Source organism: Schistosoma mansoni, chromosome 1 (assembly GCF_000237925.1).
Source record: "Schistosoma mansoni strain Puerto Rico chromosome 1, complete genome".
Lineage (NCBI taxonomy): Eukaryota > Metazoa > Platyhelminthes > Trematoda > Strigeidida > Schistosomatidae > Schistosoma > Schistosoma mansoni.
In genome coordinates, this window is record NC_031495.1 from 12,422,951 (window position 1) to 12,567,129 (window position 144,179).

A 144,179-nucleotide genomic window follows, 5' to 3' on the forward strand; every position below is an offset into this window, starting at 1 on the left:
AGCTCTGATTAACTCCATCCGCTCAGATTAAGGAGAAAGGATGGGGTAATTGCTGCGTTTCATTTTACTAAAGTTAACCACATCAGTTAGTTTTCCTAACTCAATATTTTCATAAGTAAGTTCCAGACAGTCAGTCATCATTTTAGGAAAATCACCATCCAGTTAGGTAGGACATTCAAACTAAGACTCAAAATCTACCATTTTGGTATACCTCTCAAGGTCTAATCATTTGAGTTCTGTGATGACCTTATATAAGGCCAGTGTTCAACCTTCGTGCATTGATGCACAACAACGAGGCTATTGGCTATATAGGTACTGTACCGACTTTCAGTATTTCTAATGAAATACAACACTATCACTGAGCCTGTATGAAAGTTCACTTCAGAGAAATAATTGGAAAGACTACTCTTTAAGACTTCACTAATCCCCATACTTAACACCAATGTCACCATCTCAAGTCCTGGTATAGTGACTTGTGTGATAGGTTCTACCCTAGACTTGCCATACAACCAAACACAGTATGGTGGTTTCTACAAATAACTAACCTATGCGTAAAGAAAATGCTGCATAACCAGTAAATGTTATTCCACCTTTGAGTCGGGTTCGTCAGTTCTCTTCTTGATCCATCAAGACACCTTAACATGATCTATCTGATGCATAAAGTTTGCCTAATTCAGTCAAATGGACAAATATAGCTCGCTGAGTGGCTAATCCCAACCTATTTGGGATTCACATAGTTTTTGTAAGGGAAGTTTAGCAGTATGGCAGATTGAAGAAATTGGACCTAGGGGGTCGAACAGAGAAGAAACGAAGGATAAAATACCCTTCTAGTCAAATGCTTCTCCAGCGCATCAAAGTGAAACTTAAATACATCTTGTTTAAATTCCCTTTCTCAACCTAGAGCATGATGAATGGTGCCGTAACTCATCGACTCTTCTGTAGACCATCAATGTTGATGATCTATGTCGAATGATCGGAGGCCGACTGGAGTTAGACGGGTACGGTGTAACGAACAAGCTAACTTCGAAGTCACACCTCGCGGTCAGAATCTAACGCGGATTACCCCATTCGACGTATTAAAGTACTATATCTGCTTTGAAGACTGTATAACACAAAGAGTGTGATTACGTAAATATATTAGTAAGAATGAGTACAGAGACCACCACCGCATGAGCCAGTCCATGGCGTATGATTAACTGATGCGCGTTTTGTTGTCCTTGACTTTTACAGGGATCGATGATCTGTTCGATATTCAATGACCCAACTCCCGGATGATTTGGCTAGGGCTTAGTGACATTTCACTGCCCTTACACTTCCTCATCCAAGTTATGAGATCCTATCAGTTGTCTTATGTAACACAACAGTTATTGTAACCAGGATATTATACTTCTTTAGTGTATAGCATTGATATGATTCAGTAGTGAAGCGTATTACTAAGTAGAACAGGTTAACAAGAGTTAATGTATTTGAGGTATGACCACACTACCGAACATGCTGGAAAAACAACACAGATTTATCAACCCCGTTAGTCGTGCTTGACGTACATAATCCTCAGTAAATCGTTCACCATCGGGTTTTCTGTCTTCTAAGGTACAGGTGCGTTCAGCTTGAAGTATAATTCGGTTAGTATTCAGTAACGTTTCATTGACCATACGGCACTCATTTATATCAATTCAATATGATATTTACCCAATATAACATTAGATTGCATGACTATAGTGCGAAATTTATCCGTATTCCCATTGCTTCAGTTATACCGGATAATCATTGCATTATCATTCAGTCCCAGTAGGACCTGTTAAAGTGTGTTTCTTTGCTTAATAAGTTGTTGAAGTATTTTTGAAGGATAAATGAAATATTTGTCCCCCATTAGTCTTGTCTTATTCACAATTTGAAAGATTCTGATTTTCAGCTTTTTTCGATTTCAGTTTTCACAGTTATAACAGTATTATTTCAAATATGTACCAATGGGATTAGGAAGACCCTATTTGAGGACCAAGCTAAACAATGTGATTGAACGTATCTCATTTTTACAAAAAAATGCTCAGAACAATTTTTGGTCCGAACATCGTTTTGAAAATAAGCGTTGGTCACTAGTATAATACAGTGAGAAGATGCTGTATATAGATAACATCCCTATACATAATAAATCGATGTTAATTTAAGTATATGTAGTTTTTGAATACGTGATTTAATTTTGCAGTACAGTCAATGTGAAAGTGTAAGCAACAATCAAGAGAAAGCTGGAAAAAACTTGCAATGGTAACAGTAATGTTAAATTATTCTTACTCAACGCAGATAGATATTTAATTAATTTTTTCTGCTGACTAATGGTTCAAAACAAGCAGATGACTACCACTCGTCTCTTATACCCATATATATGGCTTAAACAGGTCATTAGATTGATATTAACACTATCATTATGCAGTCCTGTATATACGTCATCTGATGCGAGTGCTAAGGTTTGCTGAAGAGTGAATAATACTATGGTAATGTTGATGTAATATCCAAGGTGTTGTGATTCATATTTTTCTCATTATGTTTACATTTTCAATTTGCCATATGTCTTGAAAAATATCTTATTTAAATTAAACTACTGTTAACAATCTCAGTAGTGTCAAAAGAGTGGCTAAAAATAGTGTTGAGAGTTATCATCTTTAAAAACTGGCAAAACATAGAACCATAGAAACATGAGACAGCTGAATCGGTTTTTAACGTGGGTTAACTTTGCGAAGCAACAACAAAGATTCAGCTGCCTATTTTTAACGTGAAACTATTTAGTACCAAGCTATGGACTAGGAATTTTATCTTGAATTGTATAATTTTAGACTGTTGTTTTGTAGGAGTTAGATATATGAATTTTGAACTGCAATTTGGTGTCATGGAATATTCTACTTCCCACCAGTTAACCGGTAAAATAAATGTATAAGAACGATTTTAGGCTATCAAATACGTTTTTAAGTCACAATTCCATTGATTATGAAAATAAATTATAGACCTTAAGGTCTTCCGATTTAAAATTACTTAACTATTAACTCGATGTTTTTCAAAAGACTCCAATAACTTGCAGACGTCTTATCTTAACGTTAATAAAGTAATAAGTGATTAGTTTTAGCTACTATTATCTATTCCGTTCGATTAATACTTTTGGAAATGGTTTAAGCTAAATGTTAGTAGCATCTAACTTTTAAAAACCTTTACTTAATATCAAAATAATTACCGAAAGTTTAAAGTCGGAAACCTTTTATCTTTAACTATTCATTTTCAAAAATACGATTGACTTTTCGACAAACAAAAGTATCATAGTACTGAGAGGGTCAGTGAGAACAAGGGAATTCCTCAGCCTACTAGCATATTATTCAATAGCCTTCTGCACTAATGTAGAAGGTGAGGTGAACCAATTAAAACAAGCAGACTGTGACCTTTATACTTTATCTGTTTCCAAAGTTAATATAATTATTAAAGGAATAGGAACTAAATTTATTCAGTCGGAAACAATAAAGAATAAGAAGTACATATATACAAACAGTAATGACTGGTATAACGAAGTGAATAATCACAAGCAACAGTCATATTATGGTGTGTGCTACTGACGTCGACAGATATAAGTAGTATGCATCACCAATCGAAAGTGGAATGCCTAGAGGCAGAAGGTTGGGAAAATCGAAGAGAAGAGAACGAGAGAGATCCTAAAAGGAACTATTCAATGTATCGATCATTTTTACTATTTTACGTTTAATAATCATCATACATAACTCATTTGATTATACTAGAATCAATTAACTTTTAAATCATATTTTTTTAACCGTTGGATGATAAATTGCTATATACTGTTTTCTAGATTACATTAAAAAAAAGTTTATTCATATGTACTAACAGTATGTAGTTCCAGTTGAATAAGCTGCTTTATCTCTATATTGGTCTAGCCTCTGTATGTAGCTCTTTCTGTCTAACAGTATTTGACAGCCTTATGATGGTTCATGAGCAGATAAATATGAAATGCACTAATAGTGAGACAAAATTCCACAGTGTATTTAATGTCTATAATAATCTTAAAGATGTCATATATCTGATATATATTTCAACATAGTGGGTCACAATATAGATTTTATAATAAAACATGCGGATGATAAAACGTTGTGAGTGTGATTATAAAAATACAATACAAACAAAACATTATAAATAACTTCCCACTGTCAATAAATTGAATAAAAAACGACTCAATTTCTTCTCTATCAGTTTCCATGTTAACAAAGTCATTGGAACAGAAAACTTTGCAAAACTGTTCAATTGGTAATACTTCATCATAAGACTAGGTTTTTACCATGTATCAAATAAACTATTCATTAAAGTAATGATGATTTCATAAGTTTATTTTTCCTATCAACACCAGCTGATTTCATCAGTTAATATGTATCTATTGATCTATTTACATCGGTATTTCAGTCTCAAGATTAATATGAAAAAACTACTTTATTGAATATATCATATAAATTTTCCTAACCCTAGAAACAAACTATTTGATGAGAAATAATGGTCTAGCTTCAATTGACTCATGATCTCAACCATTGAAATAAAGGAAAAGTTATATAATTTTTAATATGAAAGTGAAAATTTAAGATCTGTGATCAGAATAAATATGGGTCAGATAGGGTGAGAAACATTGTTATAACTTGTACCGGCAATTGTTTTTATCTTGTATCCGCTTATTAGAGAGCAAAGATCTATCGATCGGACCAATGATACACGGAACCCGTATGAGCAGTCTAGAGTACTTGTCGGTCCTGCTTTCTGCAATATGAATCATTTGTTTCAAACATATTGGGTTTTTAAACCAATCAAACAGACCATATCGTACCATAAAATAGAAAATAACATTTGTACAAGATTCAGCTAAATAGGCTGTGAATGTGGGAGGCAGTAATTAATAGACTGGGGATAATTCAAGAAGCGTAAATAGCATAGTAATAGTTCATAGGTCATAACAAAGCTTATAATAAAAGGGATATGGATATGAATAGTTTAGTTAGTCAATAATTATACAGTAGAAATATACACATAGTATTGGTCCATAAATAGTCCTCAAAAGTTACCATTTAAAATTCTCTTCTGGATATAACACCTCCCCTTTCTTAAAGATCTTGAGCTGATACCCGTATTTTAAATTCTCCGAATTTATCCTCCCCCACGAAGTAGAGTTGGATCCTCATATACCCAAGTTACCATTAATGTGACATTATTTAAAACATATTTTGTCGCATTTAACAGAGAATCCAGTAGAACTGACTAGATCGTGAGGATCAAAGACATTTGATTTAATGTCACCAGTATCTGATTCTTCTGAAACAGTTTTTTTGGATTTATTAAGAACCTCATTGATAGATGATGAATCATTGGGATACTCAGTATCTTCCATCAAACATTTGATCGAATTTTAATTGCTCTGTTATATCTCTCTCACCCTATCTGACCCATATTTATTCTGATAACAGATCTTAAATTTTCACTTGACATATAACCTGATTCAAGTTAACATTTCATATGAGTCATATCAACATTAATAATTTTATTCTTTTTTGTTTGACAATCCTAAATTTACATACTTTAAACGATGTACTTTGCCTTTGATCTGGCCAATATTAGGATTATCCATTTGGATATATAATTTTATATAGTTGAGTTGATGAGTCAATTGAAGTTAGACCACCATGGAAAACCTCAAAGCACCGGACGGCCGTTTCGTCCTACTGTTTGACTCCCCAGAAGTGGGCATCCACGATCCCGCCTCGCGAGATTCGAACCAAGGACCTATCAGTCTCACGCCAGAGAAATTAACCGATAGACCACTGAGCCGGCATCCAATTGTGTTAATGTCTGGCTTCAACCTATCCACGAAGTTGAGCAACCATTCACCAATTGTCTTCAGTGAGTTAATATCTCACGACAGACCCGGTTGAACTCTACTAGTCACTGCTTCTCACTAGAACTCTAGGAAATACTTCATGGAGCCACTCACTAGTGAGCATATGATCAACTGAAGAGAATTGATCGAAAAGAATATTCTTCGTTCAAATATTTGCCTTTTAAATCAATTTTATCTCATTAGGTTTTCATTAACTGATTATAATCTTTATAATCAAAATATAAATAAATAAAGAAATTGAACATAAGTAGACAAATTCGATTAAGAATAAATAATGTTGCATAATAATGAATGATAGGTTCTGGGTTCGAATCTCGAGAGGTGGGGTCGTGGATGTGCACTGCTGAGGAGTCCCACAATAGGACGAAACAGCCATCCAGTGCTTCCAACTTTTCGATGGTGGTCTAGCTTTAATTGACTAATGATTTCAACTATATAAAATTACTAAAAATCTCCACAAAACCCCCTTCTGATAATAATAAATAATTGAACAAAAAATATGACATAATAAAGTAATCATATTTAGATTAGAATACAAAACTTCTTTTTGTAATTTTCTATTGAAGTAGAATTTATGTCAATAAGCTAGGGAGATCGAAAAACTGTTTTTTTCTTTCTTAATGAAAACAAATCAAGCTTCTTTTTTTCGATAGCTATTGGCTATTGTGACTGATAAAGACAGCTAATGAAATTTATTGACATAATCTATGTTGAAGATATCATACTGAACTAATCAAATAATATTGAGTGAGAGCATTATTATTATTATGAAGACTTCATATGAATCAAGTTTGGCTGTTGTTATGAATTGAAAAAATAAAGAATGCCGTATGCCAATTTGTTGTGATCATATGTCCGGCTTCTTATCACGTGAATTATCCACCGATTGGAATACGACCTTCCCAATCTTAACACTGTGCCAAATCAATGACGTTCGACTGGTATGAACAGTCTAGCGTCTTTATTGGTCCCTTGTCCGCCTAGCCCTTTCAATTGAGTCCAAAAACACCAATTGCAGCTTCTGCTATGCGAATCATTTATTTCAAGCATACTCGGTTCATATACCAGACAGACAGACCGCATTACACTATAAAATAGAAAATAATATTTGTACAAGTTCAAGCCAAATGTGGCTGTGAACGTGGGATACAATAATCAATAAAGTGAATATAATTTAAGGATAGTAAATCGTATAATAATAATTGATAGGTCAAAATGAAGCTTATAATAAAATAAATGAATATTGATTAAATCTAGTCACTGAATAGTTATACAATAACAATATATACAGAATAAGTGTCTATTAGTAGGTCCCGGAAGTTACCCGTACTTATGTCTCCAATAGGATATAACATCTGTGTGATAATTATCCTGAAAGTTCTCAAGGTGTTAACCTGATTTCTTACTTCCATAAAACACTCATAGATTATACAAACTTATAGTCTTTATTTCTCACAATCGGATAGTTTTTAAACATGTTCAGAAATACTATGATGAGTTCCTTCTTCTATTCGGCTGAAATAATTATTTTGAGTGTAACGTGTTAATTAACAGACAAAACTGGTGGAAAATGTGAAAGATATTTGTTGACACATTATCTAAGATTTTAATTAACCAACGTATTGCATAAGATATGTATTTCACAATGTTTTAGGACGGGCAACACCAAATCATCCCTCCCAAAGGAACATATTTATTGGAGCAAGTGGTAAGATATGAGGAAGATTACCCTCTGTTCACGTCAGCTGCATCTTTTCGAATTAAACATGATTTTTAAATATAAAAGAATAAAATAAATATGTTCTTGATTCCCTTGGTAATTGTATGTAATGAAACTGGAAACAAGTAAAGAAGAACAGTTTGAAATAAGTAGATTCTTTTTCTTTAATCGAAACAATACTGTATTTTATAGGAGAAACTCTTAACAAATATTTAGCTTAAGGAAAGAAAAACATATGGATCAAGTCACATGTTTGTCAATACTATTCTGCCAAAACATTTAAATCACCTACAAACTAAGCCAGAAATGAAACAGAATAAGATTTGATCAGTTTATTTGTCCGACATACCTGAAGAAAAAAAGACTCATCATAGAGAGAAGGGATTGTAGGATGGTATATATATATATATATCTTAGAATAAAATTTTTGGGATATTTATGATGTTTCCTATTCATCAATGTGCATCTAGAATGTTGTGGGAGAAGTTTTCAGTTTATATTACAGAATATGAATATATATTAAACATGATAAAATGTTAAGGATGACTACAAGAAATTACCTACTTCATCATTGATTCTCAAATCGAATAAGACCTGACTGTTAGACTGAATTTCCAGGAATCCTATCACAAATATATCTCTTATAATAGTTATCTTTTTATAGACCCCTATCAATGAAAGCATAACTTTCCTAATTATAGTCGTTTTAGTATTGTATTCTGATATTTACTCATTTATATTTTGAATAAAGCAAAAATAGTTAGGAAATAATTGTATGCATCATTTAAATGTTGACTGGGATTATGAATATCTTTGTATATTTACATGTACAACAAATTAAGACAATGCTTTATAGTATTATGTTGAAGTTTTTAAGTATATTGCCAATATCTTTTTTCGTCCTTTTTTTTAAGTCAGTTTCCAGGTCAAAAAATAAAAGGATGGTGTCAATTTTTCGGTTACTATGTGGTGTTATATTTCAAGGATGAGATCGTACAAACATATGATTGATTTTTCTTTACAGTCAGTTCTAAACAGTTTATAATCTTACTAAAAGTAAATAATATTACCTAACTAGTTTGTTGGTATCATTACCAAGGCTTGACATGATAATTTCAAAGAAAATTGAGTTTTGGTTAAATTGTTATTAATCAGATTAACAGTAAATTTGTAGTATCCTACTGATTTGAAAACTAAATGCCTTACAATTTTCAATTTATTGCATTTTATCTACCCTGAAGAATTACTTTGCACTAAGTTAAGCGACGTCAGAAATATAATTTTCTGCTCATTAGAATATTAGTAGTAGATCACTAATTTTTTAACCAATTAATTGGGTTAATCTTCATAAAATCTGACATCATCCTTATGGATGGTTCATCGATGATGTTGGTTAGCAAAGATTACTTTGAAATTATCTTGATTCATAAGAGTTTATTCACGCCATTTTCTGTACAACAAAATTCACATTAACTTGTGTTGTGGTGCGTACGACTTAAATAGACATAAGTAGTATATAACGCCAGTCAGGTACTGAATGTCTGGCAGCAATAGGTCGAGAAGATCGAGATGGAAACAGAAAGCAATTAGTGTGGAAATGCAGGAACAAAGAAGTCTGGGACGAATGACTGACATTTGGAAAAACAATAATCAAATTTGAGATAATTGATAGACATTTTCTAGATTATATATTTACTGTATGGTTCTCAGATTTCAGTATGATGTTCTGTAATTTTGTGTTCAAATATATTCGATTATCCCCACTTGTGTTCTCGTTCATTACAATGTAATAAAGTTTTAACGAACTGTTAAACTACAGAATAGATGTAAGTTTACAAATTTGCTGTGATAAACAAGTTGCTTGCTTACTTACTTACTTACGCCTATTACTCCCAATGGAGCGTAGGCTGCCGACCAGCATTCTCCAACACACTCTATTCTGGGCCTTCCTTTCTAGTTCAATCCAATTTTTGTGCATTTTGCTCATATTTTTACCCATTCCTCAGCGTAATGTGTTTTTTGATCTTCCTCTCTTCCTTTGGCCTTCAGGATTCCATGTGAGGGCTTGTCTTGTGACGTAGTTGACTGCTTACCTCAATGTGTGTCCTATCCACTTCTAGCACTTCTTCCTGACAAACAAGTACCCATATGTATTTAGTTAATTATTAGGTAATTAAGTGAATTATTTCATATACAACAATTATAATAGAGTTTTATGCTTACATTCAGTTATTGCGCATCAGTTAGTTATGTAAATAAAAGGAAATATGACAGAAAATTATTTTATAACATTGATGAAAATAAATAAGAAAGAATTTTCAATTTGATAGTAAACTATCCATTTTCACTTGAAATAAATCATGTTAGAATCATCCGTTTGATTTTGTCAACATTAATGAAACTAGGAATTGGTTGAAGTTAGAAATTAACATAGTTGGATGCCAGGTCAGTGGTTTAGAGGTAAAGCGCTCGCGTGCGAGAATGATAGGTCCTAGGTTCGAATCCCGCGAGTTGGGGTCGTGGATGCGCACTTCTGAAGAGTCCCACAATAGAACGAAACGGCCATCCAGTGCTTCCAGGTTTTCTATGGTGATCTAGCTTTAATTGACTCATGAATTCAACTATGAAACTAGGAATAATTAAGCATATTGAAAGAATTATCCCTAAAGTCTATACTGATGCTCATCATATCCATACATTTTATCATTTATAAATGATAAAATACTTTCAAAGTATTGATTCATTTTCCTTATTTTGTTGCTATATAAAATAATCAAAAAAACCCAAATAATTAATCGTTTCATTGATTAGTTAGTTTGTAACCTAGTCAGACTTTTAGTTTACAGCCCTAATATTTCCCTCAATTTATCCCTAAATTTAACCATTAATATGTTATGAGATAACCAATCATATGATAAGAAAATAATTTGAGTAGGTGGTAAACAAACTCCTATACAAACAATCAGTTAAAAGCACATTGATTTTCTACTGTTTTCCTTTTTTCCTCTTTTTTTTGTTTGTTTGTTTGTATTAGTTTCTAATGAGGCAAAACTAATATTATTCAATGATAGATCACTTTTAGTTACGTCATACTTTATCATAATAAAGTGGATAATCATATTGATAATTATTGGATTTCATTAGCTTCATTAAGAATGTCTAAGTGAATATATCACTTACAAGAAGAAGAAGAAGAAGAAAAAAACATAACTTTGACCATTTCAACCAAAGATAGAACATTGTTACCGCTTTATAAAAGAATAAGTGAGTTTGTCTTTTTGTTGTTGTTAATAAGATTATAACATTTTTTAACACTTTGATACCACTTCAGTTTAGTCTGGTATTTATGTTTTTACGTTTTTTATTCACCTAATATAAACTGCTTTTAAGTGGTAAAGTAATTTATAATTGTTTTACTCTATTTTGTTTTCTACTAGTGTTTTGTCTGTATCAACTAGTTTAATTACTTCTCCTTGTGGTGGATTATTTATTAAGTGTTATCGATCTTCATTACATAGATTAGACTATTAGACTGTTCTTTTCGGTTGTTTCGAGTTGCTAATAATCCTTTTGATATCTGTTTCGAATTCCCGACGCAATATGTTCTTCGGTTCACCTCTTTTCCTTTTCTTTTCAAAACTCCATGTTAGAGCTTGGTTCGTAATGAAGTTTGATGATTTCCTCAAAGTATGTCCTATCTAATCCCAGCGTCTTTTCCTAATTTCCTCTTCTGATAGAAGCTGGTTTATTCATTGCCACAGTAGGTTGTTGCCGATGATATCCAACTAACGTACATTCAGTACCTTGCGTAGATAACTGTTTATGAATACTTATGCCTTTTTGATGATGGTTTTGTAGTGACCAAGAACACGAGTGGGGACAATCGAATGTATGTAGGCACAAAATTACAGAATATCTCACTGAAATCTGATAACCATACAGTAAACAGTTAATTTTCAAACTTTCAATCAATTGTTTCAATTTAACTGTTCCTTCTGCAAATATCAGTCCATTTTCTCTGATTTCATTGTTCATGCATTTTCAAACCAATTGCGTTCCGTTCCGGTTCTTTCTTTATCAATCTTCTAGTGAAATACATTCTATGCCTGACCATCACCATATACTGCATATGTGGATACAAGTAACCCACACCACAGTTGTAGAAGTTCACCACGCTTCAGCTCCTTCCAATAGAGCTATCTTGACGTTCGTATTGAAAATTCACACTTTGATGTCAGTTGACAGTTGTTTTGAGTTTCATATGTTCCTCGACTGTAGGAATGTGGCTTTGCTTCTGCATCAGATCCTCCTTATTCATCGATGTTGTCTAGGTATGTGAAAGATTTCACCTCTTTCACAGATTCTCCATCAAGTGCGATTAGATTGGTATTCTCTGTGTTGTATTTGAGGATCTTCATTTTTCCCTTGTGTATGTTAAGGCCTACTGATTCAGAGACTGCAGCTACACTGTTTGTCTTGACCTGCATTTGTTTGCGTGCATGGGATATAAGAGTTAGGTCATCTGTGAAGTCTGAATCGTCTAACTTCATTTGGGTTGTACATTTTATTCTGTGCATCTCTTCAGATATGGTCTTCATAATCCAGCCAACCAACAGAAGAAAGAGAAAGGAGGAGAGTAAACAGCCTTATCTGACGGCGGCCCTCACTTTGAGTGCATCTTCCAGATGTCTTCCATGTATGACTTTTCACTGTAGTCCGTCGTATGAATTCCGTATGATGTTGACCATTTTCTTAGGTACACCATAGAGTCAAAGATGCTTCCATAAGATTCCCCTATCCACACTGTCAAATGCTTTCTCATATTCAAGGAATTCGACGAAGAATGAAAATCTAATTAATGTTATATAGTACTTAATAGTCCCTAATGTACAGTGAAATGAACATTAGTAAAAGTTTTCATTTTTCACAAATAAACTTATTAAATCCTTCCAGTAAATAATAGAAAGAATGTTTATACTGTATATCATGACAATTTCATTGTATCTAATTGAATAGGATCAAATGAATTATACTAATTTTTGACTATGACTTGATAAATAACATAAAAATGTATCATTGTATAGTTTCATTAAAGTAACCTTTAATTTAGTGAATAAATATACAGTAGTTTATTCTTTGTAACAAAATTAAGAATAATCATATTTTATATAGTTGAAATCATGAGTCAATTGAAGCTAGACCACCATGGAAAACCTGGAAGCACTGGATGGCTGTTTCGTCCTATTGTGGAACTCCTCAACAGTGCGCATCCATGATCCCGCCTCGCGCTCGCGCGCGAGACTGATAGGTCCTGGGTTTGAATCTCGAGAGGGATTTTTAGCATTTATTCTATATAATGGTAATCATCATGAAAGATGCGAGCGTTTACTATGATATATGAGTACATTCTCTAATTTGTACACAATTACATAGTCAAAACGAGTCTAAAAAAGTAAGGGGAATTTATTATAGTTGCTACACGATTTGAAAATAAGTGTCGTAAAAGTTTAACCAAGTCTCCAGTACGAAATTCAACAAAAATCCACACTAAGTACTCCACATGGGGTCAAGAATAGGCTCTTTATGTCTCTCCACCAACATGATAATATAAAGTCACTAAGTCGAAATCTAATTGCTGACATTTTTTTTTACTGAACCTGGTGTTTAATATGACCAGATCCTGATTCATCGCTGAATTACCGTTTCATTCTTTACACGAATGTCTTTACAAGGTTCAGTAGCCCTTGATTTTCAATAGTTCTTCAACTAATATCATTTTGTAGTGAAAATCATTTATGAACTATCATATGCATACGTTGGTGATCTGAATCGGTTTGTGAAACCAAAAATCAAAGAAATTCGGGATCCAAAAATATCTCATAAAGTTTTGTTTTCTACAACTCAGTCTTTTGTTCTTTACTTTTGGTAAGTCGGAATAAAAAGGGAAGTTTACGTTTTCACTGACTCAATTTGTAGGAATTGTAATGGTTCCAGTTTCCAGATTTAAGCAATGGGAAAGTGAATATAAGTTTTTTTGGACTGATATTTTTATTAATGTTGTCTGATGTATAGTCTATGAGTTATGTGAGAAAACCTATCAATGTACATTTATTTAAGGTAGAAAACGTGTACGATGTCTTTAATTCTGGGTTTCCGTGTTGCGTATTCAATTAATATTAAGTAACACAGACATATGCATCAAGTTCTCAGATATATATATACATATATATACTGCTTGAAAATAAACTAATGATTTTAATACATACATCAGTCATCAAAAAAGTAGAGCTCAGGGCTATGTTGTACATAAATAGAAATGATTGTTGTGTTGCTGGTTAACTGAGAGTTTCTTAATCAACATCACGTGAAATGCGCTAATCAAAGTCATGACTTATACTTTTCTAGTGTTACTATACTATGTCGTCATTTGACAAATGATATACCCTGGCTGACACGATTAACCCTGAGCACTGCTGAGATAATCTCAGGTCCTATTGGTCCGGGACGTATACTCTTCTTCTAACTAATCCTTAGTCCTATAAGCGAGGAAGCGGAAGGGAAGCTTCTGTACACGTTTTTATTAAAAACACTTATGGTTTTATAAGCTTAAATTGTCAGATCATAACACAGGCCAAATTAGAGTCGTGCTTACACACATCCAAACCATAAGTAACAGAGAATGGAAAACATAATGAGCAATTAAATGGCAATAACTAAAAAATAATAAAACATAACAATGGTGGATAAGTTCAGTGGAAGCTCACAATAGAGAAAATATAGAAATACAATAATCAGATGGTTTACGAATACGGTATAAGTTTACTGGGCTTCCGAAAAACCATTTAGCTTTGATTTATTAAGCATTATTAACATGAACTGAAAGTCTATTTCAGATGATTTGCTGTTTAATAATGATACATAGCATTTGATTTTACTAATGATTCAACGGTTCAATTTGAGAATGACATTTATCTGGAAATATTGTACGCTACATAAAAAAAATGAACATTCTGAGGTGAAGCTCAGCTCATATTTAGGCATCATGAGGAAATCCCTAACTCCAGGAAACGCTCACGCAGTGTTTTTGTGTTGTGAATGATTTCCCATATGATACTGGTTCGCAATGGAAAACTGAATTTATAGTGAACAACTCACCTAAATTAAATAAATTTCTTTTAAGGTTATCAATAATGGAACAACTGGCAAAATTTAGGAATGAAGAAAAACCTAAAATTCCTATGGGAAAAACAACCAAAAATAAAAAATCTAAATTATGATTCAGGATAAAGGATTATTTCTGGCTAACAATTGTTACTTTTAAAACACTTGGGACATACTCTTAAACAATCCGAATTACCGACAAATACATATATGAGTTGATTAAAGCTAGACCACCATGGAAAACCTAGAAGCAGTGGATGGCCGTTTCGTCCCACTATGGGACTCCTCAGCAACGCGTATTGCTTCCACGTTTTCTATGGTTGTCTAGTTTTAACTGACTCATGAATTCAATTATTAAATTATTACAATCTCCATAAAAACCCCAATCGGTAGGACTATAATTTATGGATGAGTATTGAGCAACGCTAAAATGACCTTGAAATGTCCACCTACTTTCTAAGGTTCTATATTAGTGTGAGGAACTAGGATTAATATTTCAGTTGAACGTTAAGGTTAGAAATTACATCATCACGAAATAACATCAGCTATAATGCCAAAATAGTTTTTAGCCAAATGAGTGAATGAATTTCGCGCCAAAATCCAAAATGTGCTATCTTAACTGTGATTGGTTTGTTTATAAGTTATAGTTCTACCATTATCTCTATGTAATTCGAAGTGATTGTCCAATATATGAAGTTATTAATTAGCTGAGACTAATTTTTTTTTTTAAATGTACAAAATTGGCAACGAAACTTTAGAATATTGAATTAATTACCTTTGCAAAGCCATATTATATACATACATATTTTATTCAAAGTGTTTTTTGTTCGAATCTTACATACAGGGAAATTTGTTTAACAATAATACCTAAAATAAATAGTGCACTTGATTATCTTCTGAACAATAATACTGAAGTGAGCCTGTTTTTGATTTTACTAAAGGAAGTCACTTCATTGTAATTTACTTTCAAATAACCACGAGAAATACTTTTCTACCCAATGAGTAACTAATAAATTACATTATCAATTATTGACATATTTCTAAGTAATATGACAGGAATCAGTGAAGGCAAGGGAACTCTAAACAAATATTTTGTTTTAAGTTTGAAATTCAATAGATTATTACCCTTTGCCCCATAGCAAGTCAAGATCAAATTGTGTAAGTGTTATACTTGAGACTAAATCGATTCCACAGTAACGAACGAAAGCCAATGATACAATGACACGATAAGCTATTCTAATCTGTTGTCTCAGGCCCCGCTAACTAGATGAAGAAGTCCAAGGCAAGTAGGGGAATATATGTATTCCGTAAGCAGCCGAGTACAAGCAATCAAATAAAGGAAAAAGTCAAACGTATTTATACAGCAACAAATTGTCCTTGAGCATCATTAATAAATAGCACACACAAAGAAACAATGGACCAATAGTGTTTAAGATAGTTTACAAGTGGGAAATATGACGTGAAGGTAAAAAGAGCGCGTTTGGCGCGAAAACAGCTAAATTCAAGTTTCCAAAATAAAATTACAAAACTAAGCCATTTACCAAGTAAGTTCTGGGGATTTGACATCCCCAACACCTCATCTTTTTAGTAACGGACATTCTTTGGGTCCACCTGCATTCTGACTGTCTGTCGCCGTTGGCGCAAAGACCATCTTCGGGACCGTAGATCGACCTTTAGTGTTTCTTCTTGTGTAGGGGTGACCGGCAGATTGAACGTATCCAACAATATGTCCAGCGGGATCTTCCCTTCGGTTGTTGGGCGCGCATGGGCTGAACGCTTGCGTAGTTGGTTGCGATGCCTCGTCCACCTATCTGCTCCTACCTCGACCTCGTACATGACTCTACCTACCCTTCTAACCACACGTGCTTCGATCCAAGGATCACGATTTGCTCTGTAGTCTCGAGCGAATACTGGGCATCCAACGTTGTACGTGGGTAGCTTCCGGGACGTGGTTTGCGCTACTGGTGGTGTGGTTTTCGGTAGCATTAAGTTGTGGATAGTCCTCAACCTTCTCCCCATGAAGATCTCTGCGGGGGAATTCTTCTCCGGCAGCGTTTCGTTAGGCGTCGTTCTGTAGGCGAATAAAAAACTCTGCAGTGTTTCTGCTGGCGTCCCTTCCCCTTTTGACTTAATCAGAGCCCTCTTGAACGTATCCACGAACCTTTCCGCTTGCCCATTCGATTGTGGGTGATAAGGTGGGGCGCGACGATGCCTGATGGATAGGTGTTTGCAGAACTCTTAGAACTGCGCTGAGGTGAACTGCGACCCATTGTCGGATACAATCACTTCCGGTAATCCGTTCCGTGCGAACAACTCAGTCGAATGTTTCAGCGTCTGGGTGGTCGTTGGTGGCGTGACGGGTACAATCTCCGGCCATTTTGAGAAGGCGTCGACCACGACAAGATAAGTGGTTCCGTTGACTGGACCGGCAAAGTCAACATGTATCCTAGACCAGGGATACTCAGGCTGTGGCCATGGAACCGGCGGCACCTTCGCATTGGACTTTGCTGCTTGCTGACACTGAACGCATTTGTTTACTAGATCCGTGATGTGCTGGTCCATGAGGGGCCAGTAAGCATAGCTTCTGGCGATAGATTTCATACGCTTTATCCCGGGATGACCAATGTGAAATTGTTTCATCACTTTTGCGCGAAGAGACTCTGATACAACCACTCTTTCACCAAACATCACGCAGTCGTTCACAATGCATAGTGAATCTCGCCGCTGATACAGCTGTTTCATGTCTCCATCGAACTTGACAGACGGCCACCCATTAGTGATATAGCTCATAGCCCTCTTGATGACGGGGTCATTCCTTGAAGCGTTTTGTATGTTTGACGCGGACACCGGCAATGCCCGTATAGCGGTTGTCAGATAACATTCTGCATGATCTTCCACTGACAGAGATGCGATTACCATATTTTCCTCAGTCGCCGAATGATCATCAATGAGACGTGATAGAGAATCTGCTTGACCAAATTGCTGGGTGCGTCGGTATTGGATTTCGAAAGTAACCCAAGAGTACCAAGGCCCATCGCTGAAGACGATTTGCCGAGTGGGCTGGTATGCCAGACTTCGACCCGAAAATTGCGAGAAGGGGCTTGTGATCCGTAAGGAGTGTGAACCTCCGACCGTACAAAAATTTGTGGAACCGCCGCATAGCAAACACCAGGGCGACAGCCTCCTTCTCTATCTGACTATGCATTTTTTCTGCCGGGGTCAGCGTTCGGGATGCGTGCATGACAGCCTTCTCTGATGCGTCTGGAAACTGATGAGAAATGACGGCTCCTAAGCCATACGCTGAGGCATCTGCAGCTACAATTATCGGCATGCATGGATCGTAGTGCGTTAATAACAATTTCGAGCTGATGATGGACTTCAGTTTACAAAATGCTGTATCACACTCTTTAGTCTAGTTCCACGTGCTGTTCTTGCTCAGTAGACCATTCAGTGGGGCACGAATGTCATGCATTGAAGGGACGAACGCGGCATAGTAAGAGACCAGTCCCATGAAGGAACGCAGTGCGGAGATATTCGTGGGCGTGGGCATTTGTCTTATCACTCGGACGTTTTCAGGATCCGGTCTGCGGCCGTCAGCATCAAAAATAAACCCCAAATACTTTACGGACCGTAATAAAAACTGGCATTTCTCAGGTCGTAACCGGAACCCGTTTTCACTGATGCGTTTCAGTACCAATGTCGTTCGTTCCTGTAGCTGTTCTAACGTTGCCGCAACAATTAGAATGTCGTCAAGGTAAGCCGCGACTCCCGGGATGCCAGATAAGATAGTATCCATTAATTGTTGGAAAATAGATGGTGCAGTCTGGACCACGAATGGTGAACGGTTGTACTGAAATAACCCACGGTGAGTGTTGATAGTAAGCAGCTCCCTCGATGCTTCGTCTACTTCAACTTGCAAATAAGCATCAGCGAGATCCAGTTTTGCGAATAATTTTCCTCCATTCAGCATCGTAAACAAATCTGCAGGAACTGGTAAGGGATAGCGATGTTGTTCAAGGGCTGCATTTAGACCTGTAGAAAAATCAGCACATATTCTTATGGTGCCGTTTGCCTTTTTGATGACCACTATCGGTGCTGCCCAGGCGGAGTAAGAAACGGGAGTAATTACTCCTTGTTGTTGGAGGCGGTTTAATTCTCCATCTACTGCTGGTAACGTCGCATAAGGCACGGGTCTTTTGGGACGAAAGACAGGCTTAGCTCCAGGTTTCAAACGAAGCGTTGCTTTTATGGCAGAACACTGTCCCAAACCAGGTTGGAAAATCGATGAAAACTGCGCCATTAGCTTCCTGGTATACGATTCAGTGTCATGAGGTTGTGATACCATGTGGCATATGGTATTTAGTGGGACATCAGCCAATTTCAGTTGATCGAACCAGTCTAAACCAAGTAAATTTAGATCAGCTGGAGTTATATGACATACCCCGGTAAACGACGAATCCCGGAAGGTCACTCTACATTCCAATTGTCCTGATAAGTGTAGGAAATTACCACATGCGGTACGAGGCTTTTGAGTTGTTCGCTGCAGGCTTGGGCTACCCATTTTGATCCAATTTTTGTGTGAGAGGATGGTGACGTCTGATGCTGTATCTATTTGCAATCTAAAAAAATGTCCATTAATATTAATGTTAATGAATTTCCTCTCACCTGGTGATGAGCTCTGACAAGAAGATACTAAGCTCAAAGAAGAGGTACAGGGCTTCGGAACAGTCTTTTTGGTATTACTGGATCGATTTGGTGTGCTCTTAAGGCAAAACCCGTCCTTGTGACCAACGACCTTGCACTTCCTGCATCGATGTTGCCTAAATGGGCAATTTCGTACGTAGTGCCATGCACCACAGTGCCAGCAAGGAGTGGAGGGATTTGTTCTGGTCTGTCGTATTGGGCTGAAATGAGTTGGACTGAATGTAGCGGGAAAGCACTTATTCTGTTTAGTTGTCTTTTGGACTACTCGTACTTCCGATCGACTAGACCCACCACTCTTAACCATCGTCGTGTCTCGTTGCAGATTTACTAGGCGTTGGTATGCATTAGCCATGTCATTTAGTGTGACTTTTGGATCTTGATCCAATCGACATAGTAGTCGCGTTCTTATGTCACTGAACTTCTGGGAGTGGAGGCTGCAAATGAGGATGAGGGCTTTGAACTGGTCTTCAGATAAAGACTTCAACCGGAACCGTTCGCATTCACGGTTAACGATGCCCATATGCGTAAGAAAGTCATCGTCTTCGTTCATAACTAGCTTCAAACATCGATAAAGGGTGTTAAACAATGATGAATTGTCCCCAAAATGTTGACTCAGTGTCTGGACTGTGTCTGTGAAAGAGCGATCACGTGGATTCAAAGGCAGGATCAAGTTGCAGTACCTGTCCAGCTCACTTGCACCCAACTTTCAGCTGCTGTTCAAGTAATGATTCGAGTTTAGAAGGATCCATGTTTCCAAACCACCGTCGCCAATTGTTATACTTGAGACTAAATCGATTCCACAGTAACGAACGAAAGCCAATGATACAATGACACGATAAGCTATTCTAATCTGTTGTCTCAGGCCCCGCTAACTAGATGAAGAAGTCCAAGGCAAGTAGGGGAATATATGTATTCCGTAAGCAGCCGAGTACAAGCAATCAAATAAAGGAAAAAGTCAAACGTATTTATACAGCAACAAATTGTCCTTGAGCATCATTAATAAATAGCACACACAAAGAAACAATGGACCAATAGTGTTTAAGATAGTTTACAAGTGGGAAATATGACGTGAAGGTAAAAAGAGCGCGTTTGGCGCGAAAACAGCTAAATTCAAATTTCCAAAATAAAATTACAAAACTAAGCCATTTACCAAGTAAGTTCTGGGGATTTGACATCCCCAACAGTAAGTCTCAAAATGACTATAACACAACCAATGGAATCATTCAGTATTCACCGCATAGCGTTTTTGAGTGAAGTTAGTTTGTGATATATTTCAACACGTGACCATCTAAATGATTGGCTCTCTAGTTGAGTAAATTTAAAACCACAGCCTTGTTCGCAACTGCTCTTTTGAGTGTAATCTAAGGCAGTAAATATACGATTAACTTGTATTAAATATTATTAGCTTTTTTAGTATGGTTGTTTTCCACGGGATGGGGATGCTGACCCCACGCCCAACCCTCTTCCTTTAGCCGGGCTTGGGACCAGCAGTAGCATTAGAAGAGCCACAGGCGGAGTTGCATTAAATATTACCTAATACATTTTTTCTTCGTAGACAAGGTAGGGATTCACTAAAAGTAATCAAGCCAATAGACATTAATATTTTAATGATGGTATCTTGAATTGCTGGTCATTTTAGAGTTTTTGAACATTGAATAATATCTGGAAACTTCCAAATTATTATCATCATCTTTTGAATTACATTTTACACTGAGAGTTATTTTCGTTTTCCAGTCAGTTTATAGTTTTAAAAAATTGAACATATATATACTCTACTGTTTCATATTCAACATGAGATTTAGAGTTTCATCCTTAAACTAAGCAGCATTATAGTGCTAAGTAAGATACATTTGATTCTATTGATGGACGATTAGATCTAAAGAATCTTCTACCTGACGACGTGGTCGTCGTTTTACGTAGATTTTACTCCACTAGTTATCAAGACTACAATACGGTTACATATACTACCTGTTAAATTCCGCCTCAATAGTGCTGGAGCTATTGAGAGGTTGGAGGTTTATGGATTTGATCCTGAATATGGTAGTATGTCAAACTGGAATGTTTCAAATTAGAATGAGTTGCTTTTATTTTTTACTGGTTTAACTTGTTGACCGACATTATTTTCAAGCACGAAACGGTAAAACATTAAATGAATACCTGATCCCTATGCAGATATTTTGCAACATGAACAAACGCCGTGGAATATTCCTAGATTTATCCTTTATATCTTACACTATTATTTTTTTATTGTTTTTGAATCACAGAACTTTTACTGTTTTCTTTCATGACAGAGAATCTCCATAACCAAGAAATACAATGTCTTCCGTTAAAGTAGCTGTCCGTGTAAGACCATTTAATAGAAGAGAGGTTCTAATGAACAGTGAATGTGTCATATCAATGTCGGGCCAATCCACAAGTAAGTTTGATCATTATATAACAGAAATATTATTTTCAGAATTTAAAGAGATTTATCAGTTTAATTATTAAAAAAATTTTATATCAGGAGTGTTATCACAGTTTTCTTTATGTTTAGTATACATCAGCTATTTGCATAGGTGATATTAAGAACAATTACTCTTTAATCAGAAACGTGAACTCATATTATCTGCTTGAACGATCAAGTAGTTCAACATCAAACAAATTAGATTACAGTTTTCAATACTTAATAGTCGATCAATAGGATCCAGACTGTGGCAGTTGGTATTAAATTTCGTTACATTCTAGTTTTCTATCACTTTGCAGTGATCTGTGAACTTCTAACTTCCTGTTTAATATACTGTAGTCTGTATACTAAATTTAATTTACTTATATAATTCTTGATGAATTATTCATACTAACAGATCATATCTTATTGCTTTCCATCACTTGGAAAATATGATTTTTATATTTTGTTTAAACATATAAATATTGGTACAAAGGAGAACCAGATATATATGCGCCGCACAAATCTCATTCGATTTGTGTGAGGGCTGTGATACTACCCAGGTGCCCATTCTGAAGCAGGTGGTTTTCTTAGGGGGGCACACCCGGAGCCTTTGACCTAGAGGCCTAATCCAAAAAGCAGTGGAGCATCGTAAGGAGATGCAGTCCCATGTTGGCTGGTAACCAACGATTGATCCTTACGCCATTTGTTCCCTCAGAATACTGGAGCCCATGTGCACCATTGGTTTGGAATCAGGGTTTTCTAACTCCCCTAGGTGAACTTTCCGTGTCCACCAACCCGGTTAAAGCGCCGGACATTCGCTTTTCGTCCTCTCAATTTCGTAAACAACACCCCCACCACGAGAAGGCAGTGAGTAGGACTTCCCTGCCATAGACTATATACGCATGGCCATGTGAGAGCATTTGGAGAGGGAGAGCGGACTCTCCCCACTCTCAGAAGTACCAGGGCATTTGGACGACTTATTCATAAATGAAACATCTAATGAGCTACAAATAGATGATTAATAAACAAAAGGAATAAAGGTTCAGCTTATATTTAATCTAGAAATTTTTTGCCTCAGTAGTGAACGATTCATACTTTTCCATCGGTTCAAATTCAAATTATTCAATTATCAAAGAGAAATGAAAAATCCTAATACTAAGCTAATAATAAATTGATATTGTATTCGTTTTTAACGCCATTTCTTGAAATCACTTTGATATTAAATATTTAAATAGGTTATAAATGATACCTGTATCTTATCAGAATGATCTTCAATGAATAGTTGATATTATTATCCTTAATTTCAAAGGTTATGATATTCCTTAGTTTTATTGATTTGAATCTTCGTTCAATTAGTTATAAAACTACTGAAAAAGAATATATAAACTTTTTAAGAAAAAGGATCTAAACCTGAAGATAGATTTTTATCATTAATGATGCGGGTTTGAGTTGTCCCATTGTTGTTTTTTTGGGACAAAAATTTTCATCAATCTTTGTTACAATATGTGTATTTTCATACGGATTGCCTCTTTGTAGCCATCGTATTTTAAGTTATCTATTCTAAAGATGGATTACATTATGGACTGATTTTAGCTGAACATGCATATCGAGAATGAACCAATCATTACTGATTGAAATGGGTAACGCCTATTAAATATCCCTAACTGATTGGGGTTGAGATATAGATTACTATACTCCAACTCAGTGGTCTAAACGTAACCTTCTAGCCACTTGACCTGAAAGTCCTAGAGGAAATCTCATAGTTGGTACTGGGTATGTATTACTTATTCAAGTACATGAAAGTAATAGTTGTGACTTGCTTCCAAGTTTAACGGTTGTGAAGTTAGCTCGCGATCAAAAATATCTTGAATGTCAGTACTCTCCCTAAACCTCCCCTCTAATTAATTTTTAGATTAACAATTCATGGTACTGAAATGAAAGTATCAACTCAGCGAAACTATAGACTAATATGCAAAAATGTTTTAGGTAGATAGATAAACAAAGCTGAACATAAAAATAAACATCTGACCAGATACCTAATTGGTATTTTTAATGCTTAGTAATACCTATTCTTAAAATCTTTTCGTATCTGAAGGAGCAAGAACTGTCAGTTTATACGGAAATAGTTTGTCATTATACCAAACTTACTTTATCAATATATCTTTCCTTACTATGATCTAAATTTATGCTTTAGTTTTCTTACTTGACTTCTTTATATATATATATATACAAACCAATTAAAAGTAGATTTGTACGTTTCAAGTATTTCAAATGAATTGAAAGGAAATATATCCATAAAGTAGTCAAATAAATTCTGCTTTGGAATGATCGTGTTAAAATGCAACAAAAAATATTTATCAGAAGGGGTTTTTGTAGATATTATAGTAATTTTAATAGTTGAGAGCATGAACCAGTTGAAGTTAGACCACCATAGAAAACCCCACAGCATTGGACGGCCGTTTCGTCTTATTGTGGGACTCACCACCAGTGCGCATCCACGATCCCATCTCACGAGGCTCGAACCCAGGACCTATCGGTTTCGAGCACGAACGCTTACCTCCAAACCACTGAGCCGGCACCCAATGGTGTTGATGTCTAAAATCAACTAATCCATGAAATTAAGCGACACATCCACCATTTTCTTCAGTTAGTTATTATCTCACAACAGACTTGGTTGAACTCCACTGGTCGCTGCTTCCAGGTTTCCCAAGTGGTCTAGCTTCAATTTAGTCATGGTCTCAACTATTAAAAAATATTAAATAATGACTCCTAGAAATTGTTATGACTTTACAAAAGAATGCCGTATGCCAATTTGTTGTGATCACATGTCCGGCTTTTTATCACGTGAATTATCCACCGATTGGAATACGACCTTCCCAATCTTAACACTGTGCCAAATCAATGACGTTCGACCAGTATAAGTAGTCTAGCGTACTTATCGGTCCCTTGTCCGCCTAGCCCTTCCAATTGAGTTCAAAAATACCAATGACAGCTTCTACTATGCGAATCATTTATTTCAAGCATACTCGGTTCATATACCAGACAGACAGACCGCATTACACTATAAAATAGAAAATAATATTTGTACAAGTTCAAGCCAAATGTGGCTGTGAACGTGGGATACAATAATCAATAAACTAAATAGAAATTTAAAGACAATAATTCGTATAATCACAATCGATAGGTCAAAATGAAGCCTATAATAAGATAAATATACATATACACAACCTAGTTACTCAATAGTTAAACAATAAGAATATATATGGAATAATCCTCCCTCAATAGGTCCCGGAAGTTACCCGTACTTATGCCTTCACTAGGATATAACAAAAACGTTATACGTTTTGATTATATACTGAGTTGAAAAATGAAGACAAAATTATTAACCCAAAAAACTGAGAGTATTTATAATATCATTATTAATTGTTTTATTGATCCTATTTTTGATTTTCTCGATTGGATTGTGTTTTTATAGTTGAATTGTCTCAACACAGTAATTTTGTAACTAATCTGATGTCAAATATTTGGCTACGTCGAGGTGATGCCCAAGGGATGCATATTTGGAAACAAAGACAAGTCAAAATTTAGCCAGGAATAATAGCATCAAGATAATGCACGAATTTCTAATAATGATATAAATATTATGCTTGTCACATAAGTAGCTAGCTATCTGGACCCAGTAGTTCAGTATGTAACGAATAGGGCAATGAAGAAGAAAGGACTGGCTTAGAGTTCCTGTTTGAACATTAAAACTGGAACTTATGAGGATTTCTAAATAAGAGAAAACGTGTATCTTAGATACTTTGTTAGTAACAATTAATCTATTCTATAAGATAAACTGAAGGTAAGTCAGTAAGCAACAACGTAAAACTTCGTACATATGTACATCAGTTCAAGCTGCCATACCACATTAGCACAGAGATACAATTGTCGATTCAAATACCATAGTATTAGAGGTAGTAAAAGTATAAGCAGTAATCAGAAAGATTAAGGTTTGAAGATGTTATTCAAGGAGTATAATCCAATGAAATCCAATGAAAGTATCTTTATAATAATGACAATGAAACGCTCTTTATAAATAACCACTGTTTAAAAAAACAACTTAGTTCATCATCTGACAGATATTGTATTAATTAGGTAATCCAAGTTATCAGTGAATCAAAAATAAAGGGAATTCAGTGAAAAAGTACTTTTCCCGATGAAATCATATAATCAAGCTGTGACCTAACATTTCTTTTCGTTTGATAAATATGTCAGAAGGGGTTTTTGTGGAGATTTAGTAATTTCATAGTTGAAAGCGTGAATCAATTGAAGCTGGACCACCAAGGAAAACCAGTGGAGTTCAAACCAGGTCTGTTTTGAGATAGGAACTCACTGAAGACAATTGGTGAACGGTCGCTCAACTTCGTGGATTGGTTGGAGTTAGACATAAACACCGCTGGATACCTGCTCAGTGGTCTATCGGTTAAGTGCTATGGCGCGAGACTGGTAGGTCCTGGGTTCGAATCTCGCGACGCGGGATCGTGGATGCGCACTGCTGAGGAGTCCCACAATAGGATGAAACAGCCGTCCAATGCTTCCAGGTTTTCCATGGTGGTCTAGTTTCAATTGACTCATGATTTCAACTATGATAAATATGTGTCTGTAAATGTATAGCTTAAGTAAATGATTTTGTCGCAACAAAAATTTTCTTCACCGAATTCTCTTTATCATAATTTTCCTAAAAAATTTTATAGTTGATTGAATTCTGTCAAACTTGTTTATCAACGCTAAACAAAGATAAAGTAATTTATTAGAAGTTTAATACTAGAAGCTATCATCCTTGTGCCTTTTATACAATATGACTCGATGGTCATAAACATGGTCTTCTGTTAAAGCCTGAAAATACTTACTAGTTAGGAGCAGGCTTTTAGTAACTTTGAACTAGGGACCATTCATATTAAACTATATTCTTATTTCTCCTTTTCATATATGTTTTTTCCACAATATTAAATTAATATATCTTGTATAATGGTTTCCATTATCAAACTATATTTCATGGCTATTTGTTTTTCGGTATTCATTAATCAATTCAATGTCTGGAGTTAATTCACCTTTACTTTCTTGTTTCAGGTATTAGAAAACCAAACTCTAAAGAACCTTCTAAAGTATTTGAATTTGACTACAGTTATTGGTCACATACAGATGTGAGTGTACTATGAATAATTAAACCCTTAATTAAGACTTATGATTTCTCCGTATAGAGTATAGTACCTTATTGATATTCAGAACAAAAAAAACTTAGTATGGTAGATATAGTTGTTGTACAATCCTGTTTTCAAAAAATATCTGCTCTATTGTAGTTAGTTTAGTGTTTAATTCATGTGTAATGAAATATTTTTAAAGTTTCCTACAGCCATATTTTCCTTATTATCCCCACCTCAAACTAGACTAGTACACATAAAATAATGTAAGCTCTTGCATTATATGTCTATAATATATCTGATATATAATTATTGAAAAAAAATTAATGGGAAATGAAGACTTTCGCAAGTATATAAATATCGATTTAATCTAAAATAAACGTCATGAGCGCGTCTGTAATGTTATGGAAGAGTCTCATTCTTTTTCATAAGTTCAAGGGAAATAGTTGGATGTTATAGTTTATACCAGGGGATTAAAAACAAATTAAAAACCGAGAATCACCAGATAACTTCTCCGTCCTAGTATGGGACTTTTCAGTAGTATACACCAACCGTCACACTATACATCAGTTGCAGGACCTTTTGGTCTCGCGACAATTCGGATTTATGAGTGTTTGGTTTCCGAAATCGTGCAAACCAAGGACTTGCATTGTAAAACTAGACAATACGCAGGAGTAATCTGTATTTATTGTGAATTATTAAGTATCTACATAATACATATACATAGCCTTCAATCTTCTATTTGTATCTTTCGCTGTGATCTGCAGTCTGAACCATTTTCTCATCTGGTCTCCACGTGTTATTTCAACTCCATGCTTTCGATTTACTGAAACTCTTCACTCCTACTGACGATTGTTACTACTTCGACATCACGTTCCGCTCACACAACGTACAAACAATCTTGTGACTAGCGCCTATTGCAGCATTACTTTTTACAGCTAGCTTCTATTTAGGGTCTTATATATTCCCTAAACTGAAAAAATATGGAATTTTTTTAAAATTACATGCTCACATGTACACTTAATAGACTTAACAAAACAATGATACACTGTACAGTAATATTCCTTGAAAAAAATATTCTATAATATTATAAAAAGTAATAAGAATTTCTACATCACACGTGGAGATTAAAGGGTATTGTTACGAACAATTTGAAAAAACCAATATCCCTAGACATATACTGTAGTAAAATTACTTCAGTTGGTGTACATATAAGATATTCTTATTTTTTTGATTTGTTCACATTGTAAATACTTTCTCTATTTAATGAAACCTACTGAAGGATGCATTTGAGGAATTAGGATACGTACATTCACCATTATTGTAACAAAAAGCAGTAGTTAGTAGATGTTTGTTGTGGAACTTCATAATAAACCTCTGATTACATGACTATCATTTTAATGTGAACCTTAGATAGTGAATAAATCATAATGTGTGTTAATCATCATATAGAACTTCCAGAAGAATTATTGTTCAGATAAATCAAATAATTGTATTTCCCACATATCAAATACGTCTTCCTGTATTGGAAAAGGTTTTATAGGCAAATAACAAAAGTTAGACAGAACTAGCTATTAAAACAAAACATAAAATAGTTGACATTGTTTCTATTCAGTGATTTACTTTCTTGTCACAGATTCACACAAAATTTAACGTTAATATCATGTAAAATACTGTTAATGAACTTTGTTAGAAATTTAATCACAAGGGTCATTTTCAAGTAACATGACGAAACCAGAAAGGCAATGAACCAGATCAGAGAAATTATGAAAACGGTTAATCTTGTTCAAAATATACTTTTTAACCGCATATTTATGTAAAGCATCTCATAAAACCTTATTAAATGGCCTAATCAGTACTGATCACTATCTCACCAGTCTGAATATCACAAAGGTAATTCAATATTTTTAGTCCTATAATACATTCTGACTGACACTGATGGTAGGCTTTTAGAGTTTGACTTACTTAGAGATACAGGGTGAAAAAATTACAATCAAGCAAAACGTTTGGTAACTCGATTGTGATGAAATTCAATCTTTCGCCAAATAAATGTATCTAGTATTTCATTTAATTAGTTGTTTGGGAAGCTGTCCCTTGACATTTTGCAGGTAAATAATAGAAAAAATATTCTTTTTTAGAAATCGGATCCCTTATACGCAGATCAAAAACAAGTTTACAATGATATCGGTAATGATGCTCTTAACCATGCCCTTGAAGGATATAATGTATGCATATTCGCTTATGGTCAAACAGGATCAGGAAAATCTTATACAATGATGGGCAAACCAGGTGTTGAAGGTCAAGAAGGTATTATACCACAACTATGCCGTGATCTTTTCAAAAGATTGAACAGAACAACTTCTGGTCAAATTATACAACATATGGTTGAAGTAAACATTTGGTATATTTTTCATAATCCCTATTACATAAACCAATAACTTTTTTTCTAAAATCCTTTCAGATTTATGCATTTACCTTTACGAATAAAAATATTTCTTAACTGCTAGCATAAGTGGATATATTGGGTATTGGTTTGGCAAAATTCGGTTGATCACAAAAATTGAAAACTAGAGTAGTGTTAGGCGTTTAGATTAATCGATCTGTAATACCGTACTCTAACATCCTATAAACCTTAAAATTGATAGCTCATGAACATAATCATAATTATGATAATTTAAGCCAAATATGTTACAAATAGCTAGTGGAAAAGATTTATAATCTGTGATTGTTCTTTCTTTTTTAATGATGTTGAATTTAACTTCCGGTTTAATTCCACTATTAGTCAAATGGTAATAGCTGAAAATGATTTTTGTCATCCTTTGTACTAAACATCTTTAATCATCATATCGATAATACTGTGGTGTGTGCTACTGATGTCGATAGATATAAGTAGTATGTATCATCAGTCGAAAGTGAAATGCCTGGCATCAGAAGGCTAGGAAGATCAAAGAAGGGAGAACGAGAACAGAGATCGATTGGTATGGAAAGGAAAGAACAATCAAGTCCGAGACAGTTGATTAACAATTTGAAAATTATGTATTTAATGTATGGTTCTCAGATTTCACTAAGATGTTCTGTAATTTTGTGTTCAAATCCATTCGATTATCCACACTCGTGTTCTCGTTCACTACAATACTTCATTAAACACATCCTTATGAATATAAAACTTATTCATCATATATTTGAAATAGAATACCTTTATTTGTATGAAACTTACTGTTTCTAAAATTATTCACATCCAAAATAGTAAAGTCTCATTATATCGTAGATACAAAGAAGAACACTTTATTAAGTGAGTTAGTTATGACTTTTTATTTATTCTATATAGTTGACTTGAGATTAACTGTAGTAAGTAATAATAAGAGATCAATGCTTTAGTGAAGAAACCATAAGTGAATCTTAAACTAGTATCCTCCAGCTAATAAGCACAACATTCTATTAAATGAACATTTATACTAAGGCTAGTAAAGTTGTGATTCATTAAGTTTGTAGTGTGGGCTACTATGTTAAGCCCACTTAATTTATTCTAGCCTCTGGATAGGCCAATTTATTCATTCTCCTTAAGTCGCATTTTGACCTTGTCAATTATTCGCATGTTAATCTTGACTGTTTTTATGTGAGCGTATGTGTGTTCACATATTTTTGTGTGACTATAAATATCGATTAACGCTCGATTAAATCGATTTGGCTCATACGCCATTCTCACTGCACGTCATTCCACTTTGCGCTCTTCTCTCCGTACTTCTAATTGTCTGTTCTCAAATCGATGAATGTGCAAAATATACTCATTCAAAAATCCATTCTCGTATTTGACTTATTTCATTCCGTTATTCACTAACGCGGACTAAGTCGATAATTATATACGAGGATTGGAGATCTATGTATTTCAATAACAATCAACATACAATTCAATTGGAGTTAGATTTCGGGCCGCAAAAGTGGTGAGCCTATTAACGACATCGTCCGATTTAATTGACGTCAAAATGAAGGGCCCCACTAAAAGTTATATGACTGAATATAAAGTAAACACTTAGAACCAAAATAGAGTATCGTGAACATTGATCGATCGATACCAATTCATTGTTCATTTTCCTTTCCGTAGATTGTATAAATGATAAAAGTAGTCCTTGATTTAGAATTTGTACCAGATAGAACTGATAAGTCGATGAATACAGTCGACTAATTGAAATTTTAATTTCGGAAAAAAAACTCAGCCTCATTCGATGACTTTGCAATCGAAACCGCGAAAAAGTAACTTTGCCGAATTTTGTTGATTGTTGAAATATAAAGTCTTCTCAATAAAGAGCATATTCGTTGGAATTAAAATTTATCAAGAACATATGTGTATATGACTAAACAAAGTTCTCACTTCATCATGACTGATCAGTTAAAGTTGTTTAATGACTTAAGTTGATTATTATAGGGTATTATCACTATTTTTTATTACACTTAAAATTTCAGGTATCATATATGGAAATTTACTGTGAACGTGTAAGAGATTTACTGGATCCGAAAAGTAAAGGAAATTTACGTGTAAGAGAGCATCCTATTCTTGGGCCATATGTTGAAGATTTATCAAAATGTGCTGTTATCTCATTTGATGAAATTAATGAACTGATCGATGTGGGTAATAAAGCAAGGTTTGTAACTAAATATTATGCTTTACAGTAGTATATTATAGAAGTTTTCTTACATTAATGAACAAAGACGAATATCAGATGCTTCTTATCTATGACCTAAATTAGAATACAGTAAGAATAATAAGTCACAAAAGTCATGATCTGCTCTAGAGTAAAGAGTGTGTACGTATGGCTACATAACTGTGCAATTAAGCAGAATATCACATTAAACAATTAATTTATTACGGACCTCTCGTTTTCCACCTCATCTGGCAATCATTATAATACTAGCTGTTTAACTAGTCGACAACTAACAGTGTCGACAAGATCTATAGTTTTGTTAATTAAGAACAAACAAACATCGTGAAGATGAAGTGAATACACGATTGTTGAAATATGCCATCTTTGAAGTCATAATACAGGGTGAAAAATACAATATGTAAAAAAGCTAACAAGTAGATAACTTTTGGTTGACATACGAATAAACTTTGTTTGGTTATAATAATAGTGTATCAAGAAAACTATTTAAAAAGTTGTTTTGTGACATCATTCAGTGAAGTACTGGAAACACGACTTTCAGAATTTTAATACCTTTATGCATTTGTTCAACACGAAGAGTTGATATTTAAAGAACCATTGGTAATAAGGAGAATAATTTCAGCTTAAATCGTTCAGTAATTTTGATAGCCATTAATAATAATGACAAAAGATCTTAACAAAATGCAGTCGTCATCTTGAAGCCTTACTCTCTCTCTCTCTCCCCCTATTTTCTATTATAAAAACATTTTCATACAGTTCAGTCGTGAAGTACCACAGTGGATTTAAAATATTCTTCTCAATTAATCGATTTCATTCCTAACCAATGATATTGTCTTTTAAGTGAATGAAAAAGTTATGTTCTACAGTACCATTACCTACATGTTAGGTTTAGTCTGAAATCATTGGTATAAATGTTAGAAGTGAAGAATCGATATGTGCTATTAAGTCAGAAGTCAGATACTAACAGTTAACTGCCTCAAATAATTAAAGGAAGTATTTACAATTTTCCCTTACCTCAATTCCTTGGAAATAAAAGTAAACATGATTGTAAAGGTAAATATATCACTAGGTTTAAGAACAATGTTAAAAAAACTAAGTAACCATAACAATATACATACTTTCTATATAATGTATATAAATAATTGTCTCTATAGTCTCCATGAGAATTTATACTATTGGAAACACCATTCAAAATTGTATGTTTTAAAGTTCATTATCAACAAAAGTCATTGGAAACATGAATTGTGAAAGAGAATAAACAGATACATTCCAGTATATGTTAGTTTTCTTAACAGTTTAATCTAAGCAACCATTTGGAATTAAGATGAGAGTGTGAGAATTCGATCTATTTTGAATTGTATCCTCAAAGATTTCTATATGCATTGAGAAGCAGTGAAAACCAGAGGGCGATTTACAGATGTTCTATCTTAGTTTCGGATGTGGTAAGATATTAAATCCTGGACATCTAGGTATAACTCTGGACCCAACATCTAGACCACTATCGTACCTTCCGATTAAGATTCTGTATGGGTCTACGGTAAGCAGTACTTACTGGAACGTTGAACATATCCTAATGTTAATGGGTCCTATTACGGGTTTGGTAGAATGGTAAGTGCTTGCTATGTTTGAAGCGATTACTAGTTCACCTAGCCTGTGAACGGAACAAAGACTTGTGACCAAAGACCAATAAGCTAGCTATTCTGATGCGTCGCAGACCCGCTAACTTGAGAGAGAAGTCAAAGTTCGAACGGGGAATAAATATATTCCGCAAGCAGCCAGAAGCACAAGCGATCCAACAGGCACAGATTAAACGTATATATATGACACAAAACTGTCCTTGGGAAACGTTACGAAATAGCATACTAAAAGACACAACGGACCAAGAGCGTTTAAGATTTTCCCAAGTGGGAAATATGAGATGAAAGTGAAAAGAGCGCTTTTGAAACGATAACAAAGTAATTCAAAATTTCAAAATAAAACTACAAAAATAAAGTATTTAACAAATGAGTTCTGGGAATCTAACATTCACAACAGTGCCACACAACACTTCGGTAACAATCAGCTAATAAAAAGGAACACAGAAAGAAGACAAGAGTGCAGAGAAACTTTATAACCACCAAATCAGTGTCAACGACTAAAATGCGGACTAATATTTCTTTGAAATAATGAGCTGATCTAAATTAGACCACCACTGAAAACTTGGAAGCATTAAACGGCCGTTATTTTCTTAATATGAATTCATGAAATCGCAAGCGGTTAAATGTAATCTGGTTCTGATTAAATCTGGTTTAAATTAAAATCTCATTTTACTATTGACCATCTGGTAATCAGTGACTATTTTTCATATGAACTTTCGAGGTTTTACTGTTCAGTATTAAGGTAATTATTACAAGTAGCTTTAAGTGACCAGGTTATATCGCTATGTAAATCAAGTAAGAATTAGGGATAATTATATTCAAATTCAGTGGTTAAGAGAGTAACCAAGTAATAAGATGTTGTAGGTTAATAGAAGTTTATTAATACTTCTCTAATATATTTTTGGGGAGATCCAGAGTATTTTTCGAAAAAAATCCTAAATAGGCCCTGAAAACATTGAGAAACATTTTATATAATCAGCATTGGGTATAAGTTTCTCAGAAACATCTAGGAAGTGGGAGTTACTTATCGGATTTCTGACTGAATGATTACCCATCCTGCTACTATGTTTTTATACCGTTCTAGAACATACCAGAAATCTAAGACCATCTAAAATGCTATAAATACCCTCGATTTTCTGCACATAATCTAACCTTTGAGTAAAGCGTTCTCCACCACATTTCTCGCATTTTCTCTCGTGTGTATGTTGTCATGTAGATTTAGCTTTAAGTTACTAGAAGAGATTGGAAAATCGATTTAAGCGTTCAATACGAATATTTATTAATATTTTCTACGATTCTTTAGATTACCTCTCTTCTTGTAAATGGTTAGCTACTGTTATCGCCATAGATTCAAGAAAATTATGCCAGATATAAATAAATCCAAACCTTTATGTGTTATGATGGGGAATAAGAACAAATTTACTGTTTATTTAAACTACTTTAATTTCTATTTTTCCGTACAGGACTGTTGCTGCTACTAACATGAATGAAACAAGTAGTAGATCACATGCTGTTTTCACAATAGTTGTAACGCAGAAAATTGAAGATTTATCATATGGTACAATAAGCGAGAAAGTAAGTTTGAATATTTATATACTTTTGAGTTAAAATGAGTTCAGATTTTAATAAGCATATAACCTTGAAAAGAGATAGGAAATGACATGTAACTAATGACGATATTGATTTCACCAATCAATTTCTATGATAATAACTTTCATTTTGATTTATTTTCTATAGTCTGTATCCTGGTTAAGTTAACGATATAATGTGATCTATCTACAAACTGATGAAAATTGTAAAAGATAACTTACTTAAATATTTTATAGTTGAAATTATGAGTCGACTGAAGCTAAACCACCATGGAAAACCTGGAAGAGCTGGACGGCCGTTTCGTCCTATCGTGGGACTCCTCACCAGTGAGCATCCACGATTCCGCCTCGCGAGATTAGAAATGAAAATTTAACAGTCTCGCGCTCAAACGCTAAACTACTAGACCACTGAGCCGGCATCCAACGGTGTTAATGTCTAACTTCAACCGATCCACGAAATTGAGCGATACATCCACAATTGTCTTCAGAGAGTTACTATCTCACAACAGACCCGGTTGAACTCCTCTCGCCACTGCTTCTCATTAGAACTCCAAGAAACACCTCTTGAAACCAGTCACTATTGGGCATATGATTATTATCGGAATCGAATCTCGTGAGGAGGGGTTGGTGGATGCGCACTGGTGAGGAATCCCACAATATGACGAAACGGCCGTCCAGTGTTTCCAGATTTTCCATGGTAGTCTAGCTTTAATTGACTCATGATTTCAACTATAAAATTACTAAAATCTCCACAAAACCCCCTTCTGATACTTAAATATTGTTAACATCGTTAAGTCATGAAACTATTTATACTCAGTTAATAACGTATTACTAGTTTTTATAATTACCTTCTAACAATAAGAAATCAAAAAAGAAAAATTTCAATAGGTTCTGTTCAAATCTTTCATTACAAATAAAACATTATGTAATCTTTAGGATTTTATCTATCTATGATATTTTCATTATCTGCCTGATTTAAAGTACATGAATTCAATAACTATTCCCACTTTATCAAATTTTAGGCAAAAGTAAATAAGAAATTCACTTCGTATTGTTTGTTTGAATCTTCCCATTGATGTTTAGGACTGCAGCTGGTCAGTCTCTTATTGGCATATGTGCGCACTGTGCGTATTGTCTCGATATAGCCTTAATTCACAAGCATTATGAGCAAAGATGGATAGTGGCTAGCAGTGGAATCCAGGATGCGCGTTTCGTCCTATTTGGGACTCGTCTGCTGGATGTAGCTGCATCTCAGATTTGATGTTCACTGTGGGACTTGATCTAGGTACCTTCCGCTTCAAACGCATCGCTTTATCCATTTAGCTACTGAGTCCTGTTAGCCACTTGCTTGTACAATGGGGTGAAGTTTAAATTCACTTAGTATTGTTTGTTTGTATGTATATTATTTGAATTTAGATAATAAGTATACATTAGATTATACATAATTTGGAAAATTCTAGTCTTGTGGTTTAAATACATCTCTCTGAAACAATGTCATGTTTATCAAAAGAAATGATGTATAGTTTTCAAATGTTTGTTCAATTTGTCATCGAAATCACAAATAGTGTTTAGCGTTGATAGAGCTAAAATTTATAACATCAGTATTCATGATTCTCTTATTAACTAAGGGTAAATGAAAACAGCGAACTGCTTGTTTACAAGATATCTGTTATTATTTGTGAACGATTCTGTTGGATTTTTTTATGTAAAACAATAACATGTCCGTTCTTTACTTAATGATAGTTATTTTGTTTTAATTTTTTTGAAAAGAAAACTATTTTTCGTATACTTTTATTATATCAAGGTCAGTAAAATAAGTCTAGTTGATTTGGCTGGAAGTGAAAGATCAGATGCTACAGGAGCAACTGATATACGTTTAAAGGAAGGAGCAAATATAAATAAGTCACTTACAACACTGGGAAAAGTAATTGCTGGATTAGCTGATATGGTTAGTTTTTAGATTGTGTTCTCTTTCTGTAATGTAAGATGTTCAGATTGAATGTATTATTTAGTGTATTGATCAGATAAAGAACTTTTATATAACCGCAGTTCACTTGAACTTCCATTTTTTTTATCTATTGTTCTGATCATCAACTGTAAACACACAGGTAAATTATATTTCAGTCGATGAATCAAATACAAGCTAGTACCTCTATCCAGAAACGTTCACTAATTGTTTAAATCAATCTGCATCTTGATTAATTGAAACGACGGATTCCAAGACAAATTAATTTACTATATAAAGACCAATACCCTAACAAGTTTGATTTATGGAGTAGTGATAAGTGATAAAATGTACAGATTTATCAATAATAAAGACTGCAGTCTATAATTCTGTTATCAAGTCAATTCAGGATGAAAATGTTGCAGATGTTTATACATCTAAGTTTCATGTCTCAGTAACATGACGAGCTAATAATAGCTCCATGATCAAGCAGTTTGTTCTACTATTATGTAGTTTGTCAATTTAACAGTAAACAAGATAAGTCATTACATTTCATCAATGATTTTTTGAACAGATATGAGTAGCATGTTACAACGTTAAAGTACCTTTGTAACAAAGTCTGAAGTTGTAAACGAAATAAACTTAAACCATCTGAAGTTTTATTAACGCATTGAATGAGAGTTTAACGTGATGTTTAGTATTTTGAAATTTCAATGATTTAGCCTTTTGTTATGGGATACGGAGATCAGTCCTTATTTATAGATGTTATATTTCACTAATATGGTAAGTTTTGACTTATTACAGGGTACCGTTCGAGTGTATGCTCATTAGTAAATGGCTTGAAGATGTGTTTTCTGGAGCTCTAGTGAGTAGACATGATCAGTGGAGTCAAACCGTGTCCGTTTTTAAGCAGTTACTCACTGAAGACAATGGTGGATGGTGGCGCAATACCGTGAATTGGTTGAAGTTAGACATCAACACCACTGGATGCCGGCTCAGTGGTCTAGAAGTTAAGCATTCATAGAGAGACCGAAGGTCCTAGATTCGGGTCCCCTGTAAGGGATCGTGGATGAGCACTGCTCACTTGTTCCATACAAGCACAAAACGGCCATCCAGTGTTTCCAGGTTTTCCATAATGGTCTAACTCGAATCGACTCATGAATACAACCATTAAATTAAATCCTTATTATTTAATTAATTGTTTGACTGAATTGGTTATTACAAAATCTTGCCTACTATTCTTTTACCAGATAACTTATTGTAGGGGTATTTTTTTAGAAAAAAAAAACAAATTCGCGTGTTCAATAATTAAATTCTTTTGCGTATTTGAAACAGAAATCCAATATAAGGATTTTACTATTTACTTCTTAGACAGATATTTATTTCCTAACAAATTTGTATAGTTGTAATTAGATTTTGAATTAACTAGTAAAATAGGTAGTAAGATGTAAGATGGGAAAGATAAAAACTTTACTGAGAAACCGATCAATAAGAGTTCTGTAATATATAGTCACTTCTAATTGGTATTTGTTAAGCAGATGTATCTTCTTGATGAAAAGTTTTCATGGTCCAGTTGTTTCAATGAAGATATACATAACTTTATTCTCTAGTCTGATAAAGTGTATGAGGCAAAAATTAAGGCATGATTGTTTTTTATTTCTGGTTTAGAGCTCAAAACGAAGAAAGAAGAATGATTTCATACCATATCGTGATTCTGTACTTACTTGGTTGTTAAAAGAAAACCTTGGTAAGTATAAAATAATGGGATATCGCCTACAAAATTTTATTTACTTACTTTTTATTTAGTTATTTATAAAGGTTGAATGTATGAAACAACCTGAACTAGACAACCATGGAAAACCTGGAAGCACTGGACGGCCGTTTCGTCCAGGCATTAGACGCCTCAGCAGTGCACATCCACGATCACTCACGTGAGATTCGAACTCGTGCGAAAATGCCTAACCTCTAGATCACTGAGATGGCATCCAGCGGTGTCAGCGTCTAACTACAATCGATTCATCACCTTGCGCAACCATTCATCCTTTGTCTGAAGTAGATAACTGCTTCTTCCCGACACGGATTGGGCTCCGCTGGTCACGGCTTCTCATTAGGACTTCAGGAAATCTATTTAGAAGCGGACTTCTTAAATTCGACTATCAAAATTACTACAATCTTCATAAAATCTCATTCTGATAATTTATAAAAGCCATTGTTTACATAGATGATATTTCTCTGGGTTGATATGATTACATGCATTGTTCTTGATTGCAAACATGTGATATTGACAAAATTATAAAATTACAGTCATGTATTGTGTATGTATTTATTTCACCAAAATGTTTTCTAGAGAGACCTGTTAATATTTTCACCGCAAAAGCACTTATATTACCCTGAGCCAAGTTACAAAATCCTTGCTTATGAATAAAAAAATACGATTGTTTAAATTAATGGTATATATTATGCTCTGTTCTACATTATCTCAAAATTGCTTACATATTCAGATCAATCGAAGCGACCAATAATTAATATCATGAATCTGATTTGACCTGACAATTTAAATGCAAAATTAAATACAAAGTAATTTTAGAGGTTGAAATTAAAGTAGTTCCTGAAAACGCTCCGACCAGTTTGCCGCGTAAACATATTTGTTCATAATTTAACTAATGTTCATGTCTGTTTATTAGAATAGAATTGAAGACGTTTCAGAAAAAATGTTGTCCTCCGCACTATCATTCTCTGAAACTGTACAACCGTATTTATAGGCAAGATTTTTTTTACACGAAATGGTCTATAATCAGATGGATGAGTTGGAGGAAATTATGGAATATAATCAGAATTATTCAAGTGAAGGTCTATAAAAATGAGACTCGAACTCTGTATACAGAAGAGTCACATTCAAACCGTTCTTCTCCGGTAGTCTTAGTACTCATTCCAATTTTACAAGCTACAAGTGCTAATTATTACCTTCTCCTTTATTAATTAAACACTCATTATCTTCCGTTCTATAGATTATTGCCTTTTAATTGTTTGCAAAACTATTTATATTACATGAGCTCTTGATGATTTTTGATCACTTTGCAAAATGATGCAATGTTTTTTATTCATTACTTCTAAATTTTAATAACATAGAAACAATAATCTTTCATTTATAAATTATTATAGCCAACAATTGAAGTTATTGATAATCTTGATTGTATTATGTAACATCATTTCATTTTCACTGAATTCCACTCGAATAATCATGACTATCTTTGATATTTTTGTCAAGCTCCTCTATTTGATTATAGACCACATCATGTGGAAACATGCCTATAAATACGACTGTACAGCTTCACAGAATGGTATTTTGAAGAAGAAAATTTTTTTCTCTGAAACGTTTTCATATTCCATATCGGAAAGGGTTTTGTGGATATTATAGTAATTTTAATAGTTGAGAGCCTGAGTAAATTGAAGCTAGACCACCATGAAAAACCTCAAAGCACTGAACTATCGTTTTGTCCTATCGTGGGACTCAGCCGTGCTCATCCACGATCCGGCCTCGCGAGATTCGAATCCAGAACCTATCAGTATCGCGCACGATCACTTAACCACTAGACCACTGAGCCGGCATCCAACAGTATTAATGTCTAACTTCAACCGATCCACGAAATTGAGCGATACATTCACCATTGTCTGCAGTGAGTTATTATCTCACAGCAGACCTGGTTGAACTCCACTGCTTCTCACTAGAACTCCAGGAAATACCTTTTGAAGTCAGTCATTAGTGAGCACATGTTGATTAATATCAGAAGGGGTTTCTCTAGCGATATTATGGTGATTTTAATAGTTGAGATCATCAGTCCTGGGTTTGAATCTCGCGAGGTGGGATCGTGGATGAGCACTGCTGAGGAGTCCTACAACAAGACGAAACGGCCGTTCAATGCTCTCAGGTTTTCCATGGTGGTCTAGCTTCAATTGACTCATGATCTCAACTACTGAAGTTTTCAGATTCATTATAATGAATTGATGAACGTTTTTCGTTGTTTTCGAAATTCGTTTGGTTTTGAAATAGTCCAAGAAATATAAGTGAATTACATTTTTCTTACTTGTAATATCTTGTTTCTACCTATTCATGAAATGTACTTAATTGAGACTGAAATGAAAGTAGTAGATGTTGTGATTAGATACATAAATAAATTACAAATGAATATAGTCCGTTTTATTTAACCACTTAAAATGTTTAATACGAAAAAAGTTAATTCATTACAGTGACGAACGGATGAAAATTTTCTTACCTAATATGGAATTTTTCTAGAAAAGAGTAATAAAGTGATGACATCCTCATTTTATGATTATCAATAATAGAAACCTAGAAAAACTGCTTATCAAATGAAAGAGGATTTTTATTCACTTAATAAAATGATTATTATTATTACTGTGTGCTTTTCACTTTACATTTAACAACAGGTGGAAATTCGCATACAACAATGATTGCAGCCTTATCACCAGCTGATGTAAATTTCGATGAAACTTTATCGACTCTACGTTATGCAGATCGTGCTAAAAGTATTGTATGCAAGGCAGTTATCAATGAAGATCCAACAGCAGTTTTAATTAGAGAATTAAAAGCTGAAGTAGCACGTCTAAAGCAAATTTTGAGGATGGAAGATCAAATGAAAACCTGTAAGATCTTCCTAACACTACTGAATGTTCTAGTATTAGTAAATAATTTAAATGAAAACTAAGTTTTATTCAGTGAGATCAACAATATACTAATAAGCTATTGTTTACTCACAAACGTTTTTCATAATTTTGTGACCTTGAAACCGTACTACAGATTAAAACAAAGTTTAAGGCTTTAGTATATAACTCCAGCATCAGTGAAACACTAGAAGATATGCTCACCGTCCTGTTAGGGACTCATTAACATTATATTGTCTAATTTTTGGTTCTGTGAAAAGGTAAACCATATAGGTTATTTGATCTATAAATGAAATAATTGGATTTGAAATGTTTTGTTTTACGCCTTCGTACCGGTAGTAACGCACCAGCATGATAATACATATAACTATCAACGTGATTACTTCTCCATGATTTTAAAGCTGGTTACTCGACTTCGAATTCATAAATACTAGTCTTAAACCTAAACTCTAAGCTAATTAGACACATTAGTGTAAAAGGTGTATGTTTACAAAAGCCCGAATTTTGTAAATACGGTTTTCGAAGACTTATTCTTTTTATTCATCTATCCATATGCCTTCAAACGTCTAAAATCATACATACATTCCAAGATATCTTGGAATAACTTGTACACTCATATTTATACAATTTATCATATCTATGAAGAAATCACTTCATCAATGAAAGTTATTACACTGTAGTGAGATTACCTTATATCTCCTGTGATTTGACGACTATCCAGTTACGTCCAAATTACTTGGATATCGTTATTTGACTACTATTTTTAAACCAAATTTTACAAGTCACTCAAGTTTTATGTAGATCATTTAAAAACAGAAACGATGCTTTAATTATTCAAATAATTATTTCAATGTATTCACTACTTTTCAGCTATTACTATTGGAACCTCACCTATATCAAATCAACATTCTACAGAAACATTTATATATGAAGATGAAACAACTTTAGAAGCGCTAAAGACTTCTGAAAAGTTGATTGCTGAATTAAATGAAACAATGGAGACGAAACTGAGAAAAGCTGAAAAACTCAGAGAACAGAGGTATGGTCATAAGTAAATTTTAATAAATATACTTGAGTAGTAAGCACAAACAAATTGAAAAACGTCGGTTTTTCCATAATATTTTGTTTCTGGGATTTCAAAAATGTAATAACCACAAACGATGTAAACGTTCGTAAGAAAATACTTCATCAGCAAACTTACAGGGTGAATAACAATTAAAAATTTCCTAGATTTAGTGACAAATCTAATCGACATAATAATTAGGATGGACACACTATTAAGACCTATCATACATCCATGGTAACTGAACAATAATCTCCATAAAGGTGAATAGTTCCTGACGAGTCCTAAATAGAACGAAATGTACGTCCTTGATTTCATTGCTGGTTAACATCCATCTCTCCTTATAATCCTTGTGACTTAAGGTAATATCGAAGCAATTCACACAGGATACATATATGTCAATAAGTGACTGACCGATAGCAATCCTCAACATCAAAATGAGGATATAAACAACCAATTCTACGGTGAATTGAATAATTGCGGATTTTGTATCTTCGTTCAATGCTCGTAGGAAAATAATCATTAAACTATATTTTGATGAGAATAAAGAGGAGTTTAACAAATTTATGGTAGATTTGTTTTAAAAGCTCTATCAATGGTATATTTATCAGAAGTGGGTTTGTGGAGATTTTAGTAATTTTTTTATATAGTTGAAATCATGAGTCAATTGAATCTAGACCACCATGCAAAACCTGGAAGCACTGGACGGCCGAGATCGTAGATGCGTACTGCTGGGGAGCCCCACAATAGGACGAAACGGCCGTCCAATGCTTTCAGGTTTTCCATAGTGGTCTAGCTTCAACTAACTGATGATTTCAACCAAATAAAAAAATGGTATATTTTATGAAAAGTGGGGAAATTTCCAATAATCAATAAAAGTTTTATTCTTCGGTTTGTCACCAGTGTTTTGCTTAATATTGGTTGTAGAAAAAATTATTTAACATGATAATCAATTTTGAGCTTATACGAATATTCGTCAAGGTTAGAACGAATAGTTTGACAATAATTGGGCGCCGAGTATAGAGAATTCATTATATGTGAAAAAATTATATTTGAAATAGTCTCAGCGATTGAAATACAAATAATTCCAACGTTTCGTCCAGCTAACTTGTCTGGACTTCTTCAGGGAAATAATCAAAATCATCAAAGAAATATATAGTGTTTTTTAACAATCATATCAAAATCTCTACTATTTTTTAATCCAATCGTATTTGGAGGTCGAAGTTTTTTTGTAAACAGGATAATATGAGTCAGTTGAATGAGAATCAAGTGAAAAGTTCAACGATGTGAATTAAAGGAGACTGGATAAATTGTGTGTATGTATGTATGTATATGTAAGATGAGTTATTAATGAATGATATTCAGTGTTGGTATGTTTCTATGTGAAGTAAAAATAAGAATAAAAGTGCAAAATGAAGGTTGAAAAGTTTTTCCGAAACATCGAAATTGCAAATAAAATGAGAATCATCAAGTACATAATTGTAATGCTAAACATAACTCATATTGATTTCAGTCATAATAACGATTCATGTGAAGTAGACAGGTTGAATAAAAGAAAAGGTCAAATTACTTGTTGATGAATATTTGCCAAGTGGTAGCTAGCTGAATACCATCCTTTCTGTTTAGGCTGTTCTTATTCGCCCATATATACAGCGCTTCTGCTGTCAATCTTTCTCTATGAGTGTTGAATCCTTTCTGAAGTATTTTGGCCCCTTCAAAATTAATCATGTGTCCCGTTTCCAACGCATGTAACGCTGTTGCAGACTTGTTCTCAAGTTTCCTTAAGTCAACCAAAGTTTTGGGAAAATTTTTTAAACATTGTTTGTGTTCCTTCAACCTTACCTTCAATTGTCTGGATGTTTCTCCAATATAAGCCACATTACAATCATGACAATTGATCTCATAGACAATATTTTGTTGTTCTTCCTTTGGTAACCTATCCTTAACCTTCACCAATGACGATCTTATAGTGTCACATGTTCTAAAATACACTCTTATATCATGCTTGTTTAAGATCCGTTTGATTTCTTCCGATGTTTCACTACGGTATGGTATGACTACAGTGGACTTCCAATCTTTCTGTACACATTGTAGTTTAGCTTTTCTTTCCTTTCTAACAATCTTCTTTAAAAACTCTTTTGGGTAATTGTTATCCCTAAGTGTAGATAAAATCCTATTCAATTCATATTGTAACAAGCTTAAGACTTCTGTTAATTAAATTTTGAGCTTAGTTTCATGCATATAATCGTTTATGAAGAGATATACAACTAAAAAAATTGAAACACCATGTATATAGGATTATGCCTATTTTAGGACATTTCAATCTATGTTATATTTTTTCGTGAACAAAAATTAGATTTCGTTAATTTTAGAAGGACTATATTTTTGGATTAGGAATAGCAGGTAATTTAGGAAGCACTTTCCTACAGGTACAACTTGAAGGTATTCTCTAGACTGTCGAGCACAGAGTCTTCGTTTGACCAAAGTCAGATAAAGTTTATTAAGCCAAATAGCTTACTTGTTTTAACTTTGGTCAAACCAAGACTTTGTGCTCGACAGTCTACTGAATAACTTAGAGTTGTACCTGTAGGAAATTGCCTCATACAGGTAATCCATAAGGAGGATTTTATAAGAAACTCCAATTGAATGTACTTCTATTGAGATCCCAACATCCATACCGAGACTCAAACTCAATAACTATAGATATGAACAATTATACACCGATCATTAATCTATTGAATCCAGACGACCATTAGATTGTCTAATGGATACTACATTATTTAAAAAGGTTTTTATTATCTCGTAGTTCATATTCAGTGTTTTATCTAATCGGTTCCTATCAAAAAGGGAGGCTTGGCATATTTTAAAATCGCAAATTTAGTTATATATTTTGGATTGTAATTATTAATGTAATCATTATCAGAAGGGGGTTTTGTGGAGATTTTAGATATTTTATATAGTTGAGATCATGAGTCAATTGACTGGCTCCATGAGGTATTTCCTGGAGTTCTAGTGAGAAGCAGTAACTAGTGAAGTTCAACCAGGTCTGTTGTGAGATAGTACCTTACTGAAGGCAATGGTGGATGTGTCACTTAACTTCATGGATTGGTTGAAGTTAGACATTAACATCGTTGGATACCAGCTCGGTGGTTCTAGTGGTTAGGCGCTCGCGCGCTAGACCGATAGGTCGTGGTTTCGAATCTCGTGAGGTGGAATCGTGGATGCGCACTGCTGAGGAGTCCCACAATAGGACGAAACGGCTGTCCAGTGCTTTCAGGTTTCGCATTGTGGTCTAGCTTCAATTGACTCATGATCGCAACTATATAACATTATTGTAATCGATGACTCATATTTCTCGTTATTTTTTACTCGTCAATTAGATATTTATTCTACAATATTAGAGGCATTCGTCCAGGGTGTATCTGTATGAAAACACTCTGACCAAATACAGTCCTGAATATTGAATGCAAAAAAAACATAAACTTTCATAAATTTTATTCATAACTTGAAACGGTTTATAGAGGAAACTTCCTCATTTCAAAAGTCTGATATTTTAAATCAATTTTTCATTATTGATTATTTTTGACAACCTCAATTATACAGTTGACTGAAAATTATAGTCTTTAAAAAATTAGATTATTAGATAGTTCCTTTGACTAACCACAACTGTAGTTCGTGTTTATCTTTAGAATTTACAAACAGATAGGCCGTATTACTAATGTTAAGATTATTCTCAAAGGTGTATATCGTTTAAAGTTTTAAACGAAAGGAATTAGAATACGTTACATCATACAACTTAGGTGATACGACTAATAAGTAGAAGCGGAGAAACAGAAGAGAACAAATTAATATTAACCATGTAAACAAAAAGATCAGTGGTTGAATCACAATCGGTCAGATATAAATACAAGTAATTTAAACAATCAATGTTTATTTAAATAAATGGAATAACTCTGGAGGCGGATTAACGTAAAAAGCAATTACAAACTCATTTAACGGAATGCTTTTATGAAGGTTAATTTAATGGATATATATTCAAATTATTAAAGATTAAAAGATACTATCCATCTATCAAATAGGTTAATTTAAAGGTTTAAATGATTTGAATGTTTACAAGTCTATAGGTGGGTAAGTTTACACATTTAACTATAAATATTGACTGATAAAAGAACAGTTTAGGTAATTCATAATGATAAAAAAGGGATTTCAGCATTGTCAACAGATTATTGTAAATGTGATGAATCGGGGATACGTTTATCGGAGTTTAGAATAGCATAAATTACGTGTTTATATTAATCTAACATTCATTATGATATAGAGATGTATGTAATCTGTTCATGATTAGGTACCATGGTTCGGTTTAAATGAAAAATTTGTCACATTTAAACCATACTTACCCTAATTCTAGTCAATGACCATTTAATTTTTATGTTCTAGCGATTCGGCATATATTTCATGTTAGTTTTCCCCTTTCTTGTTGTTTGTTTTTTAGAGAAAATGAATTGATGGAAATGGGAATAGCTATTCATGATGGTGGTGTCAGAGGTGTATTTTCTCCAAAAAATGTACGGATATTTAAACTGTTCTGGCAAATTTAGGATTTATTCCGACGATATTTATAAGTATTCATTTTATCATGAATTTGTGTGATTTTTTTTCGACTTAATTTGTAAGTATAAACTGCGGGATCCTAATTCAATAATTTATAGGTATAGTGTTTTCTTTAGGGACCTAAACCCTTGGTCGAAGCTCTGTCAGGGTTATGTCTGTGTATCAGTAAAGTGTCTCAAAGTAGGACGAAACAGATGTATCATGCTCTTTAACCTTTATGTTTTCTCAGTTGAGGTCAATCTCAATCGAAAACGTCTAGGAAATCGTCATTTAATCATCTTAATACTATTTAATACATTTTTTAAGCACTAAAAATGCCAATATGTATTGATTTCCAGACTTCGGTAACCAGAACTAAACAACTTTATAACTGAGAAGTATTTTAAATAATATACCATCGTCCAACATTATGAAATTAACCATATCAAGTGTAGTACAATAAATACATTCATTGATGAAAATCTGTTATCCCGCAACCTTCTGCCAAACTTGTCTTGGAGTTAGAACAACAATTATTTCTTTTTTATTAGCTTACTTAATCTATGGAATGGAATGCTTCCAGTTTCATTCATGTGGCAGTTGTGTTATTAACTGTCTTATTTGATATAAGTGAATAATAATAGCAATTTAAAAAAAAAGAAATATGTAGCTGAAATTTGCATTTTTGAACCCAGAAACATGTCATTTATGATGATATGTTTTTGTAGTTCCGTAGAAAATAAGCTAATTACCTAGAAACTCAGTTCTCTGACTAGAAGAAATATCTAATTGTTAGTATAATAAAATAGTCTTTGGGACTTTGACCTGTTCTACAATTTTATGCACTAAATGTAAATGATCAATCTATCGAAGAATTGAAATTAGCTTGTATAATTCTTTGTTAGCAAAATGAAACTGGTTGGCATATTTTTCAAGTAGTCAAGTAGTCATTATAATTTAGCAAACAAACTAACATCAATTTCTCATTTTATTTGTTTATATATTTTATGAAGACTCCACATTTAGTGAATCTTAATGAAGATCCAGCAATGTCGGAATGTCTTATTTATTATCTTAAAGAAGGAAAAACTATGTAAGTTCATCAGTGAAAACTTTCGATAATTGGTCAATAAATGATCATTTGAAACAATATTTAATTATTGTAAGCAAAGATGAATAGTGGCTAGCAGTGGAATTCAGGACGCGCGTTTCGTCCTATTCGGGATTCTTCAGCTGGATGTAACTGCATCTCAGAGTTGATGTTCACTCTGGGACTCGAACCCAGTATCTCTCACTTTAAACGCCATCGCGTTATTCATTCGGTCACTGAGTCCTGATAGACACTTGCTTGTGCAGGTGCATCCAGCTGACGAGTCCCAAATAGGACGAAACGCGCGTCCTGGATTCCACTGCTAGCCACTATCCATCTTTGCTTACAATACTTGTGAATCAAGACTATATCGAGGCAATACGCACAGTATGCACTTTACCAATTAGAGACCAACCAATTGCAGACCTAAACATCAATGGGAAGATTCAAACGAACAATACTAAGTGAATTTAGTATATTTAACAACGTTATCGTTATTAATTCTATTTTACTAAATATTCATAAGGGCCATTTATCTTTTACAGAAAATACAACAAATACAGAATAAAATGTTATACTTAAAGGTTATACAAATAGCATCTATTGCTCTGATCACTTCAATAAGTTTTATGACTGGAGATAAATAATTTGTTCAGTGTAGTAAACTATAGAACCAAATTGAAAGTAGGTGTGTTGTGAATGATGCATCTATTTTTTTGATGAGATCTTCAAAAAATTCTTTCCTACTGTATCCAGTTGATCTATTTTGTTTAATATCATTAAACTATGACACCATTTTTAAAAATAAAACTAATTTTAGAACATTCTGTAGGTTCATTCAAGAGAATAAAGATGTTTCAAAGAAGAAAATCTTTTCGATGATATTATCTTCTGGAAATGTACAATCTAATTTATGGGTAATTTTAACTATAGGATGCTACATATAAAAAATTACCTTGATATACGGTTGAACACATTCAGAAAATGATACCGTTGTAAAGGAAACTTTCTTCTCTGAAATGTTTTCGTTTTTTTTCTTTTTTAATGAATCAATCAACTTCTCTTGTTTATTCTTTCAATTCTACAACGTATGATAATAGTCTTATATTACGAGTTTTGTACCCTAATTATTGATTTTCTATAAATAACATTTAGTTTTAGTATATTCTAAGAGTTATTTATCTTTTTCCTTTATTATTCATATTTCAGTTGAACTTCAGATTTTCTAAAATTTGTTGGACAATAATGAACTCTCTAACTTAGTAAACTTTGACATTTTTTTAAGAAAAATTTGTTCATATGCATCTATATCACCATAGCTTATCCTTTATTTTGCAGAGTTGGCAGATTGGAATCAGAATCAGGAGTTGATATTGGATTAAGTGGTCCACTTATTCATAATGAACATTGTATTTTCTACACTGAAGGTAGTAAGTAGATTGTTAATGAATTCAACTGAGTAGAATATAAAAGATATACAAATAAAAAGTTTGTGAAAGATTGAAATTGTCTCAGTTAAATAAATATTTTGTGCTTAAGTACTTAAAACCTGAGAGTTTTTCAGCTGATATAATCCAGAGATAAAACTGAACTTCAAATGTAACCACATTTTAGAAATTATCTGAATAAACAATGCTCATGAACTTGCTTGTAACTTCTATGCAGATAGGTTCTTGAGTTTATGATTAGAAGAGTTCAGCTGTATCATTAGTAAGACACTCACCATTGATGATGTCGGATGATTGTTGTGCCATTTCCCCAGTAAACTGAAGTTAAAAATTAATGCGGTGACATCGTATTTGTCAAAAAAAATGAAAGAGTACTGAATTTGATTCATTATGGAGTTCTGAGTGTACAATACTAAGGAGTTTTAAATCGAAATGAAACAGTTATTCACTGCTAACTATCTGCCGGTGGTTTTTTTATGGTCGACTGAGAGTTTCAACCACTTTCTTTTCTAACAAGCATATCGGATGGGTTCATACTTGATAATATTGACGGTAAAATATCTATTTTAATGGAAAAAAATTTTAGATGATGTACATATTAAGGTTATAGTCAATATGAATCATTCATATGAATAATTTGTTCACCAGCTTTCATATAATGCGCAAATTTATAGTAAAACGTTTTAAACAAGCCACTTGTTAAATTTTCAATGGTAGAAAATGTGTCATTAAAAGCTAAATTGAGCTAAGTGGATAACGGGATGGCATTTGAAGCGAGCGGTAATAGGTTCGAGCCGCAAAGTGAACATCATCTCTGAGATGCAGGTACATTCAGCTGGCGAGCCTCAAATAGAACGAAATGCGCGTCCTGAATTCCACTGCTAGCCACTATCCATTTTTGCTTATAAAGCTTGTGACTTCAGGCAATATCGAGGCAGTCTGCATAGGATGCACATATCCCAACAAAAGACTGGTCAATTTCAGTCCTAAATAACAATAGGAAGATACAAGTAAACAATACCAAGTGAATTTAAATTGAACTTTGTTCGTTAGTTTATTTATGCCTAACGTTTCATGGAAAACAATAGTTAGTCTTATCATGGGGTAGTTATTCTCAATGGAGTGTAAAATTTAAAGATAGAATTCATTTTTAACTGGTATAAAGTGATGGATTAATGATAAAAGTGACTGTTGAATAACATTTCTATATTTGTACATCATGAAGTTCAAATATAAAGACATTCAGCAAGTTTGGGATTCACATTCATCATTTTGTGTTGTACATTCAACATTTGTTAACACAAAAATGTATGAATAAAAGTTATTTTCTACTGAAAGTTTATACTAAAATCCAGTTAAATGTAGGCCAGAATATGTGAAATCCCCCCATGCTTCTTGTTCCTTGATGCTTATTGACAAGACATATAATGAAAATAGACGAAAACGTTATTCAACTAGGCATTGTAGTGCTATTTTACTTGGTTCAGTGAGGAAATCATATTTTCTATCAATTATGTTCAGTAGGGAATAGCAACAGTCCCTTGAATGAAGATGAATTTATTTGTTTTAACTCAGAAGACCAAAATAACAGTCAGTAAACCTAATAATGCTTGTTAACCCATATTAGGTTGTTTTGAAAATTTCATCTTTCAATTGTTATGTTCAGTATTTATTTTTGACTCAGTGATCTGTGTATTGGCTTGAAAGGTTGAAGAATATACAAATTATTACTAATATTTGATCTTATATAACCCTATCAGTGATAGATAAATTTCAAGTCCAAACTTTCTCCAAAAATGTCCTTTTTTAAGCTTAAAAATGTTTTGTCCATGCAGCATTATGAATAATATATAATAGTGACCATACAAAGAATAAGTATCGAATCAACGATAGTTATGGACATAATTTTAATGACTTGAAGTAATCACTATCATCTCTTTAGTTTTATTCTATGAGACATGAAATGTAATTTTTACCTTTTCTTTGATTTATAGGTATGGTTGAATTTGAACAGCTTGATAATGCTGAATGTTATGTAAATGGAAGTCTAGTTACAAAGCGTATTCAACTTCATACAGGAGCTCGTGTAATTTTAGGCAAAAGTCACGTGTTTCGTTTCAATCATCCACTTCAAAGTAAGTTATGTAAAATGACTGAGATTTAAGAGAGATATAAAACCAAACTTTAACTTTTCAAGAACAGTACATTCAATAGGGAAAAATTATTTGATTCATTTCCTACATATATATATATATATATATATATGTGGATATGATAGTAAATTTAATAGTTGAGATCATCAGTAAGCTAGACCACAATGCGAAACCTGAAAGCACTGGACGGCCGTTTCGTCCTATTGTGGGATTCCTCACCAGTACGTATCCACGATCCCACCTCGTGAGATTCGAACCCGAGACTGCTTAGGAGTTTCACAATAGGACGAAACGGTCTTCCAGTGCTTCCGGGTTTTCTATGGTGGTCTAGCTTCAGCTGACTCATGATTTCAACCATTATATATATATATATATATATATATATATCACACTTATCATTCTGTATACATTCATAGTGAATGACTACAAAAGACTGTAAGAAAGTCTATTTCAATCCACTATATACAATATTTGTGTTTAATAATTTAACTAAATCAGTACAGCCATTATGGATACTGAATAACTAAATAATGAATTTTATGAAGACCAAGTGCATTTGTAATGTGACTATGGCATAGATCTAATGTTATACAAATTACATTGATTCACCTCTGAAAATCTTTATCTGGTCATGTAAATGGTTTTCTGTTTTACATTTATCAATTATGAATGAGCATGGTAAATTGGAAAGCAGATGATCAATTTTCTTTTTTTCATTTGAAATTAAGTAGTAAATAATTTTGCTAAAACTTTAAATATAAAAAGATACATTAAAATCATAGTTTATCATATCAAAGCTTATTCATTTTTAAACCCACATAAATTTAAACAAACATTATTGTTACTTAAACTATAATTAAAGGACTAGTATCTATGTATAATCAGTAATCTAGTAAGTTCTGTTTATCAGTTTGTACATAGATATATAATTATTGAAGCAACTATAAATAAAAAAAGAGTACCATGGTTTGCTGCTGAGGTAAAGATACTATCAATGCTTCACTTCAAAAAAGCGAATTGTAGTCTAATTAAATATTACTTTACTGCAAAGGTATATTAAAAGAATATCTGAAAGATCTGCTTGGAGATATTTTCCGCTTGTCAAGTAGTGTATTCATGACTATAAATATATATATTGGTTCACCAGGGGCTTGGTGCTTGTGTGGTTGAGCCACAGGATTGAGCTGTACTATTCTGATTGTAGCGTCGAAGTATAAATGGTTTTTGGTTCTCCTGTGAGGCGGGATTGATCTGTAATTCTTGGGTTAAGCCTGGGAGGTGTCTGGCTCTCCTGTGAAACGGGATTGAGCTGTACTCTTTGGGTTGACACGAGAAAATATGGATGGTATCTCGTTCTCCTGAAAACCGATGCAAAATTACTCTGTCCAACAAGGGTATATTATATAGCTGTACATCACCATTTTCATAAATTCGATTATAACATTCTTTAATTTTCAGATTTTCATAGTTTGTTTTTCCTCTAGTTTTACATATATTACATCCAATCAGAGTATATATGAATAAGTAATAAAGGCTAAAATATAAATGTATTTATCATCTCTCACTAAATAACCACACTATTTGAGAGTAATTTTGAAAGTAATTCATGTTCATAATTGAGATATATTACGGTAATAGTAAATCCTAATGAAACAAAGAGAACGAATAAGATTATTCAATACTTATGGAGTAATGGTAGGTGAAATAAGATAATGAGAGTTATTTAAACGTCGTACAGTATAAAGATCATGTCTACAAGAAGTGGTTTTGTATCATTGATGAAGTATAAAATGGATTAACTTTTGATCTGCCTATAGACTAATTGTTAGTTTATAGTGTTTTTGAGTATCCACCGGTACAAAAAGAGATGAAACGAGTGTATTATGAATGACACTGACTTATAAGAAGGTGAACACCATCTTTTAGCAACTTATGATATACTGTCCATATGTTGTAAGACTGTTCATTTTAGGGCCTTATTACATTTAGACATTGTTTGATGTGCGTCTAACCTGGAAGTATGTGGTTGCAGTAAAAATAATAGTTTGTTAGAACTCAGAAGAGGTAAAAAAAGCAGAGAGGTATATGAATGAACGACTCAACAGGAACATTGAGTGAACTTTCCTTTCATGATAAAACCTATTCATAAATATTGTCAGTGCACATCAATGAAATCAAGTGCATTTGATAATCGAAACCAGATAGTGATGACAATAAGATTTCAATTGAGTCACAGGATTATCGATCAAATATAATATCACTTCTTTAAGGCAATCAACTGTGAATTAATGAAACCATGAAACAATAATTACAGACTCCACAAACTATTTAAATATTTAAAGCTTGTCTTAAAGTCAACCATATGACCTGCTATGGAGGAATACGTTTGTTTTTCTTACACGCTGAATCGAACTTGAAATACGAATTGAACCTGTACCATATTTGACATATGTCCTCAATATCATTTATGCAGCTTGATTAAGCCTCCGTCAAAATCAACTATACACACATAGTGATTTGATAAACTCAATAAAATGAGACAAAACTATCAGTGTGACGTTGTCACCTATGTAAAATTATTGACTCCATTTTCACAATGATTACCAACCTAACATTACATTGTTTTCTATCCATATTCTCATTAAAGAGATCTATGTAGAATGGGAAATGTTACAGCCAGTTAATCACGTGCAATCGTAAATAATTGACGATAAATTCAATTCATCGTTCAAAAACTTACAGTTAGATAGTTTTTAGCGAATCTATAAGGATAATTGCAGGAAATAAATTTACCTTCGGTTGACTGAGAGTCATAAACGGTTTGTTTACAAAACTTGTCGAATGTTTATCAACTTGCATACTGTAACGGTTATAAATTATAATCAAGTATTGATTCGCACATCCCCACGTGATTGAATTACATTAGTGCTTAAACAGTACTTGAACAGTATTTGAAGTGAAAAACAAAAAGTTTATTTTGATTGATATAACTGTTTATTGAAACATTGTGTAGTTTGTTGTTATGAGCTTATATCAGTTAAAGAAGTATAACAAAACTAGGGAGAAATGGACAACAAAATATCAACAGCAATGTTCTCAGATGTTCAAATAAAATGAAACCATAGGTCTTCAAAACTCAGGGAGAATTCATAACGGAATCAATACTGATGATCTAATTCCATTCGTTATTTCATTTTCATCATATAGGTTTATGAAAAAAACTCTCATGATCAACCGAATGAAAAAATTTGAATAAGTAGTGATATTTCAACTATCTAGAACTTAATAGCTTGTTTTGAACTTACAAATACTTTGAGAAACCCTCAAGTATTTGATTTGTTTTATAAACCTTTTAAAGCACATTTAGACTATCCATCAGGTTTGTAAATCATAGTTTTTCAGTACCGTGAGATGCCCCAAAATCAATAGATTTTGTTGTATTTGAGTATGTAAGAACAGTCAGAAGGGATTTATTAAACATTTCATTTCTAACGGATCATTTTAACTATCTATATTAACTTTCCAAAAAAAATCACTCAGCTTATCATGTTTCAACGTATTCCATTCATCTCAGCAAAAGACAAATTATCATGGGACTAATTTATGCAAGTTTTGGTTTGTCTCCTTACTATCATTTATCTCTGGATGTTTGCTCCATTATTATAAAAAGGCTGGATACTTCCTCGAAATTTTTTGTTCTAGTTCTAAAGAATGAGGCAATTAAATGGTTAAGTAAATAAGACGAGAGGTTTGCAAAGACACTATTCTAATAAGATTTAGTTTTTATCCTAGACTAACTTTGAATGAACAATTATTGAAAATCACAGAGCATTATACATACATTTCATACTAGTTTGAGAATCCTCAGCTAGATGATATCCAAAGGCATACCAAAATTCAGAATCTTGAGCTTTCGTCCCAAGTGCAATAACTAAAGATCTCATGATTGACGTTCACTGGTTTACACTTCTAACTTCATTCAATCTATGGTATTTTTGACCCAGTATATGTCATTATATGTGCTTTCCTTTCCATAATATAACAGAAACCAAGATATTAGATAAGCATTGATAAAAACTATTTTGTATACTATGTTTACAGGTCGCGAGAAAAAAAATCTTCCCGCTGATATGTCAGGTAAGTCTAAGTTGATTAAAAATAGATGAAATGATTCGCATTATTTATTTTCAAATTTTGTGCTGAAGTAGTGAAAATAAAATTGTATGTCTGCACAATGAAACTCATCGTACAGCTCTCAGTGATTTAATTCATTTTTACTGAACGACGGTTGAGAAATAAATAGTTATAAATATTCCTTCGTTAACGAAGTGTTTGCTAATAAATTTACTTAGCCCGAATAGGGACTGAGAACTAATTAAATCGATATTATTAGGGTTGCTGGAGAATTTTTCAAAGAGGTATTTATAACATCAGAAGGGATATTTGTGGATATTATAGTAATTTTAATAGTTGAGTTCATGAGTCAATTCAAGCTAGATCACCATGGAAAACCTGGAAACACTGGACAGCCGTTTCTTCCTATTGTGGGACTCCTCAGCAGTACATATCCACCGTCTCGTCTCGCTCAATTTCGTGGATTAGTTAGAGTTAGAGATTAACACCACTGGATGCCAGCTCAGTGGTCTGGATGTTAGGCCTTCGCGGGCGAGACCGACAGGTCCTGGTTTCGAATCTTGCGAAACGGGATTGTGGATGAGGACTACTGAGAAGTCCCATAATAGGACGAAACGGCTATCCAGTGCTTCCAGGTCTTCCCTGCTGGTCTAGCTTCAATTAACTCATGATCTCAACTATTAAAATTTCATGTTTATAAGTTGACTAAAACTGAAATGTACATCAACTAGTATACCTTTCTACCTTTAATGAACTTGATCTTGTATTGTTTGCGAGTCTATGAACTCCAAGAGTTTCAAAAATAGCTGACATGACTACCCTTTGCGTCCTGTATTTAATAGGTCTTCAGTTTATACCATTCTATGAATGGTACAGTATCTAACATTTTTATTTATATCCGTTACGGAGGAAAGGTTTCAGGATTTTTGATAATGAATACATCCTGGATTGTTAGGTTAATGAACCATGTAGTGATCGGTAGATAACGTGAAGTGATTTGATTTACGTTGCTGATGGACGCTTTAGAGAGTAGAAGTTTAAATCACTTCCTCCTCTAGATAAACCGTCATTAAAAAGCAACATACAAATCAAAGGAATCGGTTTTTTCCCATTGATCAAACCTAACATTCAAAATATCGAGCACAAAGTATGAATAGATATTATTTGAAAATAGATTGGAAAATCCAGGTTTCGTAGATCACTCATACATCAATGAAATTGGGACCTTTCTCTAGGACTTAGTTTGTTTCCTGCATATCAACGTATTTGTAATTTGTTAGCTGACGTTCAAAGATCGCTGGAGGACCAAAAAGCTTTCGGTTTCAGCACATTTAGCTGAACTCAATGATTATAAGTGCAATATCTCATATTGTTATGCGTTCATCAACTTATTATGTCAGTTTTATTGTATTACTATTTTGGCTTCTATTATCATGGAAAATACTTAATAATCGATTTGATTGTGGCACTAAATTCGAGTTTATACTGCCATAGACTGGATACTCGATCGATATACTGATGCTGAATGAAACGCATTATACCCAAATACACGATTCACTACCAGAATACAGGCCCGAATCATAACTCGGAGGTAATTCACATGACATGGCCAGTCTACACACAGTGATTCGAGAGTGGAAATCAGTCTTTTACGTACAAAGATATACTATATAGTAGTTGACATAGAGAAGTCTATTTATCTCCTTTCACTGTCCAATCACGCGTTGCATGAGTTTTATTATCCTAACTTTAATTTCTTAATCTTCTATAAAATGCTTCACCAGGTGTTATTCACAGATTAGGTAGATAACTAAAGTACTAATGATTTTTTGACTGTTAATTAGCACTTTTCATTAACAAAGTTTATTTTTTTATTGACGTCTTTAAGATAAACTAATTATAATAATGATAACCAATTAGTTCTCTCTCTATGAAAAATATTTCAGCAAGTGTTACAGAACCAATCGACTGGAATTATGCCATCAGTGAATTATTAGAAAAACAAGGTGTTGATTTAAGAAAAGAAGTTGAAAATCGTCTAATACAATTAGAAGAACAATATCGTCGTGAAAAAGAACAATCTGATCGCTTATTTGCTGAACAGCGAAAAGTACGTTTTACTAACTAAAAGATGTAAGAATAAATGCGTGAACAACTGTAGTAAAATAGATATCTTTGAAGGTGGCACTTAAAACAGTAGAATATATAACATTCCATTACCAGTTCCAGTATGTTGTCATATTCTATAGGTCTTGATACTGCTTACACTCTCGTAATCAATTTTATAGTGTCGTCAAAAGTTTTGCTGAATGAACATTGTGATCCTTTTCATTAAATGTTCGATGGTCTCAGGAGGTCATCAAGAAAAACTGAAACTGGGATTTGTTCTGGTTAGAACTTATCAGTTAAAAGTATGAGCAAACTTGATCGATGTGATACTTACTTTAAAGATTCACACTCACGATTCAGTCCCACATATTATCAGAACTAGAGATAACAATGTTTGCTACATAGTGACCAATTAGTATGGACGTCTTAGTCTTATAGAAGAATTTTATAAAGAGAAAGTTCTATAGCGGCGCAATGTAAACTAATATTTTATGAGACTAGACATCAGAGCTTACTAAAAACTTGTCATGAAGTATATCAGTAAACGTTTTATTGGACTGATCTTTCTAAATGGTCATTGGTTTTCTAAATATTTGACTATTATCATCTTAAATCATTACATAGAATCATATACGTTTCTCTACACAAATATAATTATATTCGACATAAATATCTCACAAGTATTCATTCATTATCCTAACCGGTTACGTTGAATTCCTGTTACAATACAATACTCGTATTTTTCCAACATAAATTCAACGATTTTACAAACATGTAAATTGATAGTACAAGATATTTTCTTTGGTATCATTTGAGAATGAAACAACCATATTGTAGTATATACTACTTATGTTGAAAAGTATAAGTAGAAGTGGAATACCAGTCGACAGAAGATTGAAATGAAGAGAATGGGAAGGAATTCAGAGAGCGATAGAAATAAGAACAGAATTAGAGAAATAATGGAGTATGTAAAGGATAACACAAAAATGATGTGAAAATGATTTTCATAGTTTACCAAGCCACTGTGTGATTTTGAGTTAAACAATGAATTGGTTTTTTCCCCTTATGTTCTCGTTCAATTTTGTTAGTTATCATGAAATTTGGTTCTTATTAGTGGTCTTTACGATACTATTTACTAACACTTACACTAATGTAATTCATAACTTGTGAGCAGTTTATCTGATGAATAATTCTGATTTAATATGTTCTTTATGTCTTTAAGGAGTATGAAGGTCGAATACAAAGTTTACAAGAACAAGTTGAGCGTCATTCAACGTTAGAATCTATGATTCAAGAAGAAATAGTTAGTGGAGCGGAACATAGTGAAACTATATGTAAGCCATATAATTTAAATTATTTCCTATTGAAATTACTAACAATCAATAGTCTTGTTATTAGATCTAATTCTAACGTTATTCATTCACCAGGTATTATTACTAGTTATATTCTGGTAGATGGAGGAAAAAACCATCATTTGTGACAGATATTTGAAGTTGTTCGACAAAAGTTTCAGAATTTAAATGTTGCTGAAACTATCTAGTTTTCTCTTCTCCAAAAATCTATTGGGACTGATATTTTGTTATAAGGATCAGGTAATCAACTTCGATGGTGAAATGTGTACCTTGTGGCTAAGCAACAACTTAAGACTCTTTATTACATACGATTTCTTGCACCACTTGTATACCTTATAGTTAATAATAATAATACTTTATGTATGAACATTATGATTGTCAAGTTTGAAGGCAAGTTGATACCTAATTAAGTAGATTAATGAAATAAATTCAGGTTTTAACAAGTTGGTCGTATATACAGCTTCTTATCCTTTTACTAGTTATATGAACACATTAAATAGTGATGGTTCACTCAAAATTAAGGGCCTTGTAACATTTATTGATACATGGAATTAGATTAAATCTGTTGGGTATTTCCTGATTGTTAAGAATTCTTAAAAAGTTAGAAATAACAATGGAGTACTGGCTAGATGTTCCGAGATATTTCTTAGTTCATCGTATTTCCTTTCTTTTTACATAATTGACTTTCATCATTTACCTTTTTTTCAAAGACAAACGTCAAAATATATTCTTTTTAAATTAATATATTTCATAATGGTTTCACATTGACAGTTTTTTTATTTTGATGATATAGCTTTAACATTAAATTTCATGACTTGAATAAGATGCTGATACCGTTACTTGTTCGACTGTTTGTTATGATTGCAATACAAACCGCTATTCAATACTTATTCAGCAAAACAGTATCGAAATGTCACAGTGTACTGGTTTAAAACTTATCTAAATGACATAAGCATTCACAATGAAATATATCTCATTGTAAATATCAGGTTAATTATTCAATTTAATAGGTTTTTATAGAAATCATTAGCCGACCAACTTTAAACTACTACTGGAAATCTGGAATCACTAGATGGCCTTTTCGTAATAGTATAGGACTCATCAACAGGTGCATCCGCGGTCAAGCAAATAGGATTGAAACCCAGAACCTTCGGCACGCGTGAACCTCAGACAACTAAGCCGGTATCCATTGGTGTTAATGTCCATCTTTAATAAATCCGTGATGTTACTGAACCATCTTCTGTTATCTCCGAAGGGTAACTGCAGCACACACGATACTGTTGAGCTCCACTGTTCACGACTTCTCACTAGAACTCCCAGAATTACCTCTCAAAGCTAGTCACTAGTGGGCACATGATAACTTTCAGTTTTGAGCTGTGAAGATTATTGCATTTTACTGAATACATGAATCATCCAGTGCATCCAGGTTTCCAGTGCTTGTCTAACAATGATCGGTTCATGATTTCAGTGAAATTCATCAATCACCACAACCTCAAACTGAAAATTTAATAGATATATGTAATCCACAAAATTAATAGATCAAAATATTTAACGAACAACTATAACGAATTACTGAGTTATGTGTTATTCTCCTTCCTAACCGTATGCTATTAATGAATTTAATAAAACTTAAAGCTCTTAACAACACGAATTCATAAAAATTATGAAATAACTGTCGTATTACTTAATTACGTTCAGTAGTTTCTACTTTTAAAGAAAATTTACAATTGTATGTACTGTCTAGAATCATTTTCCTTCAACTTATTTCTCGTTTATTTAAAAAATCTGCCAATTATGTACTTCGTTATTTAACTAAGCAAAAATTTCATTTATATCTGATGTTTTAAAGTGCTAGTCGAGTATTTCTCTACGTTGAACTTCGTCAAATATCAACATGAGTCTATTATTAATTTTTGAATTACCCACCATTCGATCTCAAAAGTTCATTGATATCAAAGAACTTTAATTATTATTTCAAAATTAAATATTCCCTTTTATAATTAGATGAATGTAAATGGGGAGATCGTGAATATGAATTAGCTCGTTGGGTTTTTAATAAATGGATTAATCATCAATTTACATCATTACGGGTAAATTTACTGTTTAATAACATAATGTGATATTGTCAAGTAATTTTGTAAATGCCTGACGAATCTCTTTATCTACATAAATTTCTCCTAGTACCAGGAATGCACAAGGAGCATGAAAAGGAAAGAATAGCTTGATATTTATTTAATATTGCCATATTCCGTTTTTCCCAATTTATACTTATAAATACAATTAAGTCATAAAAGGGTCAGCTTGTAAACGGAACATTCGTGGCAATTTTTACTTTGTCTTAGATATCATTGATGTAGAAGAGTAATATATTTAGCTAATATATTTGCCTTCACATGATACGAGACCTAATCAATATTATTATCCCAGTTAAAAAAACGTTTATCTTCCCTTTTAATATGGAGCGTGATGTATTTACCTAAACTAATGATGGCTTCATTACCTTTATCATATTTTGTAGATCTATGTCTAAGAATCACTACCAATGACTTTCAACAAATTAATACATGATCCGTTCCTTTGCTCCTTTTAAACATGTATTATACAGATGGCGGAGAAGATTTGTAGGTCAGGTGGATGATTTTTGATAGAGATTTGTTTTCTGAGCTAGATGGTTTGGTAGTGTAGCTTTCATCGTTTTCCTGAACGACTTCATAAGCACAAAATTCGGGAAGAAAAATCAAACCAATGGGATATACAATCAAAACAAAGAAGTAAACAATGACAGATTTATGGTCAACAAGAACCAATCAACGTCGAGTTGTACAGGATAAGCTGTGAATCACATGTGGAGAAATTCGAACACTTCACTTCTACCCAAAGTTTGTGCTGATGATATCGTTCAGAAGGACGAAGAAAGCTCCACGACCAAACCATCCAGTTCAGAGAACAAAACTCCATCAAAATCATCTATTGTACAATTAGGTACGTATTATTTCACACATTAGATTAACAGTTCTATCAGAATTCTGATAATAAATTTCTCATTTAAAACAAACATACAATTATACTTAACAAATAGATAACTAAACCCCTTTTTCTGTCCATTATTTCATAAATATACATGTTAAGTTTTACCAAAGAAAGAGTTACAACAAAGAATTATGAAATGTTTACATTCATTGAATAAATAAATTGATTAGTTTCAAAAATCAAGATTTTCTAGTACAACTTTAAAACAAAAACGAGTAATAATTACCTGTGTATGATATAATGATATGATACAATCCATAGACTACTACTTACTAATTACGCCTGTTACCCCTCGTGGAGGAGCATAGACCACACACCAGTTTTCTCCATTCAACCCTGTCCTGGGCAAACCTTTCCAGTTCTTTCCAGTTAGCATTCATCCTTTTCATATCTGCTTCTATTTCCCGGAGTAATGTGTTCTTTGGACTTCCTCTTTTCCGCTTCCCTTCCGGATTACAAGTTAGCGATTGCCTCCTGATGCAGTTTGGTGATTGCTTCAATATATGTCTAATCCACTTCCAACATCTCTTCCTAATTTCCTCTTCAAGTGGAAGCTGTTTTGTCCTCTTTCATAAAACGCAGTTGCTGATAGTATCCGGCCAGTGAATATTGAATGTTTTGCGTAGACAACTATTTAAAAATACTGATACCTTCTTGACGATGGTTTTAGTAGTTCTCCACGTTTCAGCTCCGTACAGTAGAACTGTCTTGACGTTCGTACTGAAGATTCTCACTTTGATAGTGGTTGACAGACAGTTGTTTTGAGTTCCATATGTTCTTTAATTGAGGGAACGCAACCCTACAATCCATAGAACTACAGACTATATAACATTTTTTCCTAAAGATGAGAAATATTTTGTCAAAAATCATTGTTTCTAAAGAAATCACCGGAAAAGTAAAATAAACTTATTGTTAAGGTCCACAAATATTCGTATGCTTAAGGTCTATTATATTTTTGTAGCTTCCTTGTTTCTTTTATTATTCAAAACATACATAAACTAATCAAAATATTGATCTTTCCGAGGGTATGATAATGTTATGTTTTCTTAAAACTTCACAAAATAATTTCTTCTCACTGATCAATTATATTATATTAATACGGAAAATGTAGGATCAATTATGGGAAAATGCTGTCTATCTAAAAGAAGCAAATGCACTAAGCGTAGAACTAAATAAAAAGGTAAGCAAAAAAATTTTTAACGATGTGTTCACCAAAGTCATTAAATGCATAACTTCTTCTATAGTACATATAAAGTAATATTGAAACTTGTGGGAAAAAACTAAGTACTCAAATGAAAATAGAAAGTTCATACTAACAATGAGGATTACGAAGCACTATTAAACAATTTCATGCACGCTGAAGCTACTTAGTGGTTTAATAATCTTGTTTAGTTAGATAATGATAACTTAGGACTGTAGCTAGACTATTTGTCCTCAGGTTAACTTAAGAATTGAATTATTCTGTCAATTTTAGCTTGAAAAATGGTATAACGTAATCTCTTATCATTTCACCTAAGTCAGACGACAGATAACAAAATCAGAAGGGGTTTTGTGTAGAATTTAGAATTTTCATAGTTGAAATCATGAGTCATGAAATTGGACATTAACATCGTTGGATGCCGGCCCAGTGGTCTATCGTTTAAGTGCTCCGGCGCGAGACCGGTAGGTCCTGGGTTTGGAATCTCGCGAGTGCGGGATCGTGAATGCGCACTGCTGAGGAGTCTCATAATAAGACGAAACGGCCGTCCAGTACTTTCAGGTTTTTCATGGTGGTCTAGCTTCAATTGATTCATGATTTCAACTATGAGGATAACAAAATGTCATAGTTTCTTTGAGTCTGAATCGTAATATATAGTGTTGCACTAGATTCAAGGGCTATGGTATACATCATAAAGAAAATGCAATATTTGAATTACTCTACCTAATGTCCATTGATGAGGCTGTAACCAAATAGTCATAGTTTGTCAAGGAGACTTGAATATTATTTCAAGTTTTCAATCAGAATATTATGAATAAAGCAAAGTTGATGTTAAAGAAGTTACTGAGTTCTTACTTTCCATGTAAGCTCGTCAATCTCTTGATAACATAGAAAGCATGAGTGTCAGTCTTCAGTAATGACTTCATTTAACATTTAATATATCTTCCCTTGGTTATCCACTTAGTCGTTAATACTAATTACATAAGATCATTATAGCAAATTTAGTAAAATCGAATTTCATTACATAATTGTACTAGCTTGTTTTGTTGACATGGTTACAATGATTCTTTTTTTAGGTTCAATTTCAATTCGTCTTATTAACTTCTACACCATATACATCTATACCAAATGAATTAAATCCATTGGATAAATTTAATTATGATTCATGTGAAAATCAATGCAGTGAATGTTCATCATCAATTCAAAGTTTACCAGAAATAGAAAATGAAATTAACCATCTATCGAATTCATATTGGTATTCCTTAGAAAAATTTTATCAAAATAAATCGAAAAATTCAACTATTTTGGTTATAGAAATTCGTGATCTTTTAAGTGATTCAATACAATATTGGAGCTTGAATACATTTCAGTAAGTTTACAGATATGTTTGGAAGATCATAATTGAAGTTTCAGAAAGTGAAAAGTCTTTCATTCCTTTATACAATGAACACTAACTATAAGTTCAATAAAAGGAAACTATCATATGGGATTTGATGGGTTGATCGTTATATAGTAGTTATATTCAATTGAATTAATATTTGGTTTCTAATAGGAGTTGACTTATGACGTTATAGACCATTATGTGTATTAAAGGTTGGTTGGTATCAAACACTGTGTCCTGTGTTCTATTTTTAAATATTGTTTCGTACACTGTTTGACCACGGCTGTTCTAGTGATGTATTTTTAATTATTACTCTAGGTTTTTTGTGCACACCTATAAATTGAAATCGCTTCTATTTGTGGTAAGGTGGACATAAAGTTCTGGACATCTGTAAGTAGGGAAATATTCAAAGTAAGCGAATCATAAAACCGACTTGAGAGCATAAGAATATCATGTATTTAATGCAATATATGGGATAAAGTTCAAGAACAAAAGTGTATGGTGAAATCCTTTCCTCCATAGTTAGTTACAGCACATTATCTTAAACTAAAAGCACACGATAGTTGTCACTATGGGGTTGGGGGAGATTATTGAATTGCTCACTAATGACTAGCTAAGAGATTAAATTTCCTAAGTCTAAGTGAGACACCATGATCAGCAGATCTAAACCATGTTGAGTGTGAGGAAGGTACCCACCAAAGACACTGAAAGATGGTCGCACAATATCGCGGGTTGATTGAAGCTAGACTTCTTCTGTTACAATGCAACGAATATTGGGAAAGTTGAAACTTTCAGTGCTAGTATTCGGACTGCTACAATTTTAATCTTTTTCGTTTGGCCAGTAAATAAATGTGTGATTGAATTTCTATATTACTCTTGTAAACGTCCAATGAACCTGTTTTTTGACTAAAGATGCTTTTTAAATGTATCCAACATATTTTAGACGTCGTCTTCAAGCAATGCATGATTATTATGAAATGGAGACAGCATTTTCTCCTACACTGAAAAGTATTGAATATAATACACTAAATGAGAAACCATATAATTCGAATGATAATGAAATGCCATTTAATGACATTAAAAAGGATCCATTTCGAAATGAATTTCCTTGGTATCATAAAATTGGCAGGTAAGTGTTAAAAACAAATTTGTTTTGATCTCCCCGAATTCCTATGTACTTTTAAAAAAAAGTGGTAATTTCACTGTCTATAGAAGCTTACGGTTATATAATTTGAAATTTGAAATATTTGAACTTGTTTTTATCTAACTGTACAACCGAGATTATTGGTATATATTCAATCCAAATCAAGTAAGCAAGAATCTTAATTTCAGGATAATGAGGCTTTACCTTCTATTGAATGATCAGACTAACGAAGTAGTGAAAATTTCAAAACTCTTCTAGTTAAAAGAATGAGTAGATTAAATGATGAAGTTCCAACAGTTATCAGTATATATTTACAAAACATATGATGTTTACATTTTTATGTATAAGCTAATCTAGTTGTATTTCTGTTTTTGGGATTTTTAAAATCTTTCTTATTTGGGCTCCTATTTCTCAGTCAGATTGTTGTGTTATATGAGTTAAACAAAACTGTAGGTTTATTTGTTCAGCTTCGTGGAGAAAAAGTAGTGTATATTATAATTTTTGTATGTCGTTTATGCTACTTTTTAGTAGTATAACTCTATAATAAGCATTATCTGGCACATTAAACCGCACATTCTTTAAATTCTAAATGAAATATTACTATATATGTTATATGTGTTTATCATAAATATGGAACTAGGTAGTTACTTAAACTATTTCACCGTCAAGGATGTATAAGCTAAAAGTGTTGTATAGGTCTCTAATGAAGTATGAACTTAAACCTCATAGAACTTTTAGGTAGTAAAGAAATGATGTACTTGTCATTCTGAAGTTTGTTTGTGTCAATTAAGCTTGATATTCATAAGTGGTGAAACTAAAAAGGGAAAGGTATATATTGAGAAGATAAAAATGTATCACGCCAAACTGCCTAATTTTAATCCGAATAATTTGTGATCACCTACTTACATACTTAGTAAAAAAATATGTAAGATACCATGAGGCAAAGTCATTTAAGTGATTAGCCTTATCAAGACAACTGTTCAAAGGTTATAAACCAGTCCGTATATATGAGCACCGAACAACCGGCTGAGTCATTTCTATAATACTATCTATCTCATAGAAAAATTTACTATCTTCATGTGATACGATTGACAAAATTATTCTTACTTAACTCAATCATTTATAATGTTTTTTTTCTTCATCATGTTAATTCCTATTTTTCTAGAGGTTTGTTATGACTTTTGGCTTCTGGTACGTTGATTAGTTCTGACCAACCCGTCACTTTATTAAATGAACATAGTTCAATAACTGGTATTTTAAATATTGAAGTTCAACCTATTCTCAATCTAAACCGATATGAGAATAAAACGACAAATGATCAAACTATTTGTCAATCTGAAGTTAATATAAATACAAATGGATATGATGAATTGGAAATTGTATTTGACACTTCACAATACATTAAATGGGCAAGTATATATTAAAATATCTATTCTATTCTTTCTATACGTAAATTGAAGTTACGAAAACAGTGTTTCACCAAATTTTATGGTATTTTTTCAATTGTATTCCTTCAAAATACTTCTTATTCAAGGTTAAAGTTGTGTTCCATCTCCGTTTCCACTGTTTGAAACACCTTTTGATAACCCTTAGAATTCAGGTTCATTAGCTGTTTAGTCTCCCACTATGAATGCGATTTTCACTGCCCCCTATGAAACCCCACTATATTAGGTGTAAACACTAGTGAATTTTATTACAGATGCTCTCCAATTGTAGTATGTCATTTAAGGTGGCTGGAGAGGAACAAATATATCACGTAAGGCTGATGAGACGGACTGTTTTACCTCCTAAATTTTCACTAGTTTTGTCAATTTAGTGTTCTTTTTTTCTTTACTTTGTATTTTAATTTCTTTGTTTCATTAAATCAGTTAAGGTTACTGTTATATCGTGTGCATGTCTATTAGAGAACAGTGAATTTATTGATCGCCAAATGATACACAAAAAACCGTATGAGCAGTCTTGAGTACCTATCTGTCCTGCTATCTGCCTAGCCCAGCCAGTTAAGTCCAGAACACCGATAACAGCCTCTGCAATATATGAATCATTATTCTCAAACATACTGGGTTTATATACCAATCAAACAGATCACATCGTAACATGAAATAGAAAATAACATTTGTACAAGATTTGGCCAAATGTGGCTGGGAATGTGGGGAACACTAATTAATAGACTGGGGATAACTCAAGAATGGTAAATCGTAAAATAATAGTCTATAGGTCAAAATAAAGCTTATGATAAGAGGGATACGAAAATGAATAGTTTAGTTACTTAACAATTATACAACAGGAAATGTACATATCATGATGGCCCACGAATAGTTCTCAAAGTTACCATTCATAAATATCCACGGAATATAACAGGTACCTAGTTATCTTGACATTTTATCAACCAACAACACATTGATAAAAATGATTTTACAGATTTCATTTAAATTAAATAATTTGCTATGTAGAATGATATGAATATCTCTCTGAAACATATTTCACTCAGGTAAACATGAGATTACTAAATACTTATTTTAGAAGATTATAGTATTTCCAATAATCGACAGAACAGTAGATCTGATTAGTTAACCATAGTGTTTTTTACTGAATGATTTTGTTTTAATAGAGATCTTCAATGTCAACTACAAATAGCTTTAGAACAAATAATTATGATATCAATGGGAAAAATATTGGTAAACCAAAAGAAAACTGTTTATCATTTCAGGAAGAAAGTTTGAATAAACAATTCAGTGATTATGATAAAGAGAATGAATTGAATTGTAGACGCCATTGTCAGTTTTCACATGAATTAACATTGAGTAAGTTAAATGAATTACTTGTTAATAAATGTGTGTACAATTTATTTGGGAAATCTTTTAGTTAACATTTTCATTCGATTAAACGAACATCATTCAAGTTGTAACTAGGTTACATCCAATAGTAAACAACTTATTTAATTTTAGGATAGAATTTATATTATGGTTAAGCCTTACCTAGCTAACTTTTGAAAAAGAGGATCCACTAGATAATTGACACGATATAGTATGAGATTCATTAGGAATGTGTAACCATGACACCGTCAAATATGTAGCTAAGTTACTTCAAGCGTCACTGTAACAGTTTTACATTGTGATAGTTGAATCCCTACCGATGACTCAAATTTTTCAACTCTATCAATTCGTAATATTTTGGGAATTATTCTGGAAGCTATTGAAGAGTGAGCAAATAATTATTATTAAGATGGTTTACACCAATTGTTATTACGAATAAAATCATACTCCGTCTGTATTCCAGGTCGCTTATCTGTTACACCCACAATACATAACCTATGAGGATTTCTTGTTATTTGAATAGAAACTATCCCAATATTTTGAAAATGAAACGATAACAGCACTGAAATATGGATTAGTTTCTCGATTGACAATAGTTACCAATCGGATTTCATTCTAATCGTTAACTTTTCTATGAAGAGTTCACTCCAGTTTATATGAACTAATTAATATACTGAAATGTATATATTAGTATATTTAAACGAGATTTTCCATAGATCTTGTATTTTCAAGTTTTTTTTATTTTTATTTTTGGTCTCAAAATATACGAACGTATTGAAGGTCGATAGAATAGTGTCGGTTACTATGTTAAGACCATATGACTTATTCTAGCTTCTGGACAGGCCAATTTATTCATTCTTCTTGAGTCACACTTTGACCTTTTCAATTATTCACTTAATAATATTGACTGTTTTTGTAAGCTTATGTGTGTGCGTTGACTATCGCACTCATCACTTATCTGTAGCTTATTTTGTGTGGCTATAAATTTTGACTAATGCTTGATTAAATCGAGTTGGCTCATACGCATTCTCCAGTACGCGCCATCTCACTTCGCTCTCTCCTCTTCACTACGTCTCTTCGTCCGTCTGTCTGAATCAACGATTCTATGAAATACACGTATTCAAAATTCATTCTCATATTTGAATTATTTGATTCCGTTATTTACTAACGCGGATTAAGTCGATAATAATATACGAGAATAGTCAGGATGTATATTTCGACAGCAATCATTCATACAATCAACCTTGAGTCAGATAAGAGGCCACAAAAATAGTATATTCCATTATATTTTATGTAATTTGGTTTATATCATCAACAGTAAATAAACTGAATAGTAATAATAATATTAAAATCAAATTTTATACTATTGGTTACTTATGCAAAGTAGTATTCGTATTATTTAAATCACTGTAATGATATGTATAACAATGCAATCTGATCAGTTCGTATATCTCCACAATTTTATTTGACTGTAAGCATTGATATGGGCCTACAAATTATGAAACAGTTGAGCTATTCTAACTACAAACGGTTCTATGGAGAACTCGATAACAACAGTTGGTGACATTTAACACTTCATTAATAATCCACTAACACAGGAAGATAAAGTGTAGGAAAAATTCATGTTTAAGCAGAATAAATTGAAATAGCGCGATTCAGTATACACAGTAACGAAAACATGACCTTCAAGCGAAATAAAAGATGTGGCGACCTATCAGAAATGAGCAAGTTCATGGGGAACATTAAATCAGAAGAAAAGCATCCTTGGTTAGGGTTAACAGTAAAACTTTGGCATCGTTAACAAAAATTAGGAAGTCGTATAATCGCCTTATGAATTAATAAACGGTCTCAAATAGATCCATTAAGATAAACATAAACTAATTTGTATAAATTTGTCCATTTTTAAAGATATATGTAAAAATAGAATGAGAAACTAGCATACCCTACTAAGCTTTGATAATACATAACGCAGAGACTCTATAAAAAAAGAAAAAAATTAAAGATATTTCTTAATCACCGAGTTCCAGGGAAGTTCCAGGGAAAAAGTCATACTTTCTATTTCACATGTTGAAAAAGCTTCACATAATACATTCGACCAACCTTTTCCTTAGTTTTACTCAATTATAAAATATTCATCAAATAATGAACAAATGTTAATGAAATGGCTTTTTTAAGTGAATCACCGATTTGAGTTCAAACAGTGATGACTAGGACGGCTGTTTTTTTCCAACTTCTAACGTTCCAAGTGGGTTTAGGACAAAATAATAAAATCAAACACGATCGAACTGCATTTTGAATGTCCGGTTCTCAAGTACACTATAGAAAATATATAAATATCCATATATTTCTCAGTCTTTCATTGTTAGTTCGAAAGGGCAATGAACCTTTATTTCTTATTTGCTTCTTTAGTAGTTTAGTGGCTTTATCAAGAGTTAGTGAGGGGATAGCAAAAGTTTAATTGGAGTATTGAGTTCAATTCACTACTGCATTACGCTGTGATTTGCTCTATTGTCTAGCTCGGATCACTGTATAATTCGTGTTCTACCTAAAGTATATGGAAAACATGGAAAGAGTACACACTTATATCAGACCAAAAAAGTCAGATATAGGAATTACTCAGAAGAAAATATACAAAATCTGAAAAACATGTTTCGTACGACTGAGAATTATTTACAGATGACTCACTGGAAAACACCGTTGATGTTATCACCTGTTATCTTAAATTCTGTTTTGATATTTGCTGTCCTACTGAAACCATCTTTTTAAGTTTTGATCGACTTACATCTCCACAACTAAAACGACTATGGGGGGAAAAAGAATGTACAAGGAGAAAAATACTACTGAAGTTCGTAAGTTAAATAGTCAAATAAACCTAGAGATTAGACGTCTCAACTCTGTGTTTACTTAGAAACTCCTATCTTGTAAAAACTCTCCAAGTATGTGGAAACTCTTTAAAGAACTTACAGGGGACAGGCGGATTAGAAGCGATAACCAGTTCAATGTTTGTGACTTAAATAAGTCTTTTGTACGTCAGTCATCTGACGTCATGCTCCCTGTATCCACAGGTATGAAGAATAATTGTGTTCCTCCTTTCACTGAAAATGATGTCCGAAAATGTCTCCAGTCACTTAATTCATCCCAATGTTTAGGACCTGATGGTATCCCAAACCTCCTTTTTAAAAAATGTGCTGACGTTCTATGTTATCCATTCACGAATATCTTTAACAGATCCTTCTCAACTAACCTCATACCAAAAATGTGGAGAAAGATAAAGATAGTCCCTATACGTAAGAAAGTATCTGGTGATAAAAATGTGAGACTTAGACCCATAGCAATAACTTCACCTTTCTTCAAAATAATGGAAAAATTATTGATACTCTCACTTCAACCTGCAATAAAAGAGCACAGTGATCCTTATCAGTTTGCTTACAAATGCAAAAGAAGCACCTTAGGTGCCGTTGCTGTTCCGTATCACAATATAGTGTTCAACTTGGAAAAGGGTAAGAAGTATGTTCGATGCGCTTTTCGGACTATACTTCTGCTTCTGGTTCTATTCCAAGATACCTCTTACTTAACAAGCTGATCAGCGTCAACACTGACAGCTGAATAACTAATTGGCTATGTTCCTACCTTTCTGGAAGATCACAGTACATCTTGTTAAAAGAAAAGTGTTCAACGCCTCTTCTGTCTAATGAAGGTGTGCCACAAGGAGCTGTTCTCTCACCTCTTCTTTTCTCTTTTTCTTTGCATGATCTGCTTTTGTAAAATATGTGGACGACCTCACTGTATGTATGCCAATTTCTACCTCCTTACATCCCATAGAAATGAACGAGTTTTTGTTTCGTATTGAATGGTGGTCTGTTGGTAATGGTCTCTTACTTGATCCATCTAAATGTCAAGCTGTTAACTTTAGCCTGAGACATGGACAGCACCTATAAAATATTTTGGGATCCCATATAGCTTGTGCTATTGGAGACTCCTTGATAAACACAGTACCGACGGTCAATTATCTTGGTGTTACTTTTTCCTCTGATCTCTCTTGGTCTTCTCATGTTTTACTGTTATCGAAAAAAGTTTACCGTTTGACTTACCACATAAAGAGGCTGCATGCTTTTGGGATTAGTCGTCATTTACCCATACAATTTGTAAATTCCTGCATATTACCCATTATTCTTTCCTGGGCTTTTGAGAAAAGACTTTGCTGTACTGCGGAGAGTGCTGAAGGCAGTTTGAAAGGTGTGTGGTGAGTCTTTTGAGGTCATTATCATCATGCTTGTGGATAGACATCTTAAGTCTTGCAAACTCCTAGCAGGTGTTATCTTATCAGATACTAACCATCCACTTCATTCATATCTTTCTCCTTGTATATCTTCTAATAGAACGAGACGTAAATATATTAAAATCTATGCACTCAAGCAAATCTATAAAACTTCTGTAATACCTTACCTAGCAAAAATACTCTGTGACGAACAGATTGTTAAAGTTAACTTAGTAAATAGCCTGTATTCTTGAGCATGTCTCGCATCTGATATTTTGTACAGACTCAGACTTTTTTTTCTTTATTTTTGCTTTTTTTGGTAAAAAAAACTTGTTGAAATAACTCGTGCTGAGAATTCTACATTGTACCAGAATATAATATTGAATAAAGCCATTAATAATAATAATAATAAACTTAGATATGTGTCGTAACAAGTTTATATCTAGGATATTCGTGAGTACATTCCCTTCAATTAACTGAGGTGGTGTGTAACGATCGAGATTTCCAAGTTTATTCAATCCATGATATAAAGCAACCATGAATGAAATCATGTTAAATAGATAATGAGTGAATTTGAACATGTGTTATCTGAATCCAAGCACATACTAGATCGTAATCATTTAGTTTTCTTGCATAAAGATACCCATATAGTCTTTCAAATTAGAACATTTTATATCATTTTATTAACTGGGTGTATTATATGTGTTATTTGCCTTCTCGCTAATATTGTTTTTTTTAATATGCAAAGCTGACCGTCGGAAATCTAGTGAAGAATGGTTGATGGATTCCTTACAATTGTCAGAAAATGATTTACCTAGTTTCTTAAAGCTTGGTGAAATATTCAAATTTCGTATTAATATTTTAAATGCAAAGAAATTCAATTCATCTTTTACTGATGTTTTCTGTCAGTACAGGTTAGTAATATTGTTACTAGTAGTATATTTTAAACTATAATAATGCCATTGTTTTATGTAAATTAAGCTTATCAACATCCTTTCTTTTCAAATTCTTTTAGACATACCATAACAGTAGCTCTTCGTTTTTTCTATAATCTATATCGACATAACATCAAGCCTAGACAGAATCTCAATAATCACTTACTTGTCTTATGAAAAATGAATCTAATACATATATAACCATCAGTACTGACTCATAAATTTAAAAAGTTCAACACTTTACCAATGTATGAATATACACCAACAGAGTGCAATGATAGCTAAAATGACAAAAGATGTAATACATTGATGAAACATATACAATAGATAAGTGAGATACGTGTAGTTGATATGTCGCTACACCATATTGCAGTGTTTACCAAGTGTACATATATAAAAGTACGTGAGCGTTTTGTTGTTAACACAATTTACTGGAAGTAATTATTTACAACAATACAAGCAACATAGGTATACAGTTTGTGTGGTTACTTTTCAGAGAAGAGAACTATCATGGCTTAATTTCATAACTTCAGGAGATAATTAGTCTACAATCCAGTTCTCAACAGAAAAATGAGACCATGAATTGATTCCGAACGCCGACCTCTAAATCAACGGAAGATTGTCTATTTATACTTGTCTACCTATACATAGGGATTCTTTATGCCACTGTTTCATCAAACTGGATTAACACTTATTGTATTTAAATTGTAAGACAACATAGTATATTTACTTTGAATGCGATTTTTCTCATTAAATCTAATCTACTTATTTATAAGGTTGAGTTAATGATCTTCCTAAATGTAGTTCTTGTTTTAAGTTTATGTGATCTTATTGTACTTTAGAAAATGCAAGTTTTAGCCTGCTATTGTTGTGAACAGAACACTAGTTGGGGACAATCGAATGTATTTGAGCAAAGATTACAGACTATCTCAGTAAATTCTGAATACCATACAATGAACAGTCAATTTGCAAATTAACAACCAATTGTTTCAATCTTCACTGTTTCTTCTCTAATTTCGTTGTTCATGCATTTTCCAAACGATTGCGCTTCATTTCAGTTCTTTCCTCATCGGTCTTCTGCCAAAATACATTCTATGTCTGACCCACACCATATACTACTTATATAGATATAAGTAGACCACACCACACTATTAGGCTATCTAACTCAATATATATTTGGCTACTATAGATAAAAATAGTAATTTACGTCTAAACAATTGAGTCAAACTGTAATAATTATCCTCAACCAAAAAAGTTGTAACGATGGATGAATCCCGGAAGTAAATTTAGACAATTTAGAAATCGGAAAATAACAATTTACATAAGTCCTATACAACTAGTCCACTAGTAAATAGAAACCTCATAACTTGCCTAAAACCTATTCTTCCATTACAAGTATAATGAATACTTTAAACGATGCTAGATATCTCGATAATTTGTCTGGAAATTGAAATGTTAGAATGTAAATTAAGTTATGACTGCTAGTCTTCTGTGTCCATCAACTGAATCACGAGCCACAATCCATGCCTAACAGACATTACTTTGATCAATGATACGATCTAACTAACAAAACTAACGATGGATAATGACCGCAAAAATCTGTATTCCTATTGGTTCAAAACAGAACTTTCCTCCATTGTATAGCTAGTCCGCAGTTGGTAAGACCTAAATACACTTAATTAAACACTCAAGATTCACTACATTAAATATATGACCTCATAGAATCACAAAAGAGCAATTATGGTCAGAAATTACAAAAATTGAGCAATTGGTTCATAACTAATTCATGATAATCTAGGGTTGACAAAACATGAAAATACCATAAACTAATTGCTTAATAAGCAGAAATAAATGGTGGATAGAAGTGGAATCCAAGACGCGTGTTTCATTACACTTTGGGACTAGTTAGCTAAATGAACCTTCATCCCAGAGTTAATGTTTACTCTAAGACTCGAACTTATCACCGTTAGCTTCAAATGCTATCACGTTATTCACTTATTTACTGAGTCCAGATATCTATCTCTGTTTATAACACATGTGACGTACGGCAATATTGAGGCAATCCTCACAGGATGCACATATGTTAATGAGGGACTGATCGATTGCAGTCCTAAACATCAATTGGAATATTCAAACAACCAATACAAAAATAAATAAATTGTTTCATAATTACTTAATAAAAGAAAAGTACATCATTCACCATACAAACAATGCCCAAAGTTCCAGTTTCTTGAATATTCTATCCTTTCTAACAAAATAACTGTCTTTTCCCATTTCTTCTATATTTTACTATAGATATTGTACACGACACTTTCTCCTTTTTCTCTTTTTTGTCATCAGATTTCAACATCAACATAATGAAGTGTTTTCAACGGATACTGTACCATATAATAATGAAATAGATGGTGTTAATATTATGCAATCACAAAATGTAATAGTAAAGTACTAATTTTATAAAATAGTAACTATCATTAACTCTGATATATTATTATATTATGTGATGTAGGTATCATTATCAAGTTTTGATTTGATCATTTTGAATGAATTGAGCATTGAGTAGATTGTAATAAATAGAAATTAATATATTTGTAATATTCTAATGAGTAGAATAATTAGATTTTCTGATGTTTCGTGACTCAGTTTAAACTACTTCTTCAGAGAATAAATAACTAAATTAACATTAATCCAAGTTTAAATTGGTTATTTATTCTCTGAAGAAGTGGCTTACACCGAGTCACGAAACGTCAGAGAATCTAATTTTTCTACTCATTGGGATATTACAAATATATTAATTTATTTACATCAAGTAAACTGTTCACATATCACTTGAAAACTATAATTAAAGTGTATACAAAATCTTTCAATAGCTCTAAACAGATATTTCTTTGTTCCATCTTTGTTTTGTATATATTTAGTATATATGTGTGTTGTTACCTATAAGGTACAGGAATATTAGAGATTATGCTTGCTGGAGGTTTTAAGTATATTACCACAAATTTATGGATCAGATCAGGATGAATAATCATATAATCCATCAAATCATATAACTTAATAATATTTAGAATTAAGTTTTACAAAAAAAATTCAAGTGAGATATTGTTGGTTCATTATAAGATAACTAACTGATCATCAAAAACTAAATACAAGCTTACACTTTTAATGAAAAGGGTAATGTATAGTCATAGAGCGACATCATCAAGAGATAACTTATTGTCAATTATCATACTTTAATGAAATAGCCCGTTAAATGTTAAAACAATCTTACAGGTAGCGCTTTATATTACTAGTTTTAGATAGAACATTGTGAACTACTTGAGATTTTCAAAAGAAGCTTTAACAGGATACAAGAAGATTGTCGAATTGATAAATTATATTTATAATACACTGCAATAATAGTATTGGATTATTTTTTCTTGTTAGCGTTTTTTAGCGAGTTAGTTTTCTACGGGATGGGGTCGCTAACCCCATGCCCAACCCTCTTCCTTTATCCGGGCTTGGGACTGGTAGTAGCCTCCGGAGGGGCTGCAGGCGGAGTAGCGATAATAGAAGTCATGGATATTATTTTAGAATATCCACCAAGATATCTATTTACATAGTAATCGAATAATAGTGAATATTTTGTTTATCATAATACTTAGAGTTCCAATTCTTAACACTAATTATGGACAAAAACGCAAATTTAAGATGTTTCCCTCTCATTGCTTTCTTTTTTTTGTTTGAAAGTAGTTTCTTAAATCAACTTACTGACTAGTTACTTCATTCCATTTGCCTGACAACCACATTTTCAGGTTCTGTAGAATCTGATTCACTGCTAGGTCTATATGTGTAACTAAATATTTAAAGTTTGTCCGAAAAGTGCAGTTTAAACGAAAACAGTTTGGTTGTACTCTAAAACTGTGTATAACAGTACAGTTTCCATCTAATTTCATTAATAAATGACTACAGCACTGCCTTCTTGATCGACCCCATAAGCCTTTTGTGTAAACTCATTACAATGGAAATAGTAATTGGAAATAAGTATGATGACTTAAGAAACATATGTATATTGAGTGGGGAGCACTGTAAGACACACGAAGTGTTATTTAATAGAATATAAATATCAGCTACGTTTAAATAGATAGACAACAAAATATACGATTATTATTGTTACCGTTATTATTCTTATAACGTCAGATAACATCTGACCACTAATCACATTTCAGGTTACGTTATTGTCTTTGTATCAATTGATGAACTGGGTTTTTATAAAGTTCTGACAACTAACAGATAACTTAAATTTTTAAGAATTTAAGCGAAAAGTACAGTACGCTAGAGAGTTTCCCTTGATTATCTAGAAACGGTTATCCTGGAATTCATAAATTAAAAATATTATATCATTCACAGCTGGTCAGCAACTGTTGTTGTTGTTACACATGATTTACTGATATGCACTGCTTGCAAACCTTTTTTTAGCATATTTTTTCACCACAATTAAAATTAAAATGTGTATAAACGAGAAATGTATTGAACTCTTGAGTAATTTACTTTCAGAATTCTGTACTGAAATTACACATACTCTATTTAGTTAAACGATGATTATCATAAACCTACTTTTCATTATTTAGTTAACTTTATAGTGAGATCAAAATCTAACAGCTCTAAAAGGTTTTTTTAGGAACTTGTAAACTTTTAATGAATAACAATGAAATGACAAACTATGGAATGTAGAAATGAATAGTGGCTAGCAGTGGAATCCAGGGCGCGCGTTTCGTCCTATTCGGGATTCGTCAGCCGGAGGCAATAGGCACAGTATGCACATATGCCAATAAGAGACTAATCAATTGCAGTCCTAAACATCAATGGAAAGATTCAAACAAATAATACCAAGTGAATATGGAATGTAGAATTTATGAATTTTCATCGCAAAAACATCATTATTTTGTGCTGTTATGATAAGCAGTTTACTAAGGATATATTTTATTTGACTGGGATATATTCGACATCCTTGTTGAAGTATTATATGAAAACATAGTTATATGATTTTGATAAAAAAACCAACACTTGTGTTGTTTCAAATGGCTAAAAATTATAAAATATATTATGTTAATGTTCTAGTTTCATTTTCCATTTTAACAGTTCAAGGTGATAAATACCGTTGGATTTCTTGATTATATTCTTAACTATCCACTGGAATTTGATGTTTATGGACATTTTGTTGAAAAAACACCAGAAGACCTTCAAATAGCAAGTACTCAAAATGTTTTGAAGTAAGTATTTCATACGATAGATATATTGATGTGAGTCAGTTGATTCGATAAAATCAAATATTTAATTTCGATAATTCATATGATCTACAATCAGCTTAGAGTGATATTATGAATAGATCAATGTTAGAACATTACTGAAAACTTGAAATCGTTCGCGTGCGAGACCGAAAGTCCTGGGTTTGAGTTTCACGTGCGGGATCGTGGATGCGCACTTCTGAGGAGTCCCATACTAGGACTAAATAATCTTCCAGTGCTCCCAGGTTTTCAATGGTGGTCTAACATTGATCCATTGATGATATCAATCTAAAATCAACAATCTCCGCAACCCTATACTGATAATTAAAATTAGTTGATGTGTTAATATTCTTCTAAAATCTACTTTAATTTATAGCTTTTATACAAAAATGTTAGAAAAGTAAGAGCGGATTTCAAACAATTAGACTATCATCCCTACAAAGAATACGATAGAAGAGTATTTCTACTATGTTAAGGCTATTAGAGCATAATTGATAATACATCATCATAACAATTACTAATGGATAAAACAATACAATGAGAAAGTAGTGCGCTACAAGTGAATTGTTGTTAATAACAACATATGTTCAATCGTTTAGTTAATTATTATGTCTGAATATTTCTGACCCATTATTTAATTAACACAACACAAACCAAAAGTTACTTTTCAATCTGAAAATTTGTCGAAATGGTCATGGTTTAATCATCTGATCTATACGTAACAGTGGCAGACACATGCATTATACACCACAATGTGATCATATTTCACGTGAAATAACTGGTGTTCACACAAAAATTCCGATCTCCGAATACGACTAAATAACCGCTGTATACATAAATATTTTTGTGACCTGGATTTAATTTGGATAATCTTTATTTACAAAAACATTTCTGCAGCAATGTTTCGGAATTTTGGGGTTTTACAGTTATTTTTTAACCCAATACTTTAATTGAATTTGTATTTTCACGGTTGATTTCACGAGTTGATCTAGACTAGACCAAAAATAAAAAACCCGGAAGCACGAGTCAACTGTTTCGCCCCAGAATGGGGCTCCTCAGCAGTTCTCATCTACGATCCTACACGTGGGACTAGAATACAGGACCTTCGGTCTCGCTCGTGAATGTTTACATCTAGACCACTGAACCGGCATCCAATGGTGTTAACGTATAACTTCAATCGACTCACGATCTTGCGCAACTCTCCATCCATTTGTATTTCCATATCTGATTTGTTATAATTTTAACAATAACAGCATGAAATTTTAGATTGCTGTTCTTATAGTGGACTGTTATTTTGAGAAATAATAAATTTCTTTGATTCTAACAATATAATTAATTATAATGTTAAGTTTATATGTATTGGCGCATAAATACCTACATGGACAAATAAAAGCTTCATTTCAATATATTTATAATGGAACAAGCTATGGAATCCAAGATACTTATGTGGCAACAGACTGATCAATCACAGTTCTGAAATAGGAAATTGGAAATTGGAAATCCTTGGTAAAAGCGTCACTGTTTAGACTCTTTGTATTTGTCAATAAAGAAATGAATATAACTTGAAATTTCCTTCGTACATTATGTGTGCAGTTTAGATGTACTATCATGTACTATCATGCCAATATTTTCATTCACCACTTAACAGATCCATGATTCTAAAGTTGCAACAAGCATCAGGGTTTAAAAAATGAGGTGATTGTTTAGCAAACTTAAGAAATACCATAAGCTTTAAAACGTTCCTCATTGAGTTCATAACATTTTGAAATCCTTAACATAAGGGGTTAATGTAGTTCACCCTTTTATTATTGAGCGATTACAGCACCCTAATTTAATTTTTTGAATGCTAGCAAAAACTGAAATTGATGAAGATCTTTTTTAGAGATGCACACAAATATATTTACGGTCGTTCAGATAAGAACTCTATGTATATGTGTATTTACTTGCATTGTAAACTAAATTTTTTGGCAAATTTGTTTATAAAACCAGTAACTGTTAATACATAAACGTAATATAACTGCTAACTACATTTTATGAAAGGTGTTACCGACATTGTGTGCCTCCAACCCTCCCGAGTTCAGCCCCTGTACCTCCGTTACGTTTGTCCAATTCAGAGACATTTAAAAGGTGAGCTCAGCATTTATTTGTTATGAGTTACTATTAAAGATATGAAAAGAATGCGTTCCTCTTTCTTGCAAAAAACCCCCTACATTTCTAGGAATTTATCCATTGAATTACAGTGTGCTACTTTCCTAAGCATTGACCGAGAGTATTTGAAATGCCCGGAACTCTTACTGGGTTGCTAGATATGGAGGATCCATATAGGGGAGTTGGGAAACCCTGACTCCGAACCAATGGTGCACATCGGCTCCAGGGTTCTAAGAAAACAAAAGGCGTATGAACCCATTGTTGATTGCCGGCTACCATGGTACTGCATCTCCTTACGTTGCTCCACTGCCCTGTGGATCAGACCTTAAGACCGAAGGCATGAGGTGTGGCCCTCTACTAAAACTAACTGCTTCGGCTTAGGCACCAGAGTAGTATGCCAGCCGTCTCACAAATCGAATGATTTATGTGGCACATCTATTTGATGCCTCCTTGTTAAAATGTTTATGTGTTTCAATGATTAACAAAACATTATAATACATAAATGAGCCAATACTTGGAACACATCATGAATATCTAATCAATTTGTAACAGATATAATTCCGAAATGTGATTGTTTTATTCGGTGTAAGTTTCAAATGAAAAGTACATATCTACTTGTTAATAAATATTTAGATTAGAAAACATGATTAAAATTTCTAAATTAAAACATATTCAAATGAATTGGTTAATGTTTCTATCAAACGGAAATGATGATTTAAGAGTTGACATAAAATAAACCGGAAATTTTATTATTTTCTATAGCTTCAATGAAATCACTGCCCAATTGACAATGTTATTTATTCTGAATTGAAAATTCAGTGAGACTATAATTTATGGACTAACTAATCAGGTATAAGATAACGGTTCTCGGATTTTGGCACGAAATTCACTCATCCATTTGGCTAAGTAGAGTTTTGGCACTAGGGCTTATGTCAGTTAGTTATTAGGTGGACACTCTGAAGGTCAATTTAACGTTACTTAAAGGTCGTCCATAAATTATATTCTCACCGAAAGTACTTTTTTTGTAACAATTTTTCTTCAAAATTGTTAATTGGTTTCCAAGGGTTAAATATACATTCGAGTGTCTACATGAAACCTACAATTAAGATGACAATAAATTTAGTAGTGAACAGCAATAGAATACAGAATTTGGCAATATATCTTTTCATGTTAACGCTCTACTTAAGCTCGAATTCCACATTTGAATGAAAACTGGTCATTCAGAAAGTATAATACTTTCTATTAATCTTCTCACTTTTTTGTTTTTAATTTATAGTTCTGAAATAGTACAACGTTATGATATACTTGTATGGTTTGAAATATTAGAATTGAATCGTAATGGCGAGTAAGTTTAAGTTTTCTTAATTGAACTCAGTTGAATTGAAAGACTTTATTGTTATCCTTCTTAATCATAACAAACTGATAATTAATTTCAATTAGTAAACCGATTTATAAAGTGTCTATGTTTACGATGGAATGTATTATAGTATCAGTTAGATTAAATGGTATTACTTGTATGTGACCTGACCGTTGCTGACTGACTTGTATGTGAGGTATCAATTAAATATATTATTATTCATACAACTATCAGAGTTTTATCATAACATTACATTCAATCATTTTTCAAAATTAAGTTGCATTTCCATAGTTTTCAACTTATAACTAAAACTTTAATATTTACGGTGCTTGAACTTTTCCGTTAAGACTATGTGATCACTTCTTTCTCTATAGAATTGCATATTGAAAAATAACTTGAAGATAAATTACATAGCTTAAAAATGAGACAGAAGTGGATGCCATTTCCATCCTAGTACAGGAGCTCTCAGCAGTATACTTTCGCGATTCCACCTTCACATGAGTTTATTTTTAGTCCATTGAAAGCCGATGACTCTTATCTGGTACTAATCATATCTCAATGTTTCATGAATAACATCCATTGCCATAGATATTTTATTCGTAAACTCCATAAGTCACGACTTACACAACGGCTATAGAAATAATGAGTAAATAAATATAACACAGTGAATCCATTCTAGAAGCAGTTAGTAACAAAGATATGTAACATTCATCTACCTTTTGAACATAACTGTAAAAAAAAATGTTTCGAAAAAAAGTTTGTAAGAATATTGGAACAAATTCAAGGATCTTCATAAGTTCAGTTGAATTATTTCCAAATGTTTGTAATCGATATCACAGATCAGTATAAGTAGTTAACCAGAAGTTGTCCAAAATAATTTGATCCATAAATTAATATTTCAAAATATCTAGAAAAGCCTGACCAACACTTCTTCAGTAATATTCATTACAAATTACATGACTAATATACAAGTGATTTATTTAGTAAAGTGTTAAGATTTTTGTAAAGCTGTTATACGTTGGTTTTCTTGTTTTATCTTCAGGTATGCACCTGTGCCAGTTGATCGACTAGATGAAACTCCATGTCAGGGTGTATTTCTTATACATCAAGGAATTCAAAGGCGTCTAGCAATAACCTTAGTGCATGAATGTCTTGATTCAATAAAATCCGACAGAATAGACAATCATTTGATTTGTTCACAAACATGTCTTTTTCAAGGAATACATGAAGTAGTCGTTGGTCGAGTACGTGAAAATCCTGAATGGTTAGATTCAGATGAACATACTCATATCCTGTCACTTTCCCTATTGCCCGCTCAGCAAATACATGAAGCAAGCAGTGATCGGTAAATGAAAAAATATGCTACTTTTATATTTGTTGTCATGACTGTTTACGTTTTGCTTGAAATAGAAATTCAGGTTATCAAATGAATTTTTGTTTGGATAGTTAATTAATTAAATCCTATGCGTTTAAGTTGAGTAATTAAATTATTCACGATTTTAACTGTGTTTTCTTTGTGGATTTAATAAAGAATTAACTTAAGCAGGGTTATTCTGCGTAGCTCACATTATGATAGCAAAGTAGTTAAATGCATTCACTTCATAAAGCTATTTGAAACCTGAATATGCTTTTCGATGAACACTAAATGAATCGTTTTTATCTCTCCTTTACAGTATATCATTTCGATTTGAAGCCGCATGGGATTCATCACTCCACGCTTCAAAATTATTAAATAACGTTACGTCAAACGGACAACGTGTCTACATGACAATGTCATCCTATTTGAAAGTAGATGGTTGCCGTCAACCGGTTTGTATGACAAAAGACATCGCAATGATTGTATTGCCTAGAGAATCTAAATTTATGGCGCCAAGGTAAGGATACTATGTCAGTTCATATATCTTCTTCGAACACCATACATTGAGTAAAAATAACATCATTCGTAAGAAAAAAAACAGTTGTCCACAGTTTATGTTATAATCCAAGTAAAATATTACATAACTTTAGCTACTGAGTTATTGTAACACAGAATAAGATCAAGACTTAATATACTCCATTTTTGATATTGACTTTTAGTTCTCGTAAATTAACACCTTGTAGAAACTATGTTGAATATTATTTCTAACAAATTTATATTCCTTTCCATGAGTAGAAAGCGTCAATTTTTGATGATTTACAACTAGATGTAAAATTGTCTAATTGATAACATACATCAGATGAAATATTGAATATATGAATACAAGTCTAATTTTACTATTACCATATTGTTTAAGTCAAAAAAGATTTAATGTGATGCAATATACTAACGTCAAAACTCTACTTATTCCTGGAAAAAGTTACTTACACCAGTAATTTAAATTTTCTTTTCATTGATATTGTTAGTTCTATATCTGAATGGGGATTTGTGGAGATTGTGGTAGTTTAAATAGTTGAAGTCATGAGTCGAATTAAACTATACCACAAATGAAAGCCTTAAAGCGCTGGACGGTCGTTTCGTCCTAGTATGGGACTGGCTCCAAAATGAATTTCCTGGAGTTCTAGTGAGAAGACGTGACCACTGTAGTCCAATTCGTGTCGGATAGAGATAGATGTCTACTTCAGACAATATAAGAAGGGTCGCGCAATGATATGAATCGATTGAAGTTAGACATTAACACCATTGGATATCAATTCAGTGGTCTAGAGGGTAAGCGTTACCGCGTGAAAACAAAGTTCCTGGGTTGGAGTCTCGCATGCGGGATCATGAATGCGCACCGCTGAGGAGTTCGATACTAGGACGAAACAGTCGTCTAGTGCTTCCAAGTTTTCAATGATGGTCTAGCTTTGATCGACTCATGAATTCAACCATTAAGGTTATATATCTGTCGAATTTTTGATTAACTAGATATTATGGTTATGTTTATACATACTTTGAATAGTTTAACTCTAAAGTGCTAATATCAATTAGTTATTAATACCCAATCTTGAAAAAATCAATAATCGAATTATAAAATAACTTTCTTCAACTGAAGTATATTTATGTTAATAATAAATATATTTTTTGTTATATTCCAGTGAATAGAAAAATTGTATTTCTGACGTTTCGTGACTTAATGTAAGCCACTTCTTCAGCGTAAATAAACTAAATTAAATTAACACAAGTTTAAATAGTACAGTTTGCTTAAAACTATAAAGTCCAACCTTGGTACTGATACTTATATTTGTTTTAGTCGATGTAACAGAACACTAAACGTTGTTTTTCTCAAAAATTAAATCAAACAGTAAAATTATCTTTCGAAAACTGCAAATTACATTTTTACAGATTTTGACAAATACCTTAACAATGATGATTATTAAGATGTCTTAGTAAATACAAGTGAATGAATAAAGGGCATTAGTAAATCTTGATTCAAACTGTTTTGTAATGTGAAAAATAGCTTCCAGTGCTTCCAGGTTTTCCCTGGTGGTCTAGCATCAATTGACTCACGCTATTAACTATGAAAAATAGATTACACTATTACTCTTGACTATACTATCTAATGAAATTTTTCCACTATAAGTATTGTACTATAATGTACATATATTGTCTACGTAGGATTGTCGATGTATTTCTATACTTCTGGTTTGTATTAAATAGTAAAGAAAATATATACAGGCTTAAAATCCATTGATCTCACATGGTAGATGGCTTCTGGACAATGTTTATGTCTGTTTATTTCGCTTGGACTACTGCTGATACATAGAAATTTACTATGAATACAACGTTGCCTTCAGTTTAAATATGATTTAGAACAATGAATACTTAGTCGTGTAAACTCATGATAAGTTACTATACAACCTAGAGTTGATCATGAAATTCAGTATACTTTTTCTGGACCGTAAACAAAAAAGCTTGCAAAAAAATTAAAAAGACTGGTATGAGACACTTAAATTAATGTTGGCATCTAGTTTTCTTCAGTTAATCAATGTATGTGATTAATTTATACGATATTTACTAAAGCTAACTGGGTATATTTGTATTTTCGATCTGATAATTCTTTATGCTATTCTTCAGTCCACTTCTCACACCAAATCCTACTCGTGCTATACTTAGGTCTTTATGGTCGATTTGGAGTGCATTTTCTAAAAGCCTGGAAACAAATCATGTCACTTCTGTATATGATTTACAACTTGGACATACTTCATCAAAAAGTAAGTGAAAAGAAATCATACTTCTTCACGTTCAGGAAATTAATAATACACCTCACATAGTTAAATTATAAAGTTTTAAAATTACGTAATCACTGAATCTGACGAATTCAATGATGATCATATTTTCTAAGAAGTGTGTTAAGTGCATCACTAAAAACTATTAAAGGTGTTTTGTTTCTGACAAGAAATTATTATTACTGTTCTGTATATTTAATTGATATCTCACATTTATTCAAACAGTCTCCTTATTTCAAAATAATAAAATTAACCTTAGTCATTCAAGGAACATATTCAAGAAGTGCATACGTAGTCACGTAATAGATGAAAACATTTTTTCCTTCTAATAAATGATAATGGAAGACAATCAAACACACTGGGGATAATAAGTACATATTGAGTCTACTGTTAGTCAATAGATTGATGCATATTTGATCTGCCAGTTATGTTTATTCGTGATTAATTCAAACCTACTGGGAATCAAGGTGGTGATTTAATTATTTAATGAGCTTATATTGTTCAAATAAAAGGTGTCTAAATTTCGATGATCATCGCCATTATAGTAACCTGCTTATACAGTGATGATTTCTTCTTCAACATTTCTTGTTACGTATAAGCGACATTTGTTCTTTGATATTTTTGTTATGTCACCTGCTGCCAATTTATTTCAAATTAACAACAAAATGGTGCTAATTAGATTTTTTTGATAGAAGCTTCCTCATTGATTGTAAATATCAAAAAAAATTAATATTTTTTTAAAAACAATTATCGTCAGTTACTGAGAGCGATTCCCATTACCAATAGAGTTTTGGTGGAGTTTTATTCGCAGGGCTGATTAATACTAAGAGCACTAGAAAAGTTTTAGCTTGACCCTCAGGTCAATCAGCAACCAACGAATATATTGAAATCGATCCAATTTATCAACCGATCAGAAAAACCATGGATCAAGGATCACGTCATAGGGTGAAACAATGACAGGTTAAAGGTCAATACTAACCAATCAAGATTAAGGCCAGTATGACAAGCTGTTACACATACGTGGAAAAATTGGAATACCGCACTTTTGCCTGAAGTTTGTGCTGATGACTTCGTTTAGAAGAACAATCAAAACCCCTCAATTAATCACTCAAACTTGGAGAATGATGCTTCACCAAAATCATCCACTTAAGCTAAAATTCTCCACCACCACTAATAGAGTCTGGCTGAACAATGCCAGAGAGCTAATTAACTGTTTTATGATGCATGTACCAATGATCTGAAATGAGATAAAGCTTCTCATGGCAAGCACACTATTATTTAATTTTTCATTTTGAATCCAGTGATTCATATATTTTATATTCGATCGAATAGCATTATAAGATGATCATTTCAAGTTCTTATTTTCAACTTACTGCGCGACATCTGACTTAAATGACTGGGGTTATCTCAAGAATATTCAATACAGAGAAGATTATAATTGAGGTCAACAGTTTTAGGATGAATTTTAGATTACAAGACTGCAGCTTCAATTACGAATTAAGATCATGATAACTGGTTTTGAACTGTGTTGCGATATCTTGCTTGCTACAACAATTAAAAGATTTAATCTCTATCTCCCTTCGTATCTTATAAGGACACTAATGAATGGCGCAAACCTAGGAAAAAATACCAAATCCTTCTTCGTTTTCCATCATTATCCAAATGAATATCGCTTCACAATAACAAAATACCTTCGAATTATATGAATTTAACATAATATATTGTAATGCTGCATAAAATTTATCTCGTTCGTATTAGCAACGGAATACTGTTTTACTTAATAACTCTTAAGTACCAGTTGTGTTGCTTCATACTAGGTGGAATATCAAGATAGGAACAGAAATCGATCTTCACACTTGAAATAACAAGTTAATTTAAGCCATATCACTATATTAAACCTAGAAGAACTGGACGACTGTTTCGTCCTAGTGTGAGAGTCCTAAGCAGTGTGTATCCACGGTCCCATATTCGGGACTCGAACCCAAGACCATAGATCCTGTGTGAGAGCGCCTAACCCCTAGACCAATGACTCAGCATTAGATGGTTCTGATGTCTAAATCCAGTCAATCCATGATCTTGCCTGACCCTTCATCGATTGCCTGTGGCTGATAATTGTCTCATACCCAATACATATTGGAATCCACTGGTCATGGCTTCTCACTAGAGCTTCAGGAGTTACATTTTGAAGCTAGTGACTAATAAGCACAAGATTGTCACTAGTATGGGGGATTTTCGGAGACTGTAACATTTTCACAGTTAAAATCACGAGTCAATCTAAGCTAGACCACCACTGAAAACATGGAAATTCTGGTAATCGGTTTGTCGGTATATTAATTGTTTTCTAAGATAAGCTCAAAAGCTTTCTCTATCGTGCACAGGTATAATTTATGTTACCGAAACTACTACACGTCAATTAACAAAGCTTTAATTAGGCTTCTGTTTTAATTATCACCTTCATCAAAATAGTCGAAGGTTTTATGTATTTAGTTATACCAAACCTTGAAAAACTCAACAAATTTAAGGACCTTATCTCACAACTTGAGTGTGATTTTAATCCTACATATACACATGTGTTCATTATTGAGCTCTATTTGATAAAACTGGAAACAATAAGGTTATTGAATCTTTGTCAAAATAAGTATTTTATATCACAATTGATTGATCACTGGGTAGTGATCAATGCTATGCGTGTCAAGTCCTTCTTAGTCCAGATCGAATGCTATCGATCAAGTTGCAATGTGGCCACTAGTCTAGGTGGCTCGACATTGCGTGCACCATGTTGAAATAAGATGGTGGGTGAAGGAGGTCAACAGGGAACCCTGAACCAGGGTCTCGTGCTACTTGGCACTTGTCAGCAAGGTGTACCTGAAATCTTGAGGGACTGGTGCTCCCTGGTGGGTTCGATCCCGTGTCATCCAGCTTCACAGTCAGAGACATTACCACTGAGCTATTCGGGCCGTGACTGACCTCCTGTAGGACTGAGATGTAATCACAATTGATTGATCACTGGGTAGTGATCAATGTCATGCATGTCAATAATAATAATAACAATAATAAATAATGATAAAGTAATATGATTCTTAAACAAAACACCATATTCTATGATAATATACCTAGAGGAAGTTTAATAAAAAGTACTATCATAATCAATTACCTTAAATTTCATCTGTCAGTCATGTAAATAATACAATTTATAAAGCATAGATGAGATAAATATTTATCATGCTTAATCCAGGTATAGATAATTCCAGAACAATATATGAACACTTGGTTAAGCAATACAAACGAGCTATATTTTCTTCAAGGAGTATTATAATTTGAAATATATATATATATATATATTCAATACAACATCTTATGATAAAGACCGATTTGTACAGTTGTCTTGTTTCAGTAGATCAGTATAAGAAAGTCTGTAAATATGAAAATACAAATACAATTTCATTATATACTAATGTTCAGTATCTGTTAACATTAAACGTACACCTTGGAAAATTATCAATAATCTAGAGGTTTATAAGCAAAGATGGATAGTGGCTGGCAGTGGAATCGAGGACGCGCGTTCCGTCTTATTTGGGACTCGTCAGCTGGATGTACCTGCATGTCAGAGTTGATGTTCACTCTGGGACTCGAATCCAGTACCATTCGCTTCAAACGCCATCGCATTATCCACTCAGCTACTGAGTCCTGATAGCCACTTGCTAGCCACTATCCATCTTTGAGTATAATGCTTGTGAATTAAGGTTATATCGAGTCAATACGCACAGTATACCCATATGCCAATAAGAGACTGATCAATCGCAGTCTTAAACATGGCAAGATTCGAACAAACAATATCAAATAAATCTATAGGTTTATTTTTTATTAGAAAAGTTAAAAAAATTGTTTTTATGATGGATTATATTCTTGAATCATGAAGATTGCATAATATTCAAATGTACAAGATACTATAATAAATGTTAATAATAATAATTATTATTATTGGCTTTATTCAATATTACATTTTTGGTACAATATCGAATTATCAGCATAAAGTATTTCAACAACTTTCCGCTTCTTAATTCTTGATCGATCCAGACGACAAATATTGAGTGATCATCAGTTATAAGTTAGCAGTCCAGTCAATCGACATCTAAATAATGTACATTCATTTGGCTACATATTCCCAGCAACCACGATATCTCTGATTGGGCTTTTTGTAACTTGAACAATGAAAGGTTGTACACTTTTCAGAAACGCACCTGAATAGGTTATGCGATTATTAGACATAATGATGTGTTCAAACAAATAAAATAAGATAACTTGTTGAAATATCTAAATGTCAGGAACAAGTAGCCCATATGTTAAAGCAGGCCGCCAAGTGGTATCTCTAATGTTAAACAATTAATCCAACTGAGAAAGTTAATATATCTTTATTATGAAACAATTAGTTCTCTGAGCTCATAAAACAAAACTCCATCAAAATCATCCACGTGAGCTACAAATCTCCACCATCTTAAAATCATATGAGCGTAGTGCGCTTCTCTTTGTTCGGAACAGATATAAATTCTTTCCATAGTCACGATACTTTGTTAATTAAAGCTTTGGGTATTTGTCCGAAATTTCTACTTACTATAATCATATCATCAGAAAGGATTATGAATCATCCCGTTGTTTTTAATCTTGATCGAATCGTGGTCAGTCTTTCTTAACGTATGTACATCCAATGAGGATAACCATTTTCCCGTACCTTTTTTGAAGAACAGATCCATTTGTGAGCTCAGTTGCTTAGTAAATAACGTATCGGTCATCTGAAACGAAACGCATTGGGTTCTAGTCCCTTTGTGAAAATTTAAACTAAGACACATATACACCCGATTGACGAGTCTCGAAAGGGACGAAACTCTCATGCTGGGTTCTGTTGCTATCATAGCTGTATTCTAACATGAAAAATGTAATTGTTTCTATAATAATGCACAAAATATTTGATATTTAAAGAAAATCGTTTTTATGTATAATACTATCAATGTTTTCATTTTGAAATGTTTTGATATGTTAAGTCAAAATAACCATTATCAATTATGGAAATTCAGACTAGATATACTCAACGGTACATATCCTATCCAAACTTTTCCACACTCTTTACATTAATAACCATAAAATGAACTTAATTAATGGCAAATGAAGTAAAATGAAATGATTCATATACACTCGTTGTTTTTAGTGTATACCATTTCACTGTGTGTCGAATTTCCATTTCTTGATTTTATTTATTAGATCAAAATATGAATAACAAATCAATCATGGACACTAGTCTTACATATGTTAGAGGTGAAGAAAATATAAAAGGTTGGAGGCCAAGAGGAGATTCTTTAATTATTGAACATCAATGGGAATTGGAACGTTTTCATCGTATTTCACTGGTTAGTTGAAAATTCTATGCACATATCTCTGTAAAAATACAATAAAAGATATAAAACGCATTGATAGTTGAGACTTATATTTTGGAATATAGATGCGACGTTTCATTCTATTATACCACTTAGATAAATGTACATGCACCTGGAAGTTGAGTAATCTAAGAGACTACTGAGTCAGGACAAGCATCGGCTTGTTCAATCAGTATGAAATTCAAATAATAATTATGATTTAGTCAAGCAATAAAAAACAGGAAAGAAAAAGATGGATCTGTTTAAAAAATTCAACGTTTCATTAGAAGCTGACCTAATTAGGCAATGAATTTGTCAAGATGATTATAGAATTGAAGTTTGACTAGTCACGGTGACCGCAAATGCTTTACAAATGCTTTACAATTCAATCTTTTGCATATTTTTCGATCAGTTTTCGTTATATTCTTTATTATTTTCTATGTACTCAAAGATTATATATTTGGTACTACATATACTAAGTTGTATTATTTCAATCTGTTCTGCTCGAATATTAAGTTTTGTGACACTGTCATTTTCCTGTGTTAGCGGCTAACTGTTAAAGTATTTGGTCAGACATACAGTCTGTTCTAGTTTATATTTAGTTTCATTTGTATTAGATTTCTAACTTCCCATATATAAAGTTAAGAATGGGACAACAAGACAACTCAATATATTAAGTTATAGTTATCACTTGTTATTTGTAAATTTTCTTAGCTTATTAACTTACTTGTTTACACCTGTTACCCCTCGTGGAGGAGCATAGGCCACACACCAGCATTCTCCATCCAACCCTGTCCTGGGCGATCCTTTCCAGTTCATTCCAGTTGTTATTCATCCTTTTCATATCTGCTTCTATTTCCCGGCGTAATGTGTTCTTTGGCCTTCCTCTTTCCTTCTGTATTCCAAGTTAGGGATCGCCTTGTGATACTAACCAGAAGAAATAATTCAAACCATTAGCTTATTAAGTAATCCATTTTTTCCGTAATGATATAACAGCCTATACAATGGTTACAGCAAATTAATAAATGACTTCAATGATTTATTATTCCTCTATTGTTAGGTGGAGAAAACTAGACAATGGTTGAAACTTAGTGAAATTTTAGGAACTACACAGAAAATAATCACAAATTGTTATAATCGTTCTGATACAATCAAAGCAAAAGTATCAGATAGCTTGAATTCTTTAGAAAACTGTTCACCATCTCCCAATAATAAGTCGTAAGTTCTCTTTTATTATAGTTAAACTGCTTAAATCTTAATTTGCCTAAAACTGTTTCATGTAGTGGAAAGAATTTATGAAGATTTTTAACGTTTATAGTTTATATTTGCTGACTAATCTTAGCTAGACAACTACTGAAAACTAGGAAGCACTAGAAATCTTATTTGTTAACGTAGTTAAATCTACTCAATACTTCTTTCCTGATGAGGCTGTTAGAAGTATCTATATAAGCAACTGAATGAATATTTTTCATATATGAATTATGAATATCAGAATATACAATTTTCGAATAAACTATCACTTAAAATAGGATATTAAAACTAAATATAATTTTTTTGATGCTGAAGCATGCATTGAAGTTGCAGACTTACAGAATAAGTAATGATAGTATGCGGTAAATGTATGAGACATTTGAGTAACCGTTTAAACACGAAAACAATAGGAAATCATTTTCATAGTTAGCCCAAGAGAATGATTCTGTTTATAGCACTATTAAAAATCAAGAAGTACTGAACAGCTGTTTCATTCTAATATAAGACTTTTAAACAGTAAGAATCCACGACCCCATTACAGATTACTGAAATAGGGAATTTTACCCTCGAGATGAGGGGATAACCTGTAGATAATAGAGTCAGTATTTATTGGTTATGCAGTCGTCCGCAAGGCGGAAGTTAGTGTGTTCAATTTCTGGTGGTGCGGTCATAGATGCATACTGCTGAGGAATCTTTCACTGGAACAAAGCAGCTATGTACTACCCTCTGGTTTTCAGTGGTGATCCAACTGAGTTCATTCTGTAATGTTAAGTGCGAAATTGAGAAAGAGCTTTTGTTAATCCAGCGAGACGACAATTTATGGACGAACCAATCAGAATCGTTTGAGGGATTTCAAGGTCGCAGCACCGATTGCCGTACCCGATGCTCATGTACGATCGGTTCACAGAGGATTTTAAAGAAGACGTGAAAATTAAGCGGCTACAATAAATGGGAATACTAAGAAGTTCCTTTATTTGTGATTGTGGTAATCAAATGACTTGTGGACCTTGTGCAGACTATCATAATGGTGTTGTCTTTAGATGTAATATACGTTGGAGGAAGACGTCTGCTAGAATAGGAACTTTTTTCTCTTGATCCATATTGAGGCTAAAGTAAATTATGATAATTGTTGCGAGCTGGCTAATAAAAGCATCAGTAACTCTGGCTGTAACATTTTCAGATTATACTGAAGCTTCGGCTGTTCAGTAGTATAAGTATTGTAGGGATATATGCGTAATAAAAATGACAAACCTACACAACCGGAGTACATACAAACAATGTTGAAGCTATGTAGTCGAGGCTGAGAGGGTTTTTGTGACCTTATCAAGTCTCTAGAGGTCGACTATTATGGAGTCATTTGGTTGAGTTCTTCTATCGTACGCATTGCGATTTCAGAATCTGTGCACCTCTCTTCAACCTTGGGAAGTTTTTACACCATGTAAAAGAAGTGTATCCACTTTAATTCTTTGGTTTTGTATGTTATATTTTTTACTGTATACTGACTGCTTACTGACTGGTTAATATTTCTCAATGTCAATGAAAATTCATTCAAAGGTCGACCATAAAACATAGTCTCGCTGAATCCCCTTACGTAATATCAGTGTTTGTTAAAAACGGCCAACATTTTTGTGTCAAAACATTTCACTAATTCAAATAAAAAGTCTATAAATGTTAGAAACATGGTAATGATTCATTTACTCATTGTTTACCATAATGTAGTACAAAAACGTTGACAGAGTGTCAAACAACAACTCATATCAAGGCACTTTGTAGTACAAATCTGTCAATATTGATTGTAGATATACAATTTTTTAGATGCTAAGTCTAATTTCCTTCTTTCATCATAGGAATGAAGCAGACTTTTTTTCTTTTGCTGAAGATAGAGAAAACACCATGATGTAAAGTTATAAACATGTTGAAAAAATTTCCAACACTATTTATTTTAGTAACTTAGTAACATAAAATTCAACACGAAAAAAAGGAGAAGAAAAGAATCAACTGTACAAATGGAATATTCACTTATGCAGAACAATTCAAAAATGAAGAAGAAACTATACTACAATTTAAACTAATTGTCTATATAATCAGATAAGGGTTTCATTGAAAACATTAAGTAGTTAATCAGATACATCTGTTCTAATAAGTATCATTCAATTAAGAAATCATAAACTTATCTAAAAATTAGATGGATAAATAATAAAAAAGTAGACTATGAAACATTAAAAGAATACTTTAGCGCGCAATTCAACATCAGTGAGTACCAACGACCTGGTTAACAAACAAGCTGAAGATAATGAGGTCTTAATGTTGTGACTTTATAAAAGAAGGCCGTTGCCAATTCGTTATGACTTTATGTCCGGCTTTTTATCACGTGAAGTATCCACCAATCGAAATACGACTTTTCTAATCTTGACACTGTGCCAAATTAATGACGTTCGACCAGTATGAGTAGTCTAGCGTCCTTATTGGTCCCTTGTTCGCCTAGCCCTTCCAATTGAGTCCAAAAACATCAATTACAGCTTTTGCTATGCGAATCATCTATTTCAAGCATACTCGGTTTATAAATGAGACAGACAGACTGCATCACACCATAAAATAGAAAATAATATTTGTACAAGATCAAGCCAAATGTGGCTGTGAACGTGGGATACAATAATCAATAAACTGAATATAATTTAGGAACAGCAACTCGTATAATAATAATAATCCATAGGTCAAAATAAAGCTTATAATGAGATGAATATAGATATACATAAGTAAATTACTCAATAGTTATACATTAAGAATATATATAGAATAATAGTCCAATAACAGGTTCCGGAAGTTACCCGTACTTTTATTATCACTAGGATATAACACTTAAGTCGAGTTCATTCAATTCAAATTGATAGTTTTGAATCTAATGGTTCAATGAATCTTCATGAACTCAATCCATGATGAGTTTATTATGCTTAATAAAAGGGTATTTATGCGGTGGAGTGGTGTTTTACACCAGGATGAAACAGTCTTCTAGTTACGCCTTATTTTTACCGGCGTCCATTTAAAGTCATTCACAAATTTAACTTAGCTAAACAATCTAAACAAATTGGCTGTTGCGATAGTAATTTTTTAAACTGAATTACTACAGTTCACTGACAAAATTATTGTTGCTTAGGTATTAATTATAATTTAAGCTTTAAACGTCATAAGCGTCACTAAATATCCAAACTACAGTTTGGATCTCATAAACTACTAAATGGATAAGACTACCCCAATTACTATTACTACCTTAGTAGCACATCATTTAAGCAGTACCAAGAAAGTTAGCATAATTCTTATTTTGACATTTATTAATTTGTATTTAATTGCATTTTTCAAATAGATTGATCATAATAGGTTCCTGAGTTATGTCTACACATATACTGTGTTTATCCGTTACTGTGCTAAAATTCGTAGACGTATTGTAAAACTAATACAAACCAGAATTACTTATTTTCTTCTACTATTATTGATAAAAAAAACAAGCCCCATAAATTATAACTCCAGCTGTCAGCATTCATCATAGCGAAGAAAGGTATTTCTTTCTCAACATAACATTTACATTCTGTAACAGTGAAATCTCATTATAACTTATATAGGATGCTTTTCATGTTCCATAAATAAATATGTTTGTTGCCGTGTGTGCAATATACAAATCACAATCCTTTCCGTAGCTAATAGGATAGTAATACCACTTGAGTAACATGAAAGTGAACCCACGGTTTTTAATGAGATTCTACATATTGATAACCTTTTCATATCTTATTCGGACTTTGGCAGACTGAAACATAATGAAGACTGATAATAAAGTCACCTCAGCAAAAAATGTAATAGTAAAAAAGTGAAATATACAACCTCAATTAGTGATTTTATTCTGTTAACCAATCGAATCCAGTGGGATACTTTACTGACCTGACAGACTTTACATACAACAATTTCATTTAAAAAATATCACGGTAAATACTCTTTGAAGTATTATTCAATATCATTTTCGTAACTGGAGCTTCTTAGATAATGAATACTGATTTTCACCATTTTCTCCTTTTGCATTAGGAATTGAGAATTCAACAAAATAAGTACGTAGTAATTAAATAGGAAGTTTAAATTCACTTAGTATTGTTCGTTTGAATCTTCCCATCGATGTGTTAGGACTGCAACTAGTCAGTCTCTAATTGGCATATGTGCATACTGTGCGTATTGCCTCGATATAGCCTTGATTCACAAGCATGGTAAGCAAAGATGGATAGTGGCTAGCAGTAGAATCCAGTGTGACGCGCGTTTCGTCCTATTTGGAACTCGTCAGCTGGATGCGCCTGCATCTCAGAGTGGATAACGCGATGGCGTTTGAAGCGAATGGTACTGGATTCGAGTCCCAGAGTGAACATCAACTCAAATGCAGGTACATCCAGCTGATGAGTCCCAAATGGGACGAAACGCGCGTCCTCGATTCCACTGCTAGCCACTACCCATCTTTGCTTATAAATAGGAAGTTGTTGAAAATAACAGTAAAAAAATTAAACAAATATGAGATTGAAAACACTAGTTCAATTGTTTAAACTAGATATACTAATACATGACCTAAGTCTATCATTATAATTAGAAGTGTTATAGGTGATGATTTATACACTTTAGATTCATTATAAGATAAATAAAAATGAATCCAAACTTAATTAGATACCCAATGACTATTATTTACTTCTTTTTTCAATGTAAAATCAAATCCAGCCCTTCACCGAAAAGACCAACATCACTTGGTCTAACAGATAAAAGAGAAAGTAATACAAATAATAAAAGTCTGAAAAGCACATCAAATATTGAACAGAATATAAAACAAGTGAATGAAATAAATTCAACAACTAATGAAACTGAAGCATCTAGAAATCATTTACTTATAACGAAATGTTTAACAGCTTTAACTAATTATCTACCAATCAACAAATGTTTAATTCGACATTTTGGAGTTACAGTAAGTTTTAGAATTTTGAATAATTAATACAATTTTTTTATAACAGTTGAATTCATGAGTTGATCTAAGCTGTACTACTATGAAAAACTTAGAAACATTGGATGACTGTTTTGTCTTAGCATGGTTCTAGCTTAGATATTTATGATTTCAACTGTTAAAACTATTACTATCTCTATGAATTCCTATTCTGATAACAATGAGTTATTTTTTCCCTTATTTTTTTCTTAATCAGTTAACCTATCGGCATTTTATTTAAGTTGATGATTTAAAGACATTTAGCATATATATCAAAATAAGATACCAACTAGTTCAGTGAGACAATCAAGTGATTGGTTTAAACGTTTTACTTTAAGATTACAGTACTCAAGACAAAAGTTTATTTATTAGTCGAATTCATGAGTCAATTAAAGCTAGACCAACATTGAAAACCTGGACGCACTGGATGGTCGTTTTGTCCTGGTATAGGACTCCCCAGTAGTGCGCATCCACGATCACACTCTCAGGATTCGAACCCAGTGTTTCCAGGTTTTCAACGGTGGTCTAGCTTTGATTGACTCATGAATTCAGCTATTAAATTATTAAGATCTCCACAAAACCCCCTTCTGATAATACAAATTTATAATGTGCATAATTGATATTATTGTTTAACATAAAAAAGTATTTCTAATATTGACAGTTGTATTAAATAAAAGTAGTGTAAGAATAAAATTATTGTTCCATATTGCCTTCATATCTATATAAATTAGCGATTGTCTTTTACTTCACTACCTTCAATGATATATAATGGTTAGAATATAAGTAGTAGTTCAACTCATATGAAATCTAGTTAACTGAATCAAATACTTTATTATTTTATGAGCTTTTACCTGCCATAAACTATTTCTAAGCTTAATTCAACACAAACAATATATCTTTAGTATTATGAGGGTGTAAAAAAATAGTTACAACCTAGATTACCACATTGTTTGAATAGATTGTTTCCGTATATGATAATTACTTTCAATGCTAAAAGGCACAATAGATTTTAATTTATACTTGTTATATATCGTTATCAATTTGTTATGACTAGTTAGCGCTAACTATTTTCTCAGAATCGCTTATAACTCATACTTGTAAACCGAGGAACTACTGCGATTCCCACGATGCGAAAGCAAGAAAACTATGTCTGGTACAAATGAAAGTTTATTAACCCTAAAACAAAACGATGACAATCACGGTCGAAGATACACTCATTGATATATTCATGGTACACCCAATTTGACCATTAATTAGGATGAAATCACATAAATGAAAAATACTGATAGTTCTAACAAATTGCATGATGTATGTCACGCTGAGCATAGTTAAGGTAAATAAATACAAGAATTTAATATCTTGAACAAATACCACACTCAAATAAATTAATTTTATACAGAATAAAATATCATCCTGGAAAACAAAAATACTATATTAAGTAGTTAAATCACATTGAAATGAAAACGGAAGTAATGTTGAACAAAAATCATAATGAGTAAAAGAATCTAGTTTTGCCTTTTCATTCTGTCATATCAATACTATAAGGAAGATTTTTCACTTCATACATGAATGTCCTGGTACAGCCAAGGATAGAGAGAGTCCGCTCTGCGCGTATACAGCCACTACCAGGGAAGTCCTACTCACACCCTTATCACGGCATTACTGTTGTTTATGTATTTGAGAGGACAACAAGTGAATGTTCGGCGCTTTCACCGGGTTAGTGAACATAGATGGTCCACCTAGGGGAGCTGGGAAACCCTAATTCCGAAACAATGGCTCCAGTACCCTGAGGGAAAAATGGAATATGAACCAATTATTGGTCATCAGCTATCATGATACCATATCTCCTTACGTTGCTCCACTGACTTGTGGATCAGACCTTTAAGTCGAAGGCTCCAGTTGTGACCCCATAAGAAAACAACTTGGTTCGGTCTGGCCATCCGGGCAGTATCACAGCCCACATACAGATCAAGTGACTTGTGTCGCGTATATGTATTCGGTGCCCCTTTATACCAATATTTATGTGCTCAAATGAATAATAAATATTAATAAAAGAAACCTGAAAATGAAACCCAAAAAACAGTACATTTTTTAAAATATTTTGTTTGATCAATAGGATTTTACTCAAAGTTAACTGATATACACAAAAAAAAAAGAGACAACTTTAAACGGATCTATTTTAAGCTATGAAAACGGGCAATGATCTGTATACCTCTTGATCCAGTAAATAGATATTTAAAAAAGTCTATAAATACTGAACAAAAATGAAAGATCCTGGGAACTACTTCCGTTTACTTATTCTAATCTCCTATAATATATAATAATGTACATTTAAACATGTAAATGATAAATCCTATGATAGTCTAAAGCTGAACTTTTTAGATAAAGAAAGCGAAAACTAAAAGAAAAGAGATTTATATCCTTTTTATACTTGAGATGACTTAGATTAAATCTACTAAATGTACTTAAAAAAAAAAGAGGTTAATTCAAGAATTTTACCCAGATAATTTTAAATGAAATCTAAACTCTTTAATTATTTAATAGATTCCTAGTTACTATAATCGTTCTAATTGATTTTAATTCTAATGAATTAAAGGTTGATTTATTAGGAATGAAATTTAGACAAATCCTTCACATCTCTTTCTTTCATATCAGAAAGGGTTTTTGTGGATAATATAGTGATTTTTTTAATAGTTGAGATCATGAGTCAATTGAAGCTAGACCACTATGGAAAACCTGGAAGCACTGGACGACCGTTTCTTTCGATTGTGGGACCATTACACGATCCCTCCTCGCGAGATTTGAACCCAGGACCTATCGAGATTGTGGATGCTCACTGATGAGGAGTCCCACAATAGGAAGAAACGGCCGTTCAGTGATTCCAGGTTTTCCATGGTGCCCTAGCTTCAATAGTCTCATGATTTCTTTCTTTCTTATGAGTAGGCCTAAATAACAAACATACATAACAAGAAATATAAAAAACTTAGGTTATTTACGTAAATCTATACAATAAATTATGTTTACAAGGTGATTTACATTTCATCTATTTAATAAGTATAACAATTTGCCAAATTAAAGAATTCTTAAATTCTGTTATAAAAATAAATTTCAAATAATGCACTATGAAGACGAAGATTATCAGAACTATGTGATGATCTAAGCAAATATAGATAGCGGCTAGTGGTGGAATCAAGGACGCGCGTTTCGTCCTATTTGGGACTCGTCAGCTGGATGTACCTGCATCTGAGTTGATGTTCACTATGGGACTCAAACCCAGTACCCTTCGCTTCAAACGCTATCGCGTTATCCAATCAACTATTGAGTCCTGATAGCCACTTACCTGTAATGATATATTAGCGCAATATATTTCGAACAATCTGATCAAACATATACTCGCTAAGAACATTTATATATAAAACTAAAAGGTCAACTAGACCAGAAATGTAGGGTAAGAGGAGACAAGGATAATAATAATAATAATACTAATAATAATGTGAAAACAATTTGAAAACTAATCACTCTGGATAGTAAGCTAATATTACTAGGGTAGGTTTAAGGTGAGAATAAACTGTTTTTGAATACACAAAAGCTGGTTTAAATTTTCGTATGGCTAAGGTTTCAATAAACCTTAGTATACAAACGGGATTTGATAAGGTGTCTATTTAACAGGCTTGATCTTATTTGCACAAACGACGCTATTGATGATTATATTAAATTGTTAAACAAGACATTAATGGGGAATGGTTAAACACTTAAACTCATAAATAGATGGAAAATTCATGGTACAGTGTGACCTACTGTAGCCTTGGTGAAAAAAAGGCCTGTCTACATCATCTTACAATTTAGAGGGGATTCAAATAGCCTTTTATTGAAACGAAGGCTTAAAGGAGTCATCAACAAAACGTGTTATGCAGCGAAGGTCAAATAACGAGGTTCATGCTTCAACCAAAACCTAAAATCATGAAAACGATTATGTCACATCCCACTGTGTTTACAATTTAAATGTGTATGTGTGGTCACACATACATAGGGAGGAGAAATCGTGATCTAAAAATTAGGGTGTGTGGACATGTACAAAAATGGTTGCAGAAACAAATAGAATCAAATGACCCTCTATTACCAAAGATATAATCGAAACAGGCCATAAGATTGATCTTAACTCGGCTTTTGTGTTATATAAAAGTGTAAAGGGGTGTATTCTGAGGTTTATTGAAGCCTTAGCCATACGGAAATTCAAACCCTCTTTGCGTATTCAAAAACAGTTTGTTCTCACCTTAAACCTACCCTGGTAATATTAGGTTATTATCCAGAGTGATTAGGTGTCAAATTGTTTTCACATTATTTTCTTTATTATCCTTGTCTCCTCTTACCCTACATTTCCAGTGTAGTTGACTTTACATTTTTTATACAAAAATATTCTTAATAAGTATATATGCGAACAGATTGTTCGAAATATATTGCGCTAATATATCATCACATAGTTCTGATAATCTTCGTCCTCTTCTTCTTCTTACCTTATCGAAATTTATCAAAGGGACCAATCGCTTTCAATTTTAAACAATAAATTTTCTAGTTTACAATAAAATAATTTTTCTCTCTCTTATAACTGTTAACTGTTTATTGATTATTGTTTTATATTTAGACTAAACAACCATATCTAATTGACTCAATTACTAATAATATTTCACCATTGAGTATATCAAAAACAGATAGTGATTTTCATTCGGATGATGTGAAGATGAATACACAAATGGATATGATAGGTAGTGTATATTCTGATCAACCAGCTGAAATGAATTATAGATCATTCAGTAAGTATTCAATGTTTATCATATATTTAATTTGTTGTAATAATTTACTTATTATTATAGGAACTATCCTACAGTCCATTTCGAGTATGGTCAATTTTGGTTAAGCCTTTTTATTAATTTTTCATAGTTGAAATCATGAGTCAATTGAAGCTAGACCACTATGGAAAACCTGGAAGCATTGGACGACCGTTTCGTCCTATTATGGGACTCCTCAGCAGTGCGCATCCACGATGCCGCACTCGTGAGATTCGAACCCAGGACCTACCAGTCTTGCGCCAGAGCACTTAACCTGCTGAGTCCCATAATAGGACGAAACGGCCGTCCAGTACTTCCAGGTTTTCCATGGTGATCTAGCTCCAATTGACTCATGATTTCAACTATGAGAAATACTGAAATCTCCACAAAACCCCTTCTGAGTCCCTTTTTAGTAACCTACTTAACAGACATTGTCATTTAGATAATAACAATTTGCATGTTTCTTTGTACTCTAATGATTCTTATCACTAGAGCACATGACACTATAGCCAAAATGTTGATTGCTTAAGTATCGTTTGATTACTCATACTCCTCCCCATATATGTATGCAAGCAAATCCTATTATCAACTTTTGTTCTGTTTTGCTGTGCCCTTATTCAATTTGACTATAAATTGCCTATTTAATTGCTTGCGCTTACTACTCATTGCTCATTGCTCGCTGATATTAGCTCATGTGCTTATAACCTTCTGGCCTGAGTCATTTGCCAATAAATTGTAGTTGCCGCTTCTCATTGGCTTTTGATTTTATGTACCGTTAAGTTTGGTATTAAAACGGTTATCGAGGTGATTGATTAACGAAGCACGGCACTACATTATGTATTGATAATAACTGAAGTTTTTAGAAAATTAAAATATTGTCAGTTTGTAATGAAAATTCTGGTCATATGAAGGTTACCTTCATATCCTAATTTATTACATAATATTAATTATCATTTGACCAAAAGAAATTAATTTGGACATAGATGACTGAAGATCCAATGAGATGTTATGACTAATGTAGTTTAACTACATTGAAAATGAGACATTTAATGAAATCTGTACATTATTTCTTAATTAACTCAAATTCGAATTGTTGAGCATTTAATAACAGTTCAGAGATCGAAAAGTAATGGTCTCGCATCGAAATACGAATGTTTCTTGCATGATCATTGACAGGGTCATATGTGATCGCTACAAATATGTCTCGAACTTGTAACAAACGGATATTCAGAGTCGTTTTCAATAGTTCTGAGGTTGACTTCAGTTCCTAATGAAAATAATGTCCAAATTTAAGTATTTTTCAACCTATGCTCAACCATTATAATCAAAGATGGATAGCGGCTAGCAGTGGAATTCAGGACGCGTGTTTCGTCCTATTTGGGACACGTCAGCTGGATGTACCTGCATCTCAGAGTTGATATTCACCCTGGGACTCGAACCCAGTACTGTTTGCTTCAAACGCTATCGCATTTTCCACTCAGCTACTGAGTCCTGATAGTCACTTGCTCGAAGCAACACGCACAGCATGTACATATGCCAATAAGAGACTGATCAATTGCAGTTCTAAACATCAATGAGAAGATTCAAACAAACAATACCAAGTGAATTCTATACTCAATCATTTATATATTCTTTCTGTTCTTAGTTCTACAAGTTCTATGAAAATTTATACAGAACTCTTTTTTTTTCTTTGATCAAACTTGGTTATTTCTTTCACTTAACATTTCGTAGTAACTTTGATATTCTTTCTAAATTATTCATATTCACCTTCATTCATTTATATTATTAATAATCAATTAATATCGGCTTAATTTATATACTCTATACACTTAACTTATTTATTTATTCCCTATTATGGAACATAATGTTCCATATCAATTTGGTTAGATAAACAAATAACATCTATGAATAGTTTTTATATTTGTTGATTACTTTTATTAATATTTCCTACGATATCTTAGTTTATTTATGTACACCTTGAATGCTATTTTAGATACATTGCTGACAGTTTCTAATAAAGTTTTACCAATGAAAATTTAAAATGTTACATTTATTGTCACTAACTAATGATTAAGTATACTCTATATATATACTCTGTAGTAACAGATGTTTTCTTATAATCATTTCATGTCGGAATTAGTTTTTCTTTTTGTGAGTATAAGTGGCATGAATTATTTGATTAAGAATAAACCGAAATTATTTTTAATGTTTGTTATATTTATGGATACTTTTGTTACAGAATGATAATAATCAAAATGCCCCAAAAATGCCGAGAATGGGGAGAGTCCGCTCTCCCTCGAAAAATGTCATCACATGGCCACGCATATATAGCCTCTGACAGGGCAGTCCAATTCACTGCCTACCCGTGGCGAGGGTGTTGTTTACAAAATTGAGAGGACGAAAAGCGAACGTCCGGCGCTTTAACCGGGTTGGTGGACACAGAAAGTCCACCTAGGGGAGTTGGAAAACCCTCATTTCAAACTAATGGTGCACGTGGGCTCCAGTATCCTGAGGAAACAAGTGTCGTATGAATCAATCGTTGGTCACCGGCTATCATGGGACTACATCTCCTCACAATGCTCCACTGCCTTGTGGATTAGACCTTTGAGGTCGAAGGCTTGGTCAGGGTCTTCCAAGTAAACCACCTGTTTCAGTTTGGACACCCGGGTAGTATCACAGCCCTCACACCAATCAAATGAGATTTGTGCGGCGCATATATATCTGGTGCCCCTTTGTACCAATATTTATATCTTTAAATAAAATAATAAAATAGAAACTGTAGGCAGCTATATTGACGATGTTTGCAATTTCTTAGTGGTATTCATTCACAACTCTATCAAGGATTGTACTTAGGGTGCTTCAGCTGGTGTTATAAGCGCATTTTTGCTAAATCACTGAATAGGAACTGAAAAGTTTGCATTTCCAACTTTGTTGTGTACTATTACGCATATTGTAATCGATCAGTAGGTAGATGTCTAGCGGTTGAGATAGTTGTATTCAGGCAGTCGAGATGTTTGACTTAAATATCAAAAAACTGTTTCTAAGTCGGTGATTATAAGACAAATGAGTGTTATTATCATGATGTAGGACTTGTGAAGATTTATTTATTATGAATAAATTTCTCCCTGATATAAATTGAGCTGGAGAATAACTTGGAACCAGAATTCATTGAATAAATGCTTTATCATTCATAAAAACCTCATAAAAGTTTTCGCAAAACAGCGAAAATTACTGGTGTTGTAGTTACTGTAGTCACTCAAACCAATAAACAGGTCATCCATCTTCAAAAAGAAACATTAATCAACAACTTTCAGGATTAATTTTAGAAATTTATACGGAAGTATTTGAATTCCCTTTAAGCAGTTAGTTTAGATTGACAAAGATTTTATTATAAAAGGGCTAGATTGATCTAGTTTTAGCTTGGTCTTCGGTTATCCTATCTTTGAAAGAGACTGAAGGTCCTGTGTTCGAATCCCGCGTGCGGGCTCGTGGATGTGCATTGCTGAGTAAACCTTTACTAGGACGAAACGAGGTCTTACATTCGTCGACTTATCATCTCAATCAAAAACTCAACAATCTCCACAGCCCCATACTGTTGTATAAAATAGCTCATTTAATAGTATTTATGTTTAATAAAAGTATACTTGGAAATATTCAAGATAAACTAAAGTCACATGTTAATAGTGTTAACTAAATTCTCAAAAAAGTACTTACCGACTCAATGTTTCTTGGATTTTTATTCCTTACGGCCGAAACTAATGGTAATGAATAAGCTTTATTTGACTAAGTTTTAAAAACTTTTTTTGATGTAAAAAGTTTACGAAGTGAAAACACTACTGATTCATTTTAATGTACGAATTATTATACAAACTTAGCAGTTGTCACTATAGAATAAAAACCTAACATTCAATAAATGTTTATATATGATGTAGTCCACGAGACAAGTCAATGTTTATTACAGCAGTGTTTCTTTAATGCCTTACGTCGATAAAATATACATGCCATTCTTTGTAGAGTCGTATATGTAAATCTTTACAGATAAATATATATATTTTTTGGATGAAGAAAGTCGATAGGGAATCCTGATTGAAATAAGTTTTGAGGTATTTGGCGTAAGTAAGTAAAGTAAGTATTTGGCACTCATTAACATGGTATACCTGTAATCTATGGGTAATTGATGGTAGCTGACGTATTCAATCTTGCGTCATCTAACTTCACCGTCTTTAAGGTTACGATTGGGTCATTTAAGCCTTGACTGTCGCGCTTTTTAGAATTATCTAAATTTCTTACTAAATAAAATCGTGGAAGCAAGTTTTTGTTTAACGTACAGTTTTTTATCTCCAAAAACAATAGTTAAATTATGGAGGACAATTTCTATACAGTATGTTCCTTTGTACAATGTTGACCGGTCTAGGTTCACTCTCCCATCTTTAAAAAAATATCTTCCATTATTATTTGAATAGTAAAACAAAAATTAATGCTTACAGTCAAGTCTCGATTCCTTAAAAATATCAAACTGTAGTTTCTTGTATGGCTTTCGAAGATATTTAGATTACATAGCAAGTCCGGTATTTAGATAATGTAATTTGTTTACAATTTCACCACGCCAATTTTGATAAGCCATTTGAATTTGAAAGACGCAATTTAATATCCACGTGACATAATCAGTACCCTCAAGAGTCCAGTTGAACAATGAGACAGTCACTTCTTATGTTTATACAATTACCTAACATTAAACATAATGAACCTCATTATTAAATCGTAGCCTTATGGCAGAAATATGACCATCATCAATATATTTGGATTTACAACATAAAGGTAACTATTACTCAGTGAATAGTCAACTGTGAACTCACAAATTATTTCCACTGAACAAATAATCCAGTATATTTTGAAAGAGTATTCTTAACTATTATCAAATTAGATATTCATCATTGCCGGTATCGTTGAGATAATTGCTTATGTAAACACTAATCAGGATAGTCTTTCAAAACTGTAAGTACTAACATTCAGTAAAAACGATTTTGTTTAAAAAAGGCTTGTCCAAAACACCAATTCAGCGTTTGAAGTGTAATATGTACAAACGGTTTATTTATCATTACTCAGGAACACTCAATCTTTTGTCAATGTGTATGTTTATTCGCCTGAACTAGTGTGAATAATATGTTAGAATGACCATCTCTCACGTAAATCTAGTGACTGGCTCAAAGCCTCCTGTAATCCGATACAAAATCACTGGACAAATCGGTCACATCAGAGAGTATTGTTTTCTCTATCAAAATAATACAATATCTAATAACAACAAAAATAAAAATAATTATAAACCTCTAAAATGTAAATCATCATAAGATATGGCCATTGTAGGTCATTCACGATCTATGAAATTAGGATTTTATCATTCAACTTATCTCTTGACTGGTATTTCGACAAGAAAATACATTATCCTTAAATTCAAAATAATCTATACAGAATTGACTATTTGAAACAGATTGGAAACAAACTGGTCATTTTAGTCATTTATATTCATAAGATATTATACACATTCAAACGTAATTATATGTGACCAAATATAAACTTTGCGTATGCTTTCTTTGTTGATTATATCAGGTTCTGGTATACCTAGATCAGCCACAACTGATTCAATTCAAAATATACTTAATGGAGAAAGTTACTTCTCATCAAGCTATTTAGTCGGTGAATGTGATGAGGTCAGTCAGATGTTTAGGTACAATTTATTCAAAAGAAGATTTATTTGAAAATATTTTTTAAACTGGAGAATTTATCTACACTTTTCAATATTATCATAATACTTATTTGTTTTCTGTTGGTTTATAAGATAATTTGTTAAGATTTCATCACATTTGGTACGGCCGATAGTGAGAAGAGTCCGCTATCCCTCTCCAAATGCTCTCACACGGCCACGCGTATATAGCCTCTGACAGGGAAGTCCTACTCACTGCCTACCCGTGGCACCGGTGTTGTTTACGAAATTGAGAGGATGAAAAGCGAATGTCCGAGGCTTTAACAGAGTTGGTGGACAAAGATGGTCCACCTAGGGGAGTTGGTAAACCCTCATTCCAAACCAACGGTGCACGTGGGCTCCAGTATCCTGAGGGAACAAATGGCATATGAGTCAATCGTTGGTCACTGGCTGCCATGGTACTTCATCACCTTAAGACGCTCCACTGCATTGTGGATCAGAACTTTAGGTCAAAGGCTCCGGGTGTGGCACCCTAAGAAAACCACCTGCTTCAGTTTGGGCACCCGGGCAGTAGCACAGCCCTCACACCAATCAAATGAGATTTGTGCGGCGCATATATATCTGGTGCCCTTTTGTACCAATATTTATGTGTCTAAATAAATAAATAATAAATAATCACTTACGTCTTTCAAATATCAATGACAAATGTTTTCAATTTCAAAACTGCAATCGTATTAAAATCAATAACGATTCATCTTTCAAAGAACTAGTGACCTTGGATGACTATTGATCTTGAATTTAGGTATTCGGAAACATCGTCCTTATTACATTAGGTCATCTAAAATAACCTTATGACAGTACCTGTAAGTCCGATTTTTGGTGAAGTGACTTTGTGAACAGGCTATCTAATAGCTTGATTAATTAATGCTCCTTACCGATGCTGGCTGACTGCTACAGATGCCTTCTTTTCTGTGTACTAATAAAGAAACATGAGAAGATAGTAGGGTAAACCTCTAAGTCCGAAGATTTCAGAGACTGGTACATGAATAAATACATGAAAAATTAGCCCACAATGAATAATAATAATACGTAATTACAACGTATGTCGAAATAATTAATTAAGGTACAAAATCAAGATATTAGGCCTATGAACAGAAGTAGACATGACAACAGTTAATGAATCAAACAAATACTTTTAAACTATGTGAATGCTTGTAGAATATAGAAATTATTATTGGTTACAGTTTAAAAATTACCTGTTCCAAAATTTAGCTTTCACAGTTTCGCATCTTTACTTATTCTTCCCTTCACGAAAAAAGCTTTAACAACTCTCACTCTTTTAATGTGAGGGTTCAGATAGATGGTTCATTTTGAGATACGGTCATTATTTGTTAGCTTGAAAATGTATTTTCGAAAATTCTAGCCTGGAGCTACTCAATGTGGAATGGATTCACGTGGTGAATAAGATAGGTATAACAGATTGTATTTGGTGGTAGACATTTAATATTAGAAATATATGGATCAGGGATAGAGATCATGACAAGAATTCGGTAGTTACATGATATCTATGCTTAATATCACTCAAGATAACTGAGAAAGTTGAAATTCATTAGCCTGATACATTAAAAATATATAAACCGAGTTCATATTATCTATGTAGATGTCAGTTCATTTGACTATTCTATATTCCATATTTACTCATTGTATTTCGTGTATTTGAAATACTTTTACTTAATTCAATAGATTGTGAACTAAAGCTCATTGAGAAGATTTTTTTATAATTTGAGGAGATGAAAATTGAAAGCCACAAAGATGGTTTAATGAATTTAAAAAAAGCAAAGATAAATATCTTTGGGAAATCATAGGGTAAAATCAGTGCAACGAATGTCAATGAATTATATATCTATAACACTGTTTTCTTAGTCAAGCCGTAATCGATTTTTAACCGAATATACAATGTCGCACAGGTTTGTGCATTAATGTTTTGTATATTTGTTTTAGGTTCGTGTTAGCCCGGTGATTAGTCGTAAAGGATATCTATTAGTGCTGGAGGAAAGAACAGCTGGCTGGTTACGTAGATGGGCTGTTGTCCGTAGACCTTTCCTGTATCTATATAATCATGAAAGGGACTTTATTGAAAGGGGTCTTATAAATTTAACTACCTCACAGATAGAATATGAGTAAGTTACAGATTATAAAACAGTTTTTATATAATAGTTACTCCAATCAACAGGAATTGTTCATTGGGAGATTCTCAAAGATATCTGTAAATCAACCGACCACTTTTTTAATTCATGCTATAGAAAGATCGGAAAGATCGACAACTATATAATTACTTCAGCTTCGGAATTTGTCGAGTGGAATCACATTCTTAAACATGAAAGCCGACATAAGTTTAGTAGCTGTGTACTTATCAACCATTTAAAAATCTAAGTAAATTTTTACCATTTAAAATGATTAGTTTCTAGTTAAATACTTTCTCACTTCACTTCGTAAAGTAGACAAATTTAATATAACTTTCTGTGTATAAAGTAGTCAGACAGCGTTCTATAAATCAAAATTCAATCTTTTTTTAAAATAAAATAACTTTTGTTTACCTTCAAACATAATGAAATATCAGCTAAATAACTAATAAAACATAGGAAGCAGTAAGTTGTTTGAATTGTTTTAAGATAGACCTGGTTTAGTGCCCTGAGATCTGACTCCAAGTTGATTGTTTGATTGGTTGCTATCGCGACATACAGATCGACAACCCTCGTACATTATTATCGACTTAGCCCGCGTTAGTGAATAACGGGATTAAATAAGTCAAATACGGGAATGAATTTTTCATTGCGCATATTTCATACATTCATCGATTTGAACAGACAATCAGAGGAATGAAGCAAAGAGAAGCGAAGCAAAACGACGTACAGTGAAGATGGAGTGTGAGCCAACCCGATTTGACCAAGCGTTAATTGATATTTATAGTCACATAGAAATAAGTTACAGACATGTGATGCTTAGGATAAGGAGTGCACACACATACGCTCATATAAAAACAGTCAGGGTTGGTAAGTGAATAATTAACAAGGTCAAAACGTGATCCAAGATGAATAGATAAATTGACCTGTCCAGAAGCTAGAATAAGTAATGTGGGCTTAAAATAGTAACCGACACTACACTGGTATTAGACCAGGTGGAGAGTCATCCAGTTTTTTACCAACTATAATACTAGTAGTGTTTCTGTGGTGAAGTAGTTTAAACTATATTCACCACTCATTATTGGACATTATATATATATAATATATATATATATACTTACAGACAAACGCTAGTACCATATGGCTTTGTGTAAGAGTCCATGTGTTTTTTTATTGCTTAGGACAAACGTAATCACTTTTTTCTCATAGTATATAACTCCCTACTTATCTATTTTAAGACTTCAAATGAATGCCTTTAAACATAAAAGAAATTTAGTCAGACAATGTATTGTGATTTTGACGTGTAGGATACCTTACTAATAATGTTTTATGTATATTTCAATAGAAAGTTCTATTGTTAGATATAGTCAAGTTATTTTGATGGAGTTCTGTTCTCTGAGCTGGATGGTTTGGTCATGGAGCTTTCATCGTCCTTCTGATTAACATCATCAGCACAAACTTCGGGTAGAAGCTCCACGACCAAACCAGAGAGAACAAAACTCCATCAAAATCACCCACCTGAGCTACAAATCTTCTCCACCATCTCATAGTCAAGTTAATTTAATTAGTTGCAAAACTGTCCTTACAAGTTATTTATTTACTAAAACAAGAAATACATGTTCAAAAACACAACAAGTATTTCAAAGATAATAATAAGTAATCAGTGATTTGCAAGTTCACATCCAAATCAAATTTAAGCATTTCCAGAGGTATTTTTGGGGGAATGAAGTATGAGTATTCGATTTATTAAGGAATTTTTCAAAATTTATAACATGATATAGGTTACTATGATGAACCAGTGGCCTATAAAATGATAATTTAATGTATTAGGTTATATAATTCAAGATTTCAGTGAATTAAAGCTAATTAATAAATCTAATAAACATCATGGAACAAAATAAGGTCAAAAACTCATTTTTGTATCGGTTGTTTGAATCTTCCCATTTATGTTTAGTACTGCCATTTATCAGTCTCTTATTGATACATGTGCATTTTGTGCATATTGCCTTGATATTTCCTTAAGACACAAGGAATATACTGAAAGATGGATGGTGGCTACCAGTAGAATCAAGAACTCGCGTTTCGTCTTATTTGAGACTCGTCAGCTGGACGTACCTGCATCTCAGTGTTAATGTTCATTTCAGGACGCGAACCCAGTACCATATGCCACAAACGCCATCGCTAGTGACGATCTGAATTCAGTAGCTAAGTGGAACACACAATGGCGTTTGAAGCCAATGGTACTGGGTTCGAATCTCAGAGTGAACATCAACTCTGAGATACAGGTACATCCAGCTGATGAGTCTCAAATAGGACGAAACAGGCGTCCTAGATTTCACTGCCAGCTACCATCTATCCATGCATGTAGGGACAAAAAATGTCTCTGTTTTTTCAGCATCTTTCTCATCAAAAATATATTTTGTATATGAAGATGTCTTTCATAAATGATTATTACATCGATTAAATATCAACAAGTGAAGAAATAAATGTTAAATGTAATGCAAAATATTTGAATACAATAGCATAACTGTTGTATAAGAACTTCAGGAATATATAATCTAAATCATGGTAGATACAATTTTTAATGGAGGATATATATATTTATACATATGTAGAGTTACATTTGGTTTTAAATCTTTACCAGCATTGTATCGTATTCGTAATTTATTTATTTATTTATTTAAACTTATAAATATTGGTACAAGGAAGCACCAGATACATATGCGCCTTACAAATGTCATTTGATTTGTGTGAGGGCTATGATACTGTCCAGGTGCCCAAACTGAAACAGGTGGTTTTCTTAGGGTGCCACACCCGGAACCTTTGACCTAAAGGTCTAATCCACAAGGCAATGGAGCATTGTGAGGAGATGCAATTCCATAGTAACCGGTGACCAACGATTGACTCATATGCTATTTGTTCCTTCAGGATACTGGATTCCATGTGCACCATTGGTTTGGAATCAGGGTTTTCTAACTCCCCTAGGTGAACTTTCCGTGTCCACCAACCCGGTAAAAGCGCCGGACATTTGCTTTTCATCCTCTCAATTTCGTAAACAACGTCCAAGCCACGAGAAGGCAGTGAGTAGGACTTCCCTGACAGAGGCTATATACGCGTGGCCATGTGATTGCATTTGGAGAGGGAGAGCGGACTCTCCCCACTCTTGGCCGTACCAGGGCATATGGGGGCCTACTCCTAATTATTTTCCAACTACTTACTAATATATCTTTGGAATGTTCCATTTTTCTCCTTCTCCATTCACTTATTGAAGGGATGTCTAATGAGCGATATAATACTATTCAGATTATTAATCTACTTTAAACTATATTCCAGATGTATAAAATACAATCTCTAATGAAACTTTCATTTAATAATACGACTAGTAAACATTTTCATACTGTGAATTAAATAATTATAAGTGATTACACAAACGATGGAGCCATTTACACATCATCATTTAATCATTGAATTATACTTCTACTTAGTAATTATCTATAATTTAATAAATTTTTTGTTTGTTTGTTTGTTTATCCAATTTCTAACGCCTTTTTTTGTTTTAAAGTATGAATATGGCGTATCATACAAAAGACGATTTATTAGATGATACAAAAATAAATTCTGTTCATTTAATTTCTGATAATCAATCAATTATGTCGCCAACGTCATTATTTCCAAGTAAAGTAAATATGTTCACGCTGATAACAAACACGCGAACTTTATTAATACAAACAATAACAGAAGATGGTTCAGATATACATGATTGGCTTTATGCACTTAATCCTTTAAAAGCAGGTGAAATTCGGTAAGAATAAAAAGGAACAAACCTTTTTTTATAGTTTGAATAATTACGGCTATTTATTCATTAATAAAGATGAAAGCTATGTTAAATCATTAATTCCTTTATTTGATTTCCATTTCATATATTTAGCACATCGCTATTTTCAACTGTGAAAATATTATAAGCAAAGATGGATAGTGGCTATCAATGGAATCCAGGGCGCGATTTTCGTCTTATTTGGGACTCGTCAACTGGATGTACCTGCATCTCAGAGTTGATGCCAATAAGAGACTGATCAATAGCAGTCTTAAACATCAATAGTAAGATTCAAATAAACAATACCAAATGAATTTAAAACTCACCCCATTGCACAAGCAAATGGCCATAAGAACTCAGTAACTGAGTGGATGACGCGATGGCGTTTGAAGCGAAAGGTACTGGGTTCGAGTCCCAGAGTGAACATCAACTCTGATATACAGGTACATCCAGCTGACGAGTCTCAAATAGGATGAAACGCGAGTCCTGAATTCCACTGCTAGCCACTATCCATCGTTTATTATAATGCTTGTGAATTAAGGTTATATCAAGGCAGGATGCATATATGCCAATTAGAGACTGATCAATCGCAGTACTAAACATCAATGGGAAGATTCAAACAAGCAATACCAAGTGAATGTGAAAATATTATTTTAGATTTATCCAATAAAACAAAAGAATTGGAATAAAACTGATCAAAAATGTTTAGAAATTGAAATGTTTGGTAGCTTATTAATGTTGTAATATTCTTAACGTATACATTCTTAGAACAACATATGTAAGCGTATGACATAAGACAAAACTGTTATAATACAGGATGTTTTATGCGCAGACAATTACATTGTAATCGTCCACATGGGATTGAATAAAGCTATTATTATTGGTTTTTCATTACTATAATTTATTAGGAATAAATAGAGTAGTTCTATTTCAGATAATGTTTATATCCACTTTTGAAATTATCCATTAGTTATTCGGGATATTTTCGCTTTATAACTGAGAGTAGCACCTGGAAAGTAGCCTCAAATATGTTCTTGACACATCTGCCAGATGTATATATGTCTAAGTGTTGATATTAATACCTTAGAGCATTATTTGTTAAGTAACTGTGTACTTATAGCCAGCAACTTGTGTACATTGTGTAATGTCGTCTTTGATTTATATTGTAAACTCTGATAATGGTATACAGATTAATTTAGAATCGCAAACAGAACGAAAGGCGCGTCTTGGAGTTTACCTGTAATTCTAAAGCATGTATCAAAAATGTCTGCTTTTTAATCCTTATATGACTGTATAGGCTGGAAACAAATTATTATATTACTGAAATAATATCGTTTAGCTTTTAACCAGTTTTAAATTATCTTTAATTTACATTTTGTAAATAACAAAGAATCAACAGCTTTTTAAAATCTTTCAGTTTACAATAAATATATTTTGTATATATCTAACAGATACACTGTCAAGTTCTCAGTTTAGCTTAAGTTGCTCATAAAAGAATAGCATACATTCATATGATCGAAACTATCATACTGTAGTGAACAAGAAGACGAGTGGGGACAATCGAATGTTTTCGACACGTAAATTACAGACTAAAATCTGACAACTATACAGTAAACAGTTAATTTACAAACTATTAATCAATTGTCTCTCTCAGTCCATCGTCTCCGATTTTATTGTTCATGCATTTCATACCAGTGGCGTTTCGTTCCCATTCTTTCCTTATCTATTTTCGACTGTAATACATTCTAAGCCAGGCCATCGTCATATACTACTTATATGGATATAAGTAACACCACAATACAACTGAATTTTCTGTGTTTAAATATATATTACATTACATTTCATCTTTATCCAATGTTAATACCTTTTAACAATCTTATTCAATATGAAAGAAATCCAAACACAATAACTGTATCTGCTCTTTTCTCTTTTTTCTAATGATTCGTGTCAACTAGTGTTTTCATATCGGTCATCATATTAAATATGAAACTTTTAATAGAAACTTTTATTGGCATTGCATAGAAACAAATTGATTCAAAACATATATATTTGGATAAATGATCATTGATTTCAATGTTTTTTAGATGTTTACTTATAATTAGAGTTTTCATTTCTTTTGTTTTTAATGATAACTATTGATTAATTAAATCAATAATAATGACCCCTACTCTAATTAATAAGTATTTTTTTTGTTTTTCAATGTTTACATTACTAATTCATTATTTCTTTAAGCATTAATTATAATTGATATAGTACTATGCATTGATCAGATTATTTGATATTGTTGATGTCTATATGATGTATATATAACTCTATAGAGTATTTAAATCATTTATGAAGATAAATGACCCATCAATGTGAATATTCTTTTTTTGGAAATAAATAGTCATACAATTAGAATGATTTTAATGGTAAGAAAACGCAAAAATTTAATAGTTGAGTCAACTGAAACCCGGAAGCCCTGGACAGCCGTTCCGTCCTAGCATGAGACTCCACAGCAGTGCGCACCCACGATCTTGTCTCGCAAGATTCGAACCATAGACCTATCGGTCTTGCGCACGAACGTTTAATCTCTAAACAATATAGCCGGCATCCAACGGTTTTAACGTCTAACTTCAACCAATCCAATGCTAGAAAGTGTTTAAATTATTTCGTTGTAAAGGTGAACTGTATTGAGTTAAAGTTCTGGTGAGAATATAAACGCTAGGATGAAGGTACATGAATGTGAATTGTTTTAATAAGGATTGAACACTCGTCCTAGACTTCACTGTCAGCTATAATACATATATTCCGTGTAAAATTTGGCTAATACTGTTTGACAAGAGCAAATCAAAAACAAATACTTATCTACATCCTTTGAATGTTGTTAAGTATGTTAAACGATTAGAAAACCCAAGATCATATTTTTTTAAAATTTGTCCTTTTTTTAAATGTATATCTACTGGACTGATAGTAGTCAGTCTGTTGCGAGATTTATTGTTTGGGTGGATGGATTAACGTAACACATTTTTAACAGTTTTGGATACCAGATAATAATAAAATCCTGATCTCATACTTTATCTAATATGAGGCTCATCAGCTATACCTACATTATAAGTATTGATCTTAACTCAAAGACTAGAAGTCAGTTCTTATAGCTTCAAACCTCAAAATGTTGTAAATTGAGCTACTAATAAGTTTAGACAACTATCAACTAATCCAGCGGATATGATATTTATTGAGTTTTTTTTTATTATAGGTTTACATTTCTAATGCATAAAGTGTTAGAGTCTTGTAATAATTAAGCACTGATTTTAAGTCTACAGTTTACAGGTACGAATAGACTACTTTACTATGCACTACCCATAAAGGTAATCAATATTTTTTCTGTACTATTTTAATCTATTGTAATGAAGAAGCATACACACCAATGTTTTCTTGCAAAGAATTGATTTTAAGATGGTAATATGAAATCACAGTTAATATTTTAACCCTCAGGAAATCCAATGCATAAATATATAAGGAACTGTAAACTTCTCTCCATTATCGGAAGGGGGTATTGTGGAGATTCTATTAATTTTATAAAGTTGAAATTAAGAGTCAATTGAAGCTAGACCATCATGGAAAACCTGAAAGCACTAGACGGCCGTTTAGTCCTATTGTGAGACTCCTCAGAAGTGCGCATCCACGATTCCATCTCGAGAGGTTCGAACCTACGGCCTATCAGTCTCACGCGCGAGCGTTTAACCTGTAGACAACTGAGCCGGCATCCAATGGTGTTAATATCTAACTTCAAGCATTCTACAAAATTGAGCGACACATCCAACATTGTCTTCAGTGACTTACTATTTCACAACTGAACTGGTTGAACTCCACTGGTTACTGCTTCTCACTAGAACTCCAGGAAATACCTCTCCATTACTTGGATAAATCAGACAACCAATCAAAAGACCTATCTAAATGAAAAATATTTTCACATATACTTTTGTTTTGATCAGTACATAGATGCACATATAAGTCATTATTCACTTGGTTTAATTCTATACAACATTTGTTTTCATTAGTAATGTGATTCATGAATAATTCATAAAATAATTCAATGACAATTGAAGTATGAATGTAAACGACATTTTTGTTTTAAATTTTGCCTTATTTTCACAGTTCTCGTTTAGGAAGAAAACGAAGAATAAGGAAATCAGATAAAGTTGGAGCATTACAGTAGTAGATAAAATGAGAAAAAACAAACAATCACTATCATATACACACTAACAAATATATTTGATTCATAAAACTGGTGAGATATGTAACGAAAAGCTATTAAGAAAAAAAAGTTTAAACAATACAATCTTTCGCTATTTATTTAATCAACTGAACAAGTTACAATACATCTTCCATATTGCTATCTGATTTTTGATTCCTCATGAGTACTATGAAGTGGCTGAATGAAGCCATTTCACAAATCTTCAGGTAACTAAAAAATTTTAAATCCTAATTAAAATGCTTTATGAAACTGTAAAGTGTCAATAGTCATGTGCGTTTCAGCTTGTTGCTTACTGATAAGTAATATTCTATTTTTTATTAAGCGGAACGTTTTCAAAATGTAGGGGCTCGTAGAGAGCAAACTGTATGGTTTTATTCAATGATATACTGTATGCTCAAGCATTAGTCAATATCAATAAATAAATAATATATTCGCCCCCCCCCAAATGTTTAATTTATTCGAAATTATCAAGTAAAACTTTGGTAATGAAACCTACAAACTCATTAGTCAATATCGTTATCTTACTAAAGCTGTACATTTGTATTTATAGTTATATGGAAAGTATATGCTTATAGGATAGAAAAGATTGAATCATAAATTGATTAGAGATTCTTATTATCAAATGAGGTTACTCAATAATCAAGGGGTAAGAGGAGGATATAAGGATAAAATAATTTGCGGGTCAAAATTATGGAAGATTATTGCCCAACTCTCGAGGGGGTTTTGTGGAGATTTTAGTAATTTCATAGTTGAATTTATGAGTCAATTGAAACTAGACCACCATGGAAAACCTGGAAGCACTGAAAGACCGTTTTGTCCTATTGTGGGACTCCTTAGCAGTGTACATCCACAATCCTGCCTCGCGAGATTCTAACCCTAGACCTATCAGTCTCGCACATGAACGCTTAACCTTTAAACCACTGAGCCAGCATCCAATGGTGTTAATGTCTAACTTCAACCAATCCACGAAATTGAGCGACTGTCCATCATTGCTGAGGAGTCCCGCAATAGGACGAAACGGCCGTCCAGTACTTTCAGGTTTTCCATAGTGGTCTAGCTTCAATGGACTCATGAATTCAACTATATAAAATTACTAAAATCTCCACAAAATAACCCCTTCTAATATTAATATGTTTTATGATCAATATTCTTAGTCAGCAATTGTTTTCTATACAAATAAATATTACATAATTATAAAAGTAATTTTGACCACAGTCTAATATTTCTATTTACTTTATAGATTTCATCAAAATTGTTCTTTCTGTTTCTAATCAACTACATTCAATATGTTTAATTATTTATACATTTGATGTGATCAATTAAAATGTCAATACAAAAAAGAAAACCATTACGAAGAAGTGACTATTGACAGAACGCTATCATCTTTTCAATAATCCCTATATATTCATCCTTATCTTTTCTTTTCTTTTATTTCCAATGATGTATGATGTATGCTAAATTGTTTTTCTCATGTATAACTTAAAATTGAAATGTTACTTAATCCTCATCATATTTATCTCCCCCTATCTTGCCTCCCCCCTCCAAAAAGAAACAAATGTGCATTTCCTCGTCCTATAAACTTTTAATCAATCCTTGTTTTATGAAGAAGTTAATTGTAAACATGTATTTACTATTCACAAACAGAACTTGTATTATGAAATCAATATTGTGTAACCCATGTGAATATCAATGTTCATATTTTGATTTTAAAGATAATATTTATTAAAGTGTTGTGAATTCATTATGTTTTGTTGTTGTTTCATTTCGCTTTACAATTTCTCTTTCTTTCCTTATTGTGTTACCATGCAGTCATGAAGTGAAGTACATTGTGTAATTTATAAACTCTCATTAGATTTCAGTTTTAGCTAAACCTTCTTATTGCGTTTGTTAATTGAAATCTTGCGTTCAAAAACTTGATAATGAAGAACTTGTTCAATTAGTTATGTTGTCATTTAAATAAGAATTCATTGATGCTTTTGTGTAAACTTATTTCCTTTTGTTCATTCCAATATATGAATATATAAAAAAACTTAGAAATTCATTGAATATTTCTGATATGTTTATGATATTATTTTTGTTAGTAAGCATTATAACATTGATCGAACCATGATCTTAATAAAAAACACTCGACATACTCCACAATCCTATACTGATAGTTATCGTTTTCTCACTGGTGACTAGCTTCGACAGATGATTCTAGGAGTTCTTGTTTGAAGTTGTGGCCAGTGGAGTTAATCCATGTCGGGTATGAGACAGTTATCCATCGAAGACAACGGAAGATGGTCGAGCGATATCGTAAATTGGTTGGGGTCAAACACTAACACCGTCGGATGCAGACTCATTGGTCTAGATGTTAGGCGTTTGCGTGCGAAATTGTAGGTCCTAGGTTTGAATCCTGCGTGAGGAGTCGTGGATGCTTACTTCTGAGGGGTTTCATGTTAGGACGAAGCGGCCATCTAATGCTTTCAGGTTTGAAATTTTGGTCTGATATTGACCGATTTATGATCTGAATAAAAAATTGAATAGTCTCCACAACCCTATACTGATAAACATAAAAAAATCCAGTGAAATAGATTGATTTGAGTCAAGTGAATTCCAGCTTATATATACATCATATTAACTTTTGTCTATGATCAATTTTATTAATCATATAAACCGCAGCTTGAAAACTTTGACATAAATAGTCAGTTCTTGAAAATAAATTAGAGTTAGTGATTTAAAAAGGAAAAGAAATTTAGTTTCCATGTTTCTTAATACCTTCCAATACAAAATGTTTATAAATCGGAAGACACTGATGATCTTAAACTACTTTATGTAGTATTAAGTTTACAGATTATATATTTCAGTATGAGAATTGATACTTTAAACAAACAACTATCATACTTCCAGTTAAAGTGACAGATATACTTTATTTTCTATAACAGTAAATGCTCAACCGTTTCCAACTATACAATTTCATCCATTTCGAATTAAAATATCATTTACATAGAATTTCATTCCTTTTTGCAAATTCTAACTGAACTTCAATTCAATAGGATGATTAATAGGTAATTTGATATCATTCTAAAATCAATATTAATTTGAACCATTATTCATTTTAAAGAAGTTTACTTCAATAAAGATAAATAATTCCCAAAAAAGAGTGGTATTATCCGTCAATTGCTTTCTGGGATATGTGAGGATAAAACTATGTTGTCTTGTCATGAAGCTAAATCATAGATTAACATTGAGTTGATTCTGCATACTTTTAATTAAACAAATGATCCTAGGTAAACGCTGACTGAATTAACTCTATAAAGAGAGTGTACACCCGATAATCTTTTATCAAGTTTTGAAGTTAGAATATTGATTAAAATATAATTGAGTTCATTATATTCCCTTCTCGTTACTTGATAAATTAAATACTAGAGTTCGTTATGACTTAGCTGTTATAGTTCATCAACAAATAATTTGTGTCCGTACATTATTTGAAAAGAGACTTGTTATTCATTTGATTATATAATACTGAATATTTAAAGTTAGGATCATAGATGACCCAATGGTCTCATCTTCAATATAACCATGAATGAAAACTACCATCTAAAGAGTTTAGAACTTATCACCTTCAACTGCTTTGTTATTTTACTTGTTCATAGAATGATGTACAAAGTTAATTTTCTCAAATACAATTCATCAACAATTATATATATATATATAAACAGTAAATAGACCATAAGAAGTAGAGGAGATGATAACGTTTTCATCAAACATTATGTTAATCTTGATTCATCATACCGTTTTTATATAGTTAAATAAATTGCTACATTTACTTAAAAAAACTGGGTTTTTTTCACAATATATTATCATTATAAATAACTCTAGATATTGAATAGATCTTATAAGCAGAGATAGATAGTGGCTAGCAGTGGAATCCAAGACGCGCGTTTCGTCCCATTTGGGAATCGTCAGCTGGATGTACCTGAGCATCTCAGAGTTGATGTTCACTCTGGGACTCGAACCCAGTACCTTTCGCTTCAAACGCCATCGCGTTATCTACTCGGTCTTTGAGTCCTGATAGCCACTTGCTTGTGTAATGGGGTGAAGTTTAAATTCACTTTGAGTATTGCTTGCTTGAATCTTCCCATTGATGTTTGGGACCGCAATTGATCAGTTTGTTACTGGCCATATGTACATACTGTGCGTATTGACTCGATATAGCCTTAATACGCCCAGTATGCATATATGGCCAATAACAAGTGAACTGAATAGATCTCTCTGAAAAAAAACTTCTAATTTTATTAAAATTTAATACAGTTTACTTTAGGGTATTCCTTGTGTTTTTTTAACAGATCGTATATGTTAAATTCATTAAAAGAAAAATAATATCAAATGGGGGTATCTTTTTTTCTTTTTTACAATATTTCACCTGTAAAAAAAAACAATCATAACAGAGTTTGAATAAATCAGTTTTTTTCTAAGTTTTTTTATTCTGTTGTTTTTTCAAATCAGTTTCAATCAACTAGACACTAATGACGTCATTAGTGTCTCTATATTATTATTATTATTATTATTATTATCTAAGCCATAGTGATTATTTTTTATGGTAATTATAATTTAGTCGTTGATTAACAGACGTTGATTATTTTATTATTCTGAAAACTTATCTTTTACACTTAAATATCATGAATTATTATTATCGTATAGTTGTATGTACGTATGATAGTCTGTTGATGATGATGATGTTAAACAAAGAAAAAAACAGAACAAAAAAACGAACACAAAGCCATAGTGACACAGGAGAATATGTCAACAGATAAAATATTCATAAAGTCCTTTTTTCTTCTATGATTATTATTATTATTTAACTGTTCTAATCTTAAATATTTATCTAACGTAAATAATTTATCCGAATTTATCCTTTGTACAAAAATAAATATGTATGCTACTGATGTTGACAGATATAAATAGTATATATCATCAATCGGAAGAGAAATATCTAGAGGGAGAAGAATAAGAATATCAAAGAAAAGAGAACAAGAACAGTGAATTATTATTAGTGTAGAAATGAAAGAGCAATGAAGTTTGAGACGATTGAATGATATTTGCAAAAGTAACAGTCAAGTTTGTGATATTTGATTGAGATTATGCAAATGAAGTATCTACTGTTTGGTTCTTAGACTATAATGAGTTGTTCTGTAATTTTGTGTTCAAATACATTCGATTGCACCTATTTGTTTTCTCGTTCACTACAATTATATTGTCCTGATTGGTTAATTTATAAGGTGCAAACTAAATTTTATGATGCTTTTGGTAAACTGAGCATTTTATTAAAATGTCATCATTTTTTATGGCTAAATCCAACTGTTACACAAAAAGATCTAATAACCCTTTAGAAATGAAAAATCGGCGACGTTATAATTTATGGACGACCTTTGAACGGATCCTAAGTGACCTTGAGAAATGTTGACCAATCAGAAAACAGTTAGTATAAAGTAAAAATTAGGATACAAAACCAAGGAATTTGAGTGGATATACTTATTTTACATGGTGTAAAAACTTTTCAAGGTTGAAAAGATGTGCACAGGTTCTGAAATCGTTATGCGTACGATAGAAGAACTCAACCATATGACTCCATTATAGTCGACCTCTTGACCCATAATAAGGTCTCAAAAACTCTTTCAGCCTCGACCACATAGCTTTAATATTGTTTGTGTGCACTCCGGTTGTTGGATCCACAAAGTGTCGCTTGTGGACATTGACACGATGTACGTAACCAAGTCTATGTAGTCATCGGTACACTCTCCATTCATCTGTATATAGGGTAGCACCTGGCAGCACATATTCACGTATAATTGGTATTATCATTGTAGCCTGTCGGTTTCTAACCCGTTGCAAGTATCCCTTTTGAGATGACCTGCCGTATATTCCAAGGACCTGTGAGGTATATTTATGGAAGTGTTACTTATCCAGTCTTCTTTAACATTATATCCTCTGTTAAATTTTGATTTTCTGACAATTGTTTCGCCTATTTCAACGATTATTCCGGCTCCCCCAGACAACTCGTATATGATTATCATTTTTACTTAGCATATATATCTACGATATTCATACCACTGAACAGCCGAAGCTTCAGTATAATCTGAAAATGTTACAGCCAGTGTTACTAGTGCCTTTATTATCCAGCTCGCAACAATTATCATAATTTACTTTAGTCTCAATATGGATGGAGAGAAAAAAGTTCCTATTCTAGGAGACGTCTTCCTCCAACATATATTACATCTTAAGACAACGCCACCATGGTAGTCTGCACAATGTCCACAAGTCATTTAATTATCATAATCACAAATAAAGGGAACTTCTTAGTAGTCCCATTTATTGTAGCCGCTTAATTTTCACATCTCTAAAATCTACTGTGAACCGATCGTACATGAGCCTCAGGTACTGAAATCGGTGTCGTGACCCTGAAATCCCTCAAATGCTTCCGATTGGCTCATCCATAAATTATAGTTTCGCCGGGAAATCTACTTACCAAATCGTCAAAAGATGTACATGGTAATTTTAATCACTATTAAGTCGATAATTTCAAAAAATCAACTATGAAGAAATACAAGTTTTATTTAATGATAAATCTTTCCGTCCTTAATAGAAAAGGAATGTTTGAATATTCAACTAAATTGAACCACTGATCCAAACATTTATGTTGAATACTATATACAGATTTGTAAGCGAAGTTTAGATTAATTAGTTTGAAATAACTCCGGCCATTGGGTAAATGATATTTATTAATACTAAATAGTCTTATCTTACAATGAGTGAAAAAAGTAAAACAAAGTTAGTTTTTCACTGACATTTCGTTATTTATTGCTAACAGTAAACCAGAATTTACAAAAATTACAGCTTAAACATGTTAACTCGATCAAACTTTTACTGTATGAGGCAATTCTCCGTTAGTGAATCCATGAATCGGTATAGATAATAGATAGGCGTAGATTGTTAGATAATGTTAAGTGTACGAGTGGCAAAAACAGCTTGTGTATGGGATAAAAAAAGTCTCGCTTCCAAATCGGTGTTGAAAATATTAGTTTGTGGAATGAGGGGCAAAATCCGACTCACACATCCTCGTCTTGCCCCCAGGATAATGGGACTGTTTCCATGAACTAACGTGAGAGGTTAATCGTCGGTGGTCGAGATCGGCCTGATCAACCACTCTACCAATACCCAAAAAACGGTTACGAATGCTACTAGGAGTCATTGCATAACTATTGAGAGTTCAAGAGAGAGGTAAAAATAAATAAATGAGTCTGCCCAAATAAAAAACAAAAAGACAAAAAAGTGTTGTGAGTGTTATGTAATGGTTCTGAGTAAGCAGTGCAGAAACAGCTATCCCACCCCGGTATTTGTGCCGTGCTTCGATGTAGCACTCTTCTCCAGAAGGGCCTACTAGGCTTCACCATTCTATATGTCTGGAAGGGGTAGTTCGTGGAATAATGGTGCTGAGAATAGATGAAGTTTTACCTTAATACTTGTTTCTCTTAAGATGATTGGAATTCTATGCTATATGAAGTGTTTTTGTTGTGAGATCTATGTGACATTTAAAATTCTTTAAACGATTCCATTAATGACAAAGTCGATCTTATAGTTCAATATTATGATGTGTGGACCTATAGAGGATGATTATTTCACGTTTTTCAAGCTCTATTAAATTCCGCTCGGCTGTTGAAGAAAACTCTGGCCAAGTTGACTTAGATAAGCTAATATTTTTTGTAAATTCTGGTTTATTGTAACTTTGATCAACCTATGAGCAATTATACAACGATATCTCAGTAAAACAATTCTCTTTCATTTCTTCACTCAATACAAAATATAAGAATCATATTGACAACAAAATAGTTGTTCAATGGGTGTATAGATTACAATTGTAGAGATAAAATTATTGTTTTTTTATTCTGTCTAGACCCAGACAATTATAATTTGTGTACATGAGAATGTTGGTGTAATGAAATATCTAAAAAAATGATATGTAAACATCAGTTCCATGAAAGAAACTGTTATCTACGTCTAAGTAAACAGCCAGGCGGCAAACCATGAAAAAACGTATATTTCTTTAAACAAATATATTTCAAGCTAACAAAAGATTTTAGTTGTTAGTTAGACTACAGACAACATTGGGTTTATTATTTGTCTTAGTTTATATGTTCATGAAGTAAAACAAATCCTGTTCATGGAAATTATATATACATATAAGTCCACATGTTGTCCCTTGACTTAATCATATGACAACTGATCATATAATTTTGTTTTTCTACGATAAAGACTGACTTTATTTATATAATTACATAAAAATAGTAATATCATAAAGCTGTTTTCTTTTATTATTATGAGGATGGTCCACGGGTGAACTCAAGGAAGCTTTAAGAAGCTCAGAAAGAGCCAAAGAAATTCCATCCAATTATCTTTTGGAAGAACATCCCAGAATATCGATGTATAGCTTTCCTATTGAACAAATGCTAGAAACTACTGTATGTGGATTGGATGACTATAATGATGACTTCGCTTTTATCAAAAACTATAAATACCTGAGAGTTTTGTACCGTATTTGATACTGATTGGTACAGCACTCCTGCTCACTCGCTTTCTGTCTTCTCATTTGCAACTTGGAGGGTTTTATAGTTCGTGTGCTCACGTTTTAAGGGATATATCAAAGAATCCAAGTTCTAGATATAACAACTATGGAGGATTCATTAACATCGCGCATTCACGGCTCTATAGGAGATTGGTCATATATAAATATATTGAATATTTCTAAATACACTATATCAGAGTTAATAAAAACAGGATCTGTATATTCTTAGATAAATTTTATCTCGAATTCTTGAAGTATGTTGAGTCATATGACATACCAAAACTATATAATATATATGTCCTGAAAATGATTACAGAATTCACTCCAATTCAAGAGCACGATCAGATTCATACAAAAATACTGTAACATCCAAAAATGCAAAGGTATACTATTATGATAGATATGATCGACACATATTTTACAGTGGATATTTTCTAAAGTGACTTTAAAATGGTGAAATATATGATTAGGATAAGTAAACAATAATAAATGATAGAGCTTTAGATTAAAACATAATTATTGAAGCTTATTCCTTGTGAGTACACAGATGTGTTTGGTAAACTACGTAATACGAACAGAAGTACGCAAAGAAAATGGCATAACCACAACGTAATTAGAGTTTCAGTACAATAGATGTAGCATAGGACCTTAGAGTTGATAGTCACTATTTTCTCAGTAGGTAAGTCACAAGTATGTTTAGATAGGTGAAAACAATGAAGAAAAACAACAGTTAACAAACATACCTTATGAATCATTCTTGTCTCATTTAAATCTTTAAAAAATATGTATGCATTTTTATTTCTTAAAAGAAGTGTATTCACTATACTTCTGGTTACTTTGATCTTAATATTTCCTTTTTTTGTAAAATAGAACTTTGATGATGTTATTACAAATAATCTATCGTAGATAGGATGTCTTGAAATCGAGTATATTATTTTCAGTTCGGTGTGGAATATAAGTTGTGATTTATAAGCTTAAAACCGTTAGATTAAATTCCGAACGTTGTTGCTACTTTGATGTGGTGATCGGCCCTGCCTATCATGATGAACCAGTCAAGCAATACTGGCTGGAACAATCGTTCCTCAAGGTCCTACCATGCCAGACAGGTCAGTCGAAGAAAAGTAAGACTAAAGGAAGCAAACCCAAGGTCCGAGGGAGAAGTCGTACTGCCGACTGCACAGAGGTGTGACGGCTTAAGATGTTTCCTTCAGACCACCAGCATAACAGCGATGCTGCCTTCCCACAGGGAGGGGTTGGGTTAGAAAAGGTTGACCCTAAAAATGCACACCTCGCTTTATCCCGCGAATATTCCTCCCTAGCGGTAAGGTCTCAACAGTTAAGGAGCTAACATGAAAATTACCTACAAAAAAGTCGTGTGTGACCGACTTCAAGCATTTGACCCTTAAAAACCGCGATCACGCTCTCAGGTCATTAGGACCACTTCTGACCCAATTTCCTTTTCATGTACCTCCAGAAGCACCCTTCCACTGTGTGGGCAACCGGGAAGTGATAACCACCCTCATACGTCTGACAGTACTCAAAATCGCAGTATTTATAATCAACCGCCCTCTTCAGTTCCTATTATTCCTCCTACCTGACTATCAACACTAAACTTCCTCTTTTGGCTTCCTCCTCAAGTATCAACATAGCGAACCATTCAAGTGTCCAAAACACTGTCCCAGGTCTATTGAAACCTCGCTCCAAACTACACATTGGAGCCTTCAACGTACGCATCCTGCGTCAAGTCGGCCAGCAGTTCCCCTTGGCTAAAACCCGAGAATCTCGTACAATTGATGTATGCTGTGTCTCCTCGAAACACACATACAGGGTCCTAATGTGGTCATTCACCTGACCTTAACTCGCCAAAAGGGATAGCCGACGAGATACTCCCTCCTTGTATCTGGAGACCCGATGGCTGGTTCCCGTGGACTGAAGAGTGTAGGCTTAGTACTAAGTACGAGGGCAGAACAAGAACTATTGGAATGGATATCCGTTAACAGTCAACTATGCGCTGTTTAGCTAAATGGCTTCGTAAGAACTCGGAAGAATAGGGACATGCGTCGTTGACTTTTCGTCGTTTCTGTCTGCATTCCCACTGACTGCAGCCCGGATGAAGTGGAAGATGACTTTTACAGAAGGCTCTCTGAACTTCTTCAAAAAGCTAAGCACTCAGACATAATACTACTTAAAAGCAGCATTTGACTTTATAGACCTAGAGGTTCTGTAGCAGTGTCTGTCATCAAAAAGTGTACCTCAAAAGTACATAAACCTTGTGAAGGCTCTTATCTCGAACACTACTAGTCGATTCAGAGCTTATGGCGAACTGTCATCTGATTTTACAACCTCAAGTGGTGTCCGTCAAGGCTGTCCACTATCCCCATTTTTTGTTTAACTTCATTATAAGCCTATTACTGAAAATAACACTCTCGTCGACTGAATTTTCGGGCATTGATCACCTACTAGGAGGTCTACTTATCGACTTAGAATACGCAGATGATATAGTCCTGTTTCGTGAAGAGGCTGATAAAATGCGAAGTCTTTTGGTAGCACTGGACAACAATGCCAGAATTTTTGGGACTCGCTTCTCTCCCTCTAAATGTGAATTGTTACTCCAGGACTGGCCTGCGTCAACACTTGAACTAAGGATAGGGAATGGAGTAGTCGAACACATCAACAACTTCACTTGTCTTGGAAGTCTTATCAGCCCTAATGGGTTGGTGTCTGACGAAATCTTAGCACGGATTCAAAACGCTCGTTTGGCTTTTGCCAACTCATGTCACCTATGGCGAAGGTGAGATATCCGTCTATCAATTAAGGGACGAGTATAATGTGCAGCAGTTCGTGCTGTTCTAATTTATGGCTGCGGAACGTCGCCATTAAAAGTAGAGGATACTCGCAAATTACTAGTATTCGACGACAGATGTCTTAGAAATATTGCTTGCATCTGCTGGGATCACCGGGTAAGGTTAGACACAGGGTATTAGGGAATGATGGTAAATCAGTTGATGAGGTGATGAATCTTCATCAACTGAGATGGTTGGGCCACGTGTTACGTATGCCTGAACATCGATTACCACGACGCGCTATGCTGACTAATGTAGGGGATGGGTGGAAGAGAGTTATGGGTGGTCAAACCAAAACGTGGCATCACTCCTTGAAGTCATTAACCTCTTCTCTGAGCCATGCCAGTAAATGCAGACTATTTGGTTGTGGTCGCCGTGACTATCGTAACCAATGGTTGGAGACTCTGGGTGACATAGCTCAGAATCGACCATAATGGCATAAGTGTACACACTCTCTTTCTTCCCTTAAACTATGAGATTAAAATTGCTTCATACCTTTCTTTCTTCCTGTACTATATCCTTATATGCAATCTTTCTTTTATATATTACCACCATTAAATTAACTACTTCTATATATTTGGTGTTGACCTTGTGATGCTAATGAGGTGTGGCAACTTGGACCGATGCATATATGTGCCTGGTTCTACGTTGTAGCTGAATGAGTGACTTTAGGCTAAAAAGATTGATTGATTTTCAAGTAATTGTTTTTTTAAGTTGAAACCATGAGTATCGCAGTCTCCAATTTCAACAAAATACGATATAATCTCAAAATTGCCGGTAAAATGTTTTTTCGATAATGTTTTTTTTATTCATTAACAAACAAGATTTATGTATAAGCATGGTAAACTTTATTTATGTACTAAAAAATATTATCAGAATGGGGGTTTGTGGATATTGTAGTAATTTTTGGCAGTTGAATTCATGAGTCGATTAAAACCAGACCACCATGGAAAACCTGGAAGCACTGGATGGCCGTTTCGTCCTAGTATGGACCTCCTCAGTGGATTTCTACCGTGTCTGTTCCGAGGCAGTTACTCACTCAACACAACGGTGGACGGTGGCGCAATGTCGTGGAGATCGACATTAACATCGTCGGATGCCGGCTAAACGGTCTATAGGTTAAGTGTTCACGAGTGAGACAGAAGATCCTGGTTTCACGTATCGCATGCGGTGTCGTGGATGTGCACTGCTGGGGAGTCTCACACTGTGATGAAACGGCTGTCCAGTGCTTGCAGGTTTACCATGACTGTCTAGCTTTAATCGACTCTAGAATTCAACCATTAAAAAATAATCTTAATCACTATGTCTTATTTGATGGCATTGGTTATACAAGTGATATCAAGTTGAAGGCAGCTTAAAATAATAAGATAGATAATTGAAACACTGTAGCTATTTGAACGTTCATCATATGCCAAGTAATAAAAACGGTAAAGATAAATGAACTTAAATTGCTCTATTTAATCATTATAATCTTTATTGTCTGTCCGACTTCATTTGAATCAAATCTTTATCCATCAACTAATATTTTCCTTAATAAGTTCCGTACATTTCAATGTAAGCCTTGTTTGTCTTATGCTTAAAATCAGAATGTTTTCTTTCAATTGTAAAGAAAAAGAATCAGATAGCTTAATAGATCAATCATAGTCAATCCATTTTTCATCTAACTAATATCAGTACAGTTATGTGATGTTTTAAAAATAATTTCATAGATGAGAGGAGTTACATATGATCATAACCATGATCAACTACTTGATGAACAAAATTTCCCAAATATTTTTCTTTCTGAAGGGGTTTTGTAGAGATTTCCGTATTTCCATAGTTGAAATCATGAGTCAATTGAAGCTAGACCACCATGAAAAACCTGGAAGCACCAGACGGCCGTTTCTTCCTATTGTGGGATTCCTCAGCAGTGCGCATCCACGATCCCGCATCGCGAGATTCGAACTCAGGACCTCAGGTCGAGTGAATAAGAAACCAGAGCATTCAGAATAGGATAAAGTTGTTTTAACACACCAGTAACTTTTTATACCCTTTACAAAAAAACTGTTCCGATATGATAACTAACTACATATTGTCAATATATAGTTTCATAAAATCATGTTATTCATTCGAACAGTAGTTGTTTTTCTCTTTTAAATTAGAATACTTTGAAAATGATGTTTGCTTCTAGTTTATTTTTCACTTTTTAAATAATGTTGTAAATCAGAAGTTGATATGATTTTTTATTTAAAATACATTTAGATGTTGTAAACTACTTTAGAGTCATTTGAATTTGTATGTACATTTTAAACATGACTGACAAAATTTAGCCATCTGTAAATAATGTAGAATAAGACATTATCTATGTTTTACTTTCGCTTGATTGATCTAATATCAAAATAGTTCAGTTCAAGCTTGATTGGTTCAACAATGTATTTTTTTAATGATTTAAGGTATGAGTGATCTCCATTTGAGTCTCTTATCTACAATTCTGTTATAGTTGTGTATAACTAACACTATGATAAGTAGATAAATTGAATTACAAACTGACCACTAATGAATTTCAAGATTCAGTGGCTGATTATATTACGTGGTTTCACACACCTGTAGAAAACTATTTTAAAGTGTTCTGGATAAATGTAACGTAAAAAAGGTTGTTAAGATCTATTTTCATCCAACCATTTGTTTGTTTAAATCACTATTTAGGATGAAAACATACATTTTCGGGATATTCATCTCTAATATCAATTAGGATGTATAAGCTTACAGATAATATTTGGCCTAAAATGTTAATGGATTTTTTGATGATGCATGATTCACTGTAATAAAATGACGATGCTAGGATTACCATAATTTTCTAAATTATTAAAGCTCTGGTTCACAAAGCTACTTCTCATAGCTGTCTTAGTGTGTTATGATAGATCGTAGTTAACTTGGTAAAATGTATTTGTAAAGCATGCTAAATCGAGTATCATTCTCTAATATGACAACAAGTTCCTCACCAAAATAAAAGGCCTTAGATTCTATTATGTATGCAGTTTCTATAATAATGACATAATAACTTGTATACCAACATTCAAATTAACTACGAAACTATTTATGCTTGATTCTCACCCAGTTAAGTTAGAGATGCATTCGAGTATCAGAATGAATATGAATGCCATAATATAGGTTATCCAAGTGATGAGTACTTGATTCAATTGCCGTTACAACTCATCTACTTAAAACAAGTTATTAAAATAAAATATCAAGAAAGTTTGGTCAAAATCGATTTGTAGTTTGTAATAAAAATAACGAGGAAATGAAAAACTCCACGTTTCGCTCCATGTACAGTGAATAGGTTTGTGGTCATCTAGACTAAATCATTGGTTGGAAACGCTTTGACGGTCGAAGCGATAAGTACTGAGTGTGGATCTTAGTAAGAACACCAACGTATAGACCCAGGAAAGTCTCAGATATGATCCATTACTGAATCCCACTGCTAGCCATAACTCATATATCTCAGAAACAGAATATAATTTTTAGGAGTCCATAATTTAAATCATAAACCATCTTCCCATTTTTCCACGTTCATGTTGATTGTTTTGTCTGATGAGATTCAGACTTCTTTGATTGAAAGATACATTTGTATGTAACAAGAGACAAAGAATTATAATTAACCACACATAACACTGGTATTTAATATATTTCTAGTTTTAATATTCAGAATACTCTTGAAAAAGGATTTATGATTATCTCAGTGCATCGTTCAGAAATTGCGATTTTTAAAATGTCTGTACTTAAAATAACTTAGAAACGTGTTAACAGTTCAGAATGTCATAGTTCAATTAAAAGATCTGCCACTCTATTATGGAAATTATTGACTGATATAACTAATCTCCTGAGAAATTAGAATATTCCAAATTCAAATCTGCATTGTTGTTCCGTCCTTCGAGGTAAAAACTTTATTCGTAAACTTTCTCTATTAGTTTTGAACACAATCGTTTCATAATAAGCAGAGATGTACGGTGGCTAACAGTGGATATCAAGATGTGCGTTTCGTCCCATTTGAGACTCGTCAGCTAGATGTGCCTGCATCGCAGAGTTAATTTTCACTCCGGGATTCAAGTCCAGTACCATTCGCTTCAAGAGCCATCGCGTTCTCCACTTAGTTACTGAGTCGGGATAAGCGCTAGCATGTGAAATAAGGTGAAGTTTAATTCATCTTGTATTGATTATTTGATCTTTCCATTGACGTTTAGGACTGCAAGTGATCAATCTCTTCAAACGTCCAATACAAGGCGAAATAATTATTAGATGTTTGAATAAAAGTGATCTCGTTAGCATTATTTTATGAGACCCAAATCAGTCTATACTGACAATTCTGTTTGTAAATATTTGACCTCATAAGCTTTTTTATCTTTATTAGCTTCCCGAGTACCTGATCGCTACCAAAAATATTCTTATGTCTTATTATTAAACCACTATATTATGACCTCATCAAAGATAATTGCTTGATATTTTATGGAAAAATTCAGTCAATGCATTTAATCATAACGTAATTTCAACAAATTCCCAGATAGAAACATAGATTTAATATTATGGGTTCTTTCCAAGATTTCTATCATTTGTTATATCGAGTGTTAGAATTCACAAGATGTCTCATTTACATGAAAACACAATTATATAGCTTGCTTAAGATGTCAGTTGGGATTTGCAATATATCACTACTCCAAATTAATGAATGCTTCATCGGAAGAACAAACAGATAGGTATCAAAAATAAACTGTATTTTTACTAAATTCACATTTACAATTTTGAAATATTTCTTGAATTTACATTTCACCAAAGTTAAATAGTAGATCGTTGATATCTGAAGAAAATTAAACTGCTGTCATTTCACTTTAAACATCAGTATACTTGGAGTTTGTCGTTTAAAACTTTATTTATGGTCAAACTGATTTTACTCCACGGGAAGTGATTAATTTCTGCCATAACAATGTACTACTGTCGTAATGGTTATCCTATTTCTCATTCATCTTGGTTGAAACGATTTTACTGTTAAGATTTGTCATCGAACTACTGGAGCTGTCTGCATAAGTAATAGTTGATGATGCGATGCTTGGTGGTACAGACGAATACTTAGATGTAGTAAATGCACTTTTAATTCCTCTGAAATCTATCACAGAATGCCGACCAAGTTTATTAGACATATTACATTCTCTTATCCTGCTTAATTCCACTGCCGTTAAGTATAAATCTGATCGTAAAAATCTGCGATAAGAATCCTTTTCCATCAAAGATTGAACTCTACGTTGACATTGGTCAAATGTGTTTTTGTTAGCTGATGCAAGTTCTCTTTCAGTTTGCAACCTCGTATTAGAGTCCAAGTTTACCTGTTGAACAAAGACACCAAAAGATAAGGTAATTACGTATGTTATAAGAACATAATTTTTATGATTGCATTTGTTAATCTATACCTAACTGAATAAACAAATCGTTTCCCAAAACAGTATGGATTATTTTAAAAGGCTTCAAATTAAGTTCCGTATTCAAATAGTTTAATCACTTATGCAAGCTTTGACGAATCTGTTACACCGTTTATATCTCAGAGTGAAGTTAGTTAGATGACCACTAAAAAACAGGAAGCAATGGACAGCTATTCTGTTTTCGTTTAGGGTTCCTCAGAATTCATGACTCCAGTGGTGATTGAACCCAGAACGCTATGGTTGTGCAATGTGAGCCTTAACTATAGATTACTGAGTCAACACCCAATGTTCTAAATTTCTAGTTTCAACCAATCCGTAACATTAAGTAATCATTGGTAGACGGCTATCTCACACTTAAAATCGTTAAACTTTATTAATCACGGTTTTTCACAAGAACTCACAGATAGAATAATAATTTTGATTTAAAGAGAGTTCAATGGTGATAATTCAAAACTGATTCAGGTTAGATTTCAGAATAATTCAAATGACTTGAGATAAATGGCTTTTTCCAATGAACTTAAGTTTTGATATTCATTTAACATAAGAAATTATCGACAAACAGCAGTTTATCATTTGATGAGCCAGTAAAATTAAAATGGTATTATGAAACACGATATTTTCAAGGAATTGAAAGACACTTAGGAGGTGATAATTATAGTAATAATAATATATATAATAATACTATTCAAACAAATATGATGTCATGAGTAAATTGAAGCTAGAACACCAAGGAAAACCTGGAAGCACTGGACGGCTGGCTCAGTGGTCTAGTGATTAAGCGCTCGCGCGCAAAATCGATAGGTTCTGGGTTTGAATCTATCAGGACGGGATCATGGATGCGCACTGCTGAGGAGTCCCACAATAGGATGAAACGGCCATCCAGTTCTTTCAGGTTTTCCATGGTAGTTTAGCTTCAATTGACTCATGATTTCAACTATGAAAATACTAAAATCTTGACAAAACCCCTTTCTGAAAATATGATATCATCTAATTAATATCATTCGTGAAAATTTTAAAGAATTAAAATGTTCAATATAAATTATCTCAAGGTTATTGTACATAATATTCATTGAACTTTGTTGATGTAGGATATTAGGAAAGAAATAGGTGGAAATTTCAAGCTCTGAAGGATTCTAGAAAATTCATGGAGAAATACTTATCCATATCCTTATAGACAAACATTTTGATGAATAAGATATTTCGATCATACACATTTGGTAAAATTATAGTTAAAAACAGGTACGCCACCTGTTTGTTTTACACAGCTGAAACTGATGAACGTCGTCAACTGACCAGTATAAATCATATATATGTATATATAAATTTATAAATACAGATGAAACAATTTGATTCAATATATTAACGAGAAAACATAAATATTCCCAGCTTATTCTTAAATATAATCATTTTTTTCTATTACTTTCCTCAAGATCATGCGCACACAAACATCTGTTAAACATGTGTTAATATTACTGAATCAATAGACAAATTGATTGAATTATGTTTCTATCTTAAACACTAAATCTTTTGTGATGTGTGCTAGTGATGTCGATAGATATAAGTAGTTTGTATCATTAATCGGAAGGGAAATGTCTGGAGGCAGAAGGTTAAAAAAATCAAAGAAAATAGAACGTGAACAAAGAATGATTGGTGTGGGAATGGAAGAACTGTGATGTCTGAGACAATTGATTGACATTTGCAAATGAAGTATTTACTGTTCGGTTCCCAGATTTTACTGAGATGTTCTATAATTTTCGATTCAAATATATTCGACTGTCCACAGTTGTGTTCTCGTTCACTACACTATCATTAGGTAGATGAAACTGAACATTACTTTTTCTAGACTTATTTACTTATATCCTAACACTTTAAATAGATAATACTAAGACATATTCAACTAATAATCTACACCTATGTTATTGTGTATTTCAGTCTACCGAAAAAATGCGAAATCGGATATTTATAGAAACAAACAAAAATATAATGGTTTATTTCCCGCCTAAATACAACATTCATCAATAATAATAGTTAGAAACGTTTTTTTTAAATGGAGTTTTGTTCGCTGAGCTGGATGGTTTCGTCGTGAAGCTTTCATCGTCCTTCTGAACGACATCACGACCAAACCATCCAGCTCGGAGAACAAAACTCCATCAAAATCATCCACCTGAGCTACAAATCTTCTCCACGATCTCAATAGTCAGAAACATTTTGAATTCACTTAACTGTTCATGTAAAAAATAGAATGTTTAGAACTATTCAATTTTTTAACTAAAGGTAATCATAGTCAACATTCAATAAATATGCTATTGATGTACAAAAGTACTGATCAGTTTTATATGTTCATCAAATCAATTTATAATGCAATCATTCCTAACCTTCTATAGACATATATTTTCTATATAACTGTAGTGAACAAAACACAGGTGGGAACGATCGAATGTAAGAAAGCACAAATTACAGACTATCTCACTAAATTCTGATAACCATACAGCGAACAGTCAATTCGCAAAATAACAACCAATTGTCTCAATCATCACAGTTCCTTCTGTAAATATCACTCTATCTTCACTAATTTCATTATTTGTGCATTTCCCCACCAATTGCGCTGTATTTCAGTTTTTTCCTTATCGGTCTTCTGCCAAAATACATTCTATATCTAACCATCACCATATACTACTTATATGGATATAAGTGAACACACCACATAACAATATATATATATATATATGAATGTACAGCTTAAGTAAATGATTTCGTTGAAAAAAAAATTTTCTTCGTTGAATTCCTTCTTTTTCTTATTCAATGACACTGTGGGTTATTTTAAATGTTCATTAATTAAATCTAAGAATAAATAATTATGTTGTTTGCTAGAATTCATAAATTTTAGTGCTTATTACTAAACCTTTATAGTACGAAGGAACAATAAAGATATTATGACGTAATATTCTTACTGTTCAGTTGTACTATTTAAACTCTGTTTAATTTTAATTGGGTTATATATTCTCTGAAGAAGTGGCTTACACTGAGTCACGAAACGTCAGAAAATCTCATTTTTCTACTTATTCGGATATTACAAATATATTATTCTATTTATAGACTTGGTTTGTTTCATTAGTTTTATTTTTATTTTGAAATGTTTGTTTTGGTTTGTTTTTTTAATTAAAATAATAGAAATATTGACTGGATCAATCTAGTTAGAATGTTCAAGAATCATTTGAAATAAGTTGTCTAAGAAATTTTAAAGATGGAAATGATGGAACGTCTGTAACAAGAATAATGAAAGCAAATGATTTTAAATGTTACAACTTGTCAATTATTAAAGACCAACTATCATGACATCCATTTATTCACGTCAAAAAGGTTTTAAAGAATTCAGGGTGAAACGAAGCCAAGCAAAGTAGATTAATTCACATGAGTATTACACACAAAGGTCTTCTCTAATCTACATTATTACTGACTCTTTGTGAGCCTCATAGCATATTTGTTTCATTTATCTGGTATGATTTCATTCTGTCCTATACACACCAAAGATTACTTGAGAATCATCGATTATTATTATTGTTGGTAAGACATTTTTTGATCAACTTGAAAATGACACTGAATGAGTTTGCTATTCTTAATTTTTGTCAGAATCTTGTTTATCAAATCTGTTTTAAAACCTTTCAATGACGAAATCAGTTTCGCTCATGTTTATAATTAACTGATCACTTTTTGCACATCTCAAATCCTTATTAAAGCTGATAAAATTCTACCGACCAAATTACAATACAACAATATGTCCAAGTGATGTGAAATCGCTCATACTTTGTTTAGATGTAGGCTGATGGTTGGATTTAGTCGAAAGGATCGAATCCACTAAGTTGACAGCTACATCTTGTTGATGAGTGCTAAATGATATGAAACCTAGGTCTATGAAGTTTCTTGTTGACTGCTTCCAGCCATCATCCTGTGTTTTTGTTAATAATAATGCATTAATTATATTACAACCAATATCTTCAATGATCATCAAAGATGATGTATTGAAATTAACTCACTAATCAATAACTTACTTCTCTTGCAGCTTGAACAGCTACATATTCATTAAAAATTTTGAATGCTTTACGCTGCATATTTTTTGTACCAGATTTATTACGATAATCTTCACATATAAGCCAAAAACGTATATTTTCATCACTGAATTCTGTGCGTAAAAATTCCCTAAACACCAGGACACCATCTTGAAGAAAAGGAAAATCAGCATAAATCCAGAAGCCAGTAAGTATATAAACTAAACGATAAACGAACAACCGTTGCTATCTGTATCACCTATTACATTATGTCATAGATGTGATTTTTAAAATAATTATTATTTCTATTAAAAAGTATTAAAACGTTTCACAGAAGGAAATTTCCTTCACAACATCATCTTTTGAAGCTGTACAATCGTACTCATATGTAGGTTTATTTTGCATATAGTGGTCCATAGTAAAGTAAAGTAATTTTAAAAAATTGTCATAGTCAAACTTATTTAGATGGACGTCAATGAAAATAAAGTGGTGTTGCATAATATAGTCAAGATTATCATAACTTTAAAGTATTGGATACGATAATTGATGAATGGAAAGGTTTTGTTTTAATGTAATTAAAGTTTGGAAGTAATAAATAAAAAAAGTTTTGCATCATTTACCAAAGTAATTGAAAATTATTAAGAGCTTACATTATTGTAATAGTTCTGGAAGTAATAAAAGTTAATAAAATATAGAATAAAAGATAATCACTGTCTACTTAATAAAGGGAAGAAAAGAGTAATAATTAACAGGTATTGCGCTTTCGAAACATGGCTACTGCCAGCCGAATTAGTAAAATATAATCTTAATTAAATTCACTTAGTATTGTTTGTTTGAATCTTCCCATTGATGTTTAGGACTGCAACTGGTCAGTCTCTAATTAGCATATGTGCATACTGTGCGTATTGCCTCGATATAGCCTTAATTCACAAGCATTGTAAGTAAAGATGGACAATGGATAGCAGTGGAATCCAGTTTTGACGCGCGTTTCGTCCTACTTGGGACTCGTCAGCTAGATGTACCTGCATCTCAGAGTTGATGTTCACTCTGGAACTCGAACCCAGTACCTTTCGCTTCAAACGCATCGCGTTAGCCGCTCAGCTACTGAGTCCTGATAGCCACTTGTTTGTGCAACATTAATGGGAAGGTTCAAACAAACAATACTAAGTGAATTTAAACTTCACTCCATTACATAAGCAAATGGCCATCAGGACTCAGTAGCTGATTGGATAACGCGATGCGTTTGAAGCGAAAGGTACTGAGTCCGGGTCGTAGAGTGAACATCAACTCTGAGATGCAGGTACATCCAGCTGACGAGTCCCAAATAGGACGAAACGCGCGTCCTAGTTTCCACTGCTAACCACCATCCATAATCTTAATTAGTTCTTATTGATAACAAGTGCGAATTAAAAGAAATGTATTTAGTTGACTACAATATTCTTGGAGGTTAGTTACTATATCACAGTAATTATAATTCACTTGAAAGATTACAATCTAGCATTGAATATTTAGTTTGCTTAATATAGGTAGTATTGTATAAAATCAAGTGTTGTTTTACACTCCCATTACTCAAAAACCAAATCATCTAAGTTTATATTTAGAAGACACTTAATTTTGTTGAATGGCGCCAAGTGTTCTTTATGAATAAACTGAGCCAAGCGGTACATGACTAGCTATCACACTTCAAAAACCTTTACTAAAATAAATACATAAAAAATTCGAATGACAATGTAATGAGGAGGTTGATGTGTTAAATAAGCGATTATTTATATCCGTTTGTTGACTACAAATGAAGCTGGATGTCATTTAGGCTACACTAAATAGTATGAAACCCGATCAAAACAAAATCCCAGTCACATTTTTGTTTGTGATTGTTCACTAATGTCTGTTTACACTCTCATGTACACAACAATCCAGAAGCATAATACCTCCAGATGAAAACTTGATCTTTTATCCTCTAAGTTTAAACACAGTGATCCAAATTTTTAATTTTAAAGGGTTAGTACTAACAGAACAACCATAATTTAATGATCTTAGTAAGTAGTTCTCTTTGAAATATTGGAGTAGATAACTGGAATGGAAGTAATATATTTATATGGAATATTAAGATGTTTGATTTGATTCGCATTGTCGATAGCATTGAAATCCACATTAGGCATCCACTTTTATCTAGGAATTGTCAGTTAGACATACTTGCGTCCTCGAATTAATTATCATACTAAAATTTTAACCACTTGTCTTACAACTGAAGCTTCAACGTGTTGTAAATCGAGTTACTGAGTCCAGGCTGCAAATACCTTGCCCAACGGGTATGAAAATATTAGCTATAGTTTTTAAATTTCCCGTAGCCATAATTATTATTCTAATATGTTACAAAATTCATTTAAGGATAATAACAAGAATTTAATGTTACACCAAAGTGATGATTGGTTTGAGGCAAACGTAATCGAAGTACAATAATGAAGAGATGAGATTCATGAAAACTATCAATTCTTGCTGCCGGCTTTCTACTGTATTCTTTCAACTTTAACATCATTCTGAGTGATTTTTTACACAATAAATATCGTTCCTTATTTTTTTGGAAGAATTGAATTATTTCCTGTTCTTGTAAACATTTTAGTTTATTAACCTCATAGAATATTTATTTTTTGCTTACATTTGTCCCTTAACACAGATTCAAATGAACGCGCCCAATCTTCTACATCTTCTCTAGTTGGCCCACCTGAACGAAATAATTTTTCCAGAAACACTCTATGGTTTGAAATGACGATATCAGTAGCACATGACTGAGGTAAAGCTGAACTAGCCGAACGACAGAGCGTTGTTATCTTATCTCGTACACCAATAGCTCTAAAATAAAATCAATATTAAGAGATTATTATTGTAAGTTGAAAAAAAGTCTGTGAACTAGTTCAAAATTGCAGTCTACGTCTAAGTTTAAAAAATGGGAACCACTGAACAAAATTACTTTGATTTATATCACTTAGTATGATTATTTTTGTACAATAGTAAAGATGAATACTAGGGATCCCTACACAGTTATTAGAAATCTTGAAATCAACATAGACACTGAAAAATGGCACTATTAATTGTTACCTAGTAATCTTTTTAATTCCAACATAACTAGAATCAGAAGGGGTTTTGTGATGATTTTAGTAATTTTATAGCTCAGTTCATGAGTCAATTGATGCTAAACCACCACGGAAAACCTGGAAGCATTCTAGCTTTGTGAGATAGTAACTCGAATCAATTAACTATAAAACTTGGCAACAAGGTAAACTGATCGTAGTTTGCAGTTATGTCAAGTTAGGGAAAGTGAGTGATCAACGTATAATATTTTGATTTTGTAATTATAGCAATTTAATAATTTCCTATTTTAGCAATATATACACACAAAATTAAACTCTTTTAAGTAGTTGTTGTCTATTCATTACCTGGTGTTCATATAACCATATTGTGATATGATTAATTTAACTGTTACTCTGGACAGTTGAAAACTATTTATCTGAAGTGTTATATAAACATTTTTAATATTTTATTTG

The 144,179-nt window shown here is 32.9% G+C and overlaps 2 protein-coding genes across 2 annotated transcripts; one reads left to right on the top strand and one right to left on the bottom strand.

The window, feature by feature from the left end:
* Positions 1-21,824: 21,824 nt before the first annotated feature.
* On the top strand, positions 21,825-115,451 carry Smp_159790 (putative kif1; the record flags this gene model as incomplete). Its single annotated transcript, XM_018793292.1, is given in 39 exon segments — positions 21,825-21,924; positions 27,046-27,119; positions 29,255-29,506; positions 31,578-31,756; positions 34,875-34,986; positions 36,805-36,948; positions 38,181-38,242; positions 40,683-40,708; positions 41,392-41,607; positions 42,496-42,664; positions 47,181-47,253; positions 48,292-48,371; positions 49,707-49,798; positions 51,811-51,951; positions 56,071-56,106; positions 58,050-58,213; positions 59,435-59,546; positions 61,569-61,654; positions 63,706-63,774; positions 64,869-65,161; positions 66,117-66,302; positions 67,483-67,492; positions 67,496-67,646; positions 72,100-72,291; positions 74,194-74,305; positions 76,667-76,763; positions 79,448-79,572; positions 81,628-81,714; positions 83,012-83,080; positions 84,135-84,437; positions 84,766-84,966; positions 87,165-87,262; positions 92,534-92,679; positions 93,746-93,903; positions 98,680-98,920; positions 108,115-108,142; positions 109,369-109,469; positions 111,464-111,642; positions 115,208-115,451. Coding segments are annotated over 39 exon segments (5,208 nt in total).
* Positions 115,452-136,126: 20,675 nt separating this feature from the next.
* On the bottom strand, positions 136,127-144,082 carry Smp_069400 (putative regulator of G protein signaling; the record flags this gene model as incomplete). Its single annotated transcript, XM_018793293.1, has 4 exons — positions 136,127-136,498; positions 140,641-140,807; positions 143,294-143,487; positions 144,072-144,082. 4 exons carry the CDS (start codon positions 144,080-144,082, stop codon positions 136,127-136,129), a joined length of 744 nt encoding a protein of 247 aa, XP_018647820.1.
* Positions 144,083-144,179: the final 97 nt, after the last annotated feature.